Source organism: Aythya marila (assembly GCF_965140915.1).
Source record: "Aythya marila genome assembly, chromosome: 2".
Classification (NCBI taxonomy): Eukaryota; Metazoa; Chordata; class Aves; order Anseriformes; family Anatidae; genus Aythya; species Aythya marila.
In genome coordinates, this window is record NC_139043.1 from 107,168,641 (window position 1) to 107,312,819 (window position 144,179).

Consider the following 144,179-nt stretch of genomic DNA (forward strand, 5'->3'; position numbering starts at 1 on the left):
ATGAAAACACGTATGTATTCTGGAGTTAACCCCCGTAACAGCCCCCCCCTCCCCTTCAAAAAAAAAAAAAAAAAAGGAACAAAAACATATTTTTCTTTTCCTACTCCTAAATGAAGGATTGTCTTTGACACCTTTGCATTAAAACAAAATTTTGAAGTGCAGAAAAAATTGCCATCCTTTACCTGCAAAAAAGGAAAAACAAAATAAAATCCAAAGTGAGAGGTTGACTTTTTTATCCATTTAAAAGAAAAATAAAAGGAAGAAGAAACCATCTCTTCTGAAAGTGCTAATCCCAATGGCATTGTAATAGCTGAAAAATATCTTCTTCAAGTTCTCTATGCAAATAATCTTTATCCACTTTTAGATAATGACATTTGGGTAGAGACGAATAGATTTCCTGTGGGAATGCTTTTATGTCACATGTGGTATTCAGTTCCTGAAAACTGCAATTGATCTGTGAGGGTCAAATCTACTTAAACCATGTTTAATATTACCAGAAATTAGTCCTTCAATAGTCTCCTCTCCAGGTAAAATATCAATAATTAACTGGGTTCTTTTCTATACTGACATAATGCATACAATATTGTTGTTGCTTTGCAGAGTATGTACTTTGCATTTTTCCCACTTTCAGATTCACAGTTGGTTGGTATTAATAGATGTAAACCCATAAACTGAATTTTCACTGAGATTAGTACAATCTACAGGGCTCCGGGCCTTCGGTTTTGGCAGTATCAATGCTACCTTAGCAATGAGTCTCTTGTGAGAAACGCTCTGTGAAGAAATTGCACTGTACTCACATGATAGCTGTTGAATATGCGTTTGAAATGAAATATCAGGTGTGTTTGCAATTAAACTGCTTAGGGAATCATCAACACAAAATGACAGCTGTCAAAACCTAGCCTTTCTCCTACTCTTAGGCAAAGCTTTGGAGAGATGAATTTATTGCAGAAACAATAATAGCCAAGACTAATAACAATCTGCTGAGCCATAAGTTTGTAACCCTATTCTGATTTTCTTGCAGCACTCTGGTAATTGTTTGCACGTCCATGGAGGAACTGTACAAGACCTTACAGATGCCATTACGTTCTTTATTTTCTTATGAAAACAATTCCACCTAGAATAAATGTTCAGAAATGCACACAGCCCCACATTGGAGGTTCTGCAACATACAGGACACAAACAGAAGTTCCTGGGACTGGAGCACCTCAGAGCTGTAGAGAGCAGAGCTAGAGATGTAAGAGTGTAGAAACTGCTGTCCTATCTCAGAGCAGTGGTCCATCAAATCTGCTTGCTTACCTGAAACAACAGATGCCAGCAGAAGCTTAGGAAAGAGTACATGAACAAGGCACACATATATTGATGATTTCTTCTCACATACTTACAGCTTCTGGGTATCTGTGGCTTAAGGAATTATTGAGGTTTTAAGTGTATCCTCCTTCTGATGATCTGTCCTTGTTTGACTTTTCCCTGTGAATGTGTCTAATTGCATTTTGAACTGGTTTATACCTTTGACTTCTATTAGATATCTGAACAAGTTTCACAGCTTAATTAGGAGCTGTGCCTAATCAAGTGTCTATTCTGGACTGGACTATGAGCCTTTTTTCCACCTTCATCTTGTTTCAAAGGGATCTTTAGTGTGACTAGAATTTCAGTTCAACACTTTTCTGAAACCATAACTGCTATATGCTTCATGCCTTTGCTCTTATTCTCTGGTATACAGGGCAATACTAAATTGCCCTCTGTAGATGACAACTGAATTCTTTATCTGCATATTATTAGCACTGTTGACTTGCCCTTCAAGATAACCAAAGATTCCACAGACAACTTGGAGGGTGGGTAGCTCAAAAGATGGTGCCAGGCTCCTTGCAGACAAACATGCTCAGAATCAAGTGCCAAGCAGGTTTACTTAAACTACAGCTTTCTTACTGAGTAGGGTGGGAAATAACAGAGCTGACAGTGTCAAGCTTTCCACACTGACCTTGGCTACACTCCCCTTATCAGGCAAGAGGGAGAGATAAGCTAATTGTTTGATCAGGATTAGCTTTCTCAGCTACCACTCGCTAGTGTCCGTTTAGAAGCAAAAATCTGTCAGTATTGTTGCTTACAATAATTATATATAAATATTTACAAAATATTAATTTGGACTTTAATTACTAGTGTGAAAAAGGGGGAGTATTGTTATTTCACTTAATTACTATATGATATTTGTCTTTCATATTTTTCTTACATCCATATCGCTGTGTAGCACAGAAAACAGTTGAGTTGATATACCTCAGTGGAGGCTGTAGCAGTGCAGAAAAGAACATATCTATATTATGGATTTTTAAACTGATGTAGCAGCATAGCTGCAAACCTACTTTCTTGCCTTGATTGAAGCCAGGCTTGCCCTGAGGTGATCAACTGCAGTATGAATACCTAAATTGCACTGGTTATAATACCATTTTACATGGAGCATCATGTTTCTCTGTTCACTTTGCAGGTATTATGCCCAAAGTACAAAATTCAACACCTTGACAGCAGGCATGGCTTTTGTATTTAAGTCACAAACAATATGTTCTAGTGTTAAGAGTAAACACTTTCAATTTATTTGTTTCAAATAGTTTTTTATTATTATTATTTATTCAGACATCACTTTTGCAAATGTTACATGGGTTTTAAGCATTTTTTTCCTCTATTTCTAGTGTTTCCTGTAGAAGACCAAGAAAGGCACAATTTTACTGTTACAGAGACTATTTCACTTAACAAAGAATATTCTCTGCTGAAAAAATTATACCCATTCTACAAAGAGCCAGGAAAAGGAAGGAAAGAAGGTAATTTGGACTGTCAGTAGCTGCCATTGGGATGTTCCTCCTCTGTTCAGTCCCAATCCAGCCAGGAACATCAATGGCACAGAGCTACATCTCAGATTTTACATCAGAATAAAATGTTGCATCTGCTCCATTCTGGTGAGCCTGCTACTCTGCAGCACACACAGGCATTTCTGGGACACAGGAATTCCCTTCTCACAGTTTATAAGGAATCCTTGGAAGGTCCAATATTGACGTGGAACCATCCCTGGCTGGGTAGATAAGGATGAGGGGTGAATATGTCTTCCTGATGCATTAGGCCATCCCAGTGTTAATGCTGGCTAGAAGGAAGACCAGGGCTGACAGCCACAAGGGGATAAAATTAAAGAAAAGCCTTCAGGCTTTGGCTCATTTTCTGCTGGATAGCACAAGGAACATTTCAGAAGAGCCAGATTTTTGTTTGTACAGGTCTTTCTGTTATATCAGCCATTCTCAGCTGTTTCAGCAACCAAGAGAGGCAAAGATTTAAATCAGGGCAGGTTTGCCCTATACACAGGAGAATAGCAAGCTCCAAAGAGATCAGATGGCCCAACCAATCCATGTCTATGCCATTCCCCCAGTCTTGCTCCAAGAGATCTTGCCAGAGATGCACTGGCTCCCACATGAGCAGTTTGCACTATGCTGCAGAAGGGATGCTCTTTTTTAAGCCAGCGTGTTACAGATGTACACTGCTGGACCAAGCATTAATTGTTTCAGTTTTCAAAGAAGGGGACAAAATTTAGCTCTGGAAGACCAGTGAGACCAGATTAGCACAACTTGTTGGGGATGCAGTTTTGGAATAGAGAATTCACTTTCATTATCATCGATACGTTTGCAAAATGGCATAATTTTCTCAGTAACTTCATTCAACAAATGAGAACAAAAAGTGAAGTTCTGAAAATATTGAAAATGTTCTTTTTGTCATTTTTGAAAACATTCTGAGGTGTACTTTTTTTCTTTTTTCTTTTTCTTCTTTTTTTTTTTTTTAGAAGAACTGTTAATTTAGTTTTATATTTTACTATAAAATGGTCACATCTCAAAATGAAATATCCAGGTCAACCTGAAACTAATCCTTTTTGAAATAGCCTTCTGCATACAACCTGTGAAGTTACTGGTGCTGCAGCTAATGAGGACAAGTGTCCAGTCCTTTGCCAGGTGGAATTTCTATCTTTTGCAAGGCTCTATTAATAAATTGTAACTTCAAGGGGTCTGGAAGGTCATGATTTTTCTCATTGCACACTTGCAAGAATCAGATTTTCTCACCATGGATAATAGCAGCCTGGAGACAAATGATTACTATATGGTCTCATTACCAGACTGCCTGGCCTTGAGACAGCTTCTGCTGAATGGCTTCTGTACTCAGATAATATGTACCCATCTTCTAGGATTTACCTTTTGCTGCTTGTTTTGTTCCCAACTCACCTAGCATGGACGCTCATTATTTCTCTGCTTTCTCACAAGTTTTTTTCTTTAATAACACTGCATGGTATGGTGATACGTTTAGAATTGCACCCATCCTCTTATTACTGTTACATCTCCCATCACCCCATCACAATCCACTTATTTTTCTCATTCACCTGCTCTATCTTGTCTCCTAGCTGATACTCTCTTCAAAACAAGCACTGACATTTTCTGTGTGTATCTAAATGGCACCTGCCCCAGTGAAAGGCCAGGCCAGCTGAGAAATACTATTATATAATTGTGTAATAATTGCAATTAACATCAAAGAGAGAGAGACCTATAGCTAAAACGCTTAAAACAACCTTGTCGTTCTGCTTTCCTGGGGTGTTCTTATCTCCCTTCTTGCTTTTTCTTATGCTTTTGTTTGTTTGTTTGTTTGTTTTTGTTTTTGTTTTTGTTTTTAATCTACTTTAAAAAAAAATGCTTTAAAAAAACAACAAAAGCAGGTAACTTCAAATAATGGGCTTTCTCGGTGCCCCTCTGTATTCATCGGGTACATGTGCTGGCTGGCACTCTTATTGCAAAAATAGTTAATCAGTGAGATTTAGGAGAACTGGCAGTATGGTGTCCACCTTCAGAAGTTGTGTCATAGGAGGAAAAAAAAAAAAAAAAAAAAAAAAAAGCTGAAGTTAAATAAAAATGCACTCTCATTTGTTGTGCCCAAGTTCAAAAATGCCCTTTAGACAAATGGTTAGCTTTTACTTCACTTATTCCCTGACAGTGAAAATTAAACACTTGAGTGGCACTCTGATTCCGCAGGAGAAAGATAGCGCTGGTTGCACAACTGGGTCTCTGCCCGCGCTGTGATTTTGCTTTTGACCACGAGATGTCTCCAGCAAACCACGGAAATAGCAAAAGCCCGTAGGCGGCTGCATTCTGGCGAGGTGACAAATTGCACAGTCCTGGCACTAAGGCTCAGCCAGTCTCACACCTGCCTGGTAAGAAACCTGATTCAGATGCATCCCACTTGTTCCAGCAACTCCAAGTTCAAAAGGTCTGGAGCACGGGCAGGATTAGTTTTGCATACAAGTTTACAAATGTCACAGAGATTTCAGTCCCCGTGAACCAATGAAAAAAAAAAAAAAAAAGATGTGGTTGAAAGAGAGTTTATCATACCAAGCAGCCTTCAGGAAGATGCACAAGAGGAGCTTTCCAATGTATGTCCCACCATCTGCCACCCTAGGGAAAAGCCTCCCAGTGAGCAGTGGTCAAGTCTGAGGAGAGAAGGAAAACCTGCTTAACTTCTCCTTGGAGGGACCGACTAACTGTAACAATCTGTAAGCACTTACAGAGAGTTTATAAATATCCTATGGGCAGTACAGACCAAAAGACTGGCAAACACAAGTTGCTGAGAAAATCCCTTGCAAAACAACCATACGCACAGAAACGAGAACTTGAAACACAGTGTTTGGGGGATTGAGAGAAGCTTCAAAAACAGGCACGAGTTAGTTTGTGAGAACACAGCAAGCACTTAGCTTTCCTCTTAGCGGAGTTATTTTTACGCTTGTCCAACACTGGCTATTGTCTCTGCCCATGGTGGATGGGTGGTGAATGTCGTCTGCACTCATTGTTTCCTCTCATGTACAAGGAGGCCCTCAGCATGCAGCCAGTGTTTCAGTTAATGCATTTCTTCAGCCGTACTCTAATGCTGCATTAAAGAAAAGGCTTGCCCTTAGACTGCTTTGTTTCTAGTGTAGGTTCTCCTTTCACAAATGTAATTGAGTGTAACTTGTAACTGAATTGCCCACTTCTAAGTTGGAGCTTGTCAGCATGCTTGAGAATATTTGTTTCTACAACTTTCCATTAATAAAAATCTTGTATTCAAAAAGGTAATGCATTTGGGTTTAAGAACAAACAAACAAAAACACAATAAATGGAAGGTTTTGGGATTTATTTTTTTTTTTTAAGAAATCTTCTGAGATCTTCTGTCAAAACATTTATTTTTGTCCTCATCAATTATCTTTTCTGGAAGAAACTGGGATTGAAATGAGTTCTTAAAATCAAAAGTGTTGGTTATATTGAATGATACACTCTTTTAAGTGTGTCATCATATTGATATTTATAACTTATAACTGCAGCTCGTAAGGCATAGAGGTATGCAAAAAAAAATAAGTAATGTTAACTACATCCTACAGGATAAATCATTTGGCTGAAGCAAACCAGAGAAGAAGGCAGAGAGAAAACCCTGATCTCTGGATTACCAATGCTCTACCAGATCTACTGACTTGCCGGGATTTCTGAAACTTCCACCTGAAATCAGAGTGTTTGTCATGGTGTTTTACCAGCCAGGAAGCTCTGAGGGGAAGCCTTAAAAGATGAGCAACTGCTGGGAGTGGTGTCCTGCAATATAACTCCCTGAGGCTGTCCTTAAAACCGGAGTCACCACAGAGAGAGGAGACAAGACTTTTGCCCCTCTTTCACAAGCCCTGTACTCCAGCATTTCTTAAAGCTTTTACCTCAGCAATAGACTTCTTATTTTTTATGCATTTGTCTATTGTTTAGCTCTACAAGACATGCATGTCTGGTACATGTCATAATGTATTTGAAGACAAAACTGCCTATTTCTGTGAGGAGAAGGGTGTAACTTCACTTAGGTAGTTTTCAAGTTACATTCCTTGTTATGAAAAGGTATGCCCTCCTCAAAACCTTTTTCTGTCCTGAGCAGCTCCACTGAGGTCGACAAGAGGCCTTTACAGGCAATTCAACTGTTGTTGAATAGAAGTAGTTACCAAATAAATAAATAAATAAATAAAAGTGGAAAAAAAAATCTACTGGCTTTTAAATATATATTTTATATATATATATAAGAATTTATGTATATATATAAGAAGTCTAAATGATAGCAGAGGCTATTCTGAGGTGTAATATATAAACTGATTCTTAGTCTTCACGTGAAATTATCATAGAATCATAAAGGTTGGAAAAGACCCCTAAGATCACCTGATCCAACCATTACCCTACCACCATGTCACCCACTAAACCATGTCCCTAAGAATCACATCCAACATTTCCTTAAACGCTCAATATATACCTCCAAAACCTTCTATTAAATAATACAATATGAAATAATTGTTCTAAGCATTTTTGCAAAATTTTGTACTTGAAGTATTGATTCAACAATTTTGAAGGGCCACTTGGATTTTCTATAAATACCAAACCAAGGTGGCTAACAAATGTATTGTATGGCTGCATTTCTCTATGCAATGTGCGTTATGCAATTTATTATTTCTGTATGTTACTCATCAATCATGAATCATTGTTAAAAGGAGATGTAACTCAGAATGCTTCATAAGATGGGTGAATGTGTTGTAATTTCAAATTAACTGTGGAAAATGTATAAATAAATTGGTAATTACTACTCTCTTAGCTCTATGACGGTAACTGCAGGACTTAATAAGAATTTAATTGAATGGTAACCACTGTCTTTTCTAAAACTAGTAGTTAGGCCTTGAGCTGAAGTATTCTGATTTTCTGAAACCTTCCCACAGTGATGCCTCAATTCCTCAATTTTCTGAGAGCCCATACAATTAAATGTGTGTGTTTGTGTGCACATGTGCATTTTCTGCATGGGACCCTGAGATTACTGGTTAATGTTTGATCTGCATAAACACCTTCATACTGGTCTAAGTGTATTTGTTTTTCCTACTGGTCTTGGCCAGCATACCAGAAATCTGACTAAAACCTTAGAACACCTAAGTGCTATTTATTGGTAGAGTCACAAAATATGTTCACCCAGAATGACTTCTAGCTTTAAACTCACCAAGATTGGTTTTGTCCAATTTAATCTTCTTCTCCATTCCCAAAAATAAATTAGCTGAACTCCCATGAGAAGGTTCCTGCCTCACTTGTCAGAGCTGATATAGAAAGAAATAAACACTAACTAAAATAATCTTAAACTAATCTAACATTTCTTTTCATTTTAGCATCTATACTTACCAGATTCAGCAAGAAACCAAACTCTTTTGTACCCAAGTAACAAGAAATTAAGCCCCACTGTACTTAGTCTTAAATATAACTGTAGAATTAAGCATAAACCACTCCTTTGAAATCAGCTGCTGCACTTAACCTGAAGTAAACTCAGTGCTTTAGGCCTTGGTGTCCTAATCCTTGTACTTAACCATCATCCAGAAACTCCTAATTGACTCTGAATGAGCCATAAATTATTTGCCAGCACTGATCGTGTTTTTCCTGTATGTCTTGCAGAATACAGCAGTAGGCTGAACACTTCAGTTCCTGTTTTTCTGGACCCAAACCTAATTTCAAAGCTTTGATATAAGCCTAATTTTATTCTATCCCAGAGCAGATCAAGCTTTTGTTACCCTGAAAATAAATTCAGCCTACCCTTGCTTCATTCCTCATCAAAGTCCTAGAGATCTTAGTAGACCCTGAATCTTCCTGAATTCTTCAGATTCCCATGAACTGAAACCTAACATTAACCCTAACCCAAGCACAGGGCTTACATACATCCCACCAATCTATTCCAACACAAGCTGTTGGAAACAGTAGTCTGGTTTATTCCTTCTACCAATGTCAGTCCTCACTGTGTGCCTCTTGGATGCAGCAATCATCTGACTCCTCAGCCCTCTTGAGCCCTGGGTTACAGCCAAACTTTAATGCTAGCATTAATCACAACTCAGCATTTAATTTGCAGTTGTGGCTGGCATCTTCATCTCCATTTGCATTTCTGGATCAACCCTTTCTATCTGAACCTCTAGCTGCAACTCCAGACTTCACTGCAAGAACCCACATCCTATGCTGTTCTGATCTTCATGCCCTCTTTTTCTGAACCCAGTTCTTTACCCCTATCTATCACTAGCCTTGGAACCTACCCTTTTCTGTTCTGCTGCCACAAACCTTTCACCATGCCAACCCCAGCCATCATCCCACATATATGATAGCAAGGAATGAAAGCGTTCATCAAGATCCTGAAGCGTCCATTAGGACGGATAGGGTGGATAATATCCAAGTTAGGGCTATAAAAAAAAAAAAAAAAAAAAAAAAAAGAGAGATAATAAGTTTTGTTGATTGCTGAGTTTTTCAAATCCTAGGGCTAGAAGCACCCAATGATCCACAGTTCACAAGTGGGGGTCCATGGTTCAGGTTTAAGCTGCGTAGGATGATTGGCAAGATTCAGGTTGCCTTTAAATGAAGGTATGGGTTTCTTTATGGAATTTCTAGGCCAGAAGGCTTGTGAGGAAGAGTGCCATGGGCACAGTGGGGTTGTTTATTATGAGCTGAGGGAAATGGAGGCTGCTGATCTATAGGTATTCTAGAACTGGGTTCTGGGTGGAAAGGACTGAACATTTTTCTTTTCTGCATTTGTCAAGCCCAGTGCATTCTAAAGCCAGCCTCTGATTAAAGCTAGGGTTAGAATCATAGAATATCTGAGTTGGAAGGGACCCACGAGGATCATCAAGTCCAACTCTTGGGTCTCCCACCCCCAAAAAAATAAAAATAAAAATAAATCAGACCATGTGTCTGAGAGCATTGTCCAAATGCTTCTTCAACTCCAGAAGGCTCAGTGCAGTGACCACTGTCCTGGGGAGCCTGTCCCAGTGCCCGAGCACCCTCTGGGTGCAGACCCTTTCCCTAACGCCCATCCTGACCCTCCCCTGTCCCAGCTCCATGCCGTTCCCTCAGGTCCTGTCGCTGTCCCCAGAGAGCAGAGCTCAGTGCCTGCCCCTCCGCTCCCCTCGTGAGGGAGCTGCAGGCCGCCATGAGGCCTCCCCTCAGAAATGGCATTAGATTTGGAGTATGGGATGAGTATGGGCTAGAGATGGGGGGTTTGTATCCAATAGAGATGCTCAGGATTACTAAGTGGGGGATCAATGCTAGGAATTGAAAATGGCTTTTTGGCATTTCCTAGCCTCACAGGAGCTGTTGAATCTGTGTGTAGATCCTTGGATTTCAGCAATGTTTATTTTAAATGAGACTGGACATGCTCCTTTCCCCAAGGGAGACTGGTAAATGAGCTGAAATCATGCAGAGACATGAGGCACGGCCGCAGCAGTGAATTCCGGGTGCATGATCTTGAAAGAAACCCAGGCTGCAGAGGACTGGGTAGTGTGCCAGGATTTCAGCAGGGAGGCAACCTCTGTGGCAGGCACCCAGGGGAATCGGCAGGCTGGTTCAAGCAGCGAGCAGGGCAGTGTGGGATCATAGCTGAAACACTTGGAGTGATATAATTAACTTGAAAGAGGGATGCAGCTGCATAAACTCCACATCCACACTCACTGTGGAGTAGGAGCAAGCTCACATGATGGGAAGCCCTTCTGCGCTTGGCAGCACAACGCAATTCCTCTCGCCATCCAAAAAACAGCTTTCCCATACATGAAGGCGCTCGCTCCTCGTTTTGCTCATCCACCTGCGTGCACTTGCATGCCCTGTGGGAAGACGTAACTGAACGATAGTGTCAACAGTCATGAGAGTACTTGACCTGTTTCTTTACCTTTGTGATAGACCTTGGAGCAGAAAGCTTGCCATAGTGTGAGCCTCCCTCTAGAGACCTGAAACGATAGCCGCTCCTCCTAGGTGCTGGCCCTATTGCTGATCTGGGAGAAACACACAAAGTAGAGCATGGAGGACAAGGGCTAACAGCTTGGAGATATAAAAATGAGGCTCAGATACTTACCCTGTGCAAAGTACCATATTGCTGACTGGTATGCCATCTGAAGATGGCGAAGGGTCCTTGAAAGCAAGGAGAAAAGCACAAGAGAAAAACAAATAGAAATATTTTTTAAAAAATAACATAATAGTTGCTGTGGAATTTTAGAAAGTCAAACAACTCTGTCAGGGGTAAGGTGATGGGAATATATGACCATGGCTCCTTAAATGCAGCTTTCAGACCAGCCTTTTGAAGGTTGTTACCCCACCCAGCCACGTGGATAGGTCGGACTCCACTGCTCCCTGAGAGATGCTGGCAGCCAAAGAACAAGCCCAGGCATAAAAGTGCAAATCTGCTCACCTCATTAAATCCTGTGTAGGGCAGAGGATCAAATTGCTGTGCAACAGTTACCTTTTTAAAAATTATTATTAATTAACCATTTGCAGTAAATAAGAAAAAAATCTTCCAGATTTGTAATTGGCACTAGGTTCTGGGTTAATTCTTTGCTCTGCAAAAGGCTAGCACTGCTGTGCCCCATTAGAAGTGGCTGGCGCTAAAATGAGAACTTAATTCATCCAGTTACTTTGGCTATTAAAATTATACAATTTTTTTCACCATTCTTTCTTCAAAATTTACTTGTGAAAAGTTATATTTTCACAAATACTGTGTTACTATCTTGGCATCTTTTTCTCTTTTCTTAGTGACCGCTTCTGCTTATGGAGAACATGATGAATTATTATTAAATATATATATATATCTCCTCCATTTTATCTCATGGAGAAGCTCCTTTTCTCCTTTTTTCACTAACTTGCGGGGGGAGGGAGGAGGGGGGAGGAAGAGGGTTGTGTGCAAGAAAAAAAAAAAAAAGAGAGAGAGGAAAAAAAGAGTTTGGGGATCTTTTGAAGAAAAATGAGTTTCCTGTACTTTTTTTTCCTTATTATTTTTTTAAGTTAGGGAAATATTGAATAAACCTCTGTGAGCCACTGTACTACAGGTGGAAGATGGACATGCCCATACACTTGCTTCACAAGTTGAAGGAGTTCTTGTTTCGCCAGCCACCACTCCTCCGAGACCAGCATATAAATGCATTCATGAATTTAAATGCATTTGTTTTATAGAAGGTGTTCACAGGAGTCTCAGAAGGAAAAGAAAGAAAATAAATAAATAAAAAAAAAAATAAAAAGGACCTCAAGATTTAGAATTGTTCAAAATTGAACCTTTAATGTGCAGCCTAACCTGCACTCTTCACAAGCATATTTCCATCCAAGAACATACAATATTTCCACTAGTGCATACAAAGAGACTGATGTCTGAACAAATGCCTGTTCATGAATTTATACATGTAGATAATAATGAACATGAACTAGTTTTCAGGTCCATGCTGGATACTTATAATGAATTATTGTCCTTAGACTTAGTTGTAAATGTACTGTTTATAAGCATACAGCCATATGAACTCTGTTTTTCGTGAAGAATATATTGTGATAGGAATCCCCCCAAAAATCAAGAGCACAAAGGTTTCCCGGGGTGCCTTTGAAGGCTTTCTCCACAGAAGTTTGTCTTCAAAGGCTGCCAGAGCTCAGACATTCCTACGTTGCAGCGAAGTTTTTGAAGTTCTCCAGGAAGCTTTGTTTCTGTGTGGCCTCAGGACACTTCTGCTATTTGTTTTTATTTTTCTTGCTCAGAAAAAATAAACCGAGAGGTACCATGAAACCAAAATAATCCACGTATTAGGTACCACAAGAGGGTGCAGTTGCATTTTGTTAAATCTGGAGCCAACCACAAATAACAAACGGATTGCTGCAGCAGCTGCCTAGCTGCCTACAGAAATGACTAACAAAAGCAATTATAGAAAAAGAAAAAAGAAAAAAAAATACAAGAAAAATTGTATTGAAACACACTGAATACATTAATAAACAGCACTTTGTCAGGTGATGTTGGAAAAAAAAAAAATCTAATACATTGAAAGTAGCATTGAAACCATACCAGGATCCATTTGCAATTCGTTTTCTCTGAGCTATTGAAGAGCTACAAGTGCTCCAAAGGGAAGCACTCAGCTATGAAATACACTCGTCCATTTTAATTTGACTCCACAGACATTCTCAGAATGATCATGAAGCAAAAAGAGCATTTTTCACTTTTACCAACAAAAATCTGCAATGAGCCTGGGCTTCAATAGCTGGGTGTGATAAAGTCCAGAATTGTTAGGATTATTTTGCATGTCTGCCTAGCAAGGTGTCTTTATATTCCTATAGCTCCTACTATGAAAATACCCAACAGACTTGCCATGGGGACTAGCATCCCATTTTGAAAACCATACAAAGAACAAAAAATGTATGATGCATGCCTGCAAGAACCAGATAAGTGATCATATAACATAGCTGACAAGTGATCCGCATGCCGATAAGCAGTCATCACTGTCAAATAGCAGGCAGATTCCTGATCTGGTTTGTTGCTCTGTTCTTCATGCTTGTCGTTCCCTTCAGCCTCTGCCACCCAAAGGTGTGGACTCCCCACCTCTCAGTGCCTTCTGATCTATATGGGACACTTTTGGTCTGGCCCAGGGGCTGGATTCATGTGTGGGAAAAAGCTGAGAGGTGGTGATCTTCAGAGCTTCACTGGCTGATGTCTTTGTCACTTCTGCTCTCCAACTTGCTGAATTACCTGTTTACCTCCGGCAAAGCATGTGATTAACTTGGGTTATGGAAAATGACAGGCTTTGTTCTCTACCCACTATCATGATGATGAAGTCTGCCCTGATACAAAGGCAGCCAGGACAAAGTTTGCCATATTTAACGTGGAAACTGCCCTAAAATATAGACATTGAGATGGCTGCCAATTCCAGAAAACCAGAGGCTCTCTTGTACTTCACAGCCCCCACCTGCCATCACGGACTCAATGTCACTTTTGCAGCACCAAGGCTATAGGATGGCCTGGCAGGTTATCCTCACTACCAGCATCCTAAATTTCAGTAAGGGAAACCCATCCCAAATCTTCTACTTTGCTGTCATCAGTAAATTTTTTGTGCATTTTTTTGAGAACTGAACCTAGCAGTATATTTCTGGATAACAAAGAACAATGAATTTTGCCTTATGTTTCTATAGCTACAAGTATGTTTCCAAAGCTAAAAGCTGAAGCTTTTGCTTTGTAGACTGTTTTTGTTTTGTGTTTTTTCAAAAGTGCCCAGTCCCAGCAAAACAGTTGTGAAATCTCATGTGGCATTTTTCACCTCAAAGGCCTAAGCTTTCCACAGAAGTTCTTTTACGTTTTTAAACAAACACAGCTTTTGAGGGCCTCTGTGAAACATCGTATTTTTGATGTGTTGAAACATAGCAAGTCACGCCACATGGATTTCATCACGTTACATTCACTGTCTATGACATTCTATACTTACCTTTATGCTTCGTGTAAAATATGGAGATAATATAAAATTCTTATTGCCAGGTTGGAGCAGTCCTAGTGTTCTCTAGGGAGGGCGTTTTCAAATGTGCTTGGCTTTGGCTTGATGTCTTCCCTTATTGCCGCCCCAGAATTTTCTGTTCATGATTTTTAACAGAGAAGTGGTTTCTGCAATATTCTGTTTTTCCACAGGAAAAAAGCTGGTTATGCCAAAACAATGTAGTGTCCCTTTGGGAGAATAAAAGAGAATCCAACATGTTTTGAACTGTCCAAGTGAATCTAAATGTTTTGCTTCAGGATGGCTTGTCATTACTCATCAGGAGTTTGTCATGGTTAGGTCCTTCATTTCTCCCTGTCATCTGGGGTCCCTGAATGGATTACATTTTCCATAAAGAACAATAGAGACCCTTCTAGCTGTGGTATGATGATCCATCAAAGATGCCCTAAGCCCACATTTCAAAACCCAAATATTTTGGAACTTTCCATGTTTTATTTTTCTTCCCAATTAGAGAACAAAAGCAAAAATATGGGACAGTGTAGGACAGACAGTCTGATTTTCAGTAGGCTCTGTTTTGAAAGAACTAGGAAGAGGATAAGTAAATTCCTGTGCTTTGGAAAATCCCACTTTAACCAAAAGCGAAAGGGAAAAATAAGCAAAAGGAAACAGCATGTGAGCCACATTAATGTAATCTTTAATGCCACATATTTTTCTTGAGTATTTAGTATTTCTCTTTGTCTTTGTATTATTAATTATCATTGTTCCATTATTGTGAGGAGAATGATAAATGTTTCTTTGTATCCCATAATTTACAATTTATCATATGATCAATCAATTACGTGATGTTATTTGGCTGCCACAATCTGTTTAAGGAAATGTACGGACCATAAGCAGATAGTGAAGTAAGATATTACTTTAAAAAAAAAAAAAAAGAAAAAAGATTTTGATATTCTCTGCAGTTTTACAAGTCTCCAAAACAACAGAATATATTACTTACATATTTAAAGGAAAAAAATACCTACTAGATCCCTTTTAATATATATATATATATATATATATATAAAAGACTCAAAATTTGGAGAAATGCATGTTGATAAAAGTTCTACTTTCTAAAAAAAAATAAAAATTAAATCTTAACATTGTCCTTTTTATGCTCTCAGTCCTGAGTTCATGGCATGTGCAGAGATTTCTACTGGGCTTCTGTAGCAGCTTCCCCACCACCACCCCCTTTTGAAGAATACAAACCGAAAAAGTTCTGAAAAGCTGAGACATATCACCAACTTAAATGCTCATGTAAAGGGGCTCAGGCTGGATTCCCCACTTGTGAGTCAGCTTCTAGAGAAATGTGCTGATAAAAGAGCAGGACAGCAGCCTGAAGCACGAAAAGAGAGGAACTCGGAAGCAGAGTCTTCCTTATTTATTCTTCCCTGTATTTTTTTGTTCTTTTTAAGCAAGGGGTGGATAAGGGAAGGGCTGCTACCACTTTCCCACAGTAATTGTTGCATGGTGGGAGGTCCATCCCAGTGCTACGTTCCTACCTAATTGCAAAGAAATGCTGGCTTAGCCTTTGAAGCCTCGGAGCGGAGCATCTCCAGTCTGCTTGGCAAGTAAGGCTTGTGGGAGGATATGCAGATAGTCTGGGGAGAGCTCAGCTTAGATGAACTAAGCCCCTACATGTGAAGTGAGACTGTGCAGAGGCTTACTCACCACCAGGTCAAACGTGGGTGTATTATTAAGAGATACCGCAGAAGTCATATCCCTGACATCAGCATGGGAGATTTGCTAAATTTCAAATGACTGTTCCCAGTTTGGAGGTCGAAGTACTTCTTCTCTGCAGATCAGCTGGAAAAGTTACTTTCTTCTAACATGAGAAAACAGCACGTTTTCACAGTGCAGGTGACCCCGCAGCGAGGCAGACTGGAAAGGAGCTGGAAAAGAGCCTCGTAGGGCCGAGTAACAGTTAAATATTAGGGAACCAGAGCCACTGGTTCTTCCCTCCTCCCCACCACTACCGCAGTCTCCTCATCCATCAGCGTAACCGCATTGGGGTTTTCTAAATTCTGAATTTTAGCAGAATTCAGACTGTGGCTGCAGCTGAGGAGGATTAAGGAGTCACTGGTCTCCTCCTTATGTGGTTACCTCTTTCCTCATAGCAGTGAGCACAACCATATATATCTCACTCCCTAGAGAAGTTGTATCAACCGAATCTCAATTTTTTTACAAAACTGCGAAGAGACTTAAACTGACTGTGATCGTGTTGACAGAACTGCAAAAATACCAGGAAAAAAATGATAGCTGTAGTTGTACTGGCAGACCTGAGGGGACTGAAGCCTTCAGTTGAAGGAATAGTGATGAGAAAACAGAAGATGGGGGAGAAAAAATAACAGAGATACAGGGTATGCCAAGAAAAGAAAATCGTATCTGACAGCCGTGCAACTTCCTGAGATCTCTGAATGGTGCAAACCATTCATGTTCACCTGTAATGGTGAACACCATGACAGCGAACAACCCCATCCTGATCAAAGCTCCGCTCCAAGGATTTGTCTGGCATCCCAGACTGAGGCATGATTTTGCTCCTGGAGCTATTCCCAAAGTAATAAGCTTCATCACATTCATCTCCAAGTGAAGAGGGAAGGCTTTCTGGTGCCCAGGGACATCAAGCAGACAATTATCCTCAAAACACCAGGGCAAGAATAAACAACCAGGCATGGAAAATTCAGATCTGTTAAGGATTAATGCATAACAAAGGGCAACGACACAGGCCCCCAGTTTGTCCATCTTCAGCCAGGGTGGGAGCAGAGAGGAAAGGACCACCCTGAGACTCAAACAAGGCTGAGCTCAGGAACTACCAACCAGCCTTGAGGTGGAAGAGAAGACAGGGGAGTACAGCAGGGATGTGAAGAATGGGGTGGGCAGAGGAGAGGCTAGTTAGGGAAAGACTTGTCCCACAGGGCCATACGTATGTAATCGCTATGTATTTTAAGAAGAAAGTTGAATTTTACTTCACTTTGCTTAGTTTTATGAAGTTGTGTATAAAATCTCTGTATCAGCATGTGCATCCAGCAGCTAAAACTCAGGATGCCCTGGGAAAGAACTGAATTTGTTGCAGAATCCCCTAACGACTCTCTCTAAATGCTGTATTAACATGGATTTTGCAGCTAATAACATTAATCAGTGTGTTTCTTCCACAGTACCATCTTAGGCAGTCAGCACAATGTGCAAGAATAACTTAATAAGTAAAACCTATATGTATACGTGCAAGTCTCCCAAAGTCAGCAGAAACTGCTCCTTTACGCTGGCTGCCAAATGAGGTCAGAAGTCTGTTAAAGGCTCTGAATGGCTCTAGCATTGATGTTAAAACCAAAACTAGTTCAGGTCAGTTTTAACACGTGTATCTCTTTTTCTCTTACTTTCTGAACAAGAGTGCACGACCCGCTCTGTGAGGAAGAGTATAAATTCCAGGTCTCTCAGAAGAACACAGTGGCTCAAAAAATGCATTACATTTTTCTGCACGTGTATGATTTCACAGGTTTCAGATTTTTCAAACGTGAAATTTAAATGAAAGCACTTATCTGTACCTATTTGTACCTGTATCTGTGCAGCTTCCACATTAAATCATGCAAGAACCAAAGATACAGGACTTGTAGCTGCTACCAACGCAGGGCTGGGTGTTAAGTGTTCATCACACTGCCCTTGAAATAAAGGCAATAGCTATTTTAAGTAACCATAAGCAATACTTATGTGCAACTCAAAGGAGATCGGATATAAAGAGATAAAGATTAGAGTACAGCAATACGGCTTTCATTATACAATGTAATCCAGCGTGTCTGATATAACTGAATGTGACACCAATGTAAATAGCAACAGGTTTGGAAGTGCAGTGTTCTCCAAGATAGAGTATAACGTGTTCTCAGGATAGTTACTTCCGAGACATCAAAAGTAATGTTTGATTCAATCTTTAAAAAAAAAAAAAAAAAAAAAAAAAAAAAAAAAAAAACACTAACCTCCACACACATGCTAAAAGTATAATATGTGTAAGTAGTTGGTCATGTTTCAGAAGATCAAATGGAAGTGTTATCTGAGTGAGAACAGAATACTTAATTTTGGCAATAGACGTGAGTAGTAAACACAAAGACCCCGGCTATTTGGAGATGCAGAATCATTTTATGGCAAAGTGGGATATTTGTGAAGCAAACATTTTGAAGATTAACATAAAGTTTAAATAGCATGCTTGCTTCAGAATAAGAAACAATGACAGATCCACCGCTTGGTACTTAACACCCCTTCCTTACTGAACTCCTAGATGCATATGCAATTTGCATTATATCCAAGGAAGATGTCTGACTTTTAAAAATCAATGATTTTATTAATAACTTCACTTTAAGAAATTAATGTGACAAAACAAAAACTACGCACTTAACAATTAGAATAATCAGATTCAAAAGAAATATCTATGCTTTACTGAACTCCCAATTCTTAAAACTATTTACTTAAGTATACGTGATTAATACTAATTAATTTTAAGAAGAACTGCTTTTTGTAATTTGATTACATCATGCAATAGGTGATGGGAACTTGCCAAGGAATTTTAGGAGGTGTTGCCACTCCATTATTTTTCATGCTTTTAAAGGTAAGATGAGGCCTTGACTACCATTTATTTCTCAAAATGAAAGGATGGATTTAGGTCCAGGTTTCTCTTAAGTTATTTTCAGGAAGCCATGAACCTCTACAGTATCTTACTTTTTATTCCTATTTATTGTGAAACAATCCCACCAGTTTTGTTCAAAAATGTCTCAACGTTTCCAAGTTACTCTATACCCATTCTGTGTACCATATATTAACCTTCAGCATGTATTGTTAAAGCTCTTCAGGAAATCAGTCTGCCCACCTCCTTCAAAGTCTCAGGATACAAGTCCTGTATTCCTCAGTCACAAAGCAGTGAACCCATATAGGTACCTGACATAGCCCAGTCCACCTTCCTTCGTATCCTTTCTCTGCTCCTCCTTCTTTCTGCTCTTATACCTCTTATGTCCCTAAAGATACTTGATCTGGCATAATCAATTCTTGATCCTATCAATCACCAGGTAATTTGAACCAAAACACATTTAGAATTGTATACGATTGCCTTCTTTAGAAATATTTAAGAATTTTCATGTAGCCTATAATTAGGAATTTACCTGAATCTTTGTTATTATGTTAATGCCAACCTCAACAACAGCAATTCTCCTAAAATACTAAAAATACAACACACGTTGCTGCATTAACAAATGCTGAGCCTGTCTGAGGGGCTGGTCAGGAAATGATACCCCGCACATGGCAGCAGTTCACCTCTGCAGTGGCAGCATCTCACACTGCATCCCAGCTGTGCTACAGCTCCTCCTTCCCCTTCCTGTAAATGGTCAAAAATGTTAATTTAAACTAAAAGGGAGGAGAAATTTGTAAAAGCAGGCGCTGGTCTTAGCTGACTCTCAGCTGAGACCTTTGCCAGCTACAGTTGATGCCTTCTGAGTGCACAGCGAGGGGTTTAAGCTCAACCTTTATGGCTTATGGCACTTACAGCACTGCAACAGATTTTAGAGCCCACTCAATAGCAGCAGAGCAGTAAGAGAAGAGAGCTTTACCTAGGTAAAATGTGGCGACAGGCTGCAGGCTGACTCACGGGCAGAAGGTGGCAATGATGCCCTGAGTCCCTTCTAGCGCAGAGTTAAACAGAGCGAGCCACCAGCAGCTTGATGGGTTTAAGTCACCTGTTCAACATGGCCTCATAGAAACGAGGAGCGGTCAGACAGCCAGTAACAAGTGCAAGACAATTTAGGAAGTGGCCAGTTTTTCCGCTGCACTGAAAGCATGTCTAGCCTCCGCGACTCCAGACTCAAACCCTAATCTATTCTTTCACGTCCACGTGGTGTGGGGCTGAGCTTGTTGCCAGTTGCAAGACCGGTCATCTCCTCTTCTCCCAAACTGCTGCGCTATTTTAATCACACCGGGCTTGAAATTAAGCATGCCGGTCTCTTCAGGATTGAGAGAAGTCAATTGCCCGTGCAGCCCTAGTACTGGTTGTGGTGGCACATCTGGGCAGCCAACAGCATAAATGCAGTGATAGAGGTGACAGTCAACTGCTGCCTTTCAAAAACCCACCAACACACTCTTTATATAGGTCCTTGGAAGAGAAAGCAAACAGAGAGGTACTGAGAATCCCAGGTAACTGCCCAGGGCACAGCCAGGTGCCAAGAGAAATCCCATTCATCTTCTGGAGGCCTGAAAACTAGACACCAAATTGCTTCCAACTATAAAGCTTTGTAGTCCCAGGGCAACAGCTTCGGCCCAAAGCTGCTCCATGTCTTAGAGAAAATGAGTAACTCTGAAGCATAATGATGACGACATCATCCTCGGGGCTCAGCCATTTTTTCAGATATGTAAGTTCTACCTCCGTGATGGAAAATTAACCACGCAGCAGTGCTTGCCTGTGTCATAGGCAAACGTGGCTGATGCTGGAGGTCAGACTGTGTTCCCAAAAGTGCTGGGAAGCAGCGACAGACGCAGGCCTCTGCCACTCTGCAAATACTCCTCGGTTAAGTAATTCGCTGCCCAGCTCGATTCGTAAAACCTGCTGTTGATTTCTAAATTAAAAATCAATTCTTCATAATGTGATTTAGGCTCCTGACAAGGCAGGAAAATGATAAGCTCCACCACGCTAACAGGATTGCATGAATGTGATTTATGGTAAGGAGCCTCAAAATCTGAAATGCTTTTTTTTTTTTTTTTTTAATTTTGTTAGCTGCCTGCTTAGTGTATTTATGGTCCTGTAAAGGCAAATACATGTATTGTCTTAAATTAAAAACTACAAGTGGCTTTACTTTGCATCCCTGCCTAGAGATCTCGTGTTTTGCTTGCTTTTAATGATTAAAACTACACTATTAGATTACCATTAGGGATCAATACAATTACCATTTTATATTCAGCCTGGGAACCAAATAAAGGCGCGATAGACACCAACGCTATTACCGCACCAAGTTTTGCTATTAGTGGGCTGAAAGCAATAAAAGATCATTCAGAGTGATAACCACCAATCTGCCCGCATAAACTTCAACAACTTTGTCTCCTTAGGGTGGTTTGTTGTTGGTTTTTTTGGGTTGTTTTTCCCCACTTCTTCCTGCAGCCAGTAACTGGATGCGTCGCAGCGACCTTTCTCCTCACCCCACCTTGACGCAAACCCAACCTTTTTGGGTCTTCAACCTGACAGGACTGCGGCTGGTGGGACACCCCTGCCTCCAACCACCAGGGAGAGGACAGGGGGAAGAGCCAAAACCCAGACCTTTCGGCAGCCCCCCGGCGCTGTGGCGGAGGGGCCCCCCCGCGCCACCATGTTGGCTGCCTCAGCGGGGGCCGCGCCGCCGCCGCCATCCCGCGGCGTGGGGGCCGCCGGGCTCCTCCCCGCGGCCTCGGAGCCGGGCGGGGAGCCTCGCCCGGGGGCAGGCAGCGAAGGGCGAGCCGAGACGAGGCCGGCAGAGGCGAGGCGAGGCGGAGAAGCCCGGTTATAGGGGCGGGGAGTCTCCTCCTCCTCCTCCCGCCGCCGCCAGGCTCCAGCTCTCCGCACGCTGCCGGAGCGCCCGGCTCCCTCCTCCTCCTCCTCTCCTCCTCCTTTTCCCTCCTCCCTTCCCCTCCTCCCCCCCTTCCCTCCCCGGGTCGCCGCCAGGCTCCGGGAGGAGCGGGGGGGGCCCCGCTTCCTTCCCTTCTCCCCCCCCTGCGGCTCCCACCGGCGCCGCCGAGGACAGGCAGGTGAGGACCCGGCCGCGCTGGGGGAGAGGCGGCCGCGATGGCGGCGGCGGCGGCGCCGGGCAGCGGAGGAGGAGGCGCTAGGCCCCGGCCGCCCTCCTCCCGGCCGCGACCCCTTCCTCCGCCCGAAGTTTCTCGGCAACTTTCCTGCCGGGGCAGCGAGCGGGGAGGCGGAGGGGCTGGAGGGGGGCGCGATGAGGCACGGCCCGGGGCCGGCTGCGGCTCTCCACGGGGACCCCCCCCCCCCCCCCACCCGCGGGGAGGGCTCGGAGCGGGGCGGCGGTGGCTTGGGGGGGGTGGGGGGGATCCAGGAAATTGGTTTCTGAAGGGGCCGCGCGTGCCTCGGCTTGTTTTATTTTATATATATAAATATAAATGTATCTATTTTTTTCGCTCCGTGTTCTGGTTCGTGTCCCTCCACCTAGCAGGAACACGACCGCCTGAGATTTCTGACTCACTGGTTTGAATATTCAGTCACAACGCTTCATCAAACCTCCTCATGTTCCTTCCATTTTTTTATTTTATTTATTTATATACATATATATATATTTTTAAAAGCATTAAAACCCCATCCCTTGTGGAGACCGCGTGCAACTTTCCCTGCTGCAGCCCCCCCGGCGAGCGGAGTTGGGTGCGCGTCCCTCCGGGCGCTGCCTCACGCCCTGGGTTCACGCATCCAGGGGCTCACTGCTTCAGGATGGCCCTTTCCAGGGCTCAGATATGTACAGACACACGAGCCAGTTCATGTCAAAAAAAGTAGGATATGAAGGCACGCAAACCTCCTGATTGCTAAGGAGGTTCGTTCAGGCCTACCTGCTGAATTTGAGCCCGGGCAGAGGCTGGCTGATAATTAGAAAATAGCTGTATGAATTCGCTTCAGCTGGCAGGCTGAGCCAAAGCCAGCTTAAAACCTAGAGCGTGTTGCCAAGGAAAGTGTATTGTCTTTTTCTTAACAATCCGTCGGCAGCTGAATGAAATTTCAGAGAAATTTTGCAAGCAAAATTGACCTTTAGTTGAGGAAGTGAGATACAAAAGTTTGCTTGTCTCTTTTCTTTTTCGTTTTTGGAAGCCAAGACTGTAAGAAGGCTTTCTAATAAAACCATGTTGTCAGTTACATTTGTAACACTGTACTTCATACACTGCAACAACTGCATGTTTCTGCAGGCTTGGTAAGTTTCAGGGTTGTTCCTTTCCAGCCAAAAAAAAAACGAACAACACAACTCGTATGTGTATTTCCTATGCATGATTGTAAATTCAGCTGTAGAGGGTTCCTACTGAACGCAGAGCCCCTGGGTGTGTTTTATACAGCCAGGGTGCAAGGGTTAATTTCAGGATGAGGTAGCGTTTGTGACATGGACAGGAGAGCAGCACTGTCACTCAAACGGACTGTGTTGAATTTCAGAGGAAAGAAAACAACACAATACCAAGTATATAAAACTGTGTCGATAGTTGGTAACAGTGATTGTCAATAATTGTTTTATTCCACTGTCTTTGCTAGCTTTATTTCCTCAAAAAGTGCAACTCAAGTGCAACTGCAACATCTGTGTGCCTGTCAGTCCCTCTAACAAATCTTCCAGCTGTTAGCCAATTTCAAACAAATTTGGCAGCAGAGGTCTCCCAGGTGGACAATTTGTACGAAATTTGCGAAAGTAAGGAAGCCAGGTAGAAAAGAGCTCTTAAGCTGCACACCGGAGAGTTCACGTGAGCACTTCATTTGAGCTGGAAGTCGATGCAGGAAATTAGGCTTCCTCGGTTCTGCTGTTCGCAGAGCTGCCCGTGTAGTTTTTAATAACTTCCTAATTTTGAAGCCCTAATATTCCTCTTTGAAATCTGGAGAACTTCATTTGGAGGGTGAGGCCATGGTAGCTGTAATCTGTATTTCGTATTATAAAGAGGGATTTATTTTATTCTATTTTTTTAATATATATGACCTCGTAGTTCTCTGGCTATGAAATAAATGAATGGCACTAAAACTATATTGGAATTGCCAACTTATTTGAAATAGCTAGAGGAGTGTCACGCTTAATAAATCTTTGGTGTGGTGCATAGTGAGTACCAGAATTATTTCTTGAAAAACTGTGGTTTATAATTTAGTGATTTTTTTTTTTTTTTTAATCAATACTCTTCTGCACCAGAGGAATATTCTTCGTTTTGAGACCTGTGTACTTCCTGCAATTCCAGAAGATAAGTCAGGACTGTGTTCGTGCTGATAAAAGATTGTCATCATGTGACGGGGATGTGAACGCCCGCGTCGTGGCTCATGTCAGTTCATGTGGCCAAAGTTTACTTTATGAACGCGCTAGCTGCACAGTTTTACTTTCCTGTATGCTCTGTATGTGGGCAACAGCAGCGCGTTTTCACGAGCTAATTCCTCGTGTTCAGACCAATAGTTAAGAGAAATACATTCTTTCATCTTTATTTCCCATTTGGATCAAACTGTTTTGCCTTGTACTTTGATCACAGTTTGAGTATGCTAACTTGATGTTAATTTAGAAATTGATGTCAGTATTAACATGCAGACTACCACAGGAGCTCTTGCTTATTCGGCTGTGTCATATTGGGCAGCTGTTTTCAGGTGGGACACCTTCCATGCCTGTACAGGCTGTGTTTTTTGGGAAGCCCTTCTGAAAGGTTTTGGCTTCTAGTACTGGAAATCCTCTGGAAGTTGACAGAACAGGTCCAATATTGAGGGAGAAATGTAGTTCCTAAAACTAATCTTAAAAGTAGGGGCTAATTTTTAGGCTCCCAGAGGAACCACCTTTGACTACGAGAAGATGGCTCATTCTCTGCCTTTATTTCATTTCTCTCCTTGAGAATGCCAGGAGGGTGCCGCTTTATGGTGCTGGATTTTATGATGTAGCGACCACTATTTCTTGTTAATGATTTTTATTTTGAATACAAACTGCCTTACAGTTGCCATATGGTAACTTCTTTCAATCGCTGCAGTCCTGGGCTGCATTCAAACCAGTGACTTGGAGCTGTGGGGTTCCAGAGCGTGTTAGCAGTTGCCAGGTTTTGAAGGCAAACCTGAACAAATTCCCATCCGTATGCTGAAGGGGAAAAGTAGTATTGAGAAGATGCTGTCAGCTAACTGCAGGACGAGTTTAATTTTAATCTTCCAGAGGTCGTTCTTACTGCCAGCTCCACCTATGGGAATAGGATTTATTCTTCATGGTGCCAGTGCATCAAAGCAGCACTGAGGCAAGTTGGTGAAGCGAGTGGGACTGCACCCCTAGGTAACGTTAACACACACGGCTGGTTGAGGGATCTGAGATCGAGATGATAGTAACATTAGTGACAGAAGTAACGAGAAGTTATTGGTTGTGCATGAGTTTTATTCTTGTTAGATTTAAATAGATATTCTTTAAAAACGCGACCGGCAATGGGATTAAAGCCACCAAGCGCCCTTTTGTGTTGCCCCTTCAGGTAGGTGCTTGCGTGGAGTGCTGGGTCTCACTGCGTCTCATGCTCTGTCCCAAAAATTAATAATTACAAGCTGCACTCTGCTGCAAAAAGTCCCTGGGCCAAGGGTCTCCTCTGGGGACTGCCTGCTGTAGGTTTTTATCCGACCCCACAGCTGAGCAGGATGCTGCAGAAGGGATCGTCAGCAAGCGCATCTTCAGCCGTGCTGGCTGTTATCGCTGAGATTGGGGCTTGGCTTCGATTTTTCGTAACAGTTCTCTTACTTAATGTTACAGGATATGGTGGGGGAGTGCCAAGGAGGTAATGACCACCAAAACCTCAGGCAGGCATTATCTGGTTTTCAACTTCTTGAGTACTCTGAGAGGTCGCATGTGGAGTTAGATCACCTTTTTTTTGGCTAGGCTCGCTCTGTTTTATCTTTGTATTTTTGGAAGGCAAATGTTATTGTAATGGCATTATATAAGATAGATGTAATCAATACAGATGCTTACATCTTTGTGTGTTTATGGAAGTTGTGCATTCTGATGGTGCTACTGATCTTCAAATAGCTTGTCTTCCAAATCAGTACTTCAGGAGGAAGCAAAACTTCTGTGGTTTAAGATAAATGTTTCTGTGGTTTTCTTCACACCAGAAGTTTAGAGACATCTGAGAGAAAAATAAATGATTCTTCAGAAGCTTAGAGCCACCCTTTCTGTTGGGATTTTAGGCTGAGGCTTACAGAAGTGAGTCACTTCATTTACTTACATTGCTGGTGAGCTGAGTAAACACGGTCACAAGAGTTAATCTTTGTAGATTGGGGTCCCTAATTTCTTTCTGGGGAAACTTTGATGCATTTGGTTAAACTGATTTTTCAAGTTAGTCTTCGTACAGGAGGGCTTTGGTTCAGTGGGGTTAACTTCCCTTCCTTTGCACATGCCCAAAGCACCTTCTGACCTTATAAAAATGAGACAGTAGAAGTGTTTTATCTGTGGTGTGTGGTATCAGGTATGCTTACCAGCATCGATGGCCCCGTAGCAAAAGAATGGTAGGAGCAGAGGACAGCATTCATGTTTGCCCGTGCTCAGCTCAAAATGTTTGTCCATGGTTCAGGAAGACCTTCTAATGTTTCTACTCCGCTCTTGAAATGTTCAGCTTCAGGAAGAAAAATGCAGTTATCTGGGCTAAAGGTTCTGAGATTTTCAACCATACTTAATGCCCTCACGACTGTAATAAAAGACAGTGCTTAAGTGAGGTGTTTAAGGAGTAATTAGAGGGTACCCTGAATCCCTTGTGTATTGCAGTTGTGTAGCATGGTAACTGCCTTTGGCAGTCAGCCAGGAGAAGACGACATAAAACAAATTAATGCTGAACGATCCCACGTTAATAAGTTGTTTTTAAGTGTGGTTAGGCAACAAAATTAATATTTATGCTTAAAATTTGATGAAGGAAAGAATAGGTCCGAGCTGTGTAGTGCTTTCTTGCTTTTCAAGAACATTTCGTTGGAAACTAAAATCACAACATACACTTGTAATGGATTAAAAAACAAAACAAACAAACAAAAAACTCCCAAGTGCTTATGTATATACCTTGCTCTACTCTTCCACACTCTTTGTGCTTCTGGTTGTCTTCACCAGCCTGGCTTGTTCACCATGAATACTCTGTTTTGCCAGTGATAGTACCACAAAGTCCAGAAACTGTCCTTGGCACAGGCTTTCTTGGTTCTTATGCTCCTCAACACCCAGCACAGCTTGCCTTCCCAGGCAGTGGGTGCTAGTTGTGGGCTTCTGATCCAGTCTGGGGAGAGATTTGGGTTAGATGGACTTCTGCTGAGATGTTCTTTCAGTGGATTTAACTGAACGGTGTGTGTGCATCAGAGAGGAGACACAGCTAAGGTTTTGGTCTGTTGAAAAATGTATACAAAATTAATGTATAGGCAATATTCTAGTTTTCAAACTTTGCATTTACCTGTTAATGCTTTTTTCTACAGATTGGCAGAAAAACATCAGTTTCAAGGAGCTATTATGTGGTCGAGGAAGGAAATCCAAATATAATAATAAAAGTTCTATACTTTACTGTAAATTTCTTAAAATCAGCAAGTTTAGTAGTACATTTTCCTTTTTTAAAAAAAATTATTTGATTCTGATATTATTTTCTGAATGTCTGCAGTTTGAGATTAAAACCTTATTTTAGTACTTTCCAAACTGAAGTCTTCAGAAGCGTATTCACAGGCAAAGTTTTTGGTGTTTCAGAAAAAAAATTAACAAAGTTATCCTGTGAGAAACTGAGAATTAAGGGCCATGTGTAGGTCTGAAATATGTTTGGAGTGAGTGGGCTCCAAACACAGTTTAAAAATGTTTTATAAATCTGTTTTATATGATTTGAAAATGAAAAATTTTCCCCAAACCTAGTAGCAAACTTCACATGTTAAGACATGGCTTTTATATTCATGTAAGGACTAAGCGAGGGTGAGACGGAATGGGAGGAAGGCATATGATGGTAGAGGTGTATGTTTCATGTCTCTCTTCCTATATTTTTTTGAGTTGAAAACAAAATGTGCAGGGAGAATGCTTTACTTCTTTCTTCCTTTTTTTTTTTTTTTAATGCTATTAATGATTTAGTATTTAAGATTAGCTCTGATTTCAGTAATTCATTCAAAGTAGTCCATGTTTTTGTCCTTGTAGGTGCAAACTCATTTGGTGCTACTATGAAGCTGCACGCCTTACCTGCCACTGGGTAATTTCCCTTAGTAGAAAGTCTTGCAATATGTGACAAGTGAACCTGAAAGCATAGATTGTTGTGTTTCCTAATGCAAATTTATGTAAGGCTTAGGTAACATCCCTGGGGCAAAGGCCTTTCTCTGCTTTGAGTGATGGCCAGCCCAGGTGAGCTGTGCATCACTGCTGTAAGAAGGCTGTTCCTACTGCATGGGCGTGGAAGACCTGGGTTTGTCTGGTGTGTTTTTTTTTTTTATCTTAAGTTGTAACAGTGTTTTTCTTCCTTGATGTTCCTATTCAGTACATAAAGCCTCCTGAAAGGACAGCTGTCATGAATCAGACCAAAGGTCTAGACCAGATCTCTCTTTATTAAAAGATTATTTAGAGATATTAAGACTTTATCCTGAACTCAGAAACAGGGAAGTCTCAAGTAAAAGTTTTTGGAGCCTCACTTAAGGGGAAAATTTCAGAGTAGGTTTGCTCAGCTACAGGTGGTGGGTCTGATTCTGCCTGTATTAAATAAAAAGCATTCAGGTTTTCTTCCAGCAGTAGTATCTCAAAATGTACATGTGCTTTCTAGTTTCTGAGGCACGTGATATTTGGGATTTTTGCCAAAGTATGTTTTCTGTTCTTTTTTTTGGTGTGTGTCTGTGTTCCCCCCACCTCCCCAAGTTCTAGGTAGAAGGTACATTAATAGAATGACAACATCCTGAAAACAAAGGGAGAGGTTTAACTGATTTGTGAAGATTGGTTTAAAGGGTTATTAAAGGTTATAATAGTACGGTTCAGATCTCATCTATACCTGACTGGAAAACATGCTTTGGAGAGAGAGGGAGTATACTATTCTCACTGTGGACACCCATATTTAATTCCTTTTTCATTGTAAAATTAAATACTCTAACCAGGAATGTATATGGTAAAATACTGTTCCTTTTGAAAACAATTACTTGTGAAACAAAGAGAACTGTAGGGGAAAACAAGATAATTCCTGAGCTACAGCTAGTCCGTGGAAATTGTCCTGAATAAAATTGCTTTTCACAGCAGCTATACTTTTTCAAGCCTGAGAAGTAAGTAGGTATTGTATTAATATTCTTTGAAGGTTAGGAGAAAAAGATTTTGTAGTGTTTTTTTTTTTTGTGTTTTACGTTGTTGATTTTGGCTTTGTTTTTTTTTTTTTTTTTTTTTGCATTCTGGGGTTTTCAAATAAGCGAGCAAAATTCAAGGACAAAACTCTCAACTCCTGAAATAACATAAAAATTAAGCAGTGACTTGTACATGGTGTTAGAGGCTAAGATGCAATAGTAATATGGCTAATTTTCTTTTTTTTTTTTTTTTTTTACTTTTAAGTACAGCTTTCTACTTGAAGTACAGTTCTACACTTAAAACGCAATTCATAAATCATAGTGACTGAGGTTGCTCTTACTACTTTAAAAATAGCTTGCTGAATAATTATATATATTATATAATTTGCTAAAGATATCAATCTTTTTCATTTTAGGAAATACTTCATACACTGTAAAAACGTGTAGAACTGATTGATTCAGGTTATCATGATACATGAAAAAAGGCACAAGTGATAGGTTAGAGATGGAAACCATATTGCTCTGAAAATAAAATTGGTTTGTTCATACAAAGTAGCTATATATAAATATTCTCCAATTATTTTGTATTGGTTATTAAAAGTAGGACTTTCTTATTACCTTTTTTTTTTTTTTTTTCCCACCTTTACCTTAAGTCTGATGTACCATCTAAATACTATTTACATTTGGTATGTACATGCTAAAACCATGGCCAAGTTAATACAGGGTGATTTGTAAAATGACTTAAGTTAACAAGCATGACACCTTGATTTTATATGGTATTTTAAATGAATATTTTAACCTGGTCTTGTACTTCTTAGCTCTTTTCCCAGACAAAGAGGCTGAGTATTCCTGGTCAATAAATATGTTGACTCTAACTGTATCCTAGGGTTTGGGCTAATCTTGCTAGTTTTTTTTTGCCAGTGACGTGGATTTTCCAATTGTACTGGTTAATAGTAAAATGTCGTAATAACTTCTTTTAAGTTGCACGTATAATTGTTAAGCAATGAATGCATAATTTATTTGAAAGACAGTTTTTTCTTCCCATTTCATCTTCAGTGGCATTTGAATGGAAGCAGTGATAGAAATTCATGTAAATTACCAATGTTATATTTTAAGGTATAAGTTGTTAACGTGGTAACTTTTAGATAGGGTTTTAGAAGGTGATAATTTAAATGGAAAGCACGTTTTGTTTTAAATCTGACGTATTTACAAGAGGGAATGATAGCTTCAATTTAATTGGTTTTGGTTACCAAAAACTCTGCAATGTTCGAATGAATGGATATGTACTGGTAAGTTTTAGTTTTCTTTGAAAACATGAACAAAAATCTGGCTTCTTCTGATCATATTTTGCCTGAATGTTTCACAGACTGTAGTGAACTGATATTATATAACGTTAATTTGGATAGAAATCCTCTATACTTGTAAGAGAAGCTGGTGGTTAAGGTACATCAGCGTTCAAATTCTGATTCAAGGTGGTTACGAGTGAGCTCTGCCTAATCTGAATTTGTTTAAAATTTTGTTGGTTAGCATAATTTCAATAAAATTGGATTTAATATAGGTTATCCTAACAGTAAATGTAGGTCTTACTATAAATAGATGTTGTAATTAGAAATAAATACTTATTTCTCAACTTTAATTATTGAAAAATGCAATTGGACAGGTAACTTTACATTATAAAGTGGCATATGCCCAGCTAGCATATGACTCTGGTTGCCTGTACAGATCTGTTATGTTTTCCTTTTGCTCTTGCAAGAATACTCAGAAGTTAATGTTACTTACTGCCTTAGATGTCAGATAGTATCCACAGGTAACTGGATAATTTAGATGTCTGAATCAATTCATCTTCAGGCTGACAGAGGAACCTGCCAAAACTTTGGAGCCAGCAGAGTAATGGCAGCGTGAGAGATTCTTGAGGAAACCCCAATGTGCAGATGGGCAGTTGGGAAGTTTGTAAGTGATGTTGCTGCATGACCTGTACAGCTGGGAAACCGTGCAGTTGACCTGTTGCTTCTGTTGACCTATTTCCTAGACTTGGACGTTTCTCCACCTCTCAGTTCCTGTGAAACTGAAAAGGCAAAGCAGGCTGCATTAAATGATGCAGTTCTGCAGCCAGAAAATTGGAATTACTATTATTATTTTTAAAACCTTGCCATATTAAACAATTTCTCATGTGCTTTAAACTGAAGTGGTAATCAGACTTCTTTCCATTTTGGATTGTTCACTTCATCAAATCGGTTGTATGTTTTTTTTTTTTTTTTTCAACTACTTAGGAAGTAGAAAAACACGAATCTGTTCTTATTCACAGATATTTTAGTTTTGCTGTTCTAGGACCTGATCCTTTTTCACGTTGAAGTTAAGTGCAAAATTCCTCTTGACTTCAGGGAGAGTTGGATTAGCTGTACATAAAAGGACCAAAAAGGATAAGTGGAGGCAACTGTATTGAAGTAGGCTTCACTGGAGTATAAAATGAAGACAAAGAAGTGTGGCCTGCCTTTACAGGCAATGAAATTGGATCTGCTGTCTCAAACAGCTAGGCTCATTTAGCACTGAATCAAAGAAGTTTTTTTCCTTTTTCCAGTTAGATAGAATCGGTTGTTCTGATTCACTGCACTGAGCAATTTCAGATGTCACTTACTTTTGACTAGGGATGTTTTACAGTATCAATCTTTTAGCACCGGAAAGCCGCAACCTGTTTATGAACTCTTGTGCGTGTGCGATGTAAGAAATAGGAGGAGAAAACGCAAACACTTTCTAAACTGTTAGCAAATTTTCAAGCCATTCACCTTCTCAGTCGCTTAAAGGGCTCTATATGCCATTTAAATTTGATATAATTTATACTGCTAGTGGTGTGGGGTTTGGGGGGCTTCTGTGTTTTCTACCTGCTTCACGTAGCCTCAGCATCAGGGCTGCTGTTCTGAGGGGCTCTCCGTGGTCTTGCTGAGGTGGGAAGGAGATTCACTCACAGCAGAAGCTGAGCTGGATGTCAGCCTGTGTGTTTACCAGGGGTATGCGGAGTAATTTCAGTGACTTCCACAATTGACAATAGCGGCTTTGGCATCTCTTTTGTGCCTTACTCCGTGGTGTTGTCTGTGTTGTGTACACAAACAAGGGAGAGAATTTGCAGAATGAACTGAAATGCAGTGATTACTCATGTCCTATTGTGTAATACTTCATGTAAAATGTATCGTGTGTCAATTTTGCTTATCAAGTCTTTCTTTCAGTGCTGCTAGGATCTGTTGGGGATCGCGAATTAATTCAAATCTCTGCAACTATTTTGACCTAAGCAACTGGATGGCTTTCTTTTATTGCCTCTTTGAAGCTCCACAAAGGGAAGAAGGGCTGGCGCGTTGTAATCTCCTTAGAATAATCGTAGAATGAGTGCTTAAATGCTGTTCAGCATTCCTTTATTAATGTTTCACAAGCAAAATGAAATCCCATCAGTGGGAAGAATGCAGATGCACGGCGTTGTAAGCTGTTTCAGCTTTCGCAGCTCTGCAAAAAGAAAAATTCCCCGAATCCTGGCTGCTGCTGCAATATTTAGCTGGGGTGGGGTTAAGCAGCAAACTAAAATTTGCTGTCATACTTGAGGTGCTACGTTTACAGAGCAAAACCTAAAAAGGGCTTTAAGATCAGTCGTAGTTAGGAAGGTTATTGAAGCACGGGCTTCTTCCCGGAAACATCCTGTACTTTTGTTGTCTTCAGCTAGCTTCGTCTATTCAGCGTCCTAACTGCTTCTTTTGGTTTTTAGAAACTCTTGCTGCAACTTCTTTGTGACTAAAGCACATTGTCAATCAGCCCAAGCCTCCCCATGCCAGCCAACTGTCCCCTTAATGCAGCAATTCAATGGCATGAATAGAGCTCATACTTTAAGGAGACAATTGGCTACCAGAGCCCGTGCCAAGTTGATTTAACTTTGCACAAGTGTGAAAGAGTTTTTAAATGGATGCTGTCAACTAGTGTTGGCCCAAGGTCTCAGCTGCCTGAAAATTGTTATAATCTCATTGGGAGTATGTCCAAATTTGTTTAAAATATTTTAGCCAACCACTTCACTGCAGCGGGTATGAATATCCTAGGAACTATTGTTAGGCGATCATCCTTGGTCTATCAAAACCATAGAAGACGTGCCCTGGCCAAATGTACAACATAGCTTTTATAATGGGCTCCTTTTTTTTTTGGCAGTACATCACTAAATTGGTGAAAGAATACAGGATTCGTGTTGTAATCTGCTCTTCCAGTGCAGTGTAATGCCACAGCTTGTGTTTGAAGCACTTAGTCGGATGCATAATACGGTACAAAACCACAACTGCAGCCTGCTGTCCCTGTAAGGCTTGCAGAGCTGAGCCACCAGTTAGCCACACAGCTCCTGCCTTATCCAGCACCTGGAAATGTTTAAAGCTGGTTGAGGTTTAGGAATGCTGCAGCATTTCTTTGTGGGAGAAAGTTTTTTGATGAATTTGTAGTGGGTTTGAAAGGATGCTCATGTTCTGGATACACATACTGGGCAGTACCAAACCTGCCCTTCATTGGAGTGATGGTGTATGCACAAGGCACCTTCTTAGCACAGTTTGTGGGCTGATAATTGTCTTCACTGCAGTCTGAAGGGAAGACAGAAAGTGGAAAAACAGTTGCAGGAAAAAAAACGTGGAGAAGATGCTTCCTAAAATTCCTCATGGCTCTATTGCTGGGAGGCCAGGGCATCTGTGAAGGGGAGCTACTTCTGTCAAGAGCAACGACAAAATACAAGAATAAAACTGGATCTGCAGAGAGGATGTTTTTAACAAAATGCTTTATTTAAATTTAATTTTTTCCCAATTTAAATGTATCCTCTAAAGGAGATAAAAGCTCTTGTAGGCACGATTGTCATACAGTGTGCCTGGTGAACTTCTCTCTTCCCACCAGTAAGTAAGGAGTGTGTTTGGGGGGTGGGGGTGTTTTCCTCACTTCTCTGAGATCATTTGGCCATTACAGCTGCAACAGCATTTCTATCGGTTCAGATACATTTGCCAGAGAAAAAAGAAGCATTGTTATTTCAGTGCCTAGCTGGACTAAGCAGTTTTTTAAGGAGCGGCGTGAGATTTTTGTTGTTTTAAGGACATCCCAGCTATTGGATGTGCAACTACTAATGAGCGTGTGTATTTGTATAGATGTGAAAAAATATTTAGTTTGGAAAAGGCGAAGAACGGGAGCCGGAATAATTTCCAAGTACAACGAGCTGGAAGGTGGTTGGGAGCTGTCAGCATAGCGTGCATTTATGGAGGGGAAATCATGCTGAGGGGGGCTAGAAACAGGCCGAAATGCTGGGTGAGTAAAGAGGACAGGGCTAGGCTCTTCTCAGTAATGTCCAGTGACAGGACAAGAGGCAACGGGCACAAATCATAATATGGGAAATTCCATATAGATATAATAAAAATATTGTAAGGGTTATTAAACACTGGACAGGTGGTCCAGAAAGGTTGTGTCATCTCCATCCGTGCTCATAACTTAGAAAGTAAGTGGATACAGCCCTTACCAACTCGCAGTGGTGGACGTGGCTTTGAGCAGGAGAGTTGGAGTAGACAACCTGCAGGTGTCCTTTCCATCTTTACCTCTTCAGGATAGTTTTTATGTAAGGAATAAAAGTGATGCAGAAATAAGTGTCGTAATTGAATTTTAACAAAACACAGGTATTTAAAGGCAGATATGTTTCTCTGCTGCCTGGAAGGCTGAGCAGCACCAGAGGCTTTTAAGTGGCAGAAAAGTTTTCATCTCCTGCTTGGACAGGTGTTTTTTCAACATCTGTGATAGCATCATCTTTTTGTTGTTGTTCCTTAATGTTGTAAAAACTTAGAATGTGAACTCTATACTTGCTCCAATGTTGTCTACTGATGGTGAAGAGGTGTTTTTTTGGTTTATTTCCCTCCATACATTTGGTTAAACACCGTGAATTGTTGAATCTATACTGTCGTCGTGTTGGTGTTAGAACTACAAACTTCTGTTAAACTAATAGAAAATGTAGAGAGGGAGGAAAAGGAATCTGAAACTTGCATGTGTGTTTATATATGCTATTATATTAGAAATACGGTCACAAGGAAACCTGTCACAGGCAGGCACATATGAAACTTTTCAGCTTGCATCAGAAAAAGGCACCTGATGAGTTGACTCAGATGGGACTCACTTTCAGCTCTGTCTGTGGACTTGTGAGTAGAAAATGACAGCACTGTCCTGAAGAAAAATTGGGTGAGCTTCAACTTGCAATTCAGAGAGCGTTTAGCAACCTTGTAAAATGAAGCTGCAATTTCAAACCATTGGTAAGGATAAAAATACTTGTGTATATTAAAAATTGGCTCAGTGTAGTCCTTCTCTCAGGTTGCCTGGTTGTTGGTTATAATTGCTGCAGAAGTTCTCAATTCCTGTCTTCAAGCAAGATGTTAGAAGTTATACTTCCCTTTGAACAGTATCTCATTTATAGATGAATAACTGTGTTTTTACACATTTGTTTGTGTCTCCTGGTGATTAGGACCACTCTTAAATAGTTGACTAGCTCCAGCTGCGCAGCAGTGCATATTTATGGGGCTATAATTTCCAGACTGGAAAGACAAGAGAGTTCTTTTGATGCAACTAAATCTTTGTCGCATTACCATTAAAGTAAATCTTTATCATGTACTGATCTCCCCAAAAATACTGTTTAAACTGAGGAAAATAAAAAACATACACATCTCTATCTGGAGGCTTGCATTTATGCTTATACCCTGTAAGTCTAGCTTTCCAAACTGCAAGCAAGCAAAGGAACATTGTACTTACCATACACAGTAAGCAACAAAGACACCATCTAGTGAAGATACAGAATCATTTATTTGCTGTGGTTTAATCTGTATGTAACACTGATTTATTTATTTATTATTTTTTTTTTAAAAAGGCTTCAGGAGAGATTTGGGGATCAGTAAGCCTGACACCTGTGCCAAGTAAATCAATAAAAATAATAATGGAAGACAACATGATAAACATAGTTTGTTGAGGAAGAGTAAGGAGCCTGCTACGAAGGGATGTCATGTTTTGCAGATTCATTGGAGCTTTTTGAAGGTGTCAGCAAGCACATGAATAAGTAAGACCTGACAGAAATAGTTCATTTGGATTTCCAACAGTCATTTGACAAGGGCCCCAACCAAAAACCTTTGAAGAAAGTAAGCAGCCATTGGATATGGAAAAAGGGCTTCATGTGGCTAAATTGCAGACTAAAATAAAAGACAGAGAGTTGGAGTAGAGAGGAGTCCTGAGTAATTATTCTCCACAGTTTTGTTCATGGGGAACATTCATGTTCATGATGGACATGGGAGAAAGGTGAGCTCACAGAGTCTACTGACAGGTAGTAGACACAAAGGCAGACCATAACAGCCCTTAAGGACTTGATAAAGCTCAGCAACTGGACATTAAAATAGCAGAAGTTGTTTCCCCTCAATAGCTTAATGTGGTGCATTCTGGAGGAGTAGGGGAGCAAGCTTACCTTCACATCTAAGAAGATGAGGTTAAAGCTGACTGTTGTCCTTCAGCATTGATGTCAAAAACAGACAAAGGTTAAAAATGTTTAGAAAATAAAGAGAGACTAGTAATTATACTGTTCTGTTGTTTGTTTTTTTTAAAGTCATGAATTATTTTATGTAGTTCTGCCCCACTCACCCCTACTACTTCTTAAGACAATTAAAAATAAAAATCAACCATAGTTTCAGAACATAATTGAAATGTTACGGAAGAGCAAATATGGAACTAATAGGAAACAATTTGTGTAAGAGGAACAACGTGAATTCTTTTGGGTGGAAGAAACAACTGAGAAATGGTGTGGTAGAGTTCTGTAAAGTGATCAGTAGCAAAGGGGACATAAATAGGGAGTGTTTATTCGCTGTCTTTTTTTAGCGCGCACACACCAAGAGGTATCTAATGAAACTAGCAGCTGATGAATTGAAAACAGACAAAAGGAGGTGGTTCTTGACAGAACGTGTAATTCAGCTATAGAGCTTCTTGCCTCAGGAATTTAAGGAGGCTAAACGCTTCCCCTCAGCGCTGATGTCAACATGGAGGAAAAATCCTCAATTGCAAATACCTGCTTGTTCAGGAAATCCTACTTCTGTAAACTGTTGGAGGATGTTGGAGGCTCCTCAACTAAGGAGTATTCAGCAGAAGTATTGCTGTATATTTATCATGTTCTTCCATGCTTCTCTAGATATCTAGTATCAGCTACTGTTAGTGAGAGAGTATTTGAATGGACCTTTTGATCCTGTCAGTACAGCATTCCTTTGTTGTAAAGCTTGCTTTCTTTTTTTTTTTTTTTTTTTCTCTTAATTCCTCTGTTGACTCATTTTCCAGAATCCTTACAACCAGTAGCACTCAAACATTGGGCCGTAACGAGATACTAACTTATGTAGGAGGTGGTTTAGGTCCATAGGCTACGTAATCTCTGTGTGACCATGTATTTTCCACCAAAACACGCAGTCTCCACAAAGCCAGGGTCATGTTCAGGGCAGGGAGAAGACTGCTGGCACATGTCAGACAGTGGATTAATTTCATATGACTTTGTCCTGTTTCTGTTGCCTAGTATTTTTTAGGTTATTTAACGGATGCCCTTCCAGTCGCATCTATCTCATGCTCCATGCACAACAGAGGCCCTTTGGGGAAAGAGGTATTTTGGGAAAGAGGCATTTTTGAGTGGGTACTGATGAAACAAATGCATGGCCTGGGCTGTCTGTAGGCTGGTTATTCCTGCTGTCCCTTCAGACTCTTTTGCAGTGATTTCGTCTTGCCCTGCCCTCCCACAGACATACTCAGCACCCTGTATCTCCATGTTGTATGTGACCAGTTTATTGATGAAAAATACAGTTCTTTGTTTCTGCAGGGACCAGAGAGAGCTCTCTACTTGTAAGTGGAGGAGTAATATAAAGAAGACGTACTTTGTGCTGGACAGAAGTACTGCATTGGAGCAGATTCATGCTATTTGAAAGAAGAGACTGCTATTTAATATAGCTGCTCTCTTCTAAATATGGCAGCTGCAAAACTCAGATGATTTTATTACTCTTTGATTCAATCTTAAGTGATAATTTTAATTTAATAATGTACCTTAGCATGGCACTGGTTTTGAATCCCAGGTCCATGTTTTCCATAGAAACAATTAAGGCTGAGTTTAGGCAATTATTAATCTTAGTATTTTCATCTAGTTATGTATAATTTTATAAAGCTTTCTCTGTGTGGTTTCATTACTTTAAAATAATAATTTCATATTCAGCAGGTGTTACAGCTTGTAGTAAGATGTCAGATGTCTGGGGTTTTTATTTGAAAGATGTGCTTGTTTTTATATGAAGAGAACTCTAACTGTGGTGCGAGGGAAAAATAGTAGTGGGTGCTAACATTTGCACCTAGCTTAAGCTAATTCCAGGTGCTAATTTAGGGCAGTGCTGCTTCTCACCTTCTTGAAAGAAAAGTTTTCCAGCTTAACTCTTTGATTCAGTAATAGATGGCACCATTAAGCATGCTGTACAACGTGAACTTCAGCATCAGCTATCAGGAGGCAGGTTGGCAAACCCCAGCTTCGGCTGCCTGTGTGTGAGCTGGTTCTGTAGGCTCCCTTTATAGTCAGTGGAGAGAAATAAGCACTTCCACTGCATGATTCATCTCATCCTGAGCAAGATCTCTAAATTTGGAAGATGAATTCCACCTGAAGTCCATTGCTGAGTATAAATGTCATTTGTTTAAGCTAGGGAGTTTTTAAAAAGGACACTAGCTTGACTGGCACAGCAGTTGAGTAGGAGTCTTTTGTTTTCTCCCATGAGTTAGTTTTCAGAGGTTTAAAATCCTAGTTTAAAATCCTCTGTATCCTAGTTCGTGCCTTGTGTTTTCTGAAGCTTTTCTGCTTTTATGGCACATTTGAAACTTGACAATTAGGGTATATTCGCATAGCCTTGCGGAGGTAGATGCTTAAAATTAGGCAAACGGTTGTGTTGCTGACTGGTTTTATTTTATTTTGCTTTTGACTGGCATAATGAGAAGAGCAGGGCATATAATACAATTTTCTTTATGCTCTAAACTTTTTTAAATATTAGCGAAAAAAAAAAATCAACAAAGCCAAACAAAAAACAAACACAAAAGCCTCTTCAGGTGCCCTTAGAGTTGCTCCCTCTCCAGAGCAGCCCATATCTCTCCGTTGGTTGCACAGGAAGCTCATGCACAGGTACTCGAGTCTTCAGATTTTCCAGGCTGAGAGACGGGTATACAGATACCTTTCTTAATTTTTGTTTTGATTTCTCTGAAGTTGACGCTTGGAATAGCTCAAATCCTTTTTTTTTTTTTTTTTTTTTTTTTTTTTTAATTATTTTTAAGAACTTTTAATGCTGTGCCATGCTCATGCACTGCATCATGCTTGAATACTCTCAGTCCCCTGCCCATGCCTGCCTCCTCCCCTAAACTTCTTTCTCCTTGTTTATAGGTCTTACTTCCTTTCAGGGGAAATCTTTTCTTTTTATTCCCCTTGGGGAATTCTGCTTTTTATGTCATCATTTGTGGCAACTTTATCTTCTTGATCACACTAATCAAGTCCTACTACCAGACTCTATCCTTATATCTTGGGATGGGTTGGGGGGGAGGGAGGAGGATATTGTACTGTATACTTCTACTTTTCTATCCTATTCATTATATTTATGTTCAGCTACATATCAAAAGCTGACAGAGTTTTGTCAGGGTTGTTGTGTTGGGCTTTTTCTCCACTGTAGTTAATATTTTTCATTTCCTATATCCATCTTGACATCGTAGACAAGTAGTTTGGGGGTAGAAAATAACTCACATCATCATCTCGGGTTATATGAGCCTAGATAAATGTGCATTTTTTCAAACGTTTTCCTTGTTGTGAATTTTAAAGCACCAGATAGAAACACCAAGGGAAAAGGAGCCCCTCACTATGAGCTCAGGGATAAAATGGTAACTGGGAGCTCAGAACTGCAGGGTTATTGCGGCTCACAGCGGGGAGCTGGGTGTCGGACGCATTTCTTGTGCACTCCTTACTTGGACCAACAAGGATGTAAAACGCTTCTCGGCTCTGCAACAAAAATAGCAAAAGTCAGAAGCCACAACTATGACGTGCCGCAGAAAAGGACAGATGAAGCACTCTGCTGGCCTGTCCTTAACACTCGCAGAGCGTTTCTCAGATAGAGAACACCATTGCACTGTGTAATTTTGCCAGTCTTCGTGAATGAACCATGCCAACGTGCCCCTGGTGGCTGAAGGTGCAGGTATTTACCTCTGCTAATGCTGCTCGGCCCCAGGGTTATCACTGTTGCTGTTACTGGTGGTGAGTAGCAGGGCGCTCTGGCAGCGAGCCACCCACAAATGGCTCCGAACAGCAGAACTTGTTTTCCAGCAGTTGGTGTTTAGTCTAGAAGACGGGCTTTAAAAATTCACAGAATTGGGTCTTGAAGTTAACCTGTGGGAGAAAAAAAAAAATATATTTTAAATGCTTTTTAAAATCTTACTCGTTTTTAATAAACAGTTTCACAGAAAGTTTCTGTTGGAGCTTCTCAGCTCTGCTGTTGTGTACATACTTCAGCTCTTTTAAGCACACTGCTGATGTTTGAAGAGCATGAGTTCTGGCATCACAATCTTTCTATTTTTGGCAGCACTAATTCTTTCTAAATGTCATTAATTTGTTTCCTTCGGTGTTACTCAGAATTTAAATCCTTCTGACCTGTGACCAAAATGTAAATAACTGCCAGGAGTTACCGAGGCGTAAGTCGTTTGACATGCATGTGTTTTGCTGAACCCTGGCCATCTTCCCCCCTCACCTTTTGGTGTTTCCACCTTTCACGTTTTATTAAAATGGAAATTGCCCTTCCTTCTGCTTATACTCTTCAAGTCAAAAGAGCTCTGCTCTGCGTACTGGGTAGGAATGTGAAAATTTGCTACCGGACAGTAGTTAGCTTGAAGTGAATCTTTAAATATAAATTGTGTGCTCTGAAAAATAAGTACCAGAATGACTGAAAACAAAACAAAAAAGGCTAAGGCATTTTGCCTGCTTGTTTAGAGTAGCATTATCAGAATCTACAGATAAAAACTGAAGGATGTCCTTGTACAGTGGTGTACATTATTGTAAGTGAACAATACTTACTACATGAAATACCACCTCAAAATAAAACTTTTCTATTGTTCTTTGTTGATTACGGATATTCTTTCTGATTCTTTTTCTAGTAAGAACCCATAGCACTCCAGTGGTACCTCTTCATACCCTTCTCTCTTATGTTCCTCTTCTGCAGCATGTGCAGCAGCCAGCTTGTTGTCGGTTGTTTTCACTTTGCACACTGGTGACTGATAACGTGGTTCATGTGTTGCTCACTTGGAGTTTCACGCTCAGATTTTGTTGGCTGCATGTTAGTGAGTAATCTGAGCTGCAAAATGGTAAATTAAAGGGAAGATCTGTTGCCAAGTGTGGAAAACCCTTTACAGATAACTAGATAACTGCTGTAATCTTTAACATATCTTTAGAAGATGCCTGAAAACTTCAACTTTTTTTTTTTTTTTTTTTTTTTTTTAAGTCCTGTGAGCAGTTTTAAGTGGTAAGGAAAAATCAGCAGAAGATCCATCTAAAGGAAAACAAAGGAGAAATGGGAAGTGAGCGCTGTGTGGTTTTCCATTACATGTCATCATTGCAGGCTTGGTACATCCTGTACATGCCACTCTAATTGCTAGTCTCGAGCTGGAAAGAGTTGAGTATTTTGATCCCTTTAGGCAAAAAAATCAGCATGAACATGAGGGAAAACAGCACCTTGCTTTTGAAAGCAAAGAATTAAGATTTTTTTTATTTCTTTTTTGGTAGCAGGCTCACAAATTGCTTCTGAAATGCCCACATTCAGAACAAAACTTCACCTGTTGAAGAGAGAGGATACTCACTCCTACTTTGCAGGAGCCAGCCCTGGGCTGGGACAAGTGATGTGGTGTGCAAATAATCCAGTTTAGCCTCCCAGTACAAAAGGAAAGTGAATGCTTTCCTGGCTCCCAAGACAAAGCAGATGCTTTCTGCAGTGTGTGTACTGTGGAATTTAGGAACCAGAGAGCTGTATGGCCGAGCTCCATGCTTGTTGCAAAGCAGTGCCAAGTGCTTGTAGGGAACATTATGAATGGGACTGTGCAGTACTGGGGGCATGTGTAAGAAGCCCTAGGCAGGGTAGCGGTGAGACTCTGCTCTTACCATGTCCAGTTGTCTCTGATTGCAGATGAGTGATTTTTTTTTCTTTTTCCATTTCTGCCTCACAGCTCCATTATTAGAATAATCTGGATTAGATGAGAGTCTGGGGCTGCTTTGTACAGCAACATGTAATATATGTATAGCTAGAAGGATGAGGGCTCTGCTTTCAAGATGAGGGAGTTTCTGTTCGCTAAAAAATCCCTGAGAATCGTAAGACAGTGGCTACAGCTGAAATAAATACTACGATCTCAAAGAACGATGAGGAAGAATATTTCTTACCTGGAGTGCTGTATCTGTGCCTGGAGATCCCTGCTAAAAGAAAGCACTGAAAAAAACTGAGGGGGCTTGGAGAAGATGAGATTGTCTGGAAAGCCACTCACAGAACTGCGTTTGAGTGAAATGCATCACACTTACCAGAGGGAAGGGTGAGAGTCCTGAAATGCCCAGAGAATGATGTGGCTGAGGTGGGAAGGGCCCTCTGGAGGTCCCCTGGGCAGGGTGCCCAGGAGCCTGCGTGCAGAGGGAATGGAGATTTGGTGCTGGTGGGGCTCTCAGGCAAAGGTGGCACAAGTGTGATACAGGGCACGTATTCTAGAGGTTACCGTGTTTAAAACGTGGTACTTGTCCAGTGTGGGTGGACTTCTCATAACAGGTCATATTGAAATGGAATGAATTTGAGCGTGTGGGTACTTCTAAAAACACACAAAAAGAGAAATGAATTTAGCGCAGCCCTATGGCCTCTATTGTGCAAGATGCATGACTAGCTAATTAAGATAATTTCTTCTGGTCTTCTTTCCTATGACAGCTATTAGATCTGTCACTATAGAAAGTAACATAACAGCCGTAATGATAGCTATTAGGGTTATAATTCTTGTTTAGTTAAAACATCATCCAGCTCTTCCCTTTTAATAAGACTATTATTTAGCAGGTGTCATCTTCCTTTTTTTTTTTTTTTGTTTAGTTTTGAATTTCTTTACAATATAATTGCACTCTTCGCTTATTTTTTTTATGTGCAAAGGGAAACACAAGCTATTGAATCACGAAGAAGAGCGTACATGTCTGGTTGTAATTGTTTATGCATACTTTTACTTTTTGTTTTAGTCAAAAGGGTGATGTTTTCCAGCTGGCTTCCTGAAATTCCTGTTGTTCAGCAAAGAACTAATTGCTGAAGGAGATCTGGGTCTATGGTCTTTGAATAAATGAGCTGTAACGTTTTATCAGTAATTGGATTTAAATACTTTAATTACTGATTTTTGTTAACATGCTAATCATGTCAATTACGTTAGTGAGGATAAAATAGCTTTAGAATAAAGGGGAATGTGCTTTCAGCTTAGAGTGACATTTGGCAAACAGTAGCTGTAAAAACTCAACTCTGCAAAGCAGGTATGTGCAAATGTAAAGTAACTGTTGTGTCAAACACACACCAAATTAATTAAGTTCCATCAGATTCCTTAGCACTGTTCCTGTGTTATACATTGGGTGGATGTAACAATCATTTATTATAACATCTTTTTTTGGGGGGTTCACTTTCTAAATTGCTGTGACTGGTCCTTTCTTTAGTATTTAGTTGACTAACAGTGAGTAAATGAAGTAGCAGCTGGAGTGTTGCTATTACTAAATTCCTCTTTTTTCTCATCTTAACATGTAATTGTCACTTTATCTGCAAGTCCGTTCTGTACTTCTGTGAGCTTGCACTTTTTGTAGCCTATTTTTTGCATGTAGTTCACAACTGAACTTTGAAAAAAATGACTCCTTAAGTTTTCACAGAATTTTTCAGAACAAAAAAGCTGCAAATTGTTCTTCTACTGCAGAAATTTCACTTCAATTTTTGTCTAACACAGACTTCCCTTGGGAAAGCTGTATGCATCTTGCTAAAAACAGCACAATTATTTTAGTAAACAATATATAAAATGTGCTTTTAAAATTACTTCCGGAGGCATCTTTTTCTGAAGTAATATACTTAAATAGAATAGTTGGAAATGGTGTCTCTAAAAGTATTATGTGATACCAGGCATACTTTTTGTTCTTTTCCGAATACGATTCAATGAAAACAAAATCTTTCTGTTTATAAATAAGTTCGTAAATCCTGTCTGAAATAGACTAGACAGCTTGACAAGTTATGACATGCATCTTGCTGTCATCCGAAACATTCTTTTGGAGAGACTTCTTGAATATTTCAGGCTTTGAGTTTTCAAGATAATTCTAATTATTTACAAATTAGTGAGTATAAATAGCTGTTGCACTAAATTGTCCTTTTCTGCTTGAATTTATTTATTGACTGTGAGCTTAAATGCTCAAGACAATGGAGCAGCAATAATGCTGTCTAGACAATATATTGGCTGTTTTGTCTGTGGTATTGTCTGTTGTCAGAGAAAATTTCCTGGTGTGCTAAAGGCTTCGAATTGTATGGCTTGACATTATAACTCTAAATTTAAAAATAGCTTCATGTATATGCATTATATATTTCAGCACATAAAATTGCTTTTGCAGTTCTGATATTTCAGTTAATCTCTCCCTTGTGATCTTGACCTCTGGAATAAAGAAAATTAATCTCAGTGTTGTGTATCCATTTTTGCATCATCTGCCTTAGAATTGTTGGCAGGTCTTTGTTGGATGTATAAAAAAACAAATTATTTTCTACTCTTTCTGGATACAAACACTTTGCTGACTCCACTGAAAATTCAGAGCAGATCCCAAAAACATAAACTTTCTTAAAATAAAAGTTCTGCATAGCAATTTGTAGTTTGTTTTTTTTTTTTTTTTTTTTTTTTTTTTTTTTTTTAATGAGCTTAAACATTAAAATTTGATGATTTTGTCTTTGCTGTGCTATGAAATTTAGAAGCAGTTCCTTCTGGCTCAGTCTGGCTAGGCTCTACCTAGTATGGGTGGGTTTGTGGTGCTGTTTTTTTGTTTGCTTTTCCTCCCAGCACCTGCTTTCTTTCCTGCTTTCTGTTACCTTGCACGCAAGGTGGGCAGCTTCCAGCTGAAGTGGAGTTTGAAATCTTATCCATGTGTTTCATGAACACATTGGTTTAAATCCATTAGCTGGTTCGTACCTGCAGGACTTTTCCAGTGTAGTGAAGTTGCTCATTTCCATCTGACTGGAATTCCTGAGTGGATCAGTGAAGACTGAGGATATTTCAGCCTGTGCTTATCCTGCTCCTCTCTTCTTCCAAGGCATCCACTGCTGGTCACTCTTCCTACAAAAAGATAGCCTACTTGGTTGTCAGAGGCTGTGCCCAGACATGTGGTGAATGGGGAGCTCTTGGTTGGAGGCAAAGGCCAGTACTGAAGACAGGATATTAAGCTAGGTCATCTTTTGTTAGAAAAGTCATTAAAATTAGAGTAGGCTTGCTGTCTTCCACCTCCAGTCTGTCTTTCCTGAGCATGCATTACTCTGGTTGGAAAAAACATTTTTATTTGCTATCACAGAACCATAGAACAGCTTGGGTTGGAAGGAGCCTTCAAGATCACCCAGTTCCAGCCCCCTTGCTATGGACAGGGATCCCACCCACCAGACTTTGGGGCTGCCCAAAGCCCCATCCAGCCTGGCCTTGAGCACCTCCAGGGATGGGGCATCCTCAGCTTCTCTGGACAGCCTGTGCCACTGCCTCGCCACCCTCTGAGTGAAGAATTTCTCCTAACCTCTAATCTAAATCTCCCCTCTTTAGTTTAAAACCATTCCCCCTTGTCCTGTCAATGACTGCCTGAGCAAAAAAGTCATTCACAATCTTTTTTATAATCCCCCTTTAAGTACTGAAAAGCTGCAGAGAGTATTGAGAAGTTATGTTGTCATATGATATGTTGTCATATAATATGTAGTCAAAGCAAACCTACGTTATCTCAGATAGTGTAGGCAAAACTGTGATTATAAACAGTTTTATGAGCATATATTTTGCAGAGGAGGCCATGTGTCATCCATGACACAATCATTTTCTCCTATATGCCCCCAAAACTTTTGCCTGTCTTTAAAATGAAGGACCACCTCAACAGCTTGAGCTGTCCAAGTACATAAGGAGTGGGAGGAGATCCTACATATTTTGTCCAGAAAGAACAAGAGTGTGACTGAGAGGGAAAACTGCGAATTCTCATATTTTCCTTGACATGACCACACTGATAATCCTTATTTCCATTCTGGTCACTAAATGTTTTTGTTGCAGCAGTTATTTGTTCCTTTACCTCTGTAACCTGACATCCGATGGAGCCGTGCAGTTGGATGATAGGGCCTGGTGTGGATTGGGATGAGGGTAGTGCTGCCCTCTGGAGCAGCTCCGTCTCCTCCTACCTGTTAGTTCCAACAACAGAAGGTGTTTCTTCTGGAGAGAAGCCTTTGTCTGGGACAATTCAAATTGGAGGTCTGGAAATCCTCGTTCTCCTTCATAGACTGTATGTCCAAAATCTGATATATGTGGGCAAGTGTCCCACATGTATGTAAGCCAGTCAAGCCTCAGAAGAAGCACATATCATCAGACTCATCTTCCATGCCAAAATGCTAAGAAATCATTAGAGAATGGGAAAGATTGAAGGACTTAATTCTTTCTCATGCAATTCCTGCTTATATTAAATTTTCAGGCAGTATTTTGAGATCTGGTGTTCCTTCAGAGCACAGTTGTAATGATCTTGCCAGCTAGTTCCTCCAGCCACACTCAATGTCATTAATTTAATGTAATTTTTTTAATCTGATTTCTGTAAGAAGTAGGAGATAGAACAGAAATATGTAAAACTTGCAACAGCTTTTAATTCTCTGAAATACACAAAATTTCCAGTTATAAAAGGAATTCTGTACTATTTTTTTCTCTTTGTGCAGTGTCCTCTACTTGCTATGCTAGTTCTCTTAGCCATAGCTTTATTAGCAACCAAGCTGGAGTTTGTTCTGCTTCTATGAAATCAAAAGCATTGCCACGGGAGCCTCATAATTTCTCCTTGAATATGTTTTTGCAGTCATACTGAAAGCAGGATTTGGTCTGTAGAAACATTAGGATCAAAGGTTTCTAGTTAGTGATAAAGGACAAGATTTATTTAAATGAATATTTTAATGTATGAGCAACCTAAGATCTAATAGTGCTGGTTTATAGTTATTTTTCTGGAGAGACTTATGCTCAGATGAGTGGTAAACATTGAAATTGTAATAGCCTAAGTCCTTGCTTCAATGTCTTGTTTTACGCTTCTTCCTTTATCTTCACTTTTCGCTCCGTATTAGATCATTAACTACAAGGTCATGTCAGTGGCACTTTAAATGCATAATCATACAGACTGTCTGAGGTGTCATTATGCTAATGTTACTGCTAATTATAAAACTGTATCCCGTGGAACATCATTCTTTGAAATGTCATGGGTTGTTCGTAGTGAAATAAGGAAACTTTGCAAGTTACGACAGCTTATAGAAGATAAACTATCGCATGGTAAAAAGTACATAATTTGAGAATGAAAACTGTGTACACTGTGCAAAGAACACAAACTAGTTTTGGTTGTTCTTTAGTGTATTTCTTCTTTACCTACATAGTGGATTGCTTTGTGTTTAAAAAAAAAAAAGTTATAAAAATAATAATATTTTCATATCAAAGCAGTGAATTTTAAAATGGAGTTAGTTGAATGCAATAGCATTGGCCAAAAGGGTTACTAGCCTCTTTTCTGATTATTTTCATTTCGTTCAGTCTGTGTCACTCCTAATAAATGAGTTTTACATGCTGCCATCTGAAACCACCTGTTTGGTGAATGCTTCGCATTGTTTGCCTGGTGCACAAAAAGCCAGCAGAGGTTGCATGTCTCTGGTGACATACGGAGTCAGCTCTGCACTTGTTTAAGCAAATAGTCAGCTGTTAGCTAATGGATCCATTAGTGTACTTTCTGCAGAATATCCTGTCTTCGTTACTGCATGAAACTTTAATAACTTCAGATCATGGCTCTATTTAAAACTTCAGAGGACTTTTTTTGTGGAGGACATTTTTCACATTTGAGAACTGAAGATGCTACTTTTATCGATAGAGACTATTTTTGTTGTTAATACTGAGAAACGAAAGTAGAGTAGCAGTGGGAATCTTTACTTTTTTGGTCATTTTATTGGCAATTTGTGAATCTCAAATGAAATTCTTTTTTATATTACGTAGCATAGAGTTTTTGTTTTTATTTTTTAGGAATAAAGATACTTGCAGTCTTGCTGTATTCTTCTTGAAAGAGATTTGACTTCTCCAGAGTTCTTATAATGACTCCTCTTTATAGTGAAAAAGGACTTAGGTGCTCTTTTCAGCTATGTGGGCATTTTCAGTAATTGAAAGGAGTGGGGAAAAGAAGTGTTACATTCTATCATCCCCCTTACTGATTTTTCTTTTTTCCCTACCTCTTGCATTTATTCCCTGTATGGTTCTAGTACCTGATTTAGTGAAGAGGCTGAATAGAGAACAACTCCCTAGAGCATCTTTCCCTTTGCAGCGTGTTAGAGCCTCTTTGTGTGGCTGCCGTTTGCTGCCTTAGGTAGTGATGAAGTCTCGAGAGGACTGGAAGTGATGGTTCGTAACAAAAGTGAGAGAGCAGAATACCTTCAGTTTGGACCCTAGAGGAAACTCCTTACTTTTCTTGATTTTTTTTTTTTTCATAGTGAATAGGTTTTGTTATTAAATCAGTGACAGCAAGCAGAACAAACATGAGGCTTTTGGTCTTCAGGATTTCAGAGGCTAACCTATGTCCCTCAAAATCTTGATGCCGATGGGTAGAATTTGAAGGAAGTGGAAATAATACATGGTTTTGAGGTTATTTGCAGACTGCTTTGCTCTGGGAACGCTAGTTGTTGCATTGTTGGTTTATCCACCTAATGTTCGTTCATGCCAGCAGGAGACCTTTGTTGAAGCACTCCCAAGAAACCTTGAATCCCGATGAACCAGTGAATAAATAACGTCAGTAACTATCAACAGGAAGGAACAAAGGTGCATTTAATGAATGGGTGGATTCCCTTGTGGCACCCACCTCTGGGCTGGATGGATATCAAGGCTGCAGATTCCCTAAGGGAATGGTTTGTCAGTACCTGAGGGTATGACAGCTCTTGAGGAAAAACTTGGTTTTTGGGGGGCTGGTAGGTCATCCTTCTGAAATGAAAGCACAAAACACAAAGGCTTTACTAGCCATACCTTTTGATTTTTTAAACAGTGTTTTCCTTGTGATCTAGCACTCTGCTGTAAAATACTCAGGAAGATAAGGGGGCAGAATTGACTTTCTTGGAGCTCTCTGTTTGACAGAGGGCTTGTTAAGATGCCTTTGTTATTGAGGTGTTTGTAGAGTATTGAAAGGCAATGAACTTCTGCCCTTTGTATGACTTCTTCTAAAATCCCAAGTCAAATTAGATGTCACTAAAATCGTATTTGATGACGACTACTTTCTGGCATACACTCATTCTATTGATTTTTGTGGGCATCCTGCTAACCTTCATCCATCCTTCCAGTAATCATTTTAGCTTCTGCTTCTTGAAAGCATTCTAATGCAGGATTGTTTCCATCTAGATAGCAGGACAAGACATCTGTGGTTTCACTCCAGGCCTTTCAGACTGTGCTCTCCTGCTAGTCCTCTAGCAAGCTGACTCCTAACCCACCTACCAAACGCATTGGCACACTGGAAAGTATTTGTTCAAAGAAAGAAAAAGCCACTGAAGTTACTCTGTCTGATCTACAATAAGGGTTTAACTAATGGGAATGGATCTGTGGCTTATGGATTACTTACCTTGGATCAGCATTTCTTTGAATAGATGGACTGACTGCAGCAGAGCCAACAGGAACTTCTTATATTTCTGTTTCCAAAAAAGAATTTGGTGCTTCAGAAAGAGCCATGATTACGGCAGAAACATAGTTCTTAGTGTTTTGTTTCTGGTCAAAGAGTAATGAAAATTGTTGTAAGTTATTCCAGTTACATACATTTTTAATAACAAATGCAGTACCAGAAGAAACAAAAACACTACCAGCTGCTTAGTTTTTTTTTATTATTATTATTATTATCCAGTATATATTGCAAGGCTAAACAGTAATAAAGCTTTTTTTTTTTCCTTCCATTGTGTGGGCAGTTTCTTCCCTACTACTCACCCTTTATGCCATCATCCCTGTCTTTTCTCCTCATAAATTCATATGCAGCATTTTACAGAATTTTTTTCCACCTATGTTTTTGGCTTTCAAAAACAAATTATCTTGCTTCTGTGATTTTGTTTAGTGGGTATGCAATTATAAAAATAGAAGAATGATTACATTTTTGTTTGCCTATTTCTGAACGTCAGTCTCTTTGAAGTGCTGATTGAATCTCCATTGTTAATCCCTTTTACCCCTGACTGAAGATCACCTTAGCAGTGAAATGGGTGGGGAGGGAAGAAGCAAGAGAAAGAGACATTTCTCTAGAATGAACTCAGGTCTTCAGTAAGGGCTTTTCATTGCTTTGAAGTACACCAATGGTAACTTTTTACTGCTAACAACCACCGAAGGACATGAGCACATATGGGTGATATTAGTTATAATTGAAGCATGCAATACTACTGTCACTTAGTGTGGGCAGAATCCACCAGTCTTGTGAACTTGCTTCTATCTTTTTTTCTCTCTTTTTTTTTTTTTTTTTCTAAATCTGGAAGTCTTGTCAGCCTGTTACAAGTTAACCAAATGCCAGAAATACTGGAGGAAAAATATTTGTGATGAACATGTACGAATGTTCCTACCTTTACCTTTTAATTTACTTATTAACATAACTACTTTTTAATCATGCATGATGTTTAATTTTTTTTTTTTAACCAAAGGTAGGGAATCGGTGCGATTTCCAAACACATTTTCTCAAAGGTGTTTGGACTTGTATTCCCTGTTTACAGAAAACTTTGATTGCAGTTATTTAAGGAGAATCAAAGAAACTAAGTCAAGAATTCACAGACAGCAGCCAAACAACCAAAAAAATGTGCTTCAAACTACAGTGTCTATTTTATAGATGTAGAGAAACAAAATGAAAAGGATGTGTTTTGTGTGTTTGATCCACTTATATCATGAATTGCTAACTAGCTTTTCTATTATAATGCTTCCTTCTGAAGGTATTTAGACACGTTACATTCTTTATGTAGGTATGTGAGTTATTAATTGTGCCCAAATGTTAATAGAACAGGTCGGCAATAATAATAGCAGAAGTAGAAAAAAAAAATAAGGTTTGCTTTTATGATGATTCATTATTCCACATGAAACCCTTAGGTGAGATTTTTAAAATGCAGTTATTTGACTTTGTTGCTTCTTGTTTCTGCAGCAGTAGTTCTCTGTAACACATTAGTGTTAGGGACTGAAATGTCAGATGAATATTCTTAGTTTTAAATTTTATGTGGTGTTTCAGTAGCTATGGATGTTCTTTTTTCCAAGAACTTTGGTTGAAGGTTCTTGAGGAAATTGCAGCATTTTTAATATTGTAGTAGTTACACAAAGGAAATGAGAAAACTTTTAGATTGGAAAACTAAGTTTTCTCTTTGTGACTATATTAAGGCAGTATTTGCTTTTAAGGAAGATTTACTTTGTTCTAGATTTAAGTATCTAATAGTCAATAAGGTAAAAGAGAACTGAAAGGGAAAAATAATTAGATATATAATGGGAAACAGTTTTCCGGACACCTAGCTAAAGAATCCATGAAACTGCTGTTGCAATTATGGGAAGAAATATTTTTAGTGCTTTCAGATTGATGTATTATTTTTAAATTGATTTGTTAGAGAATTAATTTCCTATTTTTTTTTAGAATTTTCTATGTTTGAGGTTAAAGTAGGGAGGTTTAATGCTTTTGGTGTTTTTTTTTGTTGTTGTTTTTTTTTTTTTCCCCAAGAACACAGAAATTTTCATGTCAGACTAGCCTTGCATCTAAAACAGGCTCCTCTCCAAATCTCTCTGATTTGTTTCCCAGCTGGGGAAGCTATAAAATGCCCACTATCAGTTGTCACCACCTGATAAATGACAGGTGGTGACTTCTTACGACATGGTAATTTTAATTGTTTCTGACATGTCTGCTCTCTGATGACTGTCATCAGGTAAGAGGTGTCCCTGCAGTAAGCAGCTCTGGCACGGTCTGCCTCTAATGGAAATTTGTGGCCATCCTGGGCTGCCAGGGCCATAAATCGTCGCCTGCCAGGGTGCAGATCAGTTTCTAAGCTACCACGGATATTCTAATTACTCTTGTAATTTTTTTTTAATTCAGCTTCAGCACTGAGCTTAATCCTATCCCATGGCAATGGATATTATGGATTTATTTGTGAGTTGCATTCGGGGGGCTGGAAATGGATGGAAACTTCTTTACCTCTTTAAAGCTATCCTTAGTTGTTATGCCATCAGCAGCTCTGGACCTTATTGCACAAGTGCTTAAAAAAGAGAACAGGGGTGCCCCGCTTGTTTCCCTTGTATCATGGCTTACATCGCCCCGTACTTGTCACCTCTGCTCAGAATTCCTGGTCTTCCCCAGGTTTCTGCTGTAGAAGTCTTTGGTGACTTCCTCCTCTGTCCGGCTGCCTTTTTGTTGTTTTTTTTTGTTTGTTTGTTTGCCTTGTACAGTCCAGCAAGAATCTGGGGTGAAGAATAATTCAAATGTCATGTTTTTATGTGTTGTGGTAGGGGGAAATGATTGTGTTGTGATAGGGGGAAATGATTGTGTCCCGTCTAGTCCAGGAATGGCTTAGATCTTATTCCAGAGTGCGTTAATACTGGCATTTATAACCTGCACATAGTAGAAGTTGCTGGAGGGATTCTTTTGCTTGTTTGTTTTTTGTAAACATCAATAAATCGACATTTTCAGTAACTTTGGGGGAGTCTTCTGTATTAACTAGCAAAAGATGTGAAATCTAGAACTAATTTTTTCCTCTTGTTCTCACAGAAGCAATCATGGGGTGCATTAAAAGCAAGGAAGATAAAGGTCCGGCCATGAAATACAGGACTGATAACACTCCAGAACCTGTTAGTTCCCACGTCAGCCATTACGGGTCAGACTCCAGCCAAGCAACACAGTCGCCGGCAATAAAGGGATCAGCAGTTAATTTTAACAGTCATTCCATGACTCCTTTTGGAGGGCCCTCAGGAATGACACCCTTTGGAGGAGCATCGTCTTCGTTTTCAGCTGTGCCAAGTCCATATCCTAGTACTTTAACAGGTCAGTATTACAAAAAATTCTTTTTGTGTTGCTATTTATATGTAAGCTTCACAGTCATAGTAAAAAAAAAAAAAAAAAAATTCTACTACCCCTTGCCACACAGAAATAAATTTCAAATTTCAAGTCAATTGCGTTTTAGAGCTTTTTGATTTTTAGTATCTTTACTGCTCAGATAATAATTCAGCCCATACCCACCAGTAACTCGGGCTTGGTGGTTGTCTTTTTTTTTTTTGGCTTTGGGTTTTTTTTAGAACCACAGCACACAGATACTTGACACACTAAAAGCAGTAATAAGAGTAGACGATAAAAATGTTTTAGAAATTCTACGCTCTTGAAGGGATGCACATGCAATAATGGCTTTAAACTTCTGGAGAGAGAGACAAAAGGTAAAGCATCTAAAATTTGGGAAGCTGGAAGCTGATACTTTGATTTAAACTGTTTTTCAGATCTTTTGATTAGCTGTAAGTTATTTACATTAAGGCAGCATGAAATCTGTTTTTTATAAAGTTATTAAATATATGAGCAATGTAAAACAAAAGAGTAGAATTCTCATTGTTGAGGGTCATATTAAAAGCAAATTTGGATATATAGAAGGTAGAATTTACAAGGTGTGGAGACCTTGGCTGACACAAAGTCTCTAAAGATACAGCATTTAAAAGCAATATACACTTGATATCAAAATCATAAAACTTCATTAAAAAACACTATTTTTGTGCTCATGGGTAATCTCAGTAGTTCACTTAGTTTTGATGGATATTTTTGAGAGGAAACTGTCATTTACTTTTTACTTGAGAGAGAGGGAAGAAACCTTATGCAGACACTTCATAAAATATGGTAAATAATTCTTTATTAGTCTACTTCTAGTTTTCCTACAAAATTCTGTTGTTAGCACAGTTATAGTGGTAAAATCTTTGCTGCAGTAACATTAAAATGTTGGCTGCAGTAGCATCTAAAAATTTCTAAGCACAAAAAATTTGAGATTCATGAAAATCCACTGTGGCCTTGACATTAAGAAATTCAGGAAAATAAAATATGAATTGTCAAGTAATGATTATGTCATATTCCCTATTCGGGAATTCTTAAAAAAAAAAAAAAAAAAAAAAAGAACATCTATAATGTCTTAAAGTTTTTGAGCCTGCTCTGAATCCTTTTTGGATGAACATGTGTAAAACTGAAGTAATGGCAGCCTTTATTTTTATTTAGCATGCTTACAGAAATCTTCATATCCTCCAAGAAACCCCTGTGTATTACTTCTTGCTAGATCTGGTTCTTTCACATGGGAATCTCCTGCGGTGCATGCAGGCACTCCTGGGCATTACCAGACATCAGGAATGTAGCCCCCCCGGATACCATAAATCTTTTTCTGCCTAGACCAGCAGGGCTGTTTTCTTGCCTGTCTCTGTTCCTGTTAGTACTTAAGCATGTTGTATCTTGGATCAGAGTCAACAGAAGGGACTTCTCATGAAAAGATAGGCTTGAATCTCATTAGTGTGCATTCAGTTACTTGCAAGCAAGTTGATTTGGGTGAATGCTGCAATCATTTTATGATCAGGTAAAATGATAGTTCATACTTAATTATTCCCTTGTTTTGCTAAACCAGTCCGTCCTCAAACACACACTCTCTCCTTTATTTATTTTTTAAATAAAAATTGGATCAGCAGTTGTTTGATAGATCCACTTCTGATTTTCAAATCAATCAAAACTAGGTATTTTTGTGAATGGATTAAATGACAAACTTCATCTGGCTATAAGCTTCCAGTCTTTGTCACAAATAAAACACTAGATCACATTCTGGAGCCCTTTGTTTTGCAAGAGAGGAGAATAGATGGGCTTGTCAAACAGGGCATAAGTGTCAGTAGTACTTATCCAGCCCATCAGTGATGTCTGATAAAAGGACGATACGGTTGTCATCATAGCTGGTAGTGAGGCTGAAAAAGAGTTGAGCATTCTTTTATTCTTCTAGAGCAGAAAAGGAGAAGAAACGTGAGTTAGTTGCGCTGCTCCTGTACTACACGTTCTCAGTCATAGGACACTACGAATTCACAGAATATTTCTGAAAATCACAGCAGAATAATTGACTGTCATTCTTGCCTTCTATGCAGCTATGTATGCAGTAGGGCTCTCTAGTCCTTATGCTGAATAAGAAAGTAAAGTCTTCTCCAAAACCAGTCCTAGATTAGAGGATGAAAAGTCGGCACTAATGAGAGGATTCTCTTTAAGGGAAAAGTTTTGATCCCACATATCTTGAACAACTCGTAATTCACAAAGAAAACATCTGCAAGAGACTTAAAAATCATTTGGGCTGTATCTGTTTAAAATATTCTGTGCCGATGCTGTTTGCCTGAAGCACTTTATTTTTCTTTGCTGTGGAGTAAATTACACTTGTGAGTGAAAATAAAGATGTTTTATGATAGCTGAAGTGTTGAAAGCAAAACTTTACAAGGATTGTACATAAGCTTTTTCAGTTCTTTCTTACAAATAATTGAGCTCACAAATAATGATAATTTTCTTATTGCATTGTTTACACTTGAATACACTGTTTCATTACTCTGATACAGGGTTTTGAATGCTGTCTCCCATAACATCTTCATAGGCAAGCTCAGGAAGAGTAGGTTAGGTGAGTGGATGGTGAGGTGGATTGTGAACTGGCTGGATGGCAGAGCTCAGAGGGTTGTGCTCAGTGGTACAGCATCTAGTTGGAGGCCTTTTGCTAGCAGTGTCAGCATTGTGCAGTCTTGTTCAGTATATTCATCAGTGGACCTGGATGATGGAGTAGAGTGTGCACCTTCAGCAAGTTTGCTGATGATACAAAACTGGGAGGAGTGGCTGATCCACCATAGTGCTTAGTGGTCATTCAGAGAGACCTGGACAGGCTGGAGAGTTAGGCGGTGGGGAACCTCATGAAATTCAATAAAGGCAAGTGCAGGGCCCTGCACCTACGGAGGAATAACCCCAAGCACCACTACAGTCTGGGCACTGACCTGCTGGAAAGCAGCTCTACAGAGGGAGACCAGAGGTTCCTGGTGGATAGCAGGTTAACCATGAGCCAGCACTGTACCCTTGTGGCCAAGCAGGTCAAGAGAGGTGATCTTCCCCCTCCACTCAGCCCTGGTGAGGCCACACCTGGAGTGCTGGGTCCAGTTCTGGGCTCCCCAGTACAAGAGGGACATAGAGCTACTGGAGCGAGTCCAGAGAAGTGCTGTGAAGATGATTAAGGGACTAGAGCACCTTCCATACAAGGAGAAGCTGAGACAGCTGGGCTGGTTTTGCCTGGAGAAAAGAAGAATTGCCTGGAGAGGGGGTTTTATCAATGTGTATAAATATCTGGAGGAGAGGGCGTTAAGAAGATGGGGCCAGACTCCTTTTCAATGGTGCCCAGCAACAGTACTAGAGGCAATGGGCACAAACTAAAACCTAGGTAGTTCCATCTGAGTATGAGAAAACGCTTATTTACTTTGCCCAGAGAGGCTGGAGTCTCCTACTGTGGAGATACTCAAAACCCAACTGGATGGGTTGTCCAAATTCTTCTTGAACTCCGTCAGGCTCAGTGCAGTGACCACTGCCCTGGGGAGCCTGTCCCAGTGCCTGACCTCCCTCTGGGTGCAGACCCTTTCCCTAACCCCCAGCCTGACCCTCCCCTGTCCCAGCTCCATGCCGTCCCCTTGGGTCCTGTTGCTGTCCCCAGAGAGCAGAGCTCAGCGCCTGCCCCTCCGCTCCCCTCGTGAGGGAGCTGCAGGCCGCCATGAGGCCTCCCCTCAGCCTGCTCTGCTCGGGGCTGAGCACACCGAGTGACTTTAGCTCCTCCTCATATGTCTTGCCCTCTAGACCCTTCACCATTTTCATAGCCCTCCCTTGGACACTTTATAATAGTTTTATGTCCTTATTATATCGTGGTGCCCAAAACTGCACACAGCACTCAAGATGAGGATGTACCAGCCCAGAGCAGAGCGGGACAATCCCATTCCTTGACTAGCTAGCAGTGCCATGCATAACGTACACCAGGACACAGTTGACCCTTTTGGATGACAGGGCACACTGTTGACTCACATTGAACTTGCTGTCAACCAAATTCCCAGATCCCTTTTGGCAGGGCTGTTCTCCAGCCTTTCCTCCACCAGTCTGTACATAGTCACAGGATTGCCCCACCTCAGGTGCAGAATCCAGCACTTGCTGTTGCTAAAATTAATGCAGCTGAATACTCAGGTCTCTAGTTTGTCAAGATCTCTTTGCAAGGCCTCTCTACCCTCAAGGAAACCAGCAGCTCCTTCCAATTTCGTGTCATCTGCAAACTTTGAAAAGTAATTGAGAGGTGTCTCATGATGACATCAGCCAGCTTTTTGAGTACCCTGGGATGAATCCCATTGGGCCCCATAAATTTACATGCATCCAGTTGGAGCAACGATTCCCACACAAGTTTAGGGTCGGCTGGGAGTTTATCATTCCCACAGTCACAGTCAGGTCTCTGGGACCCCTGGAGGCCATCATCGGTGTTGAAGACAGAGCCCAAGAAGGAGTATGTTTGACATCAAGGTGTTTTAGGATCTCCTGGACATGTTTTTATCAGCTGTGTGTTTTTTTTTCCAGTTAACATCTGGCAAGTTGAAGTCACCCATAAGGACAAGGGTGGCTGATCTAGAGGTATCTCTTAGTTCCTTAAAGAATAATTCTTTGATGTCGTCATCCCAGCTGGGTGGCCTGTAGTAGATTCCCACAACAACATCAGCTTTATTTGGTTGTCCCCCTATCCCTACAGAGGCTCTCAGCCATGACATTACCAGAGACGAGCACTGTATGGTCCATCCACCCCCTGCCTCACCTGCCCTGCCTGTCCCTTGTAAGAGCCTATAACCGGCCATTGTAGCACACCAGTCACAGGACTCTTCCTTCCCGCAGGTTTTGTTTAAGCCAATGATGTCAGCTCTGGGACGGAGCCAAGGCTTCCAGCTCCTCTTGTTTATTCCTCATGCTGTGTGCATTGGTGTAGAAACATTTCAAATGTGCTTCATTGTAGCCAGCTCCTCCTGAAGCAGACTGAAGGATCTCACTAGCACGCAGTCCCTCAAATTTTGGCATGCTTTCCTTCCCATAGCTTAGCACAGGCAGGCCTGGTTTTATCCCTTTCCTCCTTCAAATCCAGTTTAAAGCACTATTGAACAGCCTTGCTAACTCCTGCACAAAAATCCTTTTCTTCCTCTGAGAAAGGTGTATCCAGTCATGCAGCAGCAGGCCTGGTGTTCAAGAATCCCATGTTCAAGAAACCCAAACTTCTGGTGACACCAGCTTCGGACCCATGTATTCATAGAATCACAGAATGGTTTGCATTGGAAGGGAACTCAAAGATCATCTAATTCCAACCCCCTGCCATGGGCAGGGACACCTCCCACCAGACCAGGCTGCCCAAAGCCCCATCCAGCCTGGCCTTGAACACCTCCAAGGATGGGGCATCCACAGCTTCCCTGAGCAGCCTGTTCCAGTGCCTCATCGTATTGTATTGATGAGCTGGGTCTACCTCTTCCTTACAATACTGTTCGCTGCTACTGGAAAGATAGAGGAAAATGCTGCCTGTGCCCCAATCCTTTAATCAGTTGTCTCAAAGCCCTGAAGTCCCTTTTGATCGCCCTTGAACTTCTCTTTGCTACTTCATAGTTGCTGCTAATGTGAAAAACCAATAAAGGATAATAATTGGAAGGCTGTACCAGGCTAGGGAGTTTTCTAGTAACATCTCCTACTGGGGTCCTAGGGAGGCAGCAGACTTCCCTCTGGGTTGGGTGCAGTCAGCATATCAGGCCCTCTGTTCACCTCAGATAGGAGTCACCTATGAGAACAACATATTTTTTTTTTAGTGCCAAAGGAGGGGGATAGTCTAATTTTTAGTTTGGAAGTCATACTTCAAAATAAAACCTCACTTACTTTATAATCGTAGGGAGATTTTTCTATTTTTCTTAGAACTATAGATTCATTCCCATTTATGGCCTGCTGAGATAGTATCAGCACAGGAAGACTCTAAATCAAATGAAAATATTTGACTGATTTGGAACTTTATGTCAGAAAGTATCCATAGTACAATAACACTAGATGTAGACAATACCCATTGCATTACGTATTTTTCCTTTCTGATCACCGTCATGCTAATTGCCACATCTAAGATTAGACACAGCTTGTTTCTGTAGGTGGTCTTCTGTGTATTTCCTGGTACATATATATGCATGTTAGAGATGTAATACTGTACTCTCAAAAATTAATTATTTTATTCCTCAGATTATCATTAGGCTTCCTAAATGCCCACTAGACTGTGAAATAGCATTTCGAGAGCTCAGGAAGTGTTTCTGAATTGCCCATCTGCAGTTTTCGATTTTAAATTTCCTCTAGCTATGGTACTTACTTTTGCTCATGGCTCGTACATCTCATACAGCCTGTTCTCCTTCCCCTCTTTCTCTTCTTTTAGCCCAGTTTTATTAAGTAGTTCCCTCAAGCATAGAAAATGTGTTCCCACTGTAAGTGTAGGAGCCTCCCTGCCATCATTCTCTCACACTTGTGTCATGTTTGTGGGTCACGTTCAGCAGCGCGCCCTGTACCGGAAGGGGGACAAGGGAAGCAAATTCCCTAGGGCTGGGGGAGCGCAGCTGCTTGTCCTGTGAAATATCTCTGGCATTGTTCTGTAGAAGAATGCACTGATGGATCATCCTCAGCAAGGGTATGCTTCAGTGGTTGGGATACTTAATGGAATTTAAAAAAATATGTTAGTATTAAAGCAGAGAAATGTCTTTGTCTTCAACAGAATGCTTGTATTTCTAGTTGAATTCCTTGCGGAGATCGTTGTTCTATAATCCCAGAAAGTTGGAATTACCACAGTTATTTACAGCTGAGTTCAACAGGAAACTACTTCTGGAAAAAATATATATATAATTAATGGCTGCCAGTTGACTGTTTTTGTGTTGTAGGATCTTTTATTATTGGTCTTCTTAAAAAGAAGCTAACTTTATAAAGAAGCTAACTTTTTTTTTTTTAATTTAATTTTATTTTTTTTACTATCAATGTGTTCTTACAGGTGTCTCTGTTTAAATATTCTAATTGTTAAGGTACTTCCAGTGATGTATCTATCTGTTGTTTTTTTTGCTGTGGAAATAATATACTTTTTAAGGTTCTTTGTTTATAGACTTTCCTTTATCTAAAGAAATGAACAAGTTATTGATCTATCTGCCAAAATCAGATGGAACCCAAAATATTCATTTGCTTCCAAATTAAAAGTGATGAGTTGTTTTCACAGGCGAGTCCTTAAATCAAGAGTTGTAGCATTACTGCTATATCTTTTTTTTTTTTTTTTTCCCTAAGGTGGTGTAACTGTATTTGTGGCCTTATATGATTATGAAGCTAGAACTACAGATGACCTTTCATTTAAGAAAGGTGAACGGTTCCAGATAATAAACAACACGTAAGTGTTCTCATTCATAAACTTCACTTGGGCATTGTTCGGAATGAATAGATCCTTAGCCCTACTTCAAATGTATGTGTCATATTTCAGTGAAGAGTAGATGGATTATTTTTTTTCTCAGATGACAGAGTCAACACGCATTAAAATAATTATACTGGGAAGGTGATAACTTTCAGGCTGAGGTTGTGTTTGGGTGCAAGTGCAGAGCTGTAGTGACTAGGGAAGCCCAAAACCGCCTCCTCCCCTGCTGATAGGGCTGCATCTTTGCATTCCCTTCTGCAGCAAGGCACAGCTATCCCCTTCAGGGCAGCAGAGGTGTCGCAAGCTCTGTGTGTTGCCTGTCCATCTGACAGGGAGGTGGGGAAACTGGCAGCACTGCACCACGAATGCAGGAGTGAGCAGCCTGCTGGTAGGAGAGGACTTCTGGCCATGGAAGCGCATCTCACTGGCCTCCATAGAAAACCCACACTAGGGTGGCTTAGTAGTAGCTTGATGTTCTGGAGTATTATGGCCTGATTTCTAGAAGCCTAGTAAAAAATAAATTATTTTTTTACTTTGAAGACTTCTTTTCATGCAGATTTTGGCTGTGGTAGTAGTTCTAATACATAGATGGGGCAGTTTTCATTCATTGAGTTCTCTTAATTTTATTAGCTCACTTTCTGCTTCTTTTGTTTCTTGCTGTCACTGTACAGGCAGAATGGTATGGGTGAGGCAGAATAAGACTAGGAACTGGGAAGTTTGTCTACACACCTCCATCATAAAATGTTTTGTTGCAGGTTTGCATTTTGCATATATAGATAAACTCCTTTACTTTAAACAAAGAATCATTTAAAGTACAGAATTCCACCAAGAAGCACTCACATTGTTCACAATTAAAAGGAAAATACATTCAGGTGTAGCAGAAATTCTTTTAGAGTCCTTCTCAATTAAAATAAAATGTTACCTAAATTTAACCTGTCTTTCATACATCAGGATGCTGTAGCTGTTAGGAATGATGTATTGTTCATGTGTGGAAGAGATAACTGATCTTTCCTTGCAGGGAAGGAGACTGGTGGGAAGCAAGATCCATTGCTACGGGAAAAACAGGCTACATCCCAAGCAATTATGTAGCTCCTGCAGACTCCATTCAAGCAGAAGAGTAAGACGCTGTACCCTGTCAATCTGTTCTTGTTATCCATTCTACATTTTTACTCTGTGGTGATACTGTTCCCTTAATTCCTTGCATGTAACACTGAAGGGATAGTAGGATAACACTACTAATTAAAGGATAGGAATGCTATGTGGGTAGTGTCAAAGATACAATTATTACTACTGGTAAAGTGAATACTTCTGCAAATGTTTTATTTGTGCTTGCCATGTGCAGGGCTAAAGGAGAAAGTTTGGGAGAGTGTAGTAATGGAGGTGAGAACTGTGGGACATGCACTGTATTTCTCATTGAGCAAAAATACATGCTTTTAGTTAAGAGTTCACACATCCTCAACTGTAGGTTTTTATCCTTATTTTTGCTTGCTAAACCCTGAGTTGAATATCAGCTATATCCTTGGTAGTACCCATTCTCACATTATTAAATAACAGTGGTATGGACAGCTATTGTTAATCTATTCATCTATAGCAACTTCTTGGTGATGGAATTGTTAGGCACACTAGGGACAACTATGAGTTGGGAATTTTTCATGACTTTGGGTACCAGTGCTTCCTACATTTAATTACAAAGATCCCAAAGCACTTACAGAATTGTGTAAAGTTATTTTGGTAATTGTGAGTTGGGGTATACTTTCAGGTGATGCTTGTTTCAAGGGACTAATTGTAGTTATTGTACTAGCAATGTAACGCTCCACAGCTCTTGCTGTGATAAACAGGCATGGTTCTGCAAATAAGCAATTTCCCCATACATGATCTGGGCTCTTCCGTGTTTCCTACGGCACTTTTGGGAAAGCTGCCCAATTTCCAGGACATTTCCTGAATCTCAAGCTGAGACTTCAGCGTGCTGCTGCTCTCATCCAGATTTTTGCTATTAAAAAGTGATTGTGCCGCAGGCTTGTTGTTATTTTATGGTCTATGGTTTATTTTATCGTATTTCATCTGCTTTTAAAATTGATTTTTTTTTTTTTTTTTTGAAAAAAATGAGATCGGTATTATTATTACCATTTTTTAAACTATGCAGTAAAAGCATGTTGTCATTAGGGCTGCAGTAGTGGTAAAATGGAAACAGTAGACCTTTGCAAACAAAGAATGCAGTGCTTCTGCAAAGGAAGTATTGCTCCTAAAGACAAGCAAAATGTGGTGGTTGGGCTTTGTCATACGTTTTTGTGATGACAGGAGGTGAGAGTGAGGGGTAATGAGTGAGGAGGCTGTTTTAAACTGACGCTATTTTAAAGAACTAGTGCTAATTTTATTAAATATTACTACAGCATTTGGAATCGAGCTCATTTGCTTTAGAGCTCATTTGTTAGCCCTTTCCCTTGATTGTGTTTATAGATTTTGTGTTGTGATTGTGGCTGGAGTTAGGAGTGCAAGGCAATATACATCCCCAGATTGCTAGGATTTTCTTTAAACGGTCTTTTCTAAGCTTGAAGGCATTTATATCACAAACTGCTTGTGATATATTATCCTTATTATCCTTGTGGCTTTTGAATGCTGCTATAACATAGATGTTGAACACTAGTTTAAAAAAAAAAAAAAGTTAAACCTACTCATATTTTATAGGTACTAAAATAAAATAAGACTTTACAATATAGTTTGTAAATTGCCATAGTCTTGGGGTTCAACTTTGCTTCATTAAGACTAAGAGTTACTTCAAAGTTGTTTCAAGTGTATGTACGCTCATGACCAGTTCTAATTTTGCATGTCAAACTGTGACCACAATAATAAGTAAAAATAAGTTTAAAATTCCTAACTGATTGTACAGGCTGTTCTGATCACATGCCAACAAAATGATCCCTCCTTACCTACATTTTTTGCCAACTTCCAACAATCATAAAGCCAGATTAGCTTGATGCTACAACGGTCCCAAATTAAAATGTTGGAAATTTACACTTTGCTTCATTTAGTGACTTTTATGATTTTAATGAAAATTACTATTTTCTTCTAATAGAAGACTTTCCTTTTCTGAAATAACTTCAGGCAAGAAAAAAAAGCAGATGTGTTAAAACATCTCCATACTTTTCAATATTAGAATTCAAAGATGGAGTGTTACTCAGAGAGAACTACATGATACCTACCAAAAGGGTATTCCTACATGAACAGGAGAAAAAAGTGCTCCCCCTACTGAGGTGTGCAGCAAAAGGATGAGAGAGAACAGAAGTTGAACAGAGGAGGTTCCAGGTGGAAGTAACAAAAAGCGTTTTACCCTGAGGACAGGCAGCCAGGTAGGGGCACAGGTTGCGCATGGAAGCTATGCAGCGTTCACCCTTTAGGATATTCAGGACTGAACTGGACACCCCCTCAGCAGCCAGGTCAGATCTCACAGCTGATCCTGATCCTGCTTGCAGCAGGAGGCTGGACCAGAGACCCCCCAGGGGCTCTTCCAACCTGAATAAATGTGATCCGATGATCTTGCTGCACACCCACTTTGCATTAAATACTGTTTTGTGATTTATAGCTGAAACTTCGTAGAGAAGGTAGTTTTGGCTTCTGCAATGTTTTGAGTATGCCACCAACAGTATTTCATTGTCATCTGATTCAGCTTGCCCTATGAACTTTACTACAAGGAGGGTGTTACTTTCAGCAATGAATACTACTGATATCTATTGATGAACCATAAGAAAAACATAATATTTGCAGACAGAGACCTCTTTTTACTTATTTTGTGAACAATAGAAATTAGTCACGTAGAAATAGGTCATCTTAATCTTCCAATTATATGGACGTTTTTACTTTTATTGATTTGTAACTGCTTTGTAATATTAGTAGCCCAGTCAATGCTTGAGATTTATAAATCTTGTATTTATATGACTAGAAAAGCGTAGGAGACTTTTATTGACACTAATTTCCTCTAACTTTTTCTAGGTGGTATTTTGGTAAAATGGGCAGGAAGGATGCAGAAAGGCTACTTTTAAATCCTGGGAACCAGCGCGGCATTTTCTTAGTAAGAGAGAGTGAAACCACTAAAGGTATGTGTGCCTCTGTATATCTCTTCTTCCTCTTCTCCCCAGGGTGAGCACGAGGACTATTTTTACGTTGATTACATTACACGTATGCATGTGCACACGTGTGTGTGTATAATGACAGTAGGGGAGATGCATCAAAAATATTTGTAAATTTTTGGTGAAACAGCAGGTATGACTTATTTCCTAGGTGCTTACTCCCTTTCCATACGTGACTGGGATGAGGTCAGAGGTGATAATGTGAAACACTACAAAATCAGAAAACTTGACAATGGTGGATACTATATCACAACCAGAGCACAATTTGAATCTCTACAGAAGTTGGTGAAGCACTACAGAGGTAAGCCGAAAGTCTGGTGTTCCAATACTAGCTTGTGTTTACCATGAGGAAGAAAAACTTCATATGTAGCTTATTTTTAAAATTCACAATTACAAAGTTTCTTTTTGATTTTGATAAACAGTAAATGAAATAGTTCTTTTACCAACATTAGGACGTTACTTCTGCTATAGTGTTACCCTGTTTAACTATTAAGCTTTTTTTTTTTTTTTTTTCCATTTTCCAGAACATGCCGATGGGCTGTGTCATAAGCTAACAACTGTGTGTCCCACTGTGAAACCACAAACACAGGGACTAGCAAAAGATGCATGGGAAATCCCTAGAGAATCTTTGAGGCTGGAAGTTAAGTTGGGCCAAGGATGTTTTGGTGAAGTATGGATGGGTAAGAGCTTAAGCTGACATCTTTCAGTTGTCTGTATGCATCTTTTAACAGTATTTTAAGTAAGTCAGTATCAGAATCTGAAAAGATAATCTTATAAATAATTGAAGGAAAAATACTGATTATGATCAGTCACATAAAGTTAAAAATAATATTCGATGTAGTTAGTAATTTAAGATTTCTCTGTTACCTAACAAAACTGAAGCAAAAAATAAAAAAAAAAAAAAAGCAGAAAACCTCTTTGGTTTTGTATTGGAGAATAACATATAATTTGCTTCTCTAGGAACATGGAATGGAACCACAAAAGTAGCAATCAAGACACTAAAACCTGGAACAATGATGCCAGAAGCTTTCCTGCAGGAGGCTCAAATCATGAAGAAATTACGACACGACAAGCTTGTTCCGCTGTATGCCGTTGTTTCTGAGGAACCAATCTACATAGTCACTGAATTCATGACAAAAGGTGTGTGGCAGAATAGGCTGAAGATACTGTATCAGAAAGATTATTTAAAACCCCAGGAACAAATTAAATGTTTAATTAATGTTAGGTTTAAAATGATAATTCTGATTAAATTAAAATGAGCAATGCTTGACCTACTTGAAGCAGTTCCGATTTAGATCATGGGTGGAGGCATGAATTTTTTGATGCATCTGTGTCACCCTTGCTAATCTTCCAAGTACATGATTTCATTTCATTTCATTTCATTTTTCCTCATTTATTTAGTGCATACTGCCTGGTATATTTAAATTGGGTGGTATAGCTACAAATACTATTACAAGAATATGCCTTCCTTCTGTTCATGCTCACAACAACAGAATTAGTTGTTTTGTTTTGTTTCTTGTCTAGAAGAGTGATGAATTTTAAAATAGTTGGCTATTTTTAGCAGACTCTGGCCTTTATCTCTCCTTGTTTTCAGTCCTTCGCCCTTCTTTCCTTGATATATCCCCCTGCTAGTGAAATAGAGATTTAGTTTGAATGTGGAAATGAACTTTAAAAGCATATTAGTATTTAGAAGAAATGGATTCTCATGTCAATTTTTCCGGATTTTGAAAAATGCAAACGTCTGTTTACCTCAGAGAAATTTTGCTATCCTGTTAAAAAAAAAAAATACAAGTATTGCCAAAGCCCAGGAGAGTAGCTGCTTGTGTTCAGTACTCTTCCACAAATATGTTTTTTTGTGTGTGTTTTATTTTTCCCCATTTAAAAAGATTTTAAAGTGTTTTACAAGTTCAAAAACATAGGAATAGAAAATCTAAGAATTTCTTTCAGTTTTGTTGTTTTTTCTATATAACAGTAGACAGTCTCTTTCAGATCTTAAATTAGTCATGCAAAATCAGTTTTCATTGTTCAGAAATCGGGTTTTAGCAAGGCAGTCAAGATAAACAATTGCTTTCTAGGGATGTTACCTTGGAAAAGCAGCCTTGAGCCTTTCATGCTCTTATTTCCAATGAAAAAATACAGCAACTGACTAAAACCGCATCAGACAGATCTAATTCATTACTACTGCCATGAGTCCACTGCAAGACCTGCTATTTAGTGATTTTTTTCCCCAACCATCACTGCACTTTTCATTTTGTCTGTCTTACTTTGACTCCAATAAGACAGATTAGGGATTAGTCTTTATTCAGTCTGTTCCTCTACCCTTATGGAAAGCTGTTGTGTCAGAAACAGGATTTTAACATACATGTAAAAATTATTGTCTTTAAAAAAGCACAGGTCCTTGGAATTAATTTCAAATACTACTAATGCTGAAATATTCTGAACACAATTGTGTTATATAAATATGAGAACATAATATATCGTAAAGTATGGAAGATACTTTTGTTTTCCCATGTAAGGAATTAAAAGCAGCAATTTCAGAATCACTTCTCTGGTATAGAATTGGAGCTGGCAGAAGATTTAACTAACAGATAGGTGGTATTTGTTGTTGTTGTTTTTGTAATTGTTGTTTGTTTAATTATAAATTGTGGAAAGTCCAGCCAGGAAAGGCATTGATACCAGGAAGGTCAGGCAATATAATCATCAATGGCAGTCTGTTTTATCAGCGTTTAGTTATCTGAATTATTAAAATTGATTAAAAAGTGCTTAGATAAAATTTGCAGAGTAGAGTCAACTATACGGGCATACTCAATTGCTCTGGTAAATGAGGATTTTCAAACTCAGATTTTGGGAGCTGAATGCATCAATCCTAACGTCTAGAAAAAAAAATCTTGTTCATGTTTTCAGGACAAGTTAGTGTGTTTTTCTGTTGTTTTTCATCAAACTGTTGTCATATTTTACAGGCAGCTTACTAGACTTCCTAAAAGAAGGAGAAGGGAAGTACTTAAAACTTCCACAGCTCGTCGATATGGCTGCTCAGGTACATTTTATAACCAAGAAAATTATATTTTGTGCTTAGAAATTTAAAACTATATCAAATATCAACTAAATATAAATATTGTACACTAGCAGTTGTACACTGTTCTTTCTTACATTTTCTGTTGTAGATTTTTGTAATTTGTCAAAAAGAAATGGTCAGTTACAAATTGATAGATACTGTAGAGCCAGGCACACTCAAATCAATGTTGTCACAAGCTGTGCTTTACTTCCTATACTTACACAATGAGAATACACCTAAAATAAAATGATATAATTTAATGCTTAGGCTAAATGTATGTAGTCATGGAAAGTAATTTTTAATAAAACTTTATTTTTAAGATTGCTGATGGCATGGCTTACATTGAAAGAATGAACTACATCCACAGGGATCTCCGGGCAGCTAACATTCTTGTAGGAGACAATCTTGTGTGTAAAATAGCAGACTTTGGTTTAGCAAGGTTAATAGAGGACAATGAGTACACTGCAAGACAAGGTAAGATTGATTTATTTACTCAATAAATAAGTCCAGTTATCTTAAAATTATTTAGAACTATTACATTTAGCAGAGTGTCAATGTATGCTGTATGCGTGAATAAAGATAATGCATATAAGTGTGCTTGCACAGCTATGTTTGGGTGTCCCTCTTGCTTAAGTGCATATTTTGTAAACTTTCTGTGTTCAGAATTATTTAGCAACTTGCTTATGTTTTTAAAAGACATTTGAAACGTTTTTTTTTAGGTAAAAACTTGCTATAATTTGAAGAGAGATGAGGTTCTAGAGAGGGTATTCCTCAATTTCTGAAGATCACCCCACTTCTGGAAACGTATTTAATTAAGAATCCCAGATGTCTTAACTGCTTCCAGAAATTATAGCCAGTAGTTGCTGCTTTGGTTTGAAACTGCTTTCCGGCTTAAAATGCTAAAATACTAGTTTTCAAATTTTCAAATGTTTGACCTTGAATTTGGTCAAACAAAGCAAACTAAAAAAAATTGAGTGCAGTATTCTTTTTAAAATATTTTGAAGCTTAAGTAAACGATGCATGACCAGGGGTAAATTGAGTATCTGTCTTTCCGATGTCTGCAGGAGCTAAATTTCCAATTAAATGGACCGCTCCAGAAGCAGCGCTGTACGGTCGGTTTACAATTAAGTCAGATGTGTGGTCATTTGGAATTTTACTGACAGAGCTGGTAACAAAGGGAAGAGTGCCGTATCCAGGTAAGAGGAAAATGGAATAGATCTTCCTTTACTGTGTGGTGTTCTTTGTTTCTGAAGTTACCTTTTTGACTTTTTAGCTTCATCCACAGCCCACAGCTGACAAGCAGAGACAAAAGCTTGGTAACGCTTCACTGGTTCCTTTGTTCACAAAGCTACTTGTTTTATTTACAGATTAACTGTTACATGCTCCTTAAAGTGTTTTAAGATTATAGAATTTGCAAATGTGACTGATAGTTCTTTTCAGATTAGTGGGTGTTCTTAGGTTTTCCTGTCTGTCTGTTCCTGAAATTTCTACTTTTGTTGACATTTTCCCAGTCTACAGTAAGCATCCATAGAATGAACCTGCCAGACCTGTTTTTGAAACTAAGCATATATAACATGTTCTGTCAGATATTTTTCTGTGACGAGAGTTGTAAGGTAGTTCTGCTAGGCATATGCATAATAAAAAGGCATAATGATACCAAATTAAGTGGTCCTTTAGTAGAAGTTTAGGCAAGCAGAAGGTATCTGTGCTTGAGTCTCCTTTTTGAAATAACAGGCTCAAAACAGTGGTAAATGTTCTGTAGCAAAACATACAAGTAACTATACAAATGAAGGAAGGACCAGGTACTGAGGAATTATCAGAACAATGAAATAATTTTCAGAAAATGTATTTAATCCAAGAATTTAAAAATTCACTCAACATAAAACGCATTCATGAAATATTCTGAAATGGTAGATTCACATGCACATTGTAAACAACATTGTGGCTGGAGAAACTTGAAAAGCTTTGGCTAACTGTTCTTTGTATAATGACATTCAAAGGTAAAATGCTTTCTTTTTATTAGGGATGGTGAATCGGGAAGTTCTGGAACAAGTGGAACGTGGATATAGGATGCCTTGCCCACAGGGCTGCCCAGAGTCTCTTCATGAGTTAATGAAACTGTGTTGGAAGAAGGACCCTGATGAGAGACCAACATTTGAATATATTCAGTCTTTCTTGGAGGACTACTTTACTGCTACAGAACCACAGTACCAGCCTGGAGACAATTTATAAGCCAACAGTCTATATAACATGCACAAATCTGCCAAATGTAAAAGACTTGCAAAGAATTCCTGACGTCTATAAGGAATCAAAGGAAAGAAAATCTTCGCTACTTTGCATGCTCTTAATGGCAAACTGGAATTTCATAATACAGTTGCACAAAACCACTTTTAAAATGTTATAATCTAATTTACCAATGACGTGTATTTTTTTTTCCTATTTCCCAACTTACTTCAGGGTCCAAAGGAAGCTTACTGATAATACGGGCTAGTAAAATGAGCGTTGGTGTGAACGATAGCAGAAAAAAACCAACAATGTTTCAAATCCTTTATTTTTCCAACATTTAATCATTTACTAAGGAGGGAATTGTCTGGAATTAAAGTGATCTTGGGGTAGGACATTTTTAAAGCAGAAGAACTTCGTGGGACCAAGCAATGCTATTCCAGTTCTGTAAAACTTCCTGTGTTCAAAATTATATGTCCCGTCCCCCATTCTTCCCCCTTAAGATGGTACAACCATATTTGATACATAGTCTTGATCCATAAGCTTCCTCTTGCATGGACTTAATTAGGGTAGGCAGGTTAAAAGAGAAATTGGAACAGAGAATGACAAACTTGATCTAAATGGTAGACCTCAATAGTGAAATTAGAGAGCATAATGCACTGTGTTAATACTTGTATTAATATAACTGGAAAGTAGCATGAGAGATTTTTCTTTTTTCTTTCTGCGTAGCTAATTAAGAATAATGAAGGTAACTAGAAAATGAGGTAATATTTTATAAAATTATGTTACTAAAGTATGATGATATTTGAACTTGAAACTATGTGATACAATCATGGGGGGAAATCCTTTTATCTTTTAAGCTCCGATCCTACAGAGTGCTTAGGTATGGGAAGACTACCTGAACAAAGCTCACCATGAAAGCAAGATTGAAGCTGGTAAATGGCCACTTCTTAGTCCTTTTGCAGAGACAGATTCGGTACTGTTGTATGTGGTTTATATGTGTTAGCAAGGGTGGGTGCCACAAATGTTAATTGTCACTAGTTCAGGGATTTGATTGCACTTTTGCTTTTCTTGACTATTAAGACACCCTTACACACAGTTGCTCTTCCCACTTATGCCCTTCCTACAGAATTATTTAACTAAAAATAAAGAAAAGAAAATGTGAAAGTTTAAAAACTAAAGGGAGAAAATATATTTAATATTGTCCGAATATAGTGACATTGAAATTTGCTGGCTTTCAGCCCAGCTCACACGACATCTAGATTTATTTTTTTTGGCTACTGACATATCAAGCAATAACATCATGTCTTTTACTCAACAATTTGCATGACGTTTTTGAATTTCTGATCAAGCTTATATACTTTAATTTTGAAACACTAAACTCTTACGTATCTATCGGGTTTGAATTTATATTAGCATTGTAAAGCTATCCAACAAATGAATTTCAGAAAAGTTGGTAATATAGTTCTGGTACTAAACCTACCTTTTTTCATGGGTTTACACTACACTGAATCCAGCTACCAAACAGATCTTTGTAAGTACAGTGCCATCATTTTCAATTTTCCTTCATCATCACTCATCACCTGTACATCTGTGGTTATCAAATTTTAAAAGGGCTTTATGTAAGAAAAACAAAACAAACAAAAAAAAGACACAACAAAGATCGAAAAATACAATGGAATTTTAATTTTTCTAAATATTTTAAAATAAATAACACAATCATATGAGTTTATGTATTAATACAGGTATAACAACAAATGCCAAAAATGACACTGGCATTGTTTGGATTTTAATTACAGAATGGAACAGTTCATTGTAATAACACTTGTATAGCAAAGGAATAAAACACTAACTTAATGAACGTGTTCATTGTAAATGGTTGTGTATTATAAGACTTCTCCAAAAGAGTTTGTATGTTTATGAAAATTTATTTGTTTCACCTGAGGATCTTGATGTGGTTCTTACCCTAACAGAGTTTAAAATTCACATTCACACTTTTTATATAAATAGTAATAAGTTTAATTATGTAACTAAGTATTTTTATAAAGTATGGCATTGTTGAACTGTTTTGCAGAATTGGTTCAAAATAAATTTCTCCTTGATTGCATCTGCTTATTTGGGGGGGGGGGGATGAAGAGGGGGGAATGGGGCAGGGAGAGAGCAAAAGCCTTCATATTGAGGGAAAAAGGAGGGGAATAAAAGGGAAAACTGAACTTTGAATCTATAGCTGTCTTGATGACTTCAGGGTGTATTTTTATCCTCTGTAAACTGTTTTAATGTACTTCCGTAAAAGATACTGAGTTCACGATGTGTTAGAAACTGTTGCTGTGAAAAGGGAGACTTTTTGTAGAGCAGTTCAGGAGTCCTTGGGAGGAATTGGCTAGAACTATTCTGCCTAAACTTAAAATAAATGCCCCACAATGGATAGACAGACAGACAGGCTTGGGGTTTTGATGAGAAATCCCAAAGTAGGCTCTGGGCTGGCAGCCACTGCCACGCTGCCAGCCAGGCGTGTGTCCCCTCTTTCCCTTTATCTGCTGTTGGCAGTCACTGCTGACTTCTGCACAGTTTTTTTCAGGGAACTTTGTAAATCTGTTCTTGTGATAGCTGTTGTTTTATCTCAACTTCACGGACTGTTAGCTGTCACAAAGACCAGTGCACTCAAATCACAAATCCTGAAATTCGTGTGCAGTGCCACTAGTAGCAGTGCTACTGCTGCCAACATATGGTTTGAGTTTCAATAACAACTCATAACACAGCGCTAAAAGTGTTCTTACCGATGCTATGAGCTGCAAGGTTTACTGTATTTTAAGTATGTTCTGTACTGTAATTAATGTTTTGCTATTTTTAATGACAACAATCATGTAATATCTGGTAATCTGTGTGCTCCCCGTTGTCCATCTGAACGTCATCATGTCCAGTCTTCGTGGTAGGCCTGCAGATTGTTTCTGTCACTCATTCTTTCACACTGTAGTATTTTAAGAATATTTTTATACTTTTGAGTAAACTTCCAAACATAAAAATGTCTATGATCCTACTGTTTAGATAAAATACCTCCCTATTTTAGTGTAAAGCACGATGAAAAGAACCTTATGTGTTCTTACCCTTGCAACCACTGAAATGTCATTTCACTGGGCTGAAAACTAGCCTTACAAAGGTCTTTAAAAATAAATAAAAAATAAATAAATAAAGGTTTGCTGAAGGGTAGAGACAAGCCAGAATGCTATCTAGAATACTGTTTATTCTGAAACGTTATCAACACCACATTGAGAAACCTCAAACATGGAGAATGAATCTAAACATAACTAAACTTAATGAACCCTCACTCTTGTTATTTATTTTGATCTGTTTAATCCAATAAAACCCTCAGCCTTTATGTTTTCTCTGAAGATGCTGTAGATGTTTGTACTTGTACCAACTTTCCCCCAGTACACAGGACTGCTGTGGAGCTACACAGTCATCTTGGGTTTAAACCACAGCACGCTCTTAAGCTAAGCAGCATGTTGCAAACAGCAGGTTCAAATCATCACGCAATTAGTCAAGATTTTAGGGCTAATTTTGTGTAACTGTGTAATTTTGGGCACCAAAGGCAGGGCTGGGTGGACAGCTGCTGAAGGCCAGAATTGATGTTCATACGTTCCCTACCTAACTCATGTCTTGTGGGGTGGGTACCTGGGCTCTTATTTATGTGAATGCTTGGAAGTGCAGGTGCCTTTGCATCTTGCACCTGTGTCAGCCTGGTCCTAGGCATTGCTGGAGGCTCGCAGTCAGTGCAGGATGGGGAACCCTCTTGATGCACATCTCCGGCAAATGCCTTTTTAAGCCAGATGGGAAGAGGCAGTAGATGGAAATGGGGTGTTTGCATTTATTTGTGATATAATGGCCTAGAGCGGCAAACTTGGGCTCTGAGCTCAAGTCCTGGATTGCTGCTGGATCTTACATAGGTGGCTGTTCAGTGTGAGGGGTTTTGTTAAAGGTAGGGAGTGGAACCCAGTGCAGGACTTCATCCACAGATACAGGCTTAAGAACTTGATCAGTTCTTAGGCAAAAATGATACAAAGAGAGACCAGTCTCTAGATCCCAGGTTGACAGGGATGCGTGCCTCTGGAGCTCGCACTCAGAGTGATGGCATTTCAGACAGTCTGGCTTCATTTAGAATTTTTTTCTTTGTGGGGCTATATTGATGTAGGAATTGGGATTAGGTTTCCTTCCTCTCTGTGTAGGTGTAGAGTGCTTCAGAATTTACTAGAGGTTAGGCATTCGGCACAGGACCCGTGGTCTTTATGGGACCCACTGAGCTCATTTCTCCTGTCAGTTCTGCATGCAAACATTTGCTTATTGGGCATAGCACATTGGCTGTTTTAAACATTTTCTTTAAATTTGAAGTTATATTTATTGTTAAAGTGTAAAACCCACTATTACTGGGGGCATCGAGTTATACAAAGCACTGTGTGCTTTTATAAAACACGGTCCGTCTCCCCCAAGCATTTCATTTATTTTGAGTAGAAACACGCGTTGGCCCTTGTGCTGCTTTTGATTTGTTCTCCCTAAAGGAGAGGAGACAGTTACCTAGTTAAACTCAGCAGGGCCTGAAGAACAGACTGCAAATTTAAAAGGGAAACCTGAGTACAAGCATTCATGATGAATCAGTCATGCACCAGCACTGGAGCTAACTGCTGTGAAAGCATTCCCTTTTTTATCAGAAAGCTACTCACAGTGGGAGACTTCACCCCTCTCCTTTGTGCCCCGCTGCTAGGTCACTGAGTCTCTCCCTGAGGCTACTGATAAGTGCATACTGGCAGATGGATCCCTGAAAATCCATCCCGTCTGTGCTAACAACTCCCTTTTTTCCTGGGCCTCAACAGGTGCCACGTGCTGCATTCACTGCTTGTTCAGTACCCCCACGCTCATTCACATTTAGGGCAGTCTTCCAGGGGGTTGGTGGCTGACGGTGCTTCTCTGTTTCAGTGTTTAGAAGCACTGAGGAGTGACTGTCTCTTTCAAACTGGCTTATGACTAGCATAAATGTATATTCTTCACACTAAAGGACTGCAAAGTACAGTAGAAATGCTTTCAGCATTTACATTTTCATTCAGTGCTATTTGTTAAGGTCATCCCATCAAAATCAGTGAATTTCATCTTGCCACCTGTATCAAAGGACGGCCATTTACAAAGAAAGATATTTTTTTCATACAGCACCAAAGTTCAGCTTCACCAGGTTTAAGCTCACAATAATCAGACTACTGTTAGGCTAAATATAATCCCTGGTGCCACTGTCATTAGAATGGCCCCAGCCTTTTCAAAATGTTGTGCAATATTTTGTGAGCAAGCCCACATATACCTAGCAATAGATTTGCCCCAAGTTCAACTGTCTATTGAGGTAGGTAAGAAGGAATGACTGTCTCTGCAGTTCAGGGATGGCTGATGGCATTCAGGAGGTTAATGAGGTAAAAATCCACTTGGACAGACCAGCCTGCTTTGTGCAGGTGCTCTTGGATTTGCAACAAGCTGGCACAACCCTCATCTGTTCTTCATCCCAAAATTGACACTGTTCTGCCAGGCAGTAGTGGAAACCTACTGACAGGCAGCATCTGTCTTTGGAGTTTCAAGGCATCTGCCATCTTACCCCATAGTGTTTATAGCATTTCTATACCCAACATAGCATTTCCAATGAGACCAATGAGATTGGTTTCATTATCTCCAAATGGGAAATCAAGGCAGGGTATCTTGACTAATCCAGGATCAAGCTGAAGACTGTGACAGAGCAGCAGACAAAATATAGGGCTTGGGAGCTACCTTGAAGCTGTAGCTTCAAAACTCACCCATATGAAGATGGGTGAGTTTTAGTACCTCCTATCAAACAAGACTCCTGGTCTTGAAAAGGTGATTTCCTAAGGAAAGCCTGCAGTAGTTTCCCATTATGCCCCACAGCAGACACTTGACCTACCCCGACAAATGGAAAAACCTGGATTAAACCCTGCCAGCCCCTGTCACTCTCAGCCTGGGCCCAGCTGAGGTGCAGCCCAGATGCATGGGGTGGGCACTTCCCATCCTGCTGCCACATCTGTGCTGTGGCCATCCTGGACCTGTCACCCTTTGCCTCAGGACAGGGGTCTGTAAGGGACCTCGGGGCATGATGCAGCCCTGACTGCGAGGATAGAAATCCAAGCAAAAAATACGAGGGAACTTTTTTAAAAATTGTGATCAGAGTGAGCTGAGTGGAGTTTCTACTTAGTGTTTTTATTAATGTAAGCATCGCCCTTGTTTATACAGAACTCTTCCTCTGTGTGGTCGCTCATTCCTTGTCCTGCCGCCAGCTGCACTTTCAAAGCAGAAGTCTGTGCTTCTCGCCTCCTGGGAGGGTAGCTAAGGATCTCCTCTCTCCTGTGCATGCAGAAGGCTATGCTGTCATGCAGAGGCAGAGCTGAGTTGCATGCGATTTTGTTTGTTTGTTTGTGTGTTTCATACAATATTGGTTTGCAGCAGTATTTTATAAGGCCTTTCTGTTACCCTTTTCAGCCAGTGGGTGCCCTAGGCCGCAGTGCAAGCAATTTCTTTGCCACTCAAGTCTGGTGTTTCACTGACACTGCTGCATAGCTCCAAAAAAACCCTCCAAGAAATCAGCTGAACACCCACAGATCTGTGGCCTCATGATATCATGGCTTTTCCTCTCTCAGCCTACCTTTGCAATTGTTTCTTATAGCTAAACTTCAACACACTCACACACACACATATATATAAATTCAACTAGCAATCTGGCAACTACCCACTCAGCTATTTTAAGCTTCTGTAAGGATTCATTATTATTTTTAGTCAGCCTACGATTTGAGCCTGCAATCCTCCTTGCCTGTTACCTGCTGCTCCAGCCCCAGGGATGTAAGATGCTGAACATCCTTCCATCTTTATGAGTGAAATGAGCTTGATACGACCTGCCTGCACACCTGCATGACCTCAGTCACTCTAGGACAGGATTCATTGCATCCGAGGCAAGTGGGATGGGATGTACTCCGCACAGTTCAGGGGGAACAGTGGAGGAACTGAGGCACAGGCAAGTGTCTTGCCCAGAATCACACAAAGAGACACCTACACAACTAGTTTCTTGGATCTCAAACAAATACTCTGAATAGGAGAGAACTTACAGAACTGGACTCATGGTCCTGTATTCCTTAGACTCAGTACGAGTACCAGAACAGCTCTGGGAGATGCTGCAGTTACTTGCAGGGGAAGGCATTTATAGAAGTGCTGCTTTTTCCAAAGGAGATGGGATCCAACAGCCTCTGTCTCTTCCACAGCATCCTGGGCCGTCGGTTTAGAGCTTACACCGGTGGCAGTTTTGTTTCCCTATGTGGTAGAAGGGGTACAAGTGAAACTCTTCCTCTTGAAAGCCTTTTGTAATTAATACATGCTTTGAAGAAGGGATCAGCATCCAGAAACAGACAAGTGTGAGATGAAACATGGCCATGCAACTAGACAGAGAGTGGCCACCTAGACCTGGGTGCCAAGTGAGTGGTTCAACACTGATACATCAGGCTCGCAGGGAAAGGGTTACTTCTCTCAGCATCACCTGCAGAAAGGGTCCCAGTCGTTCTGCTACTGGTATTTTGCTGTATTGAGTCAGGAAATCCTAGTGTGCTTTGCAGTTGCTTGTGCTACCAGTGCTCAAAAGAGCCATGGAAGAAATTGCCAACAGCTCTGTTGGCTTCTACAGAGAGCTCACCAGCAACGCGCAGCTCTGCTGGTGAGATGTGCTGGGGGTGCTGTTGTGAAACAGAAGGTAACAAATGTGCAGGCTGTGCATTGTCACAAAATATTGCAGGTTTTATTCTTGGAAACTCTGAACACATAAGGTGCTAAGAGCAGGAAGTGTGAAAATGACCACTGAGAGCACTCTGGATGGGTGGTTGATACCAACTGCATGTTTCAGCATCTATTTCTTTCATAATTTTTGTGTTATCTGCACTGATGTGTTTTAATCTTTGGGGAAACAAATGTCATTTAACAGAAACATAAGCACTGGTGAGTATCAAAGCACTGTGGATACCACTGGTGCATGCACATCTGTGTGCTCAGCAAATCAGACCAGAGAAAGGTGCTGTGCTGGCCTGAACACTCTGTGGGATCTGTAGGCCTAGCAAGAGGGAAAGATAGTGCTCATGGGGCCTGAATGTAAGGCTTCTCATTAATCCTGAGAGATTCCCCACTCCTGGTTGTCCTCTTTTGTACATCTGGTCTTGATTTTGTCATAATTTCTACATATGTTTGGCTTTAAAATATCAGATAAAGTACAGGCATCACAGTTCTTGGAGTCTCAGCACAGGACTAAGTTTTTGCAGTGTGGAAGGCTGCAACAACTGTGCATTGCTGAGAAGTGGAACTGATCAGAACATTTCAGGGTGATTTTGTTGAAGCTTAGGCTGAAAGAAAAGATTTTTGCCTAGCTCTGCTTATTAGATATTTCTTTGTATTCCCCTCTCTCGATTTTGTCATTCTTACTTGGAGATTTTTATCTGAGATTTCAATCTTTTAGTCACTTCCTTATTGACTATGCTCTTGATCCAGGAGCCAAATCTCATATACTTAGCATGTTACTGAAGATTAAAAATAGCTTATTTTTAATATATTTCTGGGCAGAAATTGGCTCCTGTGCCATGCGGCTCTACCCTGAGCACGCAGCTTGCAGGGGGGCAGTCCCATGGGCTCGGGGCTGCCAGCATCCACTCTTGTCCTCACTTCAGCTCTGTTGGATGGAGCCTTCGGATATTGTTCCCCAGGAAATTGGTCAGCAGCCTTCACCTCACCAAAGTCCAGGAGTGTAACACGGTCCTGAGAAAAGGTTCATCAAAAACTCACAAAGAGGCATCTTAAATGTAAAAAGGGTCATTTGTATGGTAATGCCTTCCAGCATGGGAGAGGAGCATGGGGGAAGGTCAGCATTTCAGGTCGCTGATGAGGCTCACTTCTTTTTCTTCTTTTGTAATAACCACCAATATTGCTTCCATAATGAAACCAAGATGGATGCTCATGCCTTAATGATTTTAAGGGGAAAGCATCAAATGCTCTTGCCTGGGGTTGAGAAACACATTGCTTTGCTGTCAGTAATTAATTTTGTGTGCCAATTGTAAACATGTTTGCACTTTGTGACATTTCCTCAATGAAGAAAAAAGCATCTGCATGTCACCTCCTTTATGGCGTCCATGTGGTTCCAGTTACTCAATCTGTTTTGTCTTCTGCTTCTGTGGAAGTTAGTAGGTGTCATGGTAAGGAAATCTTCTTGTATTTCCGGTCTAAAGGCAACTGGGCACCGTGTCCAAACTGAAATGCTCTCACAGGTCATTTTGGAGACAAGCCACTTCCCCAGCAGTGGGGGTTACTTTCTGCTCAGAGGTCCCCTGCCCTTCCAGCAAACCCTGCCCATGTCCCTCCTGATGTGAACTCCTCCAGGGAGGTGGCTGCAGTTTGCCTTGTGCAAGATCTACAGTCACAGCTAATGAGAACTAATGCCGACAGCTAGCAGGAAACTGTGTACATAGAGATTATGCTTTAATCTGCAGGTCTTTGTTTGTGATTTTGCAGAGGACCTACTTTTCTTTAAGCTTGGATAATGGGGTGTTTGATTTATTTTTTTTTTTTTTTAATGGCTGTTTTTTTTTTCAACAATAACTCCCTACTGAAAACTGAAAACTAAGCAACTGAACTTTATTTGCTACCACTGTCTGCTAGCAAATACTTGGGCCTCGTGTGCTGATCTGTTTGCTAAAGTGATCGTTTTGGGGGAATTCTGTTCACTTCCAAGATTAACTTTCCTGTTCTAAAGGAGCCTGCTTTTCCCTGGGAGCAGGAGGTGTGACAACAAGGGTGCTTCTCAGAGTAAATATGACAGCTGAGATGTTTGACTTGACTTTCCCATTTAATTTTTCATTCCTGCTTGAACAGACTTTAAAAGGACGGGGTTTATATCAACTACTCACAGCCACAGAGTTACATGTCTGGAAGTGCAACGCAAGCTGATGGGCTGGGTTAGAAGAGCTGCTGCTGCCTCTGAGTTCCCTGCTGGCTTACGGGGAAAAGGGAAGAGATTGATAGCCATGCCTCAAGTGGCTAGCATTACTTCACCTGTTTTCATCAAACTGTCTTATTATGCTATGCTTTTTATTTTGTATGCCATCCTTAAATCAAGATGCCAAACAATTGCTGTGCTGCATAGATTTCAGATATCTTGCTGATGTGCTAACAAAGTTCATAGTAAGTCATCTTTCCTTCAAAGATAGACCTTGGCACCCTCCTTCTTCCTAATCCTTGAGTTGTTTCACCAGTTTTGGGGGGAGTAGCTCAGGAATATCCCACCAGTCTGTGCAGCTTAGGCTGGAGGGGCAATTATAATGATGAAATCCAGAGGGTGAGGAGAAATCTTTTGGTGTAATTTGAAATACATGCTTGCTCCCCAGCAGAAACACTCCAAAACAGCCTGCTTGGGAAAAAGGAAAGGGATGAGCCAAAGCAGATCTGCACTGGATAAAAACCATTGCTCTGCATCTCGTGGAGAATGGGAAGGGGACTGTGTGAGATGAAGGATGTCGTTTGCCAGCATCTTCTCTTGTGTCTCAGAAGCACAAAGTCAGCCATTTGGTTTGTGCTGCATACAGCTGTTTGTGTTGGGTTAGCAAGGAGATCATGCTGTTCTCTGCTCCTTCCAAGGATTTTTCTGATTTGCAGTTCTCTTGCAATGAAATAGCTAGAGAAAAGATAGAGGGTGTTCTTCAAAAATTGATCTATTGAGTCAGAATTATTACTTTTAAGAAAAAAAAAAAAAGAAAAAAAAAAAAGAGGTCAAAACACCTCCACTCCTTCAGTTTCCCCAAAGAACAGTCTTTGATGGGCCATTTAACAAAATAATCCTCTATTGACTAAAACACCACCTGGCTTGAGGCAGTCACTGTCTGCTCCAGAATAGCAAATGCTGAAGCATGGATATCCTGCTTATACAACATCCTGTGCCTGGCTGCACTACTCTGGCCAGCAGGTAAAACAGGTTTGAATGTTCACTCTTGCAACAGGAGGACCTAAAATGGTGTATGGAATGGGGAAATGCTAGCAGACGACGATCAGTTCTCACTACTTGTTCCTAAACACTTAGAAGTTTTGCTGGACTGAGTTAAAAAGTAAACTTGCAGAAACATTTTGGGAGGTAAAAACCAGGCCCAATGCCATTTAACTAATTCTCCCAGTAAGACAGTGTGTTATAGTCCTCTCTATTCCTTGGGTTATACCCAAAGAGTTTGTGTATTGAGAACTAGGTATTAAGGTTGAAATGGAAGTCTCTTCATATTGGTATGCTGTGTACAAGAGAATTTACTTTGGTGCAGCCATGTTGCGTTAAACCAGGAGCTAAAGTACATGGAGATACTGGGAACATGATGCGTATGCACCAAAAGTCTGATTGTTACAAGTTAATGAAAACACATTGAGTCTGTGCTAGGATGACTATGATTAGAAGCACAGTGCTGTTAACCTGCAGTAAAATCATGTTTGAGAAGTGGGGATGTCTCCTTGGCTGATTACATGACCCTCTGAAGTCTGATAATTGCTGGTTTCTTCTACCACCTCTGGTTGCCTTGGCTCTGGGGGATACTTTGAAACTGTGAACAGGGAAAGGTCCCTATCTTCCTTTGGGGAGCAGCATCTTTCCTGCCTGAGAGGGTGGCGTGCGCATGGGACTTGGCTTTCAGCAAAATGGTGTGAAAGCTTTGACAGTTTATTTGTGTCACATTTAGTTGATATAATTGGGATTTGTCTTCTGGGAAATACACCTCTTGGTATATCTAGAAACAGCAGTGCTTGGTCCTGGGATATTCCTACCTGGATTAGAAAAATTTGTCATATATTATACTTGACTGAGTTGAGTTTGGTTCCTGTATTGTAACTGGATATTATTCATATGTCTGATCTGACTTTCTGCTGGCTTTCTGCTACCTCATAGGAAGAAGTAAAAAAAGTTTTTGTCTTTTTATAAAGATGTGTAAATGAATATTATTCTAGAGTTATTTGAATGTGTGCAATTGATATAACTTTACTTGCATCTATACACAGAGGCCTCCAGAGAGGGCTGGACAAGGTGCAGTAAACACTTGTACTGAGTAGTAATCTTCTGTGTTTTATGCTTTGAATAGAAAGATAGACTAGATCTCATCTAACTCTTTCAAGTCTGTGATACAGGCAGTGATGTCTGCTTCTGTATATCTCTGACACCTCCCCAATTCCACTGCTGCATAATACTGCATTGCAGAAAAGCAGTAATGGTATGGCAAAACTGAGGGATGATTGCAAATGACAATAACCACATTTCCATTGATTGATGAAAGAAAAAAAAATAAAACAACAAACATTGCTGTTGTTTTCAGAGTAGGTTGAAGCTTACTCATAAGAGAAGTAATAAGAAAGTTCTTTCATTAAGATGGTGATGCTGCAATTGTGAATTCTAGTTTATGGATCCCAGTTTACAGCTGCATTAATCATTCAGAAGCGATCTCTATCTTGTTCCAAATGTGCATCTGGCTTCAAAATAAAGGTGGGTGCAGATCTGCAGTGCAATATTCATAGATGCAGATTTATATGACAAATGACTGGCCCTGCCAAGATAATGGGGAATATCACCTTTTGTTACTATGCTACATCAAAACCCTTAGATGAAATATCTCCCATTATATACATTTCTTGATAAAGATTATTTTTCATTTTTCAGATCCTGACTAATAATGGCAATGAATGGTGATATAATACCAAAAAAAGAGCAGTATTTGACATGATTGAGGTGGATGTATGACTAAGCATTTTATGTGCCAGAATTTTCACTCAGGTTTGTGGAGGAAACCCATGTAGAGGATTGCCTTCTAGAAGATTTAGCATGTCTTTTATATTCAGGGAGTCTTCCAAAGGAAAGGTTGTTAAGGAATAATTAGATGGAAGTCACGCACTTGATTCAGAAATGTTGCTCTGTTGGACTGCTATGGGCTGGAATCTCTGCCCCATTTGTTCCCTACTTACTGTGGGTGCTGCAGTGCAGCACGGGGTGCCATATATCATAAAATCCCCAATCAGGAACTCTGAATGCAGCATGACAAGGACCTGAAGAGCTTGTAGAGGACATGTAGTGTCCTTTTCAGGTGTTTCACTCTTTGAAGGCAGGAAAATTCTCCCTTGTGTGAGAGAGATGTGCTGGTTGGGAAGCCATCTTATTTAAACTATGTTTTTTGTCAAAAAAAAAATCTTTTCCACTGAAAACTTTAGGCAGCCACGTCCGTGCTTTAGGGTGCTTTGATCCAACACATGCTGCCAAGATGTACTCATTCCCACAGAAGACTCTGCTCTCCTTCCTGCAGCTCCTGATCTGCCTGGCTCAAACCTAGTTTGGATATTGCTATAGTCATTGTGAGCTCCTGGAGTAAATGTGGCCAAAAGCACACAATACAGGCAGAATGTGAATTCCAGCTTTTAATTTCCTTTCTATTTCCTGAATTCCCATCATTTCATATCAGTGTTTCAGCTCTTTTTATTAGAGTTTGACAGAAAAAGTCAATAGGATCCTGCAGCATATTTGATTCTTATTTTCCTTATCCCCAGATGCCAGATGCAAACCAACAAGGGGAAATAAAAGCAATAGAGTGGGTCACTAAAATGGATGAATTTAAACCTTCATGGAGTCAACTCCTCCAGATGATATTCTTTGGAGGGCTTTTCTATTATTATTTGTTTAAAAAATGACACAGTGAGTTCAGTCTAGAAAGTTGTATTGTAATGTTGATACTGCTCCTTGACATACTCAGAGTTCAGGTTGAACTTGTTATTCAGGGTGTCATTAAATATATTTGCTACAGGACCCTGACACACATTCTGCACCTGTATTCCCTTAAGTTTAAAGGAATAGCTTGTTCCTAAAAAAAAATAAAATATGTAAAACGACTGTAATGTCTGCATGAGGAAGGCAGCCAACTTTTAGTAGGAAATGTGAATGGACTTTTTTAAAAATGTGTGGCTTCCAATGAAACTGGAAATTTGGTTCAGCATTTGTGCTCTCCACATGCTGCACTTGGCAGCACCATTAAAACCCCAGACGTACAGAACATGCATTTCTTTGCTGCTCCGCACACACTGATATTTCTTTATGTTGTTTGCTGAGCAGAGAAGGCAGAAAAAAAAATCAATAAAATGTTTTATAAAGTGTGTAACATTTTCTATAAAATGAGTATGCTGAATCAACTGTTATTCCATCCTTTATGCTACTGGGTAACTCTGTTGGGAATTAAAAACCAGAAGCAAGTATTGAATGTTTGTGATTTCCTTGCAGGCCTTAGCACTGCTAGGAATTGGTGTGACAACCAACAGGGTAAATGTATGTGTATGCGTTGTGGGCTTTTTCCTAATTACTATTTAATTAATGCAACAAACACCTAGCCTTTGGAGCTAGTGCCAAAACTCCTTTGCATTTCTCACTAGAATTAAATACTACAGCTGAAAATTACCCAATATCTATTACAGCCACTGCCTACAAAGGCTGCCTCCTTCACCTGCTCTCCCTGGTTCCTTTCTTCTCACACCTGATTTCTGTGAACAACCTGGAAATACAAGATTTTTTTTTTAATTAAGAGAGTAGCTGCTAACATTATATCCCCTCAGCTGTGAGAAACATGAAAGCATGCAGCTGTGATCGTCAGTGCCCACACCAGAGGTAGAGAAGCAAGGCACAAGAAGTCTGTGCTGCTCAGCATGGAGCAAAGTGCTGCCACATCCATGACTAGAGGCTCCCAGGAGCATCCCTGCAGAACAACATGGCCTGGACAACGTGGTCTGGACAGAGCTGCAGGGCTGCTGATATCCCCCAGTAACCCAAGGGTTACTAGCAGATCTGATTTTTCCTCTGTGGCTGTGGTGCTCAGGTTGTGCTCAGCACAGCACCCCTTCCTGTGGCTGTATGAGCAAGCGGTTGTACGAATTATGAAGTTCCTGGCTCCTGTTGTTGTGTCTAATCTATTTGTGCTGCATTAGCTCAACTGCAGAGACCAAATCCACAGAAGGTTAGTCTATTACCAAGTTGTACTTCATCCTCTTAAGCCTGTCAGGGTGCCTGTACACCATTTGCTTGAGAATCAGGTCTCTTGAAGACCCCACAGAAATGTAACCTGGCCAGCTCATCCCATACTTACTGCTCACAGCAGATGCAGCAATGAGATTTCATAGTCTGATCTCCACGTCGCCCCAGGGGAAATTTGGCTTCTCCACCAAGCTTTGCTCAGGTGAGACTGGCACATAGGCAGCGCCATGCTTGGACAGACACGCTTGGCTGTGCCTGCGCCTTTAGCTGTGGTGCTGTGCATCTTGGTGGGATGGAGTGGTGGAGAAGAAACACATTTCCCCTGAGGCCAGCTCTGCTGTGCAGGCAGTAACCTCTGGAGAAGAGGAGCCAGAAGGAAGATGCCGTGCTGTGCCCCTGTCAGGGTGCAGTGAGGGCTGGCTGCTCCCTGCAGTGCTCCTGGATGTTATATATGCAGCTGTGTTATAAGGCTGCACGTAACCTTTCCTTTCCCCCAAGGAAACTCCTTGTCAGCATCAGTATTAAGTCATCGCCATCGGCTACACCTAAACACTTTTCACATTAAATATTTTAATGAGTCCAAAGACCAGAACTAATTTATATCATAACCGTATCAAAATATACCATAAGCAGCCAGGTGCCAACAGACCAACCTTTCAGAATAGCAGTCTCCAGCCTGAAGTAAATGTTTTCTTACTGCATCCATCTTCTTGCCAGCTCTTGACACTAAATCGACAGAGCCAAGCAACGCGAATTAACAAATTCTCGTTCCTCTGCAGCAACTGGAAACAACATGATTGCATTAGCATAGTTCCTCTGCTGCCAGTTTCTCATGCCAAGCCCTGCTATCAACACATTTCATTGTACTTCTTGCTGTCAGCTGTTCTCTATCAGTAGATAAGGCACTTAATTTGCAGAAGGGGGTGAACATCTATTAGGAAGTGTTTGTATCACCCATCAGTATAGCTCTGCTTTACAAAGTAAAGGCAAGTCCTGAATATTGGCTTCACTTGTTAGTTTGTGTAATCTTTTTCTTCTTTTCACCATAACATCTGAGAACCACATTAAGTGTTTAATGTATTTATCCACACAATTCTCCTGCGAATAGAGGGAATACCATTATCCATACTACAGACCCGTTAAATTAATGTGAGGCCTGAACTGACTGAACAACTTAGCCAAGCTCCGGGCAGGAAATTTGTAACACAGCTAGAAATTGAACCCTGACTCTTATCCAAGTGCATCTTTTCTATCAGGCCATCTCTCATCTGAACAGGTCTCTGGGAGAAAGAACGATTTCCTGTAGCAAAATCGCTGTTGTATTCATTTATGCTGTCTCAAAATGGGAATAGCTGCTTGTTCACAAAGGCAAGCAGATCCCAAAGCTGCTCAGTACTGAGTGTGCTGAAGTATGGCTAAGACAGTCCAGCCCCCAGGGCATCTGCAGTCCCTGCTTGTGGACACGGAGGTTAGGCGACCAGAGGAGGTTGAGTGGGCTCCCAAAGGAGCCTAAATCCTGAAATGATCTTGAGGCAGTCAGGGAGGCAATTATCTGGCAGAGCTGCCAGATCAGTCTGTGTGAGCATTACCTAAAGGCTTCACTACAAAGACAGCCTTATTTGCTTAGGTGAAAGCCGCTGTCCTTGTCCTGCAATGGAAGAGCCATTTTCACTTTGCCTTTCCCTTGTGTGGTTCAACATCCAGGTAAGGGACAGGAATTTCTAAATACACTCCAATGAGGCCTTGCCCTCAAACACACTGACTTTTTTTTTCTTCTGTGTAACTGAGTTCATCCAGACCTGGGTCAGGTATAGCCCTTATAGTAACTCACAAGTGTAATCCGATTCTTTTAATATTGGTAACATCCTTGAACATTGTTTCATCCAAATACTCATGCGACCTTTCATTTAAATGGAGTAATGAAAATAATTTGCATTTATTGAACCACACAGAAGGGACACTGTACAAATGTTTTGATATCAGTTGCCAGCAGCTCTTGTAGCAGCTCTTGTAATATGTTAATTTGGGAGACTTCAGGTCCTGTTATTTTTCCCTTGCAGTGCCACAACAAAGTGATATTTAAACAGCCCCTACAAAGCTAGTGCCTTGAGTTATTGCCAAAGTGACAGCTGCAGGCAGGGAAGGGTGAATGAAACCTTGTCTGTCACTGATGGACAAAGAGCTCCAGAATAAGGCTCTGCAAAATGCATCAAGAATGAGAAAATCTTTTTCTCTCTCCCCTCCAAACTAGTCTGATTGGTTTCTTCAGCTGTCATGTCCATGATTTCTAAGCATAAGCTTGTATGCAGTTCTGTAATTTTCTTTGTTTCATGTTGTGCTATAGGGCTGCCCCGAGACCTTTGATCCCTTTTGATCCCCAGTATTGGTCACTGTGGGTAATGTGGGGCAGAAATTGCTAGGACAGTTTGTCAGAAGTCGTTTTAAAAAATCATGAAGGAGTAGAAACACTGTTGATCTTTATCGTTTAGTCTTCTATCATTTACTCTATTATTTAGAACATTCCTCTCATGTGCTTAATTAAACACAGGCATTGCTGTTTTGTTTTCAGTGCCTGTTTGCTCTCATGCTGAGAGTGTTGGCCTCTGTGAATTGGTCCAGCATTTGATAATATTTGATGATATTTCAGCATCAGGAAGTGTTGAAAGCATGTTAGTTATACAAAACACTCCTGTAACAATTTACCGTGGGATTCCTTTTTTTTTTTTTTTTTTCTTAAAAAGATGTTCCTACTTGGTGCTCCCAACTTGCATTAGCCTTGTAACCCTTGTGGGCTACAAAGAGAAGTTAGAAGTGTGATTAAATTTCAAGCAGATGAAAGTGAAAAGTTTATTTTTAATAAAAGGTACTCAAGACCTGGGCCATATTCAATCTTCAAGACACTTCACGGATCCCAGACAATAAGGTAGCAAACTCACCAAGTCAGACAAATGAATAGACTATGGATTTTGATGATTGATGAGGTGTTAGTCTCAAAATTCAGAGACAATTCCTTCTTTTATGACCCCTTATCTCCCATAACCAGATAACTAATACTCTTAGAGGTATTGCTGCAAGGCCAATTTTGTAACATATAAGACAAAAGGAATAACGTGGGTTACAGAAGCTCAGCTAACATAGAAGGAGTTAGTGTGCCTGACAAACGTGCTGGCCTTCTACGGTGGTGTTACTGCACTGCTGGATAGGGGAAGAGCAGCTGACATCACCTACCTGGACTTGTGCAAAGCATTTGACACTGTTCCCAGTGATATCCTTGTCTCTAAATTGGAGCAACATGCATTTGATGGATGGATGACTCAGTGGGTCAGGAATTGGCTGGATGGTCGCACTCGGAGAGTTGTGGTTAATGGTTCAATGTCCAGGTGGAGATCAGTAACTAGTGGTGTTCCTCAGGGGGCAGTGTTGGGACCGGTGCTGTTTAACATCTTTGTTGGTCACATGGACAGTGAAAATTGAGGGCACCTTCAGCAAGTTTGCCAGTTACACCACGCTGTGTGTGCAGTTAGCAGGCTGGAGGGCAGGGATGCCATACTGAGGGAGCTGGGCGGGCTTGAGAGGTGGGCCTGTGTGAGCCTCACAAGGTTCAACAAGGCCAAGTGCAAGGTCCTGCACCTGGGCTGGGGCAAACCCAAGCACAAATACAGACTGGGTGGAGAAGGGACTGAGAGCAGCCTTGATGAATATTAATTATATTATCCTATATTATATCATATCATATCATATTATATTTTATAATTGTACTATATCTGTGTATGTATGTACAATAATTATTATTTATAATTTCAGCCCAGAAAGCCAACCATATCCCAGGCTGCATCAAAAGAAGTGTGGCTGACAGGTCAAGGGAGGTGATTCTTCCCCTCTGCTCTGTTCTCCTGAGACCCCACCTGGAGCACTGTGCTCAGCTCTGGAACCCCCAACATAAGGGCATGGGCCTGTTGGAGTGAGCCAAGAGGACCACAAGGATGATCAGAGGGATGGAGCACCTCTCCTGTGAAGACAGGTTGAGGGAGTTGGAGTTGTTCAGCTCAGAGAAGGGAAGGCTTCAGGGAGACCCAACAGCAACCTTCCAGCACCTAAAGGGGGCCTAGAGGAGGGCTGGAGAGAGCCCTTGTCAGGGAGTGTAGTGATAGGACAAGGAGGAATGGCTTTAAACTAGAAGAGTGGAGACTCAGGTTAGACATTAGGAAGAAGTTCTTTACTCAGAGGGTGGCGAGTCACTGGCACAGGCTGCCCAGAGAAGCTGTGGATGCCCCATCCCTCAAGGTGCTCAAGGCCAGGCTGGATGGGGCTTTGGGCAACCTGGGCTGGTGGGAGGTGTCCCTGCCCATGGCAGGGGGGGTTGGAACTGGGTGGGCTTTAAGGTCCCTTCCAACCCAAACCATCCTGTGATTTTACTATCTGAGCAAAGTGGTACAAAATTTCTTTGCTGTCTCCAAGCTGATTGTATTACCCCTGGAAACTGGGGAAAGAAATGATGAAAGGATGCATTTGGAGAAGGAATGATGAAAGACTGGAAGAGGAAACTTCAAGACCAAACTGGGATGCAGAATGAGTGTAGCATTCAGCAGGGCAAATGGCAAGGACTCAGAAATGCTACAGCTATGCAGAGCTAGTAATGACATAAAGACAGTAAAGACATCTAATACCACCTGTAGGGCTCTTTAAGTCATCAGTTGGAAAGTGTGAAGGATAGGAAACTGCTGGGGACAGCTTATTCATCAGAAAGTTCAGGAACACCCCCTTCTCTCAAAAGGCCTATGGGTTCCTTTCATAGCTTCCCAAAAGGTCTAGCAATGTCCTGTTTTGTCTAACATACTGCTCTGAATATAGTCTTCAGTCATACCAGCCCTCTTTGCCAGTGGTGAACAGTCTTCACATTCTCTAAATTCTTTGAGTACCTCATGTTTAAGTCTACATATTCATATTTTTTGAATATTAATTTCCTTTGCCTGAAAATATGCTAGTCTCACACTTATTGATTTAAGTCACATTAAAGCCTGCTGTATAATAAACCACTTCTACTTTTTTGTATCTTTCTGATCTCTTGAGCAGCGTAAACTAGCTTGGACTTTAAGGTCCGTGCTTCAGCTCAACAACTGCTATCAGTACTAAATCATGCTAATAAAGGAGAACAGTGATATTTTAGTTAATTCCTAGTGAAAAGAAGTAGCTCTTCCAGAGCTATGAACAGGTCTGTTACCACGTTTAAGCATTCTGTATAAGTCCTTACACCCATGGGAAGATAGACCATTTGTTGTGCTTCATACTTAAGAAGATTTTTTAATATTTTTTTTAATGGTTTGAATAACTTGTGTTCAGTTTATGAAAGGCAGGCAATGATTCCTATTCTACATTCTTTCTTTTCATGTCTGGGTGTGTCTGTACTGGTCAACTTCACCGTGTGCTAATTCCCTCTACTCAAGCCTTGAGGCCAACATTTTGCTTCACATTCTCTCTAGCTACACTTGCTAAAACACCCTGCACATTCCACCTTCACTGAGGTGTTACATAAAGTGGCTTCCAGCAAAAGGAACTTAACTTGCTAAGTGTAGGCAGAACTCTTAAGTGAATGCACAACCTAAACTTTTTTCTTGTACTTTAGAGGACTGTAAATACACTCAAGAATGGTTAACTTACTAAAGTATGGTCATTGTAAGAAGCTGCTGACGACCTAAAGCTGCAAGGTATGATTAATATAGATGGCACCAAAGAGCCAAACTTTAAAACTGCTAGAGCTGGGATGAAATTTACAGGAAAGAGTATGTGACATGGCTTTCAGGACTAGTAACAAGAATACTGCTACTGTCTGTGAATTCAGTAATTTGAAAGACAGTTAAGCCTCCAGGTGTGTTTAACTACAGGCTAGCTACTGAGCATCCATTTAATGGATCAGAAAAAGGTAAGGTTTGATCCTTCCATGTATTAAGCAGGTTTCTGGTATGATCTCAGATGAAATAGTATGTACAGTCTGATCATCTCTGTTCAAGAAAGATGGACTACCAAAGATGCTGAGGAGAACCTGTCTAATAAGCAGTGGCTTATTTACATTTGGTGCACTTACAAAAGGCAATGACATCCTCTTTTCCCCATTCTGTGTGTTGGGCTACATGCCAGAGAAAGAAAGCAATAATTTAAGCTTAGTAAATCCTACTGGTTGGAAATTAAAATACATTTTTTCTACTAGTATTAATGTATTGAATAGGAGTGAATAAGGGCAGAAAGACACAAGTTTTACAGTGAAAGTTGATTTCTTTATGTAAGGAGATACAGGAAACTGTTGCCCATGGTAGCAGAGAGGTAGCAGACTGCTAAACTAGAATTCACCTTTGTTTTCCAACTCTTATTGACTAACAGCATGTACCTTTATTTCCCAGCTCTTACTTACTACTACAAACATACTAAAATTAAATATGCATCATCCATTCCAAAAGACTTTTTTTTAAAAAAAAAGCTTTATTAAACATATGCGTTTTAAAGACTTCTATAAACTTGAAGAAATCCTCTATCACACATAAAAGCTCTTATTTTCAGTACTAAATTAATCATCTATGCAAGTACAACTCAGAAATAGTAGATGAATGGTAACTGAAATGGCCGCTGTTAACTGAAATGATGAGTAGAAAACCATCTCACAAACAACCTAAAGCTGGGGTAACATCTGCATAGTATATGCATTGTTTACACAGAAGGAATAATCCAAACTCTTTCAACTCACAGAAGCTAAGAATTCCGCTCTGCTTTGTAACAGATGGAAAAAACAGAAGTGCTTTCCATGCCTAGAAATCTGTTCTGTTATGACAACTCAGTACTGAAGATAACAGTGACCTATTATCACCCATTTATTTTTCAATAATAAAGCATATACCTTTTGAAGTATATATAAAAAAAAAAAGTTACTGTAAGCACAGAGAAAGCTAAGTAGCTTAGGTAAATTTCCATGTTAATAGAAGCTGTTCTATAGCATTAAACAGCCATCTCCATTTTAATAGGTGGATGAGGATTATAATCTTCAATCTCAAAGTCTTCTGCCTTGAAGTCACAGATGTCGTCAACCTTACGAAGAAATTTGAGTTTGGGGAAAGGTCTTGGCTCCCTTTGAAGCTGAAATAAAAGCATGTCCTTAGTTTATTGTACAAAGGTAATACTTGGAGGCTGAGATTTTATGTTATAAATTCGATCTCATTAATCTCAATTCAGATTACACCATGTAGATTCTCCCCCCTCCCCATGAAGAGTTAAAGGCAAATAATTACAATACAGTTTGGCAGTATCTAATTTAGTATTTTGATTGGAAGCAGCAGTGTCCGAATGCACTGCAAGCAGTTTCAGTTTGTAGAGCAATTCTCATGGATGCAAATTAAATTCCTTCCAGAGGAAACTAAATTGGAAATTCTGACCCAGATGTGCATCCAATGTGCTGCAGTTTCTCATGGGAACATTAGGGCCCAAACCAGTAACTAGTTCTCTGGATGGTTTTGAACCATATGAATGGTGAGGATATTCACTCCGAGCCAAGTCTAATCAAATAAAATTCTAATTGTTTCTACTGCACCAAATTAGATTCTGAAGAAAATATACCCTTATTCAGCCAAATAGTAATAGCGACTAACTAATGTGAATTGATGAGTTAGCCTTTTCTGCTGTACTCCAAAGACATTTTATTTTGTGTTTATCCTATCAGGCAGAATGGTTTTCTAAGGTTTTGTAATGATGAAGTCAAAAGTAAGGTACAGACTCTGGATCTCTAACTTGGTTCTGGAATAGTACATTTCAATCTGGAATGGTACATTGATGTACTTTTCAGTCATGTTTGTATTATGTTTCTGTTTGCAAACAGAGGTGAACATAGGTTAAAGGGCAGTTTATTACGATAATACCCAGTTCTGATACTACAATTATTAGCACAGAAATGTAAGAAAAGCCATACAAATGAGTATCTGCAAAATAGTAATTACAACACCAAGATAACTTTGTATTGGATGAGCATTGTGGAAGATAAAAGGATACAAGAACGCAGAGTAAGTACTTACTTGAATTTTTAGAGGTTCCACATGATTCAGATATATGTGAGCATCTCCTAATGTGTGTATGAACTCTCCAGGCTGAAGAGAAAGGAAAATAGTTCTAATAGTTAGATTTCAAGAAAGCACAACATTACAATGCCTACGGTGTTGATTCTTAGCATCATACAGCTAGCATGGAACTGCAGCTTCTGTACTGGATTACATTATCAAGACATCCTTGCAAACTTCAGAGGACAGTCTCTTCCCAGATGCATGCATGGTTAATAAAAACATAATGAAATTCCCATTAATGTACTAAAAAATATATATCCTTGAAATCTTAATCTTCCTCGGGAAATAGTTAGAGTGACTGAATGGAGTACTACTGATCTGTTCACCCAGTTGGGAACAGGTGTGGCAGTGACATCCAGCTTTCTCTTCCACATCCTCAGCAAGTAGGACTTGCTGAAGTTGTTTCAAACTAGCAACTTTAGTCACTACTGTACAATGTAGTTTGTGGCAATGGAGGTGTCAGTCACAGGCTAATGCATTTATCCAGCATCCAAATGAGTTTTGCAGGCTTGAAAGTTCTGTGATTTAGCAACCCTGGAAAACCTAATTTAACGTAAGTTTTACTGGCTATTTTATCAACCTCTGACCAATGTAGATGAGCCTTTGGATACATCATGCTAAATGCTGTATGTCTGATACTCAGAAATTACACTGCTACAGTACAGAAAGGGCAAGGAATTTTTCCTTGTACTTAGTTACAAAGGAACAGCATGGAGCTGGGACAGGGGAGGGTCAGGCTGGGGGTTAGGGAAAGGTTCTGCACCCAGGTGGCTGGGCACAGGGACGGTACTGAGCCTGCTGGAGTTCAAGAAGTGTTTGGACAACACTCTCAGACACATGGTCTGATTTTTGTGTAACCCTGTGTGGAGCCAGGAGTTGGACTTGATGGTCCTTGAGGGACCCTTCCAACTCAGGATATTTTATGATTAGTTCAGACACCTACCTTGAGTGGTCAAAATTGTCTGTCTTCAGAGGCTTCTCAACTAACGATAAGTAGGGCAAAAAAAATTGAAAACTAAAATTTATCGCTACCCAATACACATGTTTTAAAAATCTATTTAATTTGCAATTTTATACAAACCAAGATATTAAAATACTTATTCAGAGCTCTGTATCACCTAGCATTTCTCCTTGTAATATTTCACAGTGTTCTGGATTTTAAAAGCAAAGATTTGTGGATCTCTCCACAGGAAAAAAAGGAAACCATCAAAGCTGTGAGAGGAAGTGGTGGAGGGGGAAGAGCTACTTTATGGACATAATGTTATTTTTGCTTTTCCTAGTACTTTGGCCTATTTTTAAAAGTATGTCTGTTCTTTTGCTGTGAAGTTTGATTTTACCCTACTTTCTTATTTTACCTTAAGTTCCCTTTCATGTTGCTGGTGGCAGGAGGATCAGGCCCAAATGGCCTTGCTGGTTTAATCTTTAAGTGCTCTAAAGACGAGGGGGGTTCGCTTGTATAAGGCTGTGGACTACTTAAATTATTCTACCGAGCTGCAAAATACAGTTCTGGAATCAGGGTAGTACCCATCTGAGCACATACTGCCACTCTACATAACCATCTACAGTAGGAAAAATAAACAAATAAATAATTAAATAAAGCCACAAAACTGAAATTATAGCAGGAAGTTAGGTGGGCAGAATATCCAAAGTGGAATCTTGACAGCAACTGCTGAGCTGTTGCTTACAAGAAAAGCTGTCGCTTACAACAAAAAAACAAATTCTACAAAATTTAATCACTTGTATGCTGTTATTCCATAACATCAAATGTTCAGTTAAGATTTCTGAGTAGTGGAGAACTGGAACAAGTCAGTTTTCACACATTCAGTTACAGAGACATGGAGGATCTCCTCTGTTTGACCTGAACTTAAGAATTCTTACACTGCTGATCCCAACTGCCAACCTCTTTTACACGTATTTCAGCAAGAATCTGAAAAGTCTGTTCAGTCCAGTTTTTTTGGACATAACACCAGAGTATCAACTTTGTCACTCTTCAAACAATACCAGGTAAAATGATCGATTAGCCTACCTTCAGCCCTGTGACATGGGCAATCATGTATGTGAGCAGTGAATAGCTGGCAATATTGAAAGGCACTCCTAGTCCCATATCTCCAGACCTCTGATAGAGTTGGCAAGACAATTCACCATTTAGAACATAGAACTGGCAAAGAGCATGACAAGGTGGCAAAGCCATCAGAGAAATATCTAGGAATTGCAATACAGGAAGAAAGGGAAAAAAAGTCAAAACAGCATTCGTGTCATAAACGTAGAAAATGCAAAAACTGAACAAGCACTTGGTGAGATATAGTAGACAGCAATATCAAGCTGCACTATCATTCTGTTTTCTCTTGTTTAAAAGCACCTGCTGCCTAAGCAATTAAGACTGGGTCATGACAAGCTGTCTCCTGGGCTGTATGATTAGAAAAATCATAAACAGATATTCCACAGAACAGATTTACGCCATAATGCTGCACAGCAGTTTGGTTTTACTCACCTAGGTGAGCCAATTGATTTCCCTAAAGGAAGGCATTAAGACTAAAATTAAGCGTGTACCCTAAAGCAACTTCCAACAGCTTCATCTTATGCTCTTCTCACTGCAATGTATCTTTACTGCTTGTTGATATAAAACTGAGTGATCAACAATAAACTAATTAACAAACAAAAGATCTTTTGAGTGATTATCTACACTTAAAAGCGAAGATAGTAAATTTACAGCTAGGTAAGTAAAACTTTAACCCACTCCTGGTATCTGAGAGTGTTTAACCTTAAAAATACCAGCAACAGTGCATGGAAACCTCTTTTAGAGACATAAGTGGAAAATGCTGGGGGGATTTTTTTTGTGGGCATGGAACTACTGCTGCTGAAGTAGAATGTACTCTAGCAGCAGCTCTTATTTAGAGGCAGTGCTACAGAGTGAGTAGGCATCTAGACACACGTATATCCAAAGAATATAATTACAACACAAATAATGTTTTTGTTCTATAGTTGCAAGGTTTTAAGTTTATGGTTTAATATATGTCTTAAAAACAGGCATACTGCTTTGGTATACTTTTTTTTTTAACCTTTTTAACGTAACAACTTCTGTCATTGGTAGCCATCTATATCCCTCACTCTAAGCTGCTGAGAAAAACTTTGGAGTAATCGTTCAAAAATTATGAGGCCTGAACATGAGAATTAAGTAGAAAGAGAACCAAGCTGATAACCCCTGACCATTTTTATTGCTCTCAGTGACCTACTTTTTCCTGGTAGTTTTATGAAGAATAAGCAAAGACACCAAGATGGAACTGATTGCTGACACAGTAATTAGAACCTAGGTTATCATACAGTAAGATAACATTCAACTGCATTCCCTTAATGTGCGCTGTTCAGTACCTTTGGGATTCCAAGCACACATAATGATTCTTCTGTCATCTGGATTGGTTTTGATCATATCGATCACATTTTTCAGCTGATCAACTCCTTGGTTGGAATAATCTGAAGAAAGATACCAAATATGATCTAAGTCAGATTCAAATCATGATTTATTTCTAAAGCCCAGCTCACACCCCACTGAAAGGTCATACCCCAATCTCTGAAGATTTTAGTGGAACTTTGAAAATGACTAGATTTATCAGTTTGCACCTTCCAAGTGTAGGCTATTCTTGGTCTTCCTTTGGGTGCTCTAAAGCTTGTGAAATTCTCATGATGGTATTACAGTATGTCCCACAATCTCTTGTGTGCTTCCAGTACCTTTAGCATCCGTTCAAATGGGAACGTTCCTATTTAGAACATTTTCTTCCAGGCATCAACAACTAGACATTTTTTAAGACCAAAGAAGAAATCTGCATGAACACTACATCCCAGAAAACAATGGCAGGAGGGTTTGGAATTTGATGAGCTTTAAGGTCTCTTCCAACCCAAACCATCATTCTATGATTCTATGATCTAGAGCTCACAAGGTCATTTATAAAAACTAAATTTCCATAACATTCAGTGCCAGAAGGGAACTTTCATCTCGTATATTGCAGGATATTATAATTCACCCACTGACCCTTGTGCTGGCTGATCTTAGGCTCAGTATCAATTATACACGAAATTCACTGGAATTAACTTACCAGCAGAATGGATTCCAAAATAAAAGAGTCATTAGTTGTTATTCATTATTCTGACTCATGCCAGTGAATCAGCATGGTTGGTAACTAATTTTTTCTAATAACTCTTATTGCAACACAACACCAAATTATGGTTACAGGGAGAGACCCAAGCTGGCTGGGAAGCAAGGTAGTAATACATAATTAGCATCTCAGGGATTTCTTCTGCCAGCAGCACTGTGCCAGAAGCCTTCTCAAATGGTTTTGTTAGCTCCTGAAGCTAATTACCTATCCATTAGTAGCAAAACATAACAAAATCCATTAGCAACAAAAGTTAAGGGTATTTATGTTGTTCATTTTTGCTACACTATGTTAGGCCTCAGTTCTTTTAAATTCAGTAAAGCAAAAACATTTCTGTAAGTTTTTGCCAATTCACCATTTGGACCACCTGTGTTAACATAAAACTGTACTCTGCCAGTGGTCAACATGCCAACATTAAGTACAACATCTATAACTAATGTCAACTTTGAGAATGCATTGACAAGAAAATGCAGGAAAAATTACAATTAACCATTTTGATATTCTACATGAGTTAAAAAAATCACACCAACCAGACAGGGATATTCTTTTTTTTTTTTTTTTTGATTCATTTTTTATGGCAGTCCTTTTAAGTTTTTGCATGTCCTCTGCTTTGATGATTTAGAAAGAGCCATCCAGACACTTCAGAGTGAGTTTAATGGACCAGTTCCACTGAAAATAGTATCAACAGATATTGCATCACATCATAATTTGTTACAGCTATTCTATCCACAGCATCATCAGCTATGGATACATCCTATATAGTTCCAGCTAAAATGGAAATACTTTTCTGTTCCACAGTCTCCCATGGACATCGTGCACTAACATCAGCTCCTGCCAGCACAAGTGAATTATGGAGTTAGGATCCTGTGTTAGAATTCAGAGTGCAGTCTGTGTCCCACTGCCATCACACTGAGAGAGCTCACGTTTCTGGATTACAATACAGATACCTATCTTTCCATCTGTCAATGCCCATACCAACTCTACATTAAAGTAAAGTAACACACACCTTATGATTCCTCTGTTCTATAAATGCCAAACTACAACATACAATGCTACTTCTTTCAGGATATTTAGATTCAGAAAGCAAAACTCACCCTCTCTGACAGATTATTCATTCGATTTCAGGTCACCCTGTGAACAGTCCTTTTAACAACAGTCCAACAGAAGTGAGGTGTTACAGTCATCCCACTAAGCAATCAAATGCATTTTTATCTGATTACCTGTGTGCATATCTTTGTATTCTGCTCCAAAGTGCCTCCACTGGAAACCATAAACTGGTCCCAAATCCCCCTCCTCTCTGGTACCAAAACCCTGCTTATCCAGGAATTCACGTGATCCATTGGCATCCCAAATCTTCACACCCTTTGCAGAGAGCTCTTTGGCATTTGTCGAACCCTACAAAATACAGACAGTACAAAGTCTACCTCCTAATCCCAGCACAGACGACATGATTCAAAACAGCTGCATTAAGCTTTGACATTCAACAGCGTCTCTCCACTTTTAACATACAGGATAAACAGTCTGATTATTATACTATACTATTATACTAGTGCTGTTCTTGCACTTAGACAGAATAAATCTTACAAGCAACACACTAGACTGAGGTTTGAGATGCTATGCTCCTGTTATTTAACTCGGGATTATTTTAACTGTGAAGACATAAACAGTACAGCCTCAAGGTCACCCGCAGTATATCATTTCACATGCACATCTACAGAGAAAAACATTTTGCTTTCGGATGGATAAAAGTAAACAAAAAAAGGATGGCCTAGACATTGTCTTTCCCAAGCCACCTATAATGAGCTTAAGGTCTTAAAATCCCTCTTGTTAGCGTGACAAAAATTAAAAATGTTACAAAATGACCTAGAGTCATCCAACAAGAGCTGTAGAACAATGAGCTCCTCAACAACTCCAAATCAGCAAACTCACAAATCCAGCATAACAAGTGTTCTGTTTTGGGGAGTATCCAGCCTTTTATCTTTGGGAAAAGGATACTTAAAAAAAAAAAAAAAGTGTGTATTTGAGTCCTGCTGTTTAGCAAATGATTAGGTAGATTTTCACACACCAGTACATTGTCACAACATATCAAGAACCCTTGTACAGCAACATATCATCTACAGAATTTTAGTACTCTAACTACAGTTATTAGCTCTCAGTCAGCTATTAGGTCTCAGTTTTTACTGCTAAAAAGCCTAATGTTTACATCAGTCTTACTGCATCTGTGGTTCCTCACTGCTTGCTTCTATTCAAATCAATACAATCTACCTCAATATTAAAAAGTGGATCATTAAATTGTTTACAAGCTACTTCATATTACTATTTCTTACACAAACACTAATAAGAGAGACTGTATTAGGCTTTGCAACTGCAGAGCATTGCTAAAATAGCACAAGCACTCACTGTATGAGGCCATTTCCCTTGAAACAGAGGAAAAAAAATGATTTGCAACAATGCAATAGTCTTCACTAAAATATACAGTGTCTCGAAGATAATTGTCTTGAGCATGCAGCGTGTTCTGCTGCATGAACAGAAGTACCTGCAGCCATCCCAAATTCCTTAACCTATTCCATACCAGAAAGTTGTTTTGACATTATTTGCAGGCCTGCTACTGATAGAGACATCCAAATACTGAACCTTGATAAACCACAGCAGCTCCTCCAGCACGCCTTTCCAGAACACTCTCTTGGTTGTTAGCAGTGGAAACTGATCTGAAAAAAATAATATACAGATACAAGGTGTCAGAGATGACCACCAATTTGTTAGGGCGAACTGACCTAGGGTTTTCTCCAGAGGACAGCGTCCTCATCTGATGCTCAGGAGTTTGGAGATGAGGTAAGACGCTGGGAAAGGATGTGCAATGCTGTTATTGGGACCGAGGAAGATAAGAGCCTGGCTTTTCTTTTCCTGGAGCAAAGTGCGGCGGCAGGTGGAGGTCGATGGTTTACAGAGGGGGATTTTGCAGAGCGCCACCAGGGACACCATGGGGCAGCATGCGGGGCCACGTAGGCCGTGCATGTAGAAAGCAGAAAGAGGAGGATTCGGATAAACTTTTATAGGATAAACAATCCTACCTCAGAGGAGGCTGAGGGGAAACTTTTAGAGCATACACAAACCTATTTCACCAGTTCTCCCTCCTCTGCCCGCACAGCAGGAAGGTTCCCTCCCCATCTCCCCCCTTTCACCACCGCACCCCGGGGCACTGCCACTCCTCCCTAAAACACAAGAAGCATTGCTGGGGGTGTCCCCGAGTCGTGGCAGCCTGGACGAGGGCGAGGGGGCTGCAGGGCTGCCCCCAAACACCTCCGCAGCCCCCCGGGCAGAGAAGATGGCGCCCGACCCCCAGCACTGCGGGGCGGTTCTGGGGCCGCGGGTCCCGCCTCGGTGCCGACCTCTGAGGCTGTATCGAGCCTGCATGCCGAAGACGGAGATGGTGCCGGTGCCGGTGCGATCGTCCTTGCGGTGCCCATGCTGCAGGATGTGCCGGACCTGCTGCAGGTACTGCAGCTCGCCGGCCATCGGCTCCAGCCCATTAGCAGCCGCGCTCAGCGGCTCCCCCGCCGCAGGCATGGCGGCAGTGGGCAGCCCGGGCTGTCCCCGCCGGCCTGGGGAGCTCCGGCTCCGGCTCGGGCTGTCCCCAGGCCCTCGGCCTCTCGTCCGAGCCCGCCAGAAGTTTTACTTTCCCGCCCAGCAAGGCTGGGAGGAGCAGAGGGAGCAGCGCTTCCCCTTCCTCTTCCCCCCCCTTCCGCGGTGGCTTTCCCCACGGCTCTGCCCGGGGCCCCCTTGCACGCAGCCTGGCAGGCCTTTCCCGAAAACCTAACCGAGCCTGGGCACCAAACTGCCCTGACTTCTCACATGTTCCACCCCACGGGCAAATTAATCCATCTCTGGTCTCTTTGGTAGCAGGACAGAAGGCTTTGGCCTGTGCTGGCAGGCTGCAACACCTCAGGAGGGATGGCTTCGACCTCAATACCCAAAGCCCCGAGTGCAGCTCAGCACCTGCCTCCCTCATCTTCTGTCAGATGCTCCTGCAGCACCATGCCCCATGCACAGGCTCGCCTCCCATGTTACACCCACCCGTGCTTTTACAGCTGGGCTCCTTCTCTGCCATACCTTCTCACCACGGGTAGCACTCGGTGCTGGCTCTTACTGAGTTTCATCTTGTCGATCTGAGCTTCTCTCCCCCATTTTTCAGCGTCGTTTTGCATTCTGACTTGTGCCTTCTGAACTGATTGAAATGATTCCCGATGCAGCATCATCCGAAATTTTTCTAGATAGATTCTGTTCATCAAGCTCTTCCCTGAATATTTCTTCACTAGTATGTCTTAGAGTCTCTTATCTCTCAGACAAAACCCAACTTTCTAAGTACTAGTGTGATTGCACAAGTTATGACTACTAATCTCTCAAGATGAGGATCCTGCAATACAGGCATATATAACGAAGGATGAATGGAGATGGATAAATGGATGAATGGAACAGAGGACTGTTTACTAGAAAGTATTACTTCTCCTTACTGCAGGCAGGAAACTATATCTTCCCTACTATTTAGACAATAAAATTACTATTTTTCTTGTGTCACTTGCATGGTTTTGTACATTTTGAAATGAATCCAACTTCATTAGCAAAGACAGTTGAAAATGGTGAATATCACCATGGGCCAAAAATTCTAAGAAATATCAGGCACAGTAAATGAAACCAAATTACCTAGAACTCTGCTTCTGAGAGATGTATCAGTACTTAACCTTTATTATAATTTGCAAATACCATGCAAGCTAAAGTGTATAATGTAGGAAAAGACAAACATCTTTAACATCTTTTCTGATAAAGGGTTCCCTGTTAATTATGGCTCCAGAGGAGAACTACAAATAAAAAAGTGCCAAAGGCAGAAGACTTACTCATTAGTGCATATTCAGAAAAGTCAATTAATGTGCGTTATAAACATCAAAAGGAACTGGAAGAAGAGATGGAAAGTTTTCATTGGAAAATAATATGCTATATGCATATGGAAATCTGGTTGATTCAGACTTAGCTGAATGTGCAACATCTGTAGGGACCAATCTGGAAAAGACTTAAAAATGTGCCTGAATTTAAGTATGCAAATAGGAATTATTTGCATGCTTAGAGCTGATTATTTCCTTAAATCTTTGCATAAACAGGACCATAGCTGGTTATCAAAGATTACCTAATTTACAACATAAATAATATTTTATTTAAACAAATGACACTTAAAATGGGCTTGAATTTGTTTTCCAATTAAAAGATTGCTACATTCATCAGTTGCTAGCTGATACATCATGGTATTTATTAAGCAAAATTGTATTTATATGCAGCTACTTTAACCATAGGCATTCAACAATTAGCTGTACATCGAGCCAAGGAGTATTGCACCTAAGGAGAGTATACTGGATTTCAGGACGTAAGATTTCACACGTCTTCTTTCCTAGGAGAAAAATAAATAAATAAATTATTTTTAATCTGAAAGATGTTTGACAATTACATATATGGGGAATGTATCAGAGTCCTGCTGTAAAAACAAATACAACATGAAAAACAGGCCAAAGTGGATTTTTTTCTCTTTTTCACTTCTTGTGGAGCATCCCATTTCCTTGTGGAGCTTTTGTTTTTTCTTTCATCGTACTTTCATGTACCCTGAATTTGTTGTGCAAACGGAACATAAAATGGTATTGCAGTTTGGAAACTAACGCCACTTACTTTTCTTGGGTATGAAATGCATATGAAAGATGAGTTGCACAGGCAATTCAGGCTAAAAATTATATTCAGACTAAAGAAATGAATTTTGTCATCATAAGGGCATGAAGGTTAGTCTTATGTGATCTGAAAAAGTATATATTATCAATAACTATAGAAATTACAGAGTATTTTGAAGGCAAACTGTATATCAACTGTGGGAGAATTTTGTATGCTTACAAATATTAAAAACTATGTATTTTAAATTTAATATAATTTCACAAACATAAACCTAATCAAAATTCGTGGTGAGGCTTACTGTATTCTGTCTAAATTCTGCAGGCCAGGCCACTGTAGCCTCTCTGATGGAGGACCTCTCATCTGTTTAAAAATTGTGAGCCTGACCTCAAGTAATGACAGTCAGTAAAAAAAAAAAAAAAAAAAAAAACACTGACATTTTCTTTTCTTCCTTTTTATGTTCCTTCAGAGACTTCTACACACTTTCAGGTTATGCTTCCCAGCTTTATTTGCTGAGATGAGGCTGTCAGATGCTCAATGACCTGAAGAGGAGCCATCTCTGAGTCTAGTGCCTCCTCAGCACATCGGTGGGACACTGCAGTGCTTGTAGGTCTGCAACTCTTGTGGCTCCAGCCTCTAGGACTGCCATTTGTGAGCACTGGTGGTTGCCAGAGCTGTGCATGACAGAGCTCCTCCAGGTTTTGTGGCTAGCCCCACGGCAGCATGGTATCACCAGTAGCATGATATCACCTAAAAAACGCACTATCTTTCCTAGAGTTTCCCCATGGGGTGAGATAATGTGAAGCAATGTTTGCCCCTGCCTCTCTGGCCTTGTTCCTCCCTCCCCATCTGGAAATCTCATAAACACAGAGCAAGGCCTCCATGAGCAATTCCTACAGAAATGGTTAGAAGGCCGTGGGGAGGATTTTCCTCTGCACACTCCTACAAGTCAAATTGCAGACTTGGTTAACTGCTACTCTGAGCACAGCACTGCTAATGTGCAAATTTTATTGCAAAGCGCCTCTTTCAAGTCATGATGCTGGCCCTAACTTTTCAGTCCTTTATTGTCAAAAATAACATGGAGCATGCTCTTAAACACCACCAAAAATAATAAAAATAATAATAAAAAAAACATTATGAATAGTGGTAATTTCAGTTCGTACTTGATTAATGGAGGCGAAGACATGGTGTCTGATGCCAAAGCTCTGGACTGTGGTTGCAAGGCAATTCTTTTCTGATGGAGTATTTGTCATTACATTACCTCATCCCAGATGTTACTTAAAGATCGAGGGTTTCACAGTTAAATAAGCGAAGTCTTTTAATATCATATTGTCTGCATTTTGCAGGCTGGAACATTGAGCATTTGTTTTTGTTTTCTGTAACACTTGTGTTTGTCTCTCAATCAATACATTGTTTCTAAGGAGATGGTCTTGAACATACCATGGCTGAATTCTGTTCCATCTAATGTTTACTGCAATGTAAACATCTCTTATGAAGAACTGTGTTCTCTATAAAAGGAGAAGAGAATGAACTTACCACTTAAAAATTCTGCTTGTATAGTTGCAGTGCTTTTCCAGCTATGTATTCAATGAATTCAGCACTCTGTGGGTCTAAGTTGGGAGGAACTTTAATGGTGAAAGTAGGCGAAGTCAGAATATTCACATCTACCACAGTTTCATTTGCACCAGAGGGATCCCCAGGTACCACCTAGAAGACAGCAAATCAGTACTTTAGACACTACAACCCGCTGTGTGCTTTCAGTTTTGTTTACACCGACTGTGCCTTCCATCTTTAATAAGAGAAGATTAAACCAAAGAATATTTTAAACTTGTCTACTTTCTTTAAATTACTTTGTTCTGAAAAGACAGTGGGTGTCTTCAGTTTATGCCAAAGCTTATTGTAAGCAGCAGGAAGAGGTGACACGGCACTGCAAGACCGTGTTTAACAACTGTAAGTTAATATTTAAACCATGAACTATGCTTATAAAGAGCTTCTGATCTCTTAATGAAAACTTACGTTTGAGTTGTTCCATTAATTTCAAAAGGAAGTGTGCATGGTTGAAATTACTCATTCCCATGTGTTTTTCTAAACCAGACTTAGTTCTGTAGCTTTATTTTCCTGAGCAGATAGCTCAGACTTGGTTGGGAAAGAGTGCTTAAATATGGCTCATCTCCTTGTTCCTGATTTTTGGGGTGAAGGGGGTGTGAGGGGGGTGTTGGTGGATTACACAATTATTTTGTATAAAGTTCTTGTATCAATAGTAGTGCGCTGGATTTCTGAGTTGAAAGGGAGAACGGGATTTGTCCCTGCCCAGTAAAATCCATTGAACTTACCTTGACTGTATTCTTGTGGGCAATGTATAGTTAATCATGATGTATTCACTGCAATATTGACAGCTGCTCTTTATGATATGCAGCTTCCACTGCAATAACCCGCATAGCAGTTGCTTTCTTTGTGCTTTGGGATATATAGGTAGAGACAGGTACGTATATTCAGTGATCCATTAAGGATGTGTTACTGGCTGGTACAGTGAAATTTGCCCAAGAAGGGAATCCGAGGCCAGCCAAAGCTGCTAGTATCAATTTGCTCTTATTAGAGATGATTTGGGTTAGCCTGTCAGGCAGCCATCCAAATAAAAGTATTTAGAGGAAAATAGTTTCTAATCTCTGGAGTTTCAGCTCATTGAGGGATTATCAAACATATGTAAATTCAAGCTGAGTAGGAACTTTCCAGTGTAAAGACCAAAAATTACATATATGCAAACAGCCACAATCCCCAAGAGCATACGTGTGAGCAAGGCATAGGTGAAAGACAACTCTGTGAAATAGTTCCCTTTAGTAGATAATCCTTACCTTAACTATATTGAAAATGTTTTCTGGTCCAATGGTCATATTGGATAGCTCAGAGACCCACCCAAATCTTTCTTTCATCTTGTTCAACAAGTAGGAAGTGTCTTCTGTATGGCGCTGAACCATCTGGAGAATCTGCTCGTACTGCTCGCCAGAGAGATTAACCAGTTTAAAGGCTTCATCAAACTTGATGTGCAGTTCAGGAACATTTGGGCAATCTGTTTAGAAAGACAGCCAGCGTGAAGCTTACAGAAAGTCATGTGTCTTCTACTTGGCCTCCTCTATCTAAAGCACAGAAATCTAGGAAAACTACAAAAACAGGCTAGCAAGGAGGCATATTTTTGGGTTAGTGTTTAAATAATGCTAAATAAAAGAGTTTAATTCTTGCTGACCTATTTTGGTAGCTTTAGTTTAGGCTTACAATGACTAAATGGATTAATTATCCCATTTGCTGCATTACAACGACTTACCAAGTACTTTAAGGTTTGTATCATATCACATAGCAATAGATTGTCGGGTATAGTAACAAAGAACTGGTAGTTACCTTCAGCAACTTCTTAATCTCCTAATATGTTATCTCTTTTTTAATTGCTCATTTATCAATCCATCCCAAGTGTATGGGTTATTAGAAGACTGTAATTCCTGACGTTAGTATTCCTGCTGAGTGTTAAGGCCTAATTTGCTTTATCTAACAATTGCTAAACATTAGTATGTGACTGAGGATTGCTCTCTCTTTTCTTTTGTAAAATGTGTAGTTTAAACAGTAATATTATATTATTCCTGTGCAAGAATTACCATGGACACATTCAATTTAGTCTCTATCAAATAGGACTATCAAGGGACACCTTCAGGCTGATAGCACAGCAACCACAGATACGAACTGGTATGTGTAATAAGCAGCTGTAGACAAAAAGGTATTTTTAGTGAGATGGAAATGGTCCAATGCTCTCTCCAAAATGTGTCATTGGATCACTTAAATCTGCAACGCTGGAGATGTTCTGAAGATATTTGGATTTAAGTATTTCCTGTGGCTTTTGAGGCATAAATAACTCTGGAAACACAGGCATGTTATGCTGCAGTGGGAGTCCTGACAGTGTTTCTGTGTGATACAGTCTGATTTTTTTTCCAGGTGCCCATGGAGAGTGCATGCCAGAGCTTTGCCATCTTCTTACATATTGAGAAGCACGCCCCTTTTTATTCGCCATGTCAGCCCTGTTTTACAAGCTCTTCAGTGCTTGCTTTCCTTGTGAGGAGCTAATGCTGCCTGGCATTATGTCTGGTTGCCTGCAGGAGAAGCCAGTGTCAGGAGTTTCAGCTTCACCTTGCTTTCTGCTCAGCACTTGTGCACCCAGGCAGGACTGATTGCTGCCTGATCTCTTGCTCCTCTGTAGGATGGCAACTCTCACAGTGTATATAGGTATTTTGTGTTCAACTTCGGACCTCCAGCAGTATGTTAACAACTGAGTTATACTGACACTGTGTGGAGACAGCAGGGAAAGGTAATTGAAATCATCTGGAATGACTAATGGTGTTTAAATTCCTAATTACAGTAAAAACCCAGTGACTGACTGTTAATTCCAAAAATATGGAAACAACACAGTAGAAAATGACAGCCTCAAGATATACAAACCAATGGCCAACACATTACAGAAATAAATCAGAAAATCAGAGAGTATTTACCTTGCAAAAGATTGTCTTGACATTTCTGACATCTCTCGTGAAACCGTGTGCATCCAGAGGAATTCTCTCGAAGCTCTTTGCACAGAGTTCTTTGACGTCCTGACACAATTTTTGAGAACATGCCACTTCTGTCAGAATCTAGGGCAAAATTACAGTATTTTTAGACCGACATTAAGTTTAGGTTCTTAATAAATACACATTTGTTACCTATTACGTTTGATTATATAAAGATACTTTTTGCACTGAATCCAAAATAACTGGCATAAGTCCAAGCAACAAATAGGGATTAAACATTCAGAAGTCAAAATCAGGAGATGATGTAAACCCTGTTTTCTTCCAAGGAATTCATATAATTCCCTTATAAAGGCATGGTAATGTATTTCCCACTGATAGTCAAACAATTCTTAATATTACCACAGACCATTTTTACAGCATGAGCATTCTGATAAGATCTGTTTGACCTTTAGAAATCAGGATGTTTTGTAATTGTGTAGAGCTAGATGAGAGCACAGTACCAAGGTAACATGGGTCGTGATTCAGGAAGAATTAAAAATTGCTTTTGTAGAATCGCTTCAATTTATGTTTTCTGATGACTGTATAGTGACTATGCCACCTCCCACTCAGAGTTATTGCATATCCTTACTGTGCTCTCTTTATAGATAGGCATCAGCATGTATTTGAACTGCTTTTTGTTGTTGTTGTTGGTTTTGTTGTTGTTGTTGTTTTAATTTTCATTAATAAGATAGGAAAGATAAAGCTTATCTGTATTCTAAAGGTTGACTGAGGGTTGTTTCCTCCATCGAGAGTTATCACCTAAACCAAAGCTATGCCCAGTGTTTTTCTGGTTACTGGGAAATCCCGTGGCTGTTTTGTATTTGACTGGTACACTACATTGCACCAGTAGCTTCAGGCAGGGCTTGCAGCTGTCTGGCAGAGCTTAATGTCATTTGGCAAGGGCAGGGATATGCCATGACATCTCGCAGAATTACCCTGACTTTTTAGAGTTGGAGACACGTCAATATGGCATGATACATAAGTCTTCCTGACAAAGGCTGAGATCAGACCTGTCAGTCAGCCTTGTGAAAACCTGCATCTGCCATGACTTCAAGAGCTCCTGAGGAACTCCTGAAAACATTTTGAGAAATAACACGAAAATTAGGCTGTGTAGGACCCATAAGTTCCACTTCAATATTTCTATGAGGTTTCTAGGTGATTTCTTCTTTTTAATTTATCCAATGAATTTATGCTTGGCCCATGCCTGTTTAACCAAGGTAGCCTCCAGAGCTTCCATACCACGTCTTACATTAACATGCCACGGACTGAGCCACAAGCTATAGTTTAGCAATCCTGAGAGGTTTGATGTCACCGACCAGGCAGTTGAGTTTTGTTTTCCAACACTTGCCTTTGGCTTGTTCCGTCAAATCTCTTCTATTATCTTTGTATTCATTGAATGCTTCAGTAATCACCTCACTGACACCTTCAAACACTGTCTTGCTGAAATCAAAGACTGTCTGTAGGAAGCCTGGTATGCCCCAGTCTTTCTGTAAGCCATCACTTCTGGTAGTATCCTCGGGTAAAGCAGGCATGCTGGGGGACTCGTTCAAATCCAGATCAGACATGAAATACGCTTGAAAGGACTGGTCAAATTCTTTTTGCATGTGCTTGAAAAAAATGAAACTTCTGTCAAATACTGAGCCCATGTCTGATAATAGTTGGCTAAATAAATCTTCCATTTTTACTAGCTGGGTATCCTCTTTCTCAGGCTTTTCATTAACCTGGATGTCTTTTCCTTGATCTTCATGAAAAGTAAAAATAAGCGTAGGTATTTTCCTCAAAAAATCTTCGACCTGAATGTAAGAAAGAGATAGATTAGCTGCCAGACAATTTAACAATTTTCATCTCTCAGGGAAGTGGCTCTAAACTTTTTTTTTATTTTTTCAAATACCTATAGCAACAATGTACTCTCTTACAACTGAAATCACAGCAAATTCTCCAAAGTAATTTAAGATATTAGACTCAAGAGTGCAAGTACATTTAGTCTAAATTATTAGCTCCAAATCAGGTCTGGAGGAAGAGGGTTGGCCTTTAATCTGTTGAGGCTCAAAGGTAGTATTGGTTTTTGGGTTTTATCCAACATACAGTTTGGACTTTATCTTGGAAATATTTCTGTGGTAGTTTTGTGTCATGTAGAGAACAGAAGGCAGTTGTTCTCAGTGTAATCTGTAAACACCCTTGCCTCTCACCAATAGCCAAGTGCTCAAATTCCTCTGCTAAACCAAACCCATTAAAATCAATAAATCAGTGGCTTCGAGTCCATGGTTTGCTGATGGAGGAGACTGAGTGACAGCTCTGCTTCGTGGAGTTCCCATTTCCCAGGTCTCAGCTGCTCATTCCCTGCTTCCCACTTTGACATAATGCCTTCACCTGAGCAGAAACACTGCCTTGTGAAGCCACAATTTATGGCATTAGAAAACTGGTAAGGGTTAAGAAGCACCATGTCAAATATATATGTACACATATACATATGTGTATACATACATGTATACATTGACAGGCATTTTGGCAGAACTAGGGGGAAGGTACATTGTGAATCCATGCTGGAGGATCAGCCTCAGCTTGTATTGCCCCCACTTCCTGTGTGTCATCAGCCACAGCTAGAGTCTTTGTCCTCTTTTTTTAAACACGATTTAGGTCACAACACATTTCTCACTTTGAATGCTTCAAATAAATCATAGAACTCACAGGAGAAGTTATTGAGAGTGTCAAAGAGAGTGACGGTGCAGTGTATGTTTTACTGCAAGGATTTCCACCTGACACCCAAAGACTCCTGAAACTCCAGGTGATACATCAGGAATTAATATCTAAAAATCCCAAATAATCACCAATAGGCTTAAATTTAATACATCCCACACTTTTACTTGAATAATTTTAAGAATACGCACAAATACTAAACACTTTTGATCTAAAACTTCTCACATGCGAGACACACCATGTGTAAGTTTTCAATTAGCATATTTTTCAGTGCCTGGGGATCTGAAAGCTAGGTAACTTGGCTAACATTTCAGTAGCAACAATTGTGCAGGATCTGTTGTTAAGCTGCAGTTAAAGCATATGCCCAAATAATAATAATAATAAAAAATACAGTTTTGTTAAATCTTGTAATAATGTCCCAGCCAGGAAAGCATACTTTCTTTCTGGTAGAACTTGGGGAATCTCTCTAACAATTAACAAACCTAACAATTTCTTCTGTTAAAAACAATTAAATACTTTAAAGGCAGTTTGTTACTTAAAGAGTAGATATAGAATAACCTAAATATAGAAAAAAACGATATTGTGTAAGGAGATTATTTTTTCCATGGGGACTTTTCTTAATTCTATGTACAATTTTAACTCTGATTATCATATGGAACACAGAGAATCTATGTGGTATTTTTCACAGTTATTGAGCATCTTAATGCAAGTCCTACTGTGAGATACATCACTGTATATCTGGAGTGACTCTTTGGGAACCAGAGGAATAATCAATGCCCATGGAGCCACGCCAGGGTGCCACAGAACTCACTTTAGCTCAGTGTTCAATGAATGTAATTAAATGTAATCTGTGCTTTATAACTTCACATTTCCAGGCCCTCCAAATCAAATTAATTTTAGTAAGTTGATATAGCTGAAAGAGCTGGCCACTGAGAAAATGGGAAGTGCTCTCTCCAAAACTGGTGTGTGGATTCAAGAGTATTTCCCAGATACAAAATTTCTTCCTACCTTGCTTCTAAATGTTGACACACCACGTCTGCAAGTTGTAGAAAATCTCATGCAGGTACTTTCTAAACAAGATTCACATTCATCCCATAGATTTTTCAAGGATACTTGGCATTGTCTTTCTTCTTCTTCTAATCTTTCTTTTACTTCATCCATAATTCGCAAAGCTTCCTGAATAAGAAAAAAGATTCAGTTGATGGCAATTTTCAGATTAATATCCTGAATACTTATCCCAATGTTGATCACTCATTTTGCCTATTTATTGTTCCTTTTTTCTAATCTTTAACCATTGGGGTGTGTTGCCTCTTCAGCTGCAATCACACGTGGACGGAAGGGGAAATTGAAAAGCTTCTCCATACAGAGTTTTCCTAACATTCAGAGAGTGCAGTGTACGAAACCAAACAGATCTCTACAGTCAACCTGGATCTTTGAGGTTATGAAAAACAAAACAAAATAAAACAGTCCGCTTTGCTACTTTGCTCTGTTCTTTAAGGGCCTGTGATGCTTCACGAAGCTAGGTCTTTGCCATACATAAATTCCCTCTCTAATGCAGAAGTATCCAAAAGTATGTATGTATTTTCCTCTGTTTGTGATTATACTAATCCAAAAACTGTAGTGAGGGGTGTTCTTCCCCCCCTTGTGGAAGTGTGAGGTACTTCTTCCACACCAAATGGAAACAAGATGCATTTTGCAATGCTGCTTCTAATTACTGGATCATTCTTCATCCAGTAGAGCACAAAGCTGAGCAATGATTAGAAGAAGCACTTTAGAATAGACTGGACAATGGAAAGACAGAAAAATTCTTGTTAAAGTAGATTGCACATCATAAATTTCTTTCTTCCAGTGCAACATATTTTAATACTTTAGGTTTCCAAACACTATTTCATGCTGTTCGTAAGTATGACAGAAATACTTAATGGGTCAGACTTACTCCTTCCTGGAAGTATTTCAATAGAGAAAAGTCTCTGAGAAAAGAAGACTTCTGTCAGAAAGTGCTTGGTGGAGCTAGTAATTTTGCTATTCATGTTTGATGTTTAATTATTTTCTGATCTTTCTAAATATATTTATTCAGTGTTTTATAAACTCTTGCGGTTGGGGATAAATTCTGTGCAAATGAAATCATCCAGTAAGAACCAACAATGGACTCAATAATGGGAGCATAGTGGTGTTTCTAAAGATGTCATCAAGTTACCAGGAGCTTTTTGACTTGCTAATACATTTAGTTTAAAATAATCTCCAAGTTGGGCCAAAATTGAATTTTCTTTCAAGCTCACTGAAAGCAATAGTTAAGATCTTTTTGTATTATTATTTTTTAAATATTCAGTATTCTCCACTTCACAGGATCATCTGAGAACATTGCTCTAAGCTTAGGCATTGCACCAGGACATTAGGATTTCCTCTAATCCCCTGTTCTTTCTCTAGAGAGCATTATTATTTGCAGCAATATAATTTTTTTTCTGAAGGTCTGAAGTCTGTAAAGCGAGCTGGGAAGTGCCTTAAGGCCTGCAGTGTATGAGGGGACATGGAGGGCAGAGCAGCCAGACTTTCTGCACTAAACACCTTTGCAAAGCTGCCTGTAGTTGCCTTGGTCTTCATTTGGTGAAAGAGATGATTTCTAGAAATGAACCATAAAAGCAATAAAGAAATGAATTCAACACACTGCTGGATATTACAAACTCAAGTTCTTTCTTCTAAATAATGTTTGAGTCCACGTAGAGCATTTCATGGCTCCTTTTACTGCAGAACATCTGTGTTTTCACATGGTGGTCACCACCAGCTTTGACTATGCCTAGGCTGCTTCTTGTCACTAAACAACTGCAGAAGAACAAGAACACAAATCTCAAGAAGGATGGTGTCAGATGACTTGTTTTAACTTACAACCAGGATGGGCTGAGACAACGTAACGTGCTAACTTGTGGTAACTTAGCTGCATTTTGTCTACTGTTTGCTCTTTTATTTTCATTTTAGAAATGATTTAGACATTCAGCCACAAGGGAAAAGTTAACACTGGCACTCAGTTAGGAAGCTGTGTTTCTGAGGAAAGATGTAAACTCTTCACCTCTAGGTTTTGAAAGAACCACAAAATCTGGAAAAGGCACCAGTGACACAGGCGTTGGTCTCATTCAATGCTTTACTCCAGTGCAGTCTGAGAGCTTCAGTCAGAACTGAAGCCTTAATATGCCAGATTCCTGCAAACACACAACCTCTTTCTTAAGAAATTGGCAAATGTGAACTAATGCTTTAACTTTTTTAGAAGCATCAATCCAGGCTAGGAAAGAATGTCCATTGGCCCAGGTCCTGGTTCAAAGATCCATACACTGAGAACCTCTATAGACCTACTGTGAGAGTTTTCTTCTGCTGGTGAGAAAAAGCAGAAGCAGAGACTTCCCATCACCCCTGGCTTTGCTATGTGACTGCACAAAAAGATGTATGCTCCTCAGAACGCATATACAATATGGTTTGCATTCTTCACAGAAAAAGGGAGACTCCAGGGGATCCTTTCTGGGTTGGTTTTTGGCCTTAGCATAATAGCATGCTATATACATGTATATCACTTCCAGGAGGTAGGCTAAGTCCATGTACAACCTGCCTCATCTTTGATTAAAAATAGCCATAACTTAAAAAAAACAACAACAACAACAACAACAACAACAAAACAGGTGCACTTTTTACCTGTTTTTCTTCACTGCTCTTCTTCAAGGTTTTCATCAGATCTATGTGCTTATCTTCATTTTTTTCCATCATAATTTTCATCTGCTTAATACCAATCAGAGCTTTCTTTACCTCGTCATCTACATATTTCTCTCCAACTTCAGATAACACTAAAATAAATAAATAAATAAATTTATAGAGTGGCTTAATCCAATTTTAGCACTAGCACAAATTGTCACACACAGATGACAAAGGAAAGCAAACCAGCTTTATGTTTCCCTACAGTTGCAATGCCAAACCTTGGGACAGTGAGTGCTGAATAACATGCAGCCAAGGCAATTTCCGTCAATTAAGGTTTGGGCTCTGAGTCTTTGCCAGTGATCAGCTATATACTTGGCTGTCCCATTTCTGATCACCGAACCCCAGTATAGTTGAGGTTGGAAGGCACTTCTGGAGGTCACTGAGTCCAACCCACCTGCTGAAAGCAGGGTCAACTGGAGCAGGATGCTCAGGACCTCATCCTGGGTTTTGGGTGTCTCCAAGGGTTGCTCACTAGTTTCTTATTGACATAACCTATATATTTATTTTTGATCTGAAATCAGTCTGTGAGAGTTTGAGAGTATATATTTTGAAAATGTAGATTACAGGAGCCTGCAACCTGCTTTCCAAAAAATATAATCTCTAGAGTTCCTGTGAGGTAACACCCATAGAGTTTTGGTGAAAGGCCAGACTGGTCTCCGTGTTGCACCTTGAATCTCTTCATGAGTGCAAATTCTTTATCTGTATTTGTTCCCTGTGTAGAAATACCCTGAATATTACTGGAGCTATACAAAACAAGTAAAGGGCACATTACCATGAGACTGCCAAAAGCATATGTCATTCATTTATTCCATTATATTTCTCTTCCCCTCCTCTAACATTTTGTTTGTCACAGAAGTACTATTAAAATAGACAGAAGCAAAGGAATATTTCATGGCTGATCCTCTTGGGCTTCATACCTACACAGTAAAGCTATGCTTAGAGGTGAGTATACACAGAACATCTGTTGTAGGGTTGTTTTTTTTTTTCTCCTAAATTAAGTCATTTTATTTCAATTATTTTTAATAATCATCTTTTCCAGCTAAGCATATAATTCTGGAATAAACATTTGCAAAGGTTATTTAAACAAACAAAAATCAGTGGGATTGAACATTGGGTTCAGCTTAAACTCTAATGATCTATGAAGGACCAAATAACCTATAAAAATGTAAATAGTTTATTTTGTCACAGGAGGCTTCTCTGTTAATACCTTTAGTTTCTCACTCAATTGTTCTTATTTCCCCATTGTTCGTGTGGATGCTTTGTTTCAGCAAAATTCAGCTATATCACAGTTTCTAAGCTCCACACATGAAAACAGATCTCTTGACTGCAATGAGCATGGAAGTCAAAGAGCACCAGGGCAAGCCTGAATGGAGACCTGGGCCCAGGGACTTCCAGCACACCCCCCGTAAGAAATGCATACATACTCTTGAGGCTTTCCCGGAGATTTGTTTCCTCCTGCCTTGTCGGTGCACACTGGTGACCATTCAGACAGAGCACATATATTAGAAATACCCAAGAGGACTTCATGGTCTTTCTGTTAAAAAAACAGGTTGATAAAGTTAGATATAAGGATCTTTGTGATGGCCAAATGCCTAGGTAATTTTTACTAAGCATAATACAAGTCCCTTTATTTTTGTCTCTGACTCTCTAAGTATGGTTTCTCAGATCTATAATATACTCCTACTGTTAGTAAAAACACGAGTAAAAAGGTGACCTCATTCGTACTCTATTTATTCATACTAATAGATCAATTCCACTGAGTTTACACAATGGTGTAATAGAACCAGGACACAAAAAATATAAAACTGGAAGATTATGAAGCTCAGTCTGTCTCTTTTCTCTTACACTAAAAGCTTTTTACTCTTTTTATTGTTAGTTCATGTTATACACAAATCCATGCTAAACATTATTGCTAGGTTTTGAAAAGGAAATTTCTAGAATATTGTTCCCCTCCTTATCTCCAAATTTGTGACTGCTTTCATTGTCCTTCAGGATAATACTTAAAATAGCAAAGGCAGTAATAGGTGTGCTAAGAAGCTGGCAATTAGATCATTTTATAAGTAAACACAGCAGCAATTGAAATAAATTCCTAACAAAAAAAAAAAAAAAAAAAAAAGACTTTTACTATATTTCCCTCCCCAAAAAAGTTACATGAATAAGGTTTAAGAAAGGTTTATTTTTTAGAAACCATGCAATTACACTTTATAGTCCTCATCTCATAAGGTAAACATGGTGTTTACATTCCTTCTTGTTAGGCAGTGCAGCCTTCTGGAAGATGCAATTATCAGCTGCAAGTGCATATGTAAATGAAGAGCCGGGATTTATCTATATCCTGGATTTACTTCTACAGTCACTTGCACATTTTACCTTTACATTTATAATGAAATACCGATTAACTTTGCAAAGAAATACAAACCCACTGCCAAAGGAAAGTTAAAAACCAGCATATTTACCATTAATACTGAAACGCGTCCTCTGAAAAATTGCTGCCCGCATCAGGAAGGGCTGGGGCTGTGCTCTGATCTAATTGCTCAGAGTGACAGGGATTTTGCCATGTTCGACTTATCTGATGACAAGGTACTTAATCCTATTAATGGGACATATTGTCATTAGGCTGGGGGGAGGTTGCTTGTATGGGACTTCGTGCTCAGCCGTGTGGGCAAAACCACTAGGGGGAGTGTTGGATAGAATTACATAATTGAACGCGGTACGGATCTGTTATTTTTCGGTAGTCCTCTCTTTACAGCTTGTCAGTCATCTTGCTTTTTACCTTAGGAGACATCTGCAGTTTATGTTCTTAGTGAAATTACTACAATTAGTTTGACTAAAAATAGCTTCCAACGTTTAATCTCTTCAGCTATAAAAAACATTGAATTGCGTCACGGCTTTCTTCATATACATTCTGAAGATACAAAAGTTGAAAGAATTAGGGAATCCAGGTGCAGTCTGGCATATGAGTAGAGCCTGAGATGAAATAAGCAAATCTTGGCATTTTGTACATCATTATTCTTGATGATGTTTGGGCTTTTTGCCCCCTTAATGATTTTCTTCAGTAAACCCATGTGTCTGAAGTACATCTGGGATCTGAGCAGCATGAAGTTTTAGATACTTTGAAATGAGATACTTAAATGCTAGCAGATGCTTGATATAAAATATGCACAAGTATTGTTGGCAGGTAGTATCGCACCTGTGATGTTCACCAGCAGTACTCCCTTGAAGACAAAGAGGGGACAATGAAAGTAGGTATATGTGGCTAGTGGTCCATAACATCAGTTTTTAATACATCCCTTTTGTTTGTTTGTTTACCTCGTAGTTCATAAGAGTCAACTGGTGATTGATGGTCAAGGTCCAGGAAGACTAGTGCTGCTTAGGCAAGGGACTTGTTTTTTTATTATTATTACTACTTAAAACATGTCAGGAAGAATGGAGAACCCGTTAGCTTTTAATGGGAAGTGCAAGTCCTTGACTTGCATTACATATTCAGATAGCTCCACTCTTATTTTCTGAAAATGGTGGAAGGGAGGGGAATTCATTTTTTGTTTTAATATATATGAATTGCTGGTTCACTGAAATACTGCTGACTTCTTGACCAAGATCCATCATTGTACAAAATATTTCAAATTATCTTTTGTGACTATACCAAGCAAGCAGCCTTGAAGGACTTGCAGTCCCCTGCCAGGAGCAGCCTGGCTCAATGCAGAGAAAACTGTACTTGATCTAGAGTAAAAATGGCAGTCCAACACATCACCCAACCCATGGGGAGGGAGACCAGCACCCCTGTCAAAGTGTGCAGATGCTGGAGGCTGCCTCAGGCACTGACTCCATGTCTTGTTTTCAGAATTGCTCTTCTTCTGACCGCCCGTGTGGGTCCACAGTCAAACACATCCATGCACCTTGCAATGCTAGTCCTTAAGGGAAATAAGCTAAGGTTGAGACATGAAGCCTCATGCATGTCAGGCTCTTTTTTCTCAATTCGGTTGATTTTGAACATTGTGAAGTGTGTTGCATCATCTTAGGTGTTATTCTTCATGTCGTATTACACCCACTATGTAAGCAAATGGAAACAGGCATTATTATATAGATTTATTCATTGAATAAATTAATAAATAAATAAATAAATCCCAATTCTTTGCTCCAATGTTATTTTTTACATATTTGGTGGTTGAAATAGGAGGTATAAGAAACCTAGGAAATTTCAACCTGAAGACAAAATTATCTATAGCTATTATGCCTGTTAAAGTTAATCTTGGACTTATATTTAATCTTTGAATTGCACTTGGGAACCCAACACTCTGTTCTTGAAAGGTAATTACTGGTAGTGCTCACTCTGGAAATCATTTCTCTGACATTTTCATTTTGAATTTAATCAAACAGGAATCTCCAAAATTATAACTTCAGGTTACATATCGAATATCCATTCTATTTTCTTTTAATGTTTCAAATCTGTCTTGTACTGACCCATTGTGGATATCTCCAATTTTTATATCAGCTGCCATATTCAACTGTTTCCTCTTAATGTGTTCTTCTAAATTTGAGTAATTCAATCACCAATAGTGTGCCATGTCACCACATTGTGGTACTGACATGCCTATTTTTTCACAAGCTAATACAAGCAGATGATTCAGAGCTTACTGCTGTGGCTGCAATTAAGATATAGTCTTTTAACAGCTTCTCATGCTGGACACAATCTGAAGAAGCCTTTGTGAGCAAAACTCTCTTTCTCCCCAGCTCAACTGTTATTCACATACTGCTGTATATTTACTGAAAGTAATAAGTATATATTGAAAAAAAAATAAGGAAATAACTTGAAAAGGGATTTGCAGAAAAACAGGGCTTTTGCAAGAATCTGATAAATTCAAACTGAAATAATTCCAATGATTCAGATCAACATTAAACTTGAACCTAACTGAACTTTAGCAATGGGAGTTGTAGCTGATTTTTGGAGTTGCCTTCTGTCCTACTGGATGACCTCCACAAATGTATAACATTTTTTTACAGTGTACTGTGACTTCTCCTTTTTTGTTGATCCATTCCACCTGGCAGGATTAAGAATCAAGAAATATGTTGAAATGGAATTTCCTGTGTTATACATTAGCTGTGGGATTTTGTTCCGGTTTTGTATTTATACAATTATTTGCTGTTTGGAAGAGTTGTTTTCTACTATATATTTTCACATTTATGCCTGAGATAGGCCAGTCATTTAATGATCGTGCTGAAAGTATGTTTACTTGCTTTCAGTCTTCACGAGCCATGCAAAGTGCTATACATCGACATTAATTCTCTTGATACTTCTATGGAATAGTCCCCAGTTCTACCAAATCTTAATTAGGTTTATTTGTAAGCACACCATTAGTTCCACTGCTTTCAATTGACATTAAATCCTACTGGGGGCCTATTGTCTGATTACATGCCTAATCTAAAGCACGCACAACACTTTGCTAGCAGTTGGTATGGTTTTTAAGGCTATAGGAATTGAAGTTTTTATTTTGTTTTGTTCTGGTCTTAATGCTTTCCAGTAATTCAGGAGCCCCTAAGTGGTTTCCACTTTCTCCTGTCATTCAGAGGCCATGGGAGCCCTCCTTCAGTCTGACTTTGAGCTTTACCTGAGTAGCTGAAGTTAGGAAACAAGGCTCCTTCTTTAGCCAGGAGAGAGAGATGCTCTCACTCATGCTGGAAGGACTAAGGAGCTGAGGCTACCCTAAGTTACATAGCTGGAGTTAGACCAAGCTACATATCTTGTAAAAAGAAATATCACCTCAGGCCTCAAAAGTGGCACAGCTGTGTTAGCATGACACTATCTCAAAGTTCACGAGCCCTGCCGATGTGATTGCCCTGTCTGGAGGAGGGTCAGGCAAGGCCACATCAAGGCCCTTCACTGTGCTCCATGCAAACACGAAACCAGCTGAAGGCATGAAATCAGCATGCATAGCTTAGTGCATCACTAATTAATGTGTCTTTATTTGAAACTATTAAGCTTTTGATGTCGGAGGAACCATCTTCAGAAGTTTTGATGTGTTTTAAAATGTGTAAGACTTCTGATTTCCTTTTGCTTGTCTATCCATGGACATTCAGGAAGACTATTAGGTGTGGAAAAAAATCTTTCACTTCACTGCTGAATTTTTTTCACAAACACTCCAGGCCTTTGACACAAAGCTTTAAATGCCAGTCCCAGCAGTAAAGGGACATCTGCTGTTCACAGAGTTGTGCAAAGTTTCTTAACATCTAATCCAAAGACTCTACACAGAAAAGAGGGACCAAGCATGCCAGTAAGTGATAGCAAGATACTGAACACTGTATTTGGGAAGACAAAAGTATGAAATAAAGGGATTTAAATACTTCTACGGACCAGAGAATGAAAGCTTTAGAGTTGAATGTAAGATGGTATGAAGCTGAAACATAAAAATGATGTGGTTGTCTTCAGAATTTGTGCTTGAGATATCAGCTAACTATTGAACTTGGAGTAGCACTATTACTGGTGTTATGTTATCAGCAGGAGATATCAAAGTCGGTGTAAGGATAACAAAATGAGTTAGAAACAATTTATTATAAATCTGTGAAGCTAATCTGCATGGTACAGTTACACAAACAGATTTCAGGAAGCATTTAATATTAAAATGCTGAAGTTTTCAACCAGATGTTTTGCAAGGATTTAGTTTCAAGCTTCCCTAGGAACATTAAAACAAAAAAGTTTTATTGCATGCAGACATGTAATATATCAGCTTTCAGCCTGCAACTGAAAGGAACAGGGTTCCTCATGTGTTTTCAACTGGTTTGCTTAAGCATATCTTCATCATTCAGTTCTGTATCAGCTAGTTAAAGGGCGGTTGCTTGTTGGAAACAATTCTGGGGTTTAATGAAATTAAGATGAATGAATTATCAGTGCGTAGTTTTTGATGTGCTGAACAACTCTTGAAGATGCTGCTAACTGCCCCAATCTGCTGGTTTCTTGAAAAGTTAATTAAAGGCATTCACGATAGGGCCTTAATAATATTCTGCGAAACTGGAAATTGCTTTGGTGAAGAATAATCCTCTGACTAGAAACTTGGCTTCTTGCTTCTGCTGCATTTAAAGTGGAACCGGCTCCAGTGCCTGAGGGTTCGAAAGTCCAAAGAGGGATGTCTGAAGATCACACTTCCTCAATATAACCAGTAAGAGGACAAACACAGCCCCCTTGCTTGCAGTAGCACGGAAGTGGAAGGAGTAAAGCTGGAATGCTGCCTGAAGTTGTCTTTTTCTCCATTTCAGATATTAGAAGCAATTTCTAAGAACAGCATTACTGCAATTAGAATTAATGACTTCATGCTTCTAACAGTTCTTGCTTAATTGCCATTGCACATGTTTTTACAGCTGTCCTTTTATATAACTAGTACACTGCCCCGTGCAGCTGCCTCAGAACTCCGAGCTTTTAAAACTGCGAAAAAACAACATCAATTACAGAGACCTGACAAATGGGAGGAGAATAAAAAAGAAACATTGAGTTCAGAGCAAATGAGAATTAGCAAAAAAAAAAAAAAAAAAAAAAAAAAAAAAAGACAGAAAGGGAAATGAAGGTGAGACATGAAAGAGCACAAGGTACTAAAATGCCAGGGGAAGCATTGACGGGGACAGCCTCTCCAAATGGAAATATATGAAGAAAAATACAATTCCATATTCCCCACCAACAGATAATTTGGTCTTGAAAACAACAAAAATGTAGAAAGCCCATGAAGATGCACATGTGGCAGCACAGGACAACTACATTTACCTTCAAATCCTTCCTCTTTTCCCCTGTTTCCTTCAGTTCTGGTATGAAACCATTTGGGCAAAGTTGGGAATTTGCTGATGCTTCAAGTTTCTTAAGACATTTCCAGGTGCTGTGAAATACTAAGGACTAAGAAAAGAATATGGGAGTTTTCAGTTCGGATTTGAGTGTGCACAGTGTTCACCTCAGCCAATGAGCTAGGCTTTCTTTGTAGCCAACCAAGAGCTTTAATCTAAGCCACAGTTGAACTGACCTGCTGTAGACCTTGACCTCAAAATTAGTTGAGTCACAGTTTGGAAGACCCTATTTTTGTTGCAAGTAGAAAGTGAATGTAGCAGACTAACCTAAATGTAGATCTCTAAAACTGGGACAGATGAATCTCATTGATATGACACGCAGTTTCAGCACGACCTGGCTTATTTCTAAGTGTTTCCCAGCAGCATCTGGGGCTGCATTAAGAAGAGGACTGCCATGGGAGTGGGCCATGGGAGGTCAACCTTCCCCCCCTGCTCAGCACTGGTGAAGCCACACCTGGAGTGTGGGATCCAGTTCTGGGCCTCCCAGTACATGAGACATGGAGATACTGGGTCAAGTCCAGTGAATGGTCATAAAGACAATTAAGGGACTGGACCATCTTCCATGTGAGGAGAGGCCAAGAGAGCTGGGACTCTTCAGCCTGGAGATCTTCAGAGGGATCTTATAAATAAGTATAAATAACCCGTGTGAGGGAATGTAGACAAAAGAGACAGACTCAGTGGTGCTAGTGCCAGGACAAGAACGAACTGGGCATGAGGAAAACACAGGAGGTTCCATCTGAACACAAAAAAAAACACTTTTTATGGTGAGGGTGGACAGACACTGGAAGAGGTTACCCAGAGAAGCTGTGGAGTCTCCATCCGTGGAGGTACTCAAAACCTGATGGGACATGGTTCTGGGTAACCTTCCTTAGGTGGTCCTGCTGGAGCCGTGGGGTTGAACCAGATGATCTCAAGAAGTCCCTACCAACCTAAACTCTTCTTTGATTTCCTGTTTATATTTGTATGGCACGGGCCAAAATGGGATTCATAGATAGTCTGCAAATTATGGTTATGTGTAACTTCCAGCATGCATGGAAGTTGGCAGGTTCTGAGCATTCACACTTAGAGCATAACTGCGTTAGAAATTATTTCAAGCTGTACAGATTCCTGTCTACCATTTCCTAGCACCATCTGCAGTCAGACGAGATGGCAGTTACCACATCTAAATCATCATCTTTCTGAAAACTTGAATCCAAGTGTTAAAGTCATAAAAGATAAAGGAAAACTCCTACTGAGCATAACATAGCACAGTAATTTACTTCAGGATTAGACTCTAACACTTCAAAGTCTTTCTAGATTTTCACTTAGCTTTTGGGTTAGCTATATTTATTAATGTCCAGCACAGTATCAGATATCCTAATTTTTTTTTCCTATAGGTAATGCATGTAAAAATATCTGTGAAGATAGGCTCATTTTGGTTATTTAACACAATGGAGAAAATGTTGGAAGCATATTAAAGGTAGCCTCCTATTTGTGCATTTACATGGAACATATTAGTTTTCTCACAAAAGTGCTAAAACTAGATACTTCACTGTTTTTCTTGAGCTTTGGAAAACTGAAATATCTCCTCTGCAATTGAGGGCAATTTTTCACCTCTATGCTAAGATTTTAGTAAGATATGGAGATGTAGAGTAAAAAAATCATTCCAGCTCCAACTGGAAACTGGGCAGAAGAACATAGCCATTTGCTCATTCAAGTTAAGTTTTATTTAGTTCTTTAAGAACTGGATCTTTGTTATGTCCAATATAGTCAGTGTATGCAAGTTACTGATATGGAATTTCATGACAAAAAGTTCTACTCTGGAATGTTGACAAAAATCTGGAGTACAGGGCTAGTACTATGCATTAAGATGTACTCTCACTGCACATTCTGGGCACCTTGCAGAAATGGTTTTGCTCTGCATCTGGTCAACAGAGAGATATAGAAGCCTTCAGAAAATAATTGAAACCATGAGTTAGGCAGTACTTAACTTCCTAACTCAGCTGATCTTAAATGGCCACTTCATTTTGTCTGCTAGAGGAGCCAGAGCACCTGGCCACATGTATGTAAGACACAGGAATGGTCAGTGATTAATCCTAAAAATTCTGAAGTAAAGCAGATTCATTTGAAACACCTTACATGCTAGAAAGCTTCAGGAGCTCTGTAGTATAGATGTGATTTTGTTGCTAACATTAATCAAAAGTATTTCGCTAGAGGCACTGGAAGATAGTATCATACTACATATTTTCCTACTTGACTTCGGGAAGAAATTTTTCATTCCACTCTTTTGCCCTGGCATCTCTAGTAAGATATCTCCTATCCCAAGAGCAGGTTGTTGAAGGCCTATTCATCTGTCCGGGTCTTGTATGTTTAACTGCACATACGCACACATTTGTATATTAACACAGTAGGCAGCAGGTCAAATCCTTAGCTGATGTAAATAAGCATATCTCCCTCATCTCAGCAAACAGCACTGATTCATACCAGCTGAAGACCAGCACATTTTCCCTAGGTCTGGATTCAGTAAACCACACACACACACACTGCAAAGCAGCCTATTGTTTGAAGGAAACCTTTCTTGTTTAGGGCACTGCTGAACAAATAAACCAGGCAGCAGAGGGAATTAGCAAGAATGAAGAGCATTAGCTCCTCAGAGAAAATAACACCAGAAAAGCCCTTGGTATCCATCAGTCAGAATTCCTTTAGTGCTACACAAAAGCTGCAATGGAAATTGCTGTGTTGTGACCTACGTGATCCCATGTTGAACTATTTACTTGAAATGCTGTGCTTCTAACACATTGTACAGATCAAGTATCATGAGCAAGGAATGAAAGAGAATAAGAAATTAAAAAGAACTTAAATACTATTCAAGCAAAGCACTTAACCACACATTTAACTTTTAGCCTGAGCGTAGTCCCATTGAAGTCAATGGGATTACTTCCGTGCTTAAAGTAAATCATGCGCTTAAATGGTCCCCTGGATCAGGATTTTAAAAATCTAAATGGCTACTACTTAAACATGAATACGATACAATAGGTGAAGGGAAAGAGAAAAATCTGTTTTCCATCCTCTGCTTCAAGTGCGCTGACAAAGGCCTGATAAGATCTAGCACCGGGAAGTTGGAGTTGGAAAAATCCAGCCTTGAAATAAGACATTTCCTCATAGCTGTGAGGAAAATATTGAGACAGCTTATGAGAAGGAAGTGGATTTACCCTCACACAGAGTTCTTATAATGAGATTAAATATATTAAAAGAAAAAAGGGGATTAATCCAGATTTTGGGAACAAAATAAATGAGGTCCAAAAAAATTATATATAATTACATAAAAAGGTAGTTCCTGAAGATGAAATCCCTCTGGATTAGTCCAGTATGATGGTCCAGCTCCATCCTCTGGTTCAAGAGATTCCTAAACTACTGATTAGGACAAGGATGATTTTATATTGCTCAGCTTTTTGCATTTCTTGTAAGCATCTGCTACTTTTGAAAGCAGTACTGAGCTACATGCATTCTTGATTTAACCTACTACAACCATATTTATTTTTAAGACTGCATGAAGTGCACACACACACTGTGAGGGGATGAGGCAGGCCAGCATTTGCAGTCTTTTCTGGCAGCAGTGGCTGGCAATGGAGCGAGAGTCACCAAGGAGCATCAGTCCCAGCAGCCAGGGTGCTGCACAGTGAGGAAGGCACCTCCATTTCTCCTCGCCATGGCACACGCTTTCCAATCTCTTGAGGAAAAAAACATGTTCTTGTAGTGATGGCATATCTGGATAAAATTTGCATGTCCTGTGATTAACCAGAGATCAGACCAGATGATCTCATTCAGTTTTTTCTGGCGGCAAACACTGTAAACTCTTGTCCTGGGCCAGGGCCATCAAGGCCCATCAGAGTCCCTGGAAATACTCCTATTGACTTCTCTGTGCGTGAACAAGACTTCAGCTCAATCTACAGCCTCTGCCCAAGTCAACAGGAGTCTAAAGAGAATGCAGCTCAGCTGCCAACAAATACATGTACCTATATGACCACAAACAGAGCTATTCAGAAAAGACTAACAATCGTATCATCACAGAAATTGAATGTGTGAACGCTCAATTAAAGACATCTTCAGGGCATATTCTTATCAACTTTATGAAAGGTCCACTGATGTGAAAAGCTTTGAATGTTGCCTATAGGAGAGAAGCTTATGACGGTCTAAGCCCCTGCAGAATTCAGCCACTGGAGAAAAACTGTTTCACCACAGTTTGTCTATTTCCCAAAACAAAACAGATCAGCCCACATAATTTACATGAGTATTGGCTGGATTTTAAATGAGAAAAGAGTCGTGTTCTGGGCCAGAAGCACAGCTGGTATAATCCTAAGGATCTAGTTCATAGCAGTAATATTTTGCTGCAGTTTTAAGCCAAAGCTCCTGCAAGTTTCAGTATGACAGCTCTCAGCTTTAGACCCAAGACATAACAGAGTGCTGGGAGTAATTAACCGTGTACTTTCCCCAAAAATATTGCAGTTTATGACTCCCGTGTCTTTCACGGCAGTGAGATGATCTTAGTTTAAATGTTAGGCTTTTTGCTAAATACTAAGATGCATTTCTTTTTTGATTTATGCAGGGATATAAAATCATTGAGCAAAATAGAAGCATATTTACATATAAATTCATCATTGTTATAAGACAGGTGTTAATACAGTATTTATGTGGCTGCCATTTAAATGTAAATAATAAGATACTTAGGAATGTTCATTGAAAAAAAAAAGTAATTTTTCACCTTTTGTAGGTGAAAAAAGTTGCATTAACAAGCATCTAGACGAATTTGTGACATTAATGTCTTTATACATAATCACAAGAAGAGAGATTTGCATGTAATGGTTTTGTGTCTTTGTCAGCAGATTTGTCTTCTGCACTTTCTGTCCTTGAAATATAAATGTTCAGGAATTCATGAGGCAAAGGTAACAAGATATAACTTTGCTCTACTTGGCAATTCAAAATTCCCACAGGTAAAACCAAACATTGTAAAGTATATAAGGATTAGGGTCAATTTTCTCAACACCGGTCTATTAAATTACGGAGGTAGCTGGCTAACCAGGCATGATAAAAAACACCCTGATTTTCAAATGTGATAACCACCCCAAATTTATTTTCCAGAGCTTAAGTCTCTGTGGCTACATGTATCGTATCTTTGTTAGCCTCACCAAAATTTGGACTTTAATTTGCTGAACTGTGTGCCTCAGTGTGCTGGTTTCACTCTGTAGGAAAGAAAGCTCCAGTTCCACCCTTCGTCTTGGGTTTTTCTAGCTGTGACCTTGCTTTGGAGAATAGCCAGAGCTCAAATATTCCTGTAGGCAGTGTAGACAGTCTGATGATATTCAGGCTCAAGCACAAGTCTGACCCTTGAATTGATAAGGACTTGGTGCCCAGGATTGTCTTGTGGTGCAGCCTGCCCTGGGCCTAGCAGGAGTAGAAGGTGGTCACCTCCAACTACTACTGGGGCCCTGCGTAGAGCCCAAGGCCTGGGTCAGCCTTGTGCACTGGCAAACATAAAACACAGTCATGGGCATGGGGTTTGTTGAGGGAGCAAGCAAGAGAAAACGTGAAACATTATGTACATATGAGCATAATATGTACATGTGAATGTAAAATTAAGTGGCTGGTCAGATAGAAGGACTCTGTATGTTTGAGAATAATGATCTGGAAAATATACCTCTTGCTAAGTTGATAAACTGCTTTCATAAGAGATGGATTCCCCCCCCCCCCCCCCCCCCCCCCCCCCCTTTTGGTGAGTTTTGCTTTGTTAGCATTTGCTTTCAAGTATTTATTTGTAGTTTTTGCATTTTTATTAAAAATTATAACTTTGGCATGTAGGAAGGAAAGACAGTTTTCATGTATGTCAGAGGCATGCACCCAAGGAGTGGTGTGTTTGCTTTTTAATAAGAAATAGGCTGCCACAGGAAATTATCCTGGTTAAAAAATAAAATAAAGTAAAATAAAAATCCAGCAAAGGTAGCCTTTGCTATATGATGTATTTTAGAAATTGCATTTTAGTCACAGCATTCTACAAACTGCAAAAACTATGCATGCCATTTCAAAAGACTTTAGGGAAAGGCAGCTGAATCCCACTTCTAATTGTGAAGCAATAGGCACAGCTTCATGCATTTTGGGGGAATGTGAAGTATTTCTATCATTTTTGCTTTCCTTTCTCCCGATTCCTGCCTCCTCTGTCTCCTACTCCCCTTGCTACTTAACGTAGCATTTAGGACAGAAAAGCCATATATTGGAAATAAGTACATAAAGCTTTCATACAGAGTCTCTTCAAGAATATATATTGATTAGGGGCCAGGGGAAGAGGCTTTTTCAAGAAAAGGCTTAATGGGAGAAATTGAGCATTTGATACACAAGTATGGAGTGAAATGCTGGAACAGTGCCATGGGGACTGGCAGCTGAGGAGATAGCCAAACAGCGTGGGGTAGCACAAAGAGATCAAAGTAGAGAAAATTAAGCCTAAATATAAGGGGAAATATCCTGGCACTGTTGGACTGGAATGGCGTCCAAAGGGAAATTTTGTGTCTGAAGACAGAGACTGGACAAAGGGCTGGAAACACTTCCTGGGCAAGAATTCTGCACTGACAGAGAGATGGATGTGTGTCTGTCAGCTCAAATACCATGACCAGAGACGGGATTAGTCATAAGCTACTAACTTCCACATGGTGATCCCAGGAGGCTGCAGCACTGACGCTGCCTGTTATAAATCTCCTGCAAGGAAGCAAGGCACCCAAGAAAGACGTTTAGCACACAGTTAGAGAGACGGGAGACCTGACTTCCATCTATCTCAATCCCACATCCTTCCTGATTGTCTAATTTGCTCAGATGCTGAGTTGCCTCTGGAGACATTTAATTCCAGGGAGGCATCTCAATTATTTAGATCAGCAAATCACAGCTGTTTCTCAACCCAGATGTCAGAAACTGCCTCCAGCATGCTTCTCCCAGGAGCCGAGTCACCTGTGGTCGGCTGCACAGACAGCTCCTCCTCTGCCCCTTCCCCATCCCGCCAAGTCTCCCCGTGCTCCTCAGTGCCGCTCCACCAGGCTGGTTGTTGTTACAAGTCACGGCAGATAAGCTTCAGGCTGAAAGTTCAGAGCTGTGGTTGAAGAATTGGACCATTATGGAGCTATGTGGCTTCTCAGATTGATAAGTAATGTTTTCATTGCAGATGAGGTTGCATGGGCAATCTGTAAGTTATCAGAGCTGTCTTCACTTCCAGTTTCTGGGTCCAGGCTGTTTCCAGGTTGATGTGAGACACAGGTGAGCTTGCCACCCTGCCCGTCTACCAACTCCTGATATGTCTGCACAACCTACACAACCAGAGGACTGGCCCTAGGATGTGTGCATAGACACAAGCTACAACACACAGGGGGAAATATGGCACGATATATCACATCATGTTACTCACCACAAAAACTTTCGCTAATTGGGTGATGAGCCCAGGGGAGACAAGGAACAGCTGTAGAAACTGCACAGGAACTCATGTGCAGTTTTATTTTAAAAGCCATAGCTCCAGGGGGAAGTGTCCTTCCACCAGCCACTGTTCTGCATTATGAAATGAAAGGGCTCCTGTCCTGACCTGTGTTGGTGACATTCCTCCCCTAAGGGCTTAATTGTCTCCTTAGCTGTCACTGTCTGAAGGAGGAGGATATAGCAGAGAAGGGGTCTTAGGAAACCTGATGGAAAACAAAGTATTTGGCCAGCACATTTAATTCAATAGATAAAAGGGCTTGCAATTCTTAAATATCTTGAGTACATCTGCCCTGGACTTGCATTTAAAGTTTGGGTTTCTTTTCTTCAAGATTAAGTAACATTTAGTTAATATTTACTATATAGAATCACAACTTATTGTTTCCTGATAGCAAAGCTGATCCTTCCATTAAATGATGCTTGTGACTAATTCCTTTGAGTAGTAAATATTTAAATTAATATTTCTTGCTCACCTCCTAACAAAGAAATTTGGTGCTAGATCTCTTCCTGTTATTATGTGGATGGGGTATTTTCACTAAATCTAAGGAAACAAAACAGGCAAGCGTCACTTATTTTGCAGAGTATACTTTAAAATGTTTGTTTGGCACCTTTGAGCTATTCATATCTTTTCACTGCCACTACAGAAAAACATGGTTTCATACTTAATAAATGTCATTAAGGAGCTTTCTGCTCTTGTTTAAAATGAAGTAAACTTTCAGACCTTATCAAAACAAGTAGGTTAAGCTCAACTAATCAGCTTGAACTCATACTATTAATAGTGAAGGCAGCACCATTATTCCACTAATCTTTTGTCTGGAATACAAGGGGCAGGTACAAATTTCCATACAGAAGAGGTTAAACCAGATGAACCTTTCCAAAATGAAAATACAATAGTTGTCATTTATGTTATATTTTTTAAATCTGGGGAGGGGTTTTCTGCCCAGCTGAACAAAACAGGAGACATGAAATTGAGACTTTTTTCAGAAAATGTTGTTACTTTGCTTTCTGCATGAGGACAGTTGCTTTGCTATACCTTTGCCAGGTGGAGCCTGTAGTGATGTTGAAATTTCCATGGAATATGATTATGTCTGAATCCAAACTATGTACATTGCTTACCCCACATAAAGTACTTATCAGACAAATTATGATCTCAGCTCAAAGATTAAATGAAATCTGATGAAATTAAGATGATCAGCAAACAAAGATGCACTTTTGATTTCTGTCAGACACATGGAAGAAAGATATAAAACTTGGAAAAGAGGTAAAATCAGGTTTTGTATTTTCAGATTAAATAAATGCAAATAATCAACTACGTCCAAAATGCAATCAGTTACCTGGAACTCGCATTCCATCATTGTTTATTAATTATTTTATCCACAACATGAACCATTTAATCCAGCAGTGCTTCATGTAAAGAATGTAGATCAGGATGAAGACATCCACTGACAGCATTTGGGTTTAGTTTTTCTTTTTGTAACAGATTCTTCTCCAGGTCTTACTGAAAAGTGTTGTCTGTGGTTTCCAGAGGGAGTTGAAATGTAGATATTTCTGTGTATGGCTTCTCTCAGTGATCACCTGTGGCACGAAAAAACCTGGGCATATCCCTGTGAACACTTACCCAGCAGTACTTTCACCTTCTCAGTTCTCCTAGAAAATGGTTCCATTTCTGAATCTTTAGCCCAACAAAAACACAATGTAAGGCCTTTTCTTTTTACATAAAGACTGATGTTTAGACGTTATTTTTAGCCACTAGCCCAGGAAACAAACTGAAGCTGAGAGTTGCTATCTTTATGTGACCGAAACAGTACAGATGAGCAACTATGACAAGCATCCCAAGGTCCTAAATATCTGCTGTTCAGGTAAGGAGCTATGTAAGCCACCGGTCTGCAAGAGCATAGGAGAATGGCTTTCATTTTAGCCTGCATAACTGCAAAAGATGAATGCTATATGCTGACTGAAACCTTTATAAAAGAAACATTTTCTTATGTTAGGAGCATGGAAGCATCAAATGCAAATGATCCCCATCAAATGTCACAATGCTGTGGAGCTGTAGGGCACTCAGATCTCACATTTTCCAATAAAATTATCTAATAATCTTTTCACAGTTCTTTGCTGTAATCTCTTAGCATTCATACCCTCCCTTTAGTAGTATTATTTCTTACTGCAACTGTTTCCTACAGCTGTGAATTTCCACAACTGGAGACCTCAAGGAGATTAGACTCATTTTTCTCTGTAACATGCACGTAATTTACTGGAACATTAATGAGAAAAAAAAAGTAGATGACAATTCCCCATCTGTCTGAAGTGTTTATGCTAAACCAGCTGGATGTTTAAAGGCACTGTGGATTAATAAGAGGTGCTATCAAATAAGTTGTAAGGTCTCCCTACTTCTGTTACAGGTAGGTCATAGTGGTAATAAATGACTTATCACCACTGAAACCACCTCTAACATCTGTTCTCGCTACACATGATAAGTAAGGCTTCAGTTCTTACATATGTGAACAGTCCTTTATGTTTTTGATCGCTAAAGAGGCATATGCACTGAAATATGAAATTGAGAATGGAATGCTTACTGAAGAAATAATGATAAAAATCATGTTCTGTAACATTAGAAAATCTTAGTTGTTTTAATGTCAGACTGTGTCCAGAACCCACTTCCAGTTTTCTTGAACAACGGAAGTGGTTTCAGAAATGAAAGCTATGTACCTCATTTTGCCACATGTTTGGAGGGCCAAGACAAAGTTGTCTCTCAGATGTTTTCAGTGTTCAAGCGTAAAAATAAAATATTTCAGTCTGAGAAAGTTTCATGCTTTTATACCCACAAAAGAAAGTTCTTTTGCCATTCCCCTCAGCTAAAGGGAGATCTTCCCTCCTATCCTAGCTTCAGAACTTACAGATGATATTTCTTTTTCATTCAGAGAAATGAATGTAGAAGACCTTTTGGCAGAAACTTCTTCAACAAAATGTTTTTACTACCCAAAAGACATGAGCAATCAATATGAGTTTATCTTCTGTGCCAGGAAAATCTTCACACATATAACCCCATATGAAGGACACTCCTCTGACAATCCTGCAAATGTTATTTAGGACCAAGATAGCCATATCCTTCATCAGGGCTCACATATCCTTCATTCATGCTTACTTATAACTGCTGTCAGAGCAAAGAGCAGTTTACAGAATAAAGCCTCACAATCTACTTATTTCAACACTAGTCAAAATTAAAGAGAAATGTGTATCAACAGTTTTCCAAGTGTTGCATTTACTCTATCATGTGCACTTAAAGCAGCTGCTTTTCGCACACACACACAAAAAGAAAGCATGTAAACTTCACTCAACTGATGTTTGTAACGTTTGCTTGCAATTAAATAGTATTTGCTGATAAACATAATCTTCAGTGTTTGGATTTACTGTTAAAAAAAAAAAAAAAAAAAAAAAAAAAAAGATTTTTCATGTTATGGAGAAAACAGAAAAATGCAATTTTGTCAACAACTTGCAACATTTGTCCATGTCATGTAAGCAGTCCACTTGAAAGTGGACATTTGCCAGAAATACCAAATCTATATCCTTAGCACATATTTTTTCTATTTCTCACTTATTAACTGGGCCCTCTGAGGTCCTTCTCTTCCATTCCTTATCCCTTTTGTTCCAAGTAGCCAGGACACTGATGGTAAAATGACAGAGATTCTCCCACAGACAGCTTCCATTTTGTGAGTATATGGAAAACATATTTGCATATGCAACTGGAGGCAATTATATTAGGAATCCAGTTACGTAGCTCTGCTTGCCAGTACAGATTTTGCAAGACATCCTCATAGCCTCTGCAATCAAAAGTGTTCAAATGTTCTCCACAAATTATCTGGCAGGGGGCTGGCAGGGGGATTTGCTCCTCAGACCAAAAATCCATTATACGGGTAAGCATATTGTCCTTGCCCAGCTGTTCTTATTCCCTCCATTGAACAAGATATTTTCTGCCTTGTCCTGCCTCTCAGTGCTTGCGTGGTGATGCTAGCAGATGATGGTGGCTGCATATTATCACTGTAGTGTCTAGTTCCTTGTTAGCTCTTTTCCAAGTAGCCCCGAGCATCTGCAGTGCCCTGTCCTGCTCTTCTTTGCCTGGAGTGCTAGCTGTAATACAGCAAAAACTGCCTAGTACACCCAACTCATACTGAATTTTAGCTTCTTCCAGGTTGTTTGGGAAAGGAAAAATTGCACTGCCTGATGTGCCAGAATTAAGGTATTTCTGCCCATTGTCACATTTTCCATAACTCTGAGTTTTAGGCCACCTGCTTCACTGTTTTCTTCATCATATTTTCTAAGTGTGTTTTCTTTCTATCTGTGTGGATGATGTGATGAAAGTAATGCATTTTAGCTGAAAAGTTCTATTTTTCCAAAAAGCAAAATCTGCTCTTCCATATATCTCTAACTAGGGCAACCTCATAAGGAAGTCGTAAGAGAGTTTAATGCTTATGCCTCTGTAACCACTTGTACAAAAGGAAGCACTGAGGGATGGAAAGTACCTGTTCTCCAGGCTCAGGCTTGGATTTCGATATATTGAGCAAAGAACATTATCAGTCCACTGTTTGGGGAATCAACTGAGATTTTTGTGGAAATCATCTAAAGCCACAGGATTACACAAGAGTAGCCCTTCTCTGAAAGAGCTAGTGTTTGCAGAGGGATGGCTCACTTGCTGACAGATAACCCACTTTCTTAGGGGAAATAGCTCTCCTGCCCACTCAAGAGCCCTTGAAAAAGCAAAGGCAGCAAGTTCAGTCCTTCGAGTGGTATTTCCACTGAGGAAAGCAGAGGCAGTCCCACACAGGTCTTGGGGAAAAAAAAAAACAACAAAACAAAACAAAACAAAACAAAACAACAAAAAAAAAAAAAACTTGGCTTGCAGAATTAGTCCTGTAGGAGCACCTGATCCCAAGCAGTGGCCCCCCAAAGAAAGCTCAGATGCTGCTCTTTGGTTTGGTCCCAAACAGGGTGGTGTTATTTCTGGATAACTTGTGCTTCCTTTTTTTTCAGTCTCTTTATGAGAATTTTGAGAAATTTTCTTAGTTCCTTGTTATCCACCTAAGCTGCATTAAAACTGCTTGGTATCTGTTAGCTTTTTGTTCTGCATATGAGGACAGGAGCTGGCAAGATTGTTTTTCTGCTGTCCCAGGCAATCCTTGCAAAAACAGCCGTTACGATGTCGAAAGAAACATTAAATCTCTGGCATAACAAAAGAGAATCAAAGTGTCCTATAAAAAAAGAGGCTAAAGTAGTGTTATTTTCCCAACACACATTCAACAGTATTGTAGAAAATTCCTTCAGCAACAGAAATGGAAAGAGCAACAAAGTTTAACATTTCAGTGTCTTACTCAGCAAAGTTTTCTGAGGAAAACAGATCAGCTGAAATCGTACACTTTGTTAGTTTTTCCATATTCTTTATTCAAATAAAGATATATGAGCTACATATGTTCCCGTTTAATTTGAAGATTTTATTCTAAATGCCTTTGATGTACATTAACTTGATATTTTTATTTATTAGTCATTGAAAAGAGTGACACTCGGGAATAATGTTGAATGTGCTGTAAGTCAGTGCAGTATTTAGTCTGCAGAGATTTAATCAGAAAAGCAGGACTTGTAGAGGGAGGAAATATGTTTTACTAGCCTAGCTGCCACAGTTGAAAAAAGGGACACAAATCTAATAAGCTTTGCCCATTTTTCCAATTAAATATTTGGTCTAATAAAAAATAATACCTCTCTTGTAGCCTTAAACCACAGAAGCTGCAGCAAGGGCAGTATAACAATACAAAAGATTAATCATTAGTGCAGACTTGGCCACAAAGCTATGCAGCTTCATTGTTTGCATCTTCCCCTCTGCCCAGAATATAAAATATGGTTATTAGTCTCCTAGCTAATGATTTTGTTAGAAAATGTAGAGACTAGTCCTTCTCAGTCTTATGTGGCAAACAGGACTGCGCGTGCATGACAGCTCAGCACACAGAGGCAGGAGCAAGCTTTTGGTTTCAAAAGAAGAAAAAAAAAAAAAAAAAAAAAAAAAAAAAGAGCCTAGCTCTGTGATCCTTGTTTCAGTACTGCTCGGGCCCATGAAAAGATGCAAGATTGAGTCTGAGTGACAATTTTAGTCCCCTCTTAGGGCAAAGGTTTGACATTCCTTTACCTAATGAGTAATCGTATCATACCACCCCTGCTGAGCTGCTAATAGTGAGTAAGAGACATTTTGGGACTGAAGGAAGCTAGGAGTCCTTTCTAATTAAGCATGTCCCTCTCTGAGTTTCTAGATAAACTCCACAGCACTTTTTTCAACAACCTTGTGCCCCCTCTCAGTATGCTGTTCGTCCTGCATGCTCCATCCACTGCTCTGCAGGCAGAAAAATTCCACTGGAATTCCTTCTGTGTCTGGTCATTCCATAGATTAAATCAGAGCCCCTTGGTTTATTACTAGGAATGCAATCATCTCAGCTATTGGCATGTCCCTGGACCCTTCTTATTCCTACTTCCAGCCTTAAGGTTCCTTTGGAGCTTTTAAAGTCAAAAACTGCGTTTCCTTAACCCTTTTGAACTAATGTCTGTGACTGTGTGCATCGTCTGGTTTATCTCCTGTGCTTTGTCTATGCCAGGAAATATACAGAGTCATGAAGAGTGCTCAGTTTTGCTTTTGATGTATGGCCACTTCTCTCAGATTTCAGCTGGATGTAGATGGGGTTGTGCTGAGCACAGGAGCCCTGCGATGGCTGGTTTGCTCCATAGGGGCTGGACCACAGGCTTGCATCCCATAGCCTCTATGTTTCTTGTTGCATTCTCCCTTTCCTTCTTTCTGTCCTCACAAGCACGCTGCTCTGCCCCATGCCTCCAGTTCCTCTTACATTGCCCATGCTTCCGACCACTGCAACACAGATAACTTCCTCCAGTGTCCTTCAGTGCCCCTAAATCTTTTGGAAAGCCAAGCTGTGGCTGGCCTGGACCTGTGTGCGTGCTATCTGGCCAGCCAACACACACAGGTGGGTGGATGAGGTGGCCCCTTCCAGACTGAACAAATGCTGAGCTCTGTCTGCCTCCCCTTGAGGAACAAATGCCCCTCCAGCTCTCATTTCTCTACAGGGACAAATGGTTTGATCAGACATTTAGGAACTAAACAATATCGAGCCCTGTGCCACTCTGTCAAATCTGACTGAAACTGGTGGACTGCATTACAAAGTTATCAAGAAAAGATTGAGAGCAGACAGATAAATGGTCATACAAATAGGCTGCAAAAGTCATGTAAGATTCATTTTCTTAGGAAGTCAGGCTGAAAATCTAAAAGCCTGGGTGGAGAATGACATCAGGGAAGCTGGACTTGGCTTCCTGATTCTTAGGCTCAGCCTGTGCATTGCCATAAATAACGCTGCTGACAGGCAGTTTTGGATTGCACAACAAATGGACCAGGGCAGGGCTACTCCATGGAGCAGAGCAAAACACAGCCTCTGTTCTTTCCTGCTCTTCTGCTCCTTGCTGCCAGATGCCTCCTCCTCCCCCTACCCTTACACAACCTGGGGTAAAGAACAGGCTTCTGAAGGAGAAATAAGTCCTGGTGGTTATTGCACCCCAGGTCCCCCAGCCCAGGAGACAGATGGCTTGTGCAAGGGGGTCTCACGCAGGCTGTGGCAGGGCTGAAATCCCCAGGTCTACAGGCGGTCCTGGTGTGGTCCTGATTCTGGGTCTTGTGTGCATTTTAGTTCTGGAGCACCTAAAACATCTTTTCCTCGAGGTGGTGTGAGTCCCCATGGTAGAAAAAGGCTACTTGCAAATTTGTAAAGATGTATACTCAAGTAACAAAAACATAAACTGGCTAAGACTAGAAAGGGATTTTTCTTGTGAAGCAAATTTCCCGGTGTATGGGCTCTTTACCACAACAGGCTTAACAGAAACTAGCAATTTTCTGGGCTCTTTGCTATATTCCATCTTCGTGGCACCTCCTTCATGTTGTGAAATGGAGCTCTTTTGGCACTGGAATTTTGTCACTCTTCAGATATTCTAATTATCTGCCCTAACAGGAGCCTCGTTTCCTAGTTCACTGTTTCTTTTTCCTCCCTTGAGACTGTTCCTGGCATCTGTTTCCACATCATTATGTGAACGCTGAGTACAAAAATGTCTTTAATGTTTTAGCAAGACTCTACCTTACTTATCGAGTAAATAAAAATCCGTAGATCTGCAGGAAAATCTACTGTCTTTTTCACTGACCCTTTTTCTCTCCAGGTTGAGTTTGAAAAACGCCTTGTAACACATATTAAAACCTTATGATTTCCTGTCTTTTTTTTTTTTTTTTCTTTTTTCTTTTTCCCTCTTTGCCTGGCTCTTCTGATGTGGAGCATTGTTGGCTGCTGCTTCATTTATCTGCTCTCATCCACGTAAAGCCCAGTCCCACCTGATTGTGATGGAGGGAGAAGTGGGCGACTCAGCGTCTCACAGAATTAATCTTCAAGAGGAAAAGCAGAAATGTTAAATTTTGAAAAAAATAAACAAGATAAACTCATTGGATTACTGTAAATAGACCAGTGATTTCAAGGGCTGTATTTAGTTAATCTGAAAACTAGTGGCAAGGTCCAGAAAACTGCTTTTGTTTGCAGCCTGTCCTACAATGGATGCAGACTCCTTTCTCTGCAGAGAAAAGGGGACACGTATGCAGCAAATTAATTAAGTCATTTAAAATATTTCCTTTAGTAACCCTCCCCTGCACACTTTACTTCTATGTAAGACGACCTACATCCCACCAGACCTGCAGGACCCTCCACTGCACTCCCCAAGAGAGGGGCTGCTCCAAAGCCAGGAGCTGCAGGCAGGGGCAGGGGACTCACCGGGGCTCCCTAGAAGGGTTTTGCCATCCAAAACTGCCACCTCAGCAGCTGAAGCAGAAGCAGCAGCACGTCTGCCTGTCCAGAGCTGTGGCCCAAGTGAAGGAGGCATCCAGGCTGACATTATTTGGCTGTGCAGATGCTCTGCCCCAGGAGCTCTCTGCTTTGCTGCCTGCTTCTTGCCCTGGTACGGGCAGGGAACTGCTGCACATCTGGTTTGCTGTTGCTCTGTCAGGTTATGCTAAACCAAAACCCAGCCCCTCCATGTGTGCCTAAGAGATGTCCAAACACCCATTTTTAAACTCCTGAGTGGGCTCTGTAGCTCCTCAGCTGTCCCTTCATAAGTACAGGCTGAGCTACGTTGTGCCCACAAAGAGAAGCATGTCAATTTAGTGAAGAGGGTAATTGAGATTTTATTGAAAACACACATCAGAAAGAATGTTTGCTTAAAAACTGCCTCCCTGCACATAACTACAGGCTCTACCTTTTGCTTCCCACTTAGGAAAGAGCTAACCAAGCAGGAAGGATTTACAAGGAATGCTTATTAAGGAACAGCAGTTTCAAAGAAGAGTCAGGATCACAGCGTGCAGAAATGCTAACAGTGCCATTAAGCAGATCAGAGTTTCAGACAGACTAGCTGCCGTTTTGTGTTTGGCCATTTCACTCCTCAGAACTGATACCAGCCATTTCCCTTTTCTGCCCTGCCCAGGAGGACTATCTTGTATGTACATGTATGCATACATCAAAGTAAAAGTGAAAAAAGAAAAAAAAGAATGGAAAATATGCTGATCTTAACGTGAAAATATCCATCCCACAGGCTTCCACATGGAGCAATTGCTATTCGCTTTTTCCTTACAAAGCATAGCCCCTTTCAAATTTAGTTACACATAAAGTAGGCCCAAACAAACCTTTAGAGAACAAATTCATTAGCTCCGTGGCACCTCATAAGGCTGTGGAATCCATGAAAACCACATTCCTTGGATTCTAAAGCACTAGCCATCCCCGCTGCTCTTTCAAATAATGTTGGTTTTGCTGACTGTTCTCTCTGAGAGCCAGCAGAGTTGTCTAATTGTAAGTAAATAATCTTGAAACAAATCCGTGTTTGACATACTGTCATGCTAACATTTACTGTTTTGAAAAGGGGATTTACTTCAAGGATATTGAAAAATTCCATTGGTGTTTAAGAGGAGTAGCAACTGTGACCCTCCATAAATTAAAATGCTTGACCTTGCTATATGATATAGATGATCTGAAGTATTTCACGTGTAAAGATCAGAGAAGGCGGAAAGCAAACCCTCCTCATGAAGGTGTGGTATTATGTTCATGCAAACATCCACAAGGGATATAAAGGTTTTCAGGGGTTAGCTGTTTAAAGCTGAGACTCTTCAGCTCATGTGTAGCCCCATGAGCTTCTTTGGGAATACGTAAGGTTGGTTATAAAGATCTATCCCTGAAGACTGCACTGCCAGGAGAGGACATTCAGGATAAATCCAGTGCTTAAGAAGGACAGTGGTGCTACCATGATGTCAAAGTTCAAGAGCTCCATGAGCCCTTTGGACCACCTACAACCTGAGGCTGCCAAATCCGAGTCCTGTATTTTCAAGGGAAGAAGGAGTTGTGAACCCTAGGCTAAAAGTCTGGGGCAGGCAGCCTGAGCATGGCCCACCATTGCTCTTCTCACAGGGCAGGTTGGGATCATTCAGGGACTCAAGGTTCAACAGTCTTGAGTCCCTGAATGAGTCCCTCACTCGATCATAAAGCTGTAGTAGTTGTGGCACCTGAGACAGTTGCCCGTAGCAAAGGGTTTGCTTAGCTGAGATGCCCTAACTCTGTTTCTCTGTCCCCTGTAGTATAAACCTAGCAATCTGGCATACTAGGAACTTCTGAAGAGCTCAGCAAGCTCTAGCATGAGGACACCACAGTAGCAACGCAATTACAGCAGTCTGCGTGGCCATGGTGCCTGGGGACCCTGACTCTGCACCTTGCAGAGGATCTACTAACACCCAGGATCACAGAATCACAGAATTTCTAGGTTGGAAGAGACCTCAAGATCATTGAGTCCAACACTAACACTAGACCTAACACTAACAGTACTCCACTAAACCATATCCCTAAGCTCTACATCTAAACGTCTTTTAAAGACCTCCAGGGATGGTGACTCCACCACTTCCCTGGGCAGCCCATTCCAATGTCTAACTACCCTTTTGGTAAAGAAGGATGAGACAGATGACATGGTACATCTGAATTGCAGACTCATCTCCTGCATAAACCCACACACAGGGTATTCTGAGAGTGATGCAAAGTTCCTGAATGTGTGTGCTTCTGCTTGTTAGACGTAGGCTGACACATTACTTTTCTTAAGAAGAAAGCCAGGTTGTATCAGCTCCTAGTACGAATGCTGAGTCCAACGTGCCTTTTGCTATTAGGTATAAGAAGACAAAAAAAGTGACTAAATTTTGCTGCTGACTTCAGACTGAGAACAATTTAGAATATAATTTTTATATTATACTTTTACATGACTGAATACTTTTTTCATTATTACTGTGCATTTACTGTGCATAGAAGAGAGAGCTTTTGCCCATGGTATAATTTAGTTCTAACCTTTTTCATGTTGCCATTAGAAAGAAGTGACAAAAATGGCTTATTGTGAACAAATTTGATAGAAATACCCATGAGAAAAATAAATAAATATATATATATATATGTATGTTTTGTGACTAATGAAAACATTTAGGCCAACTATCCAGGTGTCTAATCCATACTATTAATAAGTTTGCCTTTATCCAAAAGCTCAAACTATTGAAATGTAGTCAGAGTGATGGGGGAATACAAAGTTTTGTTTAAATTCTTGGCTCCTTCAGGGAAAAAACTCACTTTGGATTTGTGTACCTCTGTTTCCATCTGAAAGTAAAATCCAAAGAAACAGGAGCTGGAACAGCTTTTGGTGTTGATTCAGGCGGTGCATGAAAAATCAGGTCAGTTCTCACTGGATCAGCACCAATTTCACCATTTCCAGTCAAAAAGTTATGATGCATGTTATTAAAATGCTCTCAGATGGGACTGTGTAAAACAGCTCCAGCATGTCACACCAGTTCTTCTGGAATTGCGCGCTACCCGTGGAGAGATCACTAATAAATGCTGCTAACAAATTTGCCCTTTTTGACCTCATGCTGTGAAGTTACCACAATAATTAAAAGAGTTCCTATATCAAATAACAAAGCCCCCTTTTTGACAGAGGAATGCGTAATGTTTGTAGATTTTCCTCTCCAGTAAGCTGTCAACATTTTCAAAGGCAAACAGGAAGATGTCTAGTGGTGAGATCACAAGATAGGGAGTCAGGAGGTCTAGGTTTATTCTTGGCCCTGTCACCATCACACTACATGACACACGGCTCTTCTTTGCCTTGTTTCCATCGTTCACCATGCAACAGCACTGGTACTCATGGATGTTGCAAGGCTGTGGCACTGGTAGCTCATATCCTTATTATTTAGGGAGGCTGGCGAAGGAGTTGTACAGACAAGTTGCACATGCAAAAGGCACATGCCTGTCAGGTCCCATCTCTACCCAGCATATGTGGGGAGGGGAAAACTGGGGGATCTGGGCTGTGTTATGTGCCGTGGGAGCGGGTGGCGATTAGGAAAGTGTTGGTAGCAGGATGTTTTTGCAGGCACCCACAGCTCCTGGGCATCTCCAGCAGTGCAAGTTTGCAGAAAGCTCCAATTGCCTCTGAAAAAACTGTGAAGTTTTTTGCCTCTCTGAAAAGTTGAGCTGCTTTGCCGGGAATATTAACTGCTCTCCCACAAACACATGTACTAGCCACGAAGGTGCCATCATAATAGTTGTCATTTAATCCAATGTTTGTCTTAAGCAATAAATTTTCAGCAACAATCCAATAATATTTCTGTGGGATCCCAAAAGGTTTCCTTTCTTCTTCTATTTTTTTTTTTTTTTTGAAGCTGAATTAACTGTTACGTAATATAAGTTTATTTTTTTTCATTTGCTTCATAAATGATTTTTTGTTAGGCACAGTGGAAAAAGAACACCATATAACAATTCCAAATGAATCCATCTGGCTTTGTGTTTGTCTAACAATGTTAACAAATATCCCACATTTAAAAGAAATATGAAGCACTGTTTCTGTGGTGTGTTCATTTACTTTATTTCGAGGGAGCATAACACTTACATACATATTTTCAATGAAGCACGTATTTCTTCATTTTTTTCCCATGATATTTCATGGCTCCATTGCCCGTGTTTCAGTGATCTCGTACTTCGTTGCGGTTAGCATTAATATACTCTGAAAGATGAACCAATTCTCTCAGTCATGACCTTACTGTGCAGTACCTCTGTGTGTGTTCCCAGCAGAAGGTAGCTCACCCAGCCAGGACAGCAGGTAAAACCCTTTACATCAAGAGAAAAGAGAAGGGAACTGCATTATCAAGATGCAACTATGCCATAAGCTCATGTTCTTAATTTACTTCAGAGCAACTTGTTTGTCTCTCTCATACCCTCATGGGTGTACCCTTCCAGCAAGCAAGTACAGTGGATGATGTAAGATAAAGATGCTCCCATATGGAAAATGTCTCTCTGTTGGCATTTTGATATTGCTTGTGGGAAAAAAAAAAAAAAAAAAAAAAAAAAAAGAGCAGAAGGGATTTCAAGCTAAATTTGTGCTACTAGGAAAGTCTTACAGTTAGTCTACACCCAGTGTTCCTTAATGTGTGGTCTCCAAGACTTCAGAAGGGAGACTGTGAAACAATTGTAAAAAATTAAGACAACACTCACGCACACACATTCCCACAGATGCAAACAAGGGAGCAGGCAAAAGGAGTGGGGGGAATTAAAATTAATCAGTATGTTTTTGAAGCTTAGCCTTAGCCTTAGTATTTCGTTGTAGTGAAAACTATATTGGCAATGCCATGCAAAGTGATCCTTGGACATTCCTCCCCCCAAATCATTACCTGGTACTTCAGTAAGGAGGACTGATAAACACAGGCAAGTGCCTTCAGTGAAGACACAACTTCCAGTGATAAATAGAGTTTTGTGTTTGCACAGCAAAAACACTTCATAGAGCTACATTACAAATACTCACAGTCAGAGTCTGTTGGCAAAATTTGTCAGTTTGGGAATTTCTCCTTTCTGATAAGACATATGCCAAGCACACTTCACAGCATAAGTCTTGCTGAAAGCCACAAGGAGGGAGACCAACCCTGACGAAGTAGCTCTGCTAGTAAGTAAAGATGGGCAACTCTGCACATGAAACCATGTTTTATTTTGGAGGGAATTGCATCCCTCTTGCATTCTCCCACTGGAGTTGGTGCCTGCCTGGATTATTATGCAGTGAACTGCCCCTTGTGTGAGCACGGGTGAGGATGGGCAATGTCCAAGGACTTGTGTTGCTGCAGCCCTTTTCTCCCATCTCTGAAGGAAGCTCCTGGTGCTGGATATTAGGAAATACAGGAGAGCTTCTGCAGGACACGTGTCTGTCAGGGTCTGCACCTCTTCAGGCCCAGCACTGACATAGCTGAGCAAGCAGAACTCTGTAGAATAGCCAAGCTTTAAG

The 144,179-nt window shown here is 40.0% G+C and overlaps 4 protein-coding genes across 4 annotated transcripts; 2 read left to right on the plus strand and 2 right to left on the minus strand.

Annotated features, from left to right (window-relative positions):
- The first annotated feature begins 21,818 nt into the window (after positions 1 to 21,818).
- On the plus strand, positions 21,819 to 72,524 carry YES1 (YES proto-oncogene 1, Src family tyrosine kinase). Its single transcript, XM_082753828.1, has 12 exons — positions 21,819 to 22,066; positions 53,299 to 53,571; positions 60,904 to 61,003; positions 62,043 to 62,141; positions 65,012 to 65,115; positions 65,300 to 65,449; positions 65,673 to 65,828; positions 66,109 to 66,288; positions 68,109 to 68,185; positions 68,524 to 68,677; positions 69,268 to 69,399; positions 70,227 to 72,524. The coding sequence occupies exons 2-12, from the start codon at positions 53,307 to 53,309 to the stop codon at positions 70,433 to 70,435; spliced, it is 1,626 nt and encodes a 541-aa protein (XP_082609954.1). The 5' UTR covers positions 21,819 to 22,066; positions 53,299 to 53,306; the 3' UTR covers positions 70,436 to 72,524.
- Positions 72,525 to 81,377: 8,853 nt separating this feature from the next.
- On the plus strand, positions 81,378 to 88,328 carry ENOSF1 (enolase superfamily member 1; the record flags this gene model as incomplete). The annotated part of the gene is given in 6 exon segments (XM_082755385.1): positions 81,378 to 81,446; positions 84,044 to 84,122; positions 87,139 to 87,215; positions 87,572 to 87,607; positions 87,609 to 87,681; positions 88,060 to 88,328. Coding segments are annotated over 6 exon segments (600 nt in total). The 5' UTR covers positions 81,378 to 81,380.
- Positions 88,329 to 91,859: 3,531 nt separating this feature from the next.
- TYMS (thymidylate synthetase) lies at positions 91,860 to 101,412 on the minus strand. Its single transcript, XM_082754259.1, has 7 exons — positions 101,145 to 101,412; positions 100,390 to 100,463; positions 98,976 to 99,150; positions 96,977 to 97,078; positions 95,634 to 95,809; positions 93,563 to 93,634; positions 91,860 to 92,633 (listed from the first exon to the last, which is right to left on the minus strand). The coding sequence occupies exons 1-7, from the start codon at positions 101,320 to 101,322 to the stop codon at positions 92,496 to 92,498; spliced, it is 915 nt and encodes a 304-aa protein (XP_082610385.1). The 5' UTR covers positions 101,323 to 101,412; the 3' UTR covers positions 91,860 to 92,495.
- A 3,585-nt stretch (positions 101,413 to 104,997) lies between these two features.
- CLUL1 (clusterin like 1) lies at positions 104,998 to 116,003 on the minus strand (the record flags this gene model as incomplete). Its single annotated transcript, XM_082754818.1, has 7 exons — positions 104,998 to 105,165; positions 106,311 to 106,525; positions 107,988 to 108,125; positions 109,390 to 109,834; positions 111,747 to 111,914; positions 114,417 to 114,565; positions 115,901 to 116,003. The coding sequence occupies 7 exons, from the start codon at positions 116,001 to 116,003 to the stop codon at positions 104,998 to 105,000; spliced, it is 1,386 nt and encodes a 461-aa protein (XP_082610944.1).
- Positions 116,004 to 144,179: the final 28,176 nt, after the last annotated feature.

Excerpts from the sequence above, each read along its gene's own strand:
- YES1 (XM_082753828.1), top strand. The coding sequence starts at position 53,307 with ATGGGGTGCATTAAAAGCAAGGAAGATAAAGGTCCGGCCATGAAATAC. Across the intron at positions 65,116-65,299 it reads AGAGAGTGAAACCACTAAAG|GTGCTTACTCCCTTTCCATA; the intron begins GTATGTGTGCCT and ends CTTATTTCCTAG. Across the intron at positions 68,678-69,267 it reads TGAGTACACTGCAAGACAAG|GAGCTAAATTTCCAATTAAA; the intron begins GTAAGATTGATT and ends CGATGTCTGCAG.
- TYMS (XM_082754259.1), bottom strand. The coding sequence starts at position 101,322 with ATGCCTGCGGCGGGGGAGCCGCTGAGCGCGGCTGCTAATGGGCTGGAG. Across the intron at positions 97,079-98,975 it reads ATACAAAGATATGCACACAG|ATTATTCCAACCAAGGAGTT; the intron begins GTAATCAGATAA and ends ATCTTTCTTCAG. Across the intron at positions 92,634-93,562 it reads TGGAACCTCTAAAAATTCAA|CTTCAAAGGGAGCCAAGACC; the intron begins GTAAGTACTTAC and ends CTTTTATTTCAG.